General features: G+C 41.5%; 3 protein-coding genes and 2 long non-coding RNA genes across 6 annotated transcripts in view; 2 read left to right on the top strand and 3 right to left on the bottom strand.

The window, feature by feature from the left end:
* atp10d (ATPase phospholipid transporting 10D) overlaps nt 1–11875 on the top strand; it is a 102378-nt gene extending 90503 nt beyond the window's left edge. For both annotated transcript variants that reach the window (XM_038728495.1, XM_038728494.1), the window contains exons 18-23: nt 8118–8243; nt 8580–8780; nt 9383–9463; nt 9655–9759; nt 9946–10133; nt 11009–11875. In XM_038728495.1, the coding sequence (XP_038584423.1) occupies nt 8118–8243; nt 8580–8780; nt 9383–9463; nt 9655–9759; nt 9946–10133; nt 11009–11204 (897 nt within the window). In that variant the 3' untranslated portion in view covers nt 11205–11875. The remainder of the gene's footprint in view (nt 1–8117; nt 8244–8579; nt 8781–9382; nt 9464–9654; nt 9760–9945; nt 10134–11008) is intronic.
* An 18355-nt stretch (nt 11876–30230) lies between these two features.
* On the top strand, nt 30231–63450 carry dapp1 (dual adaptor of phosphotyrosine and 3-phosphoinositides). The gene is made up of 9 exons (XM_038728806.1): nt 30231–30375; nt 39903–40025; nt 42036–42169; nt 44137–44267; nt 46066–46113; nt 46307–46369; nt 47771–47856; nt 58432–58519; nt 60285–63450. Exons 1-9 carry the CDS (start codon nt 30317–30319, stop codon nt 60312–60314), a joined length of 762 nt encoding a protein of 253 aa, XP_038584734.1. The 5' UTR covers nt 30231–30316; the 3' UTR covers nt 60315–63450.
* A 2763-nt stretch (nt 63451–66213) lies between these two features.
* On the bottom strand, nt 66214–85744 carry LOC119910201. The gene is made up of 3 exons (XR_005445596.1): nt 85684–85744; nt 68825–68967; nt 66214–66351 (listed from the first exon to the last, which is right to left on the bottom strand). It is a non-coding gene; the product is annotated as an uncharacterized LOC119910201 (long non-coding RNA).
* Nucleotides 71352–82655, bottom strand: lamtor3 (late endosomal/lysosomal adaptor, MAPK and MTOR activator 3). Its single transcript, XM_038728660.1, has 7 exons — nt 82093–82655; nt 81760–81796; nt 81606–81640; nt 81462–81520; nt 76860–76993; nt 75696–75759; nt 71352–71921 (listed from the first exon to the last, which is right to left on the bottom strand). Exons 2-7 carry the CDS (start codon nt 81766–81768, stop codon nt 71848–71850), a joined length of 375 nt encoding a protein of 124 aa, XP_038584588.1. The 5' UTR covers nt 81769–81796; nt 82093–82655; the 3' UTR covers nt 71352–71847.
* Nucleotides 85745–104623: 18879 nt separating the features above from the next.
* On the bottom strand, nt 104624–107478 carry LOC119909974. The gene is made up of 2 exons (XR_005445574.1): nt 107418–107478; nt 104624–105499 (listed from the first exon to the last, which is right to left on the bottom strand). It is a non-coding gene; the product is annotated as an uncharacterized LOC119909974 (long non-coding RNA).
* Nucleotides 107479–123255: the final 15777 nt, after the last annotated feature.

Here is a 123255-nt window from a genome sequence, read left to right as displayed (position 1 = left end):
TGCTTCCCTTGTGTCAAAAATGTTATGTCATGTCTGTCAGCAAGATGACAAGCAAACTTTTAAAAAGCTTGTTTCCCAAATGGAGTTCAAATCCATCAAGGCTATGCTATGCTAACTTTTTTCAAAAGTACAATGACAGCTGGAATCAAGTAACTAGTAGTTCAACATCCTCGCTTTTTTTTTTTTTTTTTTTTTACAAGCAGTCTCTTGTTTTGTTTGGTTTGTAAAAATATGAAGTAGTCCCACAGAGCTCTGGCAGCTAATATAACAACAGTGGGTCTGGAAACACGCTAGCTCGCTGAGAAGCGCAAGTGAAGATAAATCAACGTTTTAAGTAAAAAGTTAATTTAATAAAAGCAAATAACTCCGCTCCTTCAGTGGTAAATGGCTCTGTTATCAGAGCAGAATCCGGTCCAACTGCGGTGTGTATTTGTCCAAAAGCTCTGGAGCGGCCCCAGCTGTCTCCTCCAGAGCTCCCTGTAGCTCAGCAGCTGTCAGCAGCAATAGTGATAAGCGTGGACGCTGAAAGGGCATTCTATTCAGTTAGCTAGAATTTTCTTATCCTACATAAATTTGGTTTACATGACACAATCATCAAGTATCTATCAAATAATTTCACCCTAGAAAGAGGTTCGAGACAGGGTTGTGCATGGTTACTGCTACTCTTCGCATTATATTTGGAACCATTATCATTTCGGTCCCTGTGAACGGGCATTTTGACCTATCTCGGGCAACCAACAGACTCTCTTCTTGACTGATGCAGTCATTTGAACTAAATTGTAGCGAGATATACACCATAGTGCCAAAAGCTTGGGGTGGCCGGCCTTTACATGCACATGAAGATTAGTGAAATCCCATTCTTAATCCGTAGGGTTTAATATGGAGATGGCCCACCCTTTGCAGCTATTACAGCTTCAACTCTTCTGGGAAGGCTTCCACAAGGATTAGGAGTGTGTTCATGGGAATTTTTGACCATTCTTCTAGAAGCACATTTGTGAGGTCAGCCACAGATGTTGGACGAGAAGGCCTGCCTCGCAGTTTGCCTCGCAGTCTCCCCTCTAATTCATATTGGGTTGGAGTCAGGACCCTGTGCAGACCAGTCAAGTTTCTCCACACCAGACTCACTCATCCATGTCTTTATGGACCTTGTTTTGTGCACTGGTGCGCAGTCATGTTGGAACAGGAAGGGGAAACTGTTTCCACAAAGGTGGTAGCATGAAATTGTCCCAAATGTCTGGGTATGGTGAAACAGTTTCTTTCACTGGAACATGGGCCAAGCCCACCCCGTGAAAACAATCCCACACCATAACAACCCCCTCCACCAAACTTTAGACTTGGCGCAGTGCAGTCAGGCATGAACCGTTCTCCTGGCAACCGCCAAACCCAGACTCAGCCATCGGATTGCGAGAACATGTCTCCACTGCTCTAGTGGCGGCGTGCTTTACACCACTGCATCCGACACTTTACGTTGCACTTGGGGATGTAAGACTTGGAAGCAGCTGCTCAGCTATGGAAACCCATTCCATGCAGCTCGTTAACGCACTGTTCTCGAGCTTATCCGAATGCCACACAACGTTTGGAGGTCTGTAGCGAGAGGGGAACTGTCAGGGCCATCTAGGCGCTCAGAGAGGGCCTAAGCTATTCTAAAAATAATATTTAAAAAGTCATCTGTTCTAATTTGATTTAATATTTAATATATATTTATTATTATACTAGACAGTGCAATTTCTAGAGAATGCCGGCTGTTGAAGGCTGATGCTAAACTGGATTGCTAAACTTCATGCAAGCTCTCATTTCAGCCAAGCAGTAGATGCTCCTGTTTCTTTAAGTTCCCCCCCTCCCCCCTCCAAAAGCCCACTATGTTCTGATTGGCCAAGATCCTGAAGCAGGATGATTATGCTGCTCAGCGGTACAGATAAACTAAGCATAGGAGTTGCCAGTTGTTATTGAGGCTGCAGGCAAATTACCATATATAGAGCCTAAGTCACTCACTTCCGCTAATGGGAACTTATTTTGGAAAAAATATGTACGGTAGTCAATGGCGAGAGACAACTTATCTTTTCATCCCGTTAGAATTGAACCCTGAATTACACATATGATTTTGGTCAATTTAAAATATAATTTTGCAAGTCAAAAAAGTTGCAATTTGTTGTGAAACAGTAAAGTTACATGTCGTTTTGTGTGAAACTGCTAAATGAACTACATCTCTCGTCTCGCACAATATGTCACCAACATGTTAGCACGGTAAAGCTAGCTAACGTTCTTTGCTTTCTTGCTACTAGCTAGATAATGTAGCTATGTTCCACGCATCTCACCTGATGTGTTTAATCCAATGACTCCTGGCTCGTTTATCACATCATCCTCTCATGTAAGTGTTTTGATGTTAGCTTCAGTAACGTTAGCTTCAGTCATTGACAGAGAATGTTACAACGTCACATACACGACTTTTGGGTTTGTGGTCTTACGTATTTTCCAGTCAGTTTCATATATCTCAACATTTTTACATCAAACTACGACCTTCTTTAATTTAAAATGTATCTTTTAAATCGGCAAAGATCATATGTGTAATTCAGGGCACAATTCAAACGGGATCAAAATATTTGTTGTCTCCTGCCATTGACTACCGTACAATATTTTTCCGAAATAAGGTCCCATGGTGGTCCGCCGGAAGGGGAGGGACTTAGGCTCTCTATATGGAAAACTAGCTCTGTTTAACATCATTAAGAGCCAAGAGTAGAGCTTTGATCACGTTTAACATGAACATCTGACATTGTAACATTATAGATAAGACATAAAATATAAGAATCCTAATAAGTCTCCTTTAGTGTGTGTGTGTCTGTGCGCCTGCTGGGTCACACAGTGTTTTCCCATTCAGTAAAGTTTAAAGCTCCATACTTTGAGGGCTCTGTGTGTGTATTGTGTTTGTCAGTGTATTAATGTGTGTGTATGTATGTGTTCAGTGAAGAGGACACAAACAGGTGTTCAGAAAATAGCTTAACTTCAGTCCACCAATCAGAACAGAGGACCCAGTTCCTTGACCTTTAATCAGCTCACTTACTTCACCAAGGTAACCACCTCTTTCTGTCAAACAAACCTCCATTGAGACAAAACTATAGGTGGTTTCAGCAAATTGACCTGACCAGCAGCAGCAGAAGGCATTTGTGAACGATGTGATATGTTTTTTGTGTGGGTAAAGTAAAAACAAGTGAGCTCTTCAGCAAGTGAAAAAACTGGTACGTTCTGCTCTGCTCCAGACATTTTGACACAAATTTATAATGGCTTCCAATGGAGGACTTGGCTGTCACTCTTATCCTTTGGAAGGGCCCTGAGCCAAATCTATAAGTCCGAGGGATTTAAAAAGCCCTAGTGAGGAACCACAACAAAATTTACTACGTTTCTGGGGTAAAATTATGCATGAAGAGTTAAAATTGTGGTCAAGACAGCAAGTTAAAGAGAAACGTTTAAGACAATTTTACAAGCCTGCTGCACTGTAGAGATGTAACCCACTCTAACCCACGCAATACACACCCATTATAAACTCAGAAAAGAGCTCAAAAAAGCATAAAGCTTGACAACTTGGAGTTTGAACGGAGTTTCTACGTCAAAAGTTGTGGGACTAGTTAAGGTTCTCTGTCTCTACCTGTCCTCAGTCTCTCCTCTTGTGGTAGCCAGCTCTCTGTGGTGACCCTTTTCTATGGCCAGGCTGTTGCCAACACTTTTCTTAGTTTAGGACATTTTATTATGCTCAGGTAATTTGCCAGTGTGAATTATCTTTTAGGGTCAGATAACATTGGAATTTACTTTGTGTTTTGGTCGTTTCTTTCTAGTATTCAGTATATTTTTTTTATATTTTGGTTTGGTCTGCTTGAGGTGGTGTTGCTGTCCTGAGGCTGTTGGGGACTTGTTACTGCAGAGAGCCTCGGAACAAGCTGGCTGAGGGGACTCTTCTCTGGTTTCAGTTCCTGGTATGATAGGGCTTTGTGATGGTATGTCTGGGGGTTTACTGATTTAAGTGATCTTTTTTGAATTATTAGTAAGAGGGGGTATTGGCCGAGCTCTGCTCTGCACAGGTTATTTGGTGTTTTTCTCTGCACCTGCAGGATGCTCTTAAAGAACTCAGTATGGAAAGATTCTCTGATTGTTTTGTCCCATTTGTCAAATTCATTATTAAGTTTTGGCCCCTGCCATACAGAATTCAGCGAATACCATAAAACTTTGAATAATAGCCCGGGCTTATTTGCTAAAATCACTGAATTGACCCTGCCTTCATTTGGGGCAGGCGTCCATATGGAACAGGCCTTTTAATTCTTTTTGCACAAAACCGAAACTACTATGAAACAGTTTGTTTCAAATAGAATAATACTTTTTTCAAAAAATTATCAAATAATATCAAATTGTCACAATTGACACACTGTGGGCGTGTCTGTTCTCCTTTGTTCATTTAGTATCTGTCTGTCATGTTATTTGTAGTCTGTTTAGTATTCGGTCATAGTGTTTTGGGTTCTGTCCTGTGTCCAGTATCTGTATTTAGTCTGTTGTGTTTTGGGTCTCAGTCATGTCTTGTGTCTAATGTACTCTATGTTCTGGTTCTGTGTTCTCGTTTGGGTTTTGTCTGTTGTGATCCCTGTGTTAGTTGGTCACTGTGCCTGGTCAGGCACACGCCCTCAAACCAAGCTAGTCTGAGCGGAGGCCCTTTGGCTCGACTTGCCTTTGTTTGGTTTTCCATTGTAGAAATGTTGTACCTGCTTTCAGGTACTTTTTTTCGTATCAACTCACCTCCGTCAAGGTTCCAAGCGAGCTGAGGAATACTAAAATGTAACGGGGGAAAAAACATGACAGACAGAGAATATTATAATATTCACTGCATCATCATTGCGTGCGCCTGACAGAGGCCAGCAACAGAAAGTTTTATATTGTACAGTTTTCATATGGAATTTCATCACTAAATCCACTTCTGAGAAGTTTTGAGGTGAGAAATCAGCTGTGTAGATTTCAAATATTGACAGTTTTACTGGCGGAACAAAAATGCTTGAATATTTTCGGAGTTGAGGAGCTCCGCAAGTGGCTGGCGGGGAAGCCTGCGGCAACCCGTGGGAGGAGCATGTGAGGCCGGCCAGCCGCCCGCTCACAGAGCCCTCTGCTCCCGCCGTCACACAGACCGCTGCAGCAACAACGGCAGAGGAAAACACAGCTGGAAGGTTTTCATACCGCTTATCTGTCTTTACATTCTGAGGAATGTTGAAACGTTTCAACTTAAAAAAGAGAAAGCTGTGTGGATTGCTGGTGTGTGTGTCACAGGGAACATTACGTCACGGCAGTTGTGTGTGGCGTCGCTATGACGACAAGCTACGTACTATCTCTGGGTACTGTCTGCAATGGAAAACGGAGCAGGGCCGAGTAGAGTAGAGTCTTTCGATTTGCGCTATGGTAGCATTTTTCGGCAAGGCAGCATAGATCATCAGAAACACTGGCAACAGTTCAACATCCTGATGGTAAGATGTGGAACAATGATGTTGTGTGGTTGTGGACTTGTGAGTAACTTATACCATCTGCTAGGTTACGGTCGCAGTCTGAAGCGGCTTTGATTTGGATCACACTACCTTGTTTCTTACGACCCGCCCTTCTCTGCTTCAGATTGGCTAGTAGTTACGTTAACTTCAGCAGCTCTGTGCACCTCGACCAGCTACGTTACCCGATCACAAACTTGTCTGCCACTCACTGCGCGAGACTGGGTGCGGTTGATTCCAGTCACGGCGTCCGCCGGTGTCGCATCAGCTGGTTAGAGTATAGTCGCGCCCAGTCGACACTATCAGTTATAGGCCAAGAGATGGCATGGATTTACACAGAACCACGGAGGTGTCATTTGACTCCAGTTGTTCCTAGTAGTAAATAATTGGGGGCAAGGAAAAAAGGTTGTGAACCACTGTCTTAAAGGCATTAAAATCACTGAAGCCAATAACCTTAATTTGGTAAGAGGAAGTAGCGGATTTGCACTTACTTCTGATTGTCAGAAATAGTTAGTATATCAAATCACAGAATTAACTGGGATTTGTTCGTGTCCAGGGCACCACCTATTTTACAAAGACCTAGGAAACTTTTAATTAATTGCTTACTAATTAATTATATAGTAATTAGGGCCCGAGCATGAAACATGCAAAGTCCCTATTGGAACTGAAGGAATTTCTTTTTTCTGCAAAGTAATCTCAATTTTATGGGCCTAAATACGCTCAACTTTGCGCACACGTCAGGCGGGGCAAAAAACTTTGTATTTCATGCATGGACATTGGAAAATGTCTCTGTAGCGCCCACTCGACTTAAAATTTTTGCTGTGCAGTCTAAACCTATTGATGATTAAAAATTGTATAAACAGTTATTATCAGTTGAGCATTTTGCCCATGGCGTGAAAACTGATGATTCGCCATGAAACAGGAAGTTGTTATAACTTCAGTGTACATGCTCACATCTGCACCAAATTTTACATGTATAATAAGAGTCCCACCCTGAACACATCCACATGCCAACATTCACTCAAAGTCATAGCGCCACCAGCTGGCAACAGGAAATTACACGTTTTACGCTGTAATGTACTACTCCTAGCAGGTTGGACATATCAACTTCAAAACTGTCCCAGAAAACCCATAACGCATTGATGAAGCCATGTTGTAAAATTTTCGAGTTTGCAGTTAATGTGGCGTGGCGAAATTAAACGCTTCGCATTGTCACAGGAAGTTGTTGTTACTTAACTTTGCATACTCAGATCTGTTCCAAATTTTACAGGTGTGATAAGAGTCCTGAACACATGTACATTCTAAAATTCACCCATAGTCATAGCGCCACCTGCTGGCAACTGGAAGTAACTTTCAACGAAGCAATCCCCGCAGCACGTTTTAGCTACATGTTCAAAATTTCTGTGGCACATGTATCATTTTCAGACGTAGCAATAACTTTTTTCGTTGTCTAGTCTAATCATACTGATAATTAAAAGTTGTGCAAACAGTTAGTTTTTGTGGAACGGTGTGCCCGTGGCATGGCGTCCAAAATTGATGGTTTTTTTAGGAGTGGATGATTTTTTTTATTTGTAAAATATTTTGAAAACCATGTATCATTTTCCACAATTATGCGTCACTTTGTGTTGGTCTATGAGATGAAATCCCAATGAAATACATTTACGTTTGTGGTTGTACTGTGAAAAAATGTGGAAAAGTTCAAGGGGTGTGGATACTTTTGCAAGCCACTGTAAAGGCGAGGAATTACTAAATTGACTCTGGCCCCTACGAGTACCCCTGAGGGGAGTGACAGCTGGGGTCTCGTCACCTGATCTCCGGACACGGCTCTGAAACTGGGACTGCACTTATCATACATGTGAAACGCAGAATGAGCATTCGCACTAATAAAAGTGTGGACAAAGGGCTGAGTGGAGTGCAGTGGAGATGGCATCCTCTGTGGGTCTGTTGGTGGAAAGCAAACTGGTGAGGGTCCAGGCTGGCTTGGATGTTGTTCTTTATGTGCTGAAGAACCAGTTTCTTAAAGCACTTCATCAGAATGGGGGTGAGAGCCACAGGGCGGTAGACACTTTAGTTACAGGGACAATGGAGATCAAGCTCCTCTGCTGTGGAACCAGGTTCCAGTTTGGGTTCAGGAGGCAGACCTTATCTCCACATTTAAAAGTTAGGCTTAAGACTTTCCTCTTTGGTTCAGGTGAGTCCTAGTTATGCTGCTCTATGCACTTCCCATAATGCACTGAGCTCCTATATCCCGAAAATGAATGTTACTAACTCTATTTCTTCACTCTCCTGTAGTCTTGTGCTTTCTCGTTCCTATCCTCTCTCCTTCTGTCGCTTTTTGCCAGTGTTTCTGGCTCTGAAGCTGTAGGGCCTGGATTTGTGGTGGCGGGCTTCCTGCTGCCCCCATGTTCCTGCTCGACACACACTGCTACAATTAGTCCTATTATTGTGATCATTGTTAGTATTATTATTATTAATTTTAATTAATGTCTGTACCATTACCACCTTTACTATTATTCTATGTGGATATTGCATTGGGCTACTCCTACTGAGGCAGTGTGAACATGGCCGTGCCTTGTGGTAATATTGTAGTCCCTGTGTATCATTCCCCAGGCTGTGATGTCCAGTGACTTCGCCATCTCCAGGTTTAAACACCTCCGTAAGCTGCTGCTGGTCCATGGCCACTGGTGTTACTCTCGTCTTGCAAACATGATCCTCTACTTCATCTATAAGAATGTGGTAAGAGTTCTCTACCAACTGTGCTTAGGCTACATCCCGCTACTATGTTTTTGTTTTAAAACGAAAACGATCTCCGTCCACACCAGCATTTTAGCTGCAGATCAGAGTTGATCTTTGTCTATATTAAAATGAGTGAAAACGCACATCACGTGGCCGTTCACGTACATTGGGCATGCCAGTGTAAACAGGAAGCAGATTGTCTTACACAGTTGCAAAAGTAAAATGATATTGTAAAAGATTTTATTAGACTCATCTCATACTCTGTAGTGACTGGTTAACACTATAAAATACAATGACGATGCTCACTGCTGTCTGGTTGTCTGTCTGTGTCTGCAGATGTATGTGAATCTGCTGTTCTGGTATCAGTTCTTCTGTGGTTTCTCTGGGAGCGTCATGACCAACTCCTGGGTGCTTATTCTCTTCAACTTGCTCTTCACTTCCATTCCTCCTCTGGTCTATGGCGTCCTTGACCAAGACACGCCTGCAGACACGCTGATGGAGCTGCCTGAGCTCTACCAGGCTGCGCGGATCTCCAAGGTAACTGCAAAGACACCACACACAAACCTGCTCTTTCAAAACCTGCAATCACAGCTCCTGTTGTTGAATGTTTTGATTTTTTTTATGTGAAACATTTCCTAAAATAATTCAGCGTTCCCAAGAAGTTGTATTTTTGTGGAATGGGAAAGCATTTGAAATGGGAGCACAGGGCAACAGAGCTTTACTCTTAGAATGATATTGATGACATCAGTATGGCTCACCAGCTTCAGTTTATAATACTGGCTTTTCAGAAACAACCAGTTTATTATAATGAACACTTAATTACTGAATATGTAATCAACATAATCAGTCTGGTCATATAATATGTCAAATGGTCTATATTTGAAGATACTGAATTTATGCTGCTCATGTAACACTTATACTATATACTGCTGTATGAAATAGAAATAAGTGCTAACTAATGTATTATTTAGCCTCATTAATGACTTAATTAATTGGATCTGAAGTGAAGCGAGGAGTTAGGATTCACTGCAGGACTGTTATACTGGCTTGCGATTGTACTATACCAGGCTAAAACAAGCAATGTTGTGACCCCACCAGGTGTTTAGAAGGACTAACAGATTAATTCTCATTCTCTGCAGGTCTATGCTCCCTACATGTTCTGGATCACAGTTTTGGATGCTTTTTACCAAAGCCTTGTCTGCTTCTTTGTGCCTTATTTCGTAAGTGCACCATATCAAATCATTCTGTTGTGTCAAACAGTTTCTTCATCGCTGTTTTTAATCCACTTCACATGTGTTTTGTCCAAATAATTTTGGTGCCTATCAAAATCAGTGTGCTGTCCTACTGTCAACTGCCAACACTACAGTCCTGGCCCCCTCCGACTATAAGATTGCTGTGTTGTTTGTCTCAGGCATTTGCAGGATCAGATATTGGGGAACTGTCCTTTGGCTCTCCGATCAACGTCTCAGCTGTCCTCATTATCCTGCTGCACCAAGTTATCGAGAGTCACACTCTGGTCAGATGCACTGCTACACTAAAAGCAGTTAGAAATCACTTATTTTCAAACTGGATTTTGTCTCCATTGCCACGATTGGAATGATTTATCATATGGCATGGATGTGTAATGTGCAAAAATGTTTTGAGTCCATACAAGAACTGACTTTGAGACTGTGTGTCTCTAATCTTCTGTGTTGTTTTGCAGACGTGGATTCATGTGCTGGTGTTGGTTCTCAGTGGTGGTTTCTACTTTGGCTTTGTGCTGCTCTTCAGTTTGTTCTGTGTGACCTGCAGCCCCCCCACCAACCCTTTGGGGGTAGAAACACTCCAGATGTCCCAGCCTCTCTTTTATATCATTTGTGCTCTAACTACTGTGATGGCTCTGTTACCCAGGTACACACACCTGTCCTCAAATAACCTACAGTAAATGCACACATGTACAACCACATTCATACATATAAACACACTCAAACTGGGTCCCATTTGAGTGCAGCCTACTTTAAAGTTTGCATTTTAAGACTGAGTATGTCACATTAAGTCGCCAAGGTGTTTCATTCTAAAAAATCCACTTACTTTCTTTTTCTAAAATTGGGAGGACACACTCCGTTTATCCTTTTCAGCCTTTGTCTAAAAGTCCAGTTCATGCTGGTCACTTGATGGCAGATACTAGGAGCACCAGGGTATTGTAAGAAAACTACAGTACCATTGAAAAATTATTTCATTAACCATCTGATCTCCAGTTTGACTAACAGTTGAAAATGTGTCCATTTTAATATTCTGCTAAAAATGTTGAAACCAAACCTCAACACAAAGATAAGGTACCTAAAGGCAGGTAAAAACACAAATATAATATTATCGTGACATATGGTATTAAGTATCAGATGTTTATAAATTTATAGACTTCTCTTAATATGGAAACCATAATGAATTATGATATATATATATATATAAATAAATATAAATAATCAGCCTTTGAGCCCTTGAAATTAACATATCTTTTCTTTGGCATGTGTGACTTCTTGTTATATATATGTGATATGCTGAGTTCTTTCATTCCTCCATGGAGGCCCAGCTTGAAAAAGGACACAGCTCTTCAGTGGTCAAGTTGTTAGTCGAGTGAAAAAAATCCAGGAAAAGGAAAAGTTGTTCTTCTGTAAGGTGTTGAATGTGCCACTCTCCCCAAGTTCATCATTTACTGATCCATGTGTAGCCACAGTCCTGATGGACAGACTAATCCTGTGTACTGTCCTGTGTGTTCTCCTCTGCAGGCTGTTGTTTCGGGCTCTGCACAACACGTTCCACCCCTCTGCTGTTGTGACGTCAGCTCAGATGGACAAAGTAGATTCAGAGAAGTACCGCAGGAGAATGCAGCGCTGGAACCTGAGCCACTCCAGACTCAACAGGCCGCCAGTGTACGCCGACAACCCCGGCCTGGAGCCCAGCACAGCCTCAGTGGTGTCCTGACTCTACAGAGTCCCCCAGTCAGACCTGGCCAGACAGAGATAGAAATGAAACTTCAGAAAAGACTGCTGTGTATGGATGTTCCCTTTCTGTCCACTCTCTAGACATTTACAGGCTGCACAGACTGTGCTACAAGCCAACGGACTCTTGGTGAGACTGATTTGCTATGAAAGAAAATCATGTTTTAATTGGACATGTTGTACTTACTGAATAAATCAGAATGGTGAGTATCTGTTGAAATATCTAAATAAGCATGGAAACAGACACTGTGAATAATGACCATCATGTAAAATATTTAGACAAAAATATTTTAAAGGAACTGTATGTATCATTTGAACATCAGGAAATCATCAGCTTTATTAAACTTTTGATATTCGTCATTAAGAAATGAGAGCTCTCTACTGGCCTTCACTTTATTCAGTTTTACAGGGTGATCCACCAGACTGGCTAGATGTAACAGGAAAACTGCCGGACTGATGCACACCACCAAGGCTACTTTCATACTGCAGGTGAAAGTGACCAAATCAGATTTTATTTTAATATGACTGTTTCTTTCATTCCATCTTGATATTCATCATCATCTCACTAAAAGCCAATATTGAAATCTTGGCAATCTTTTTTTTTTATTATTTATTGTCTTCTGCATGTGCTATTAAATTGGTCAAATCGCCGTTTCATTGGTTTACTTTCATCTGTGCATCACGGTTGTAATATCAATTATTTTATGGTTGAACTGAAATAAATCACAATTGAGTGATTCTTTACCACAAGGTGGCAGAAGCACTCAAAACAAACTGACAGAAGCACAGCAGTGAGGTGGTTGTAGATACTGACCTCTCTCTGCCAGCTATTTGGTTACTGGAGCTCTTTGCTTTTCGGTGCTGGACATATGGCTAAAGAGGAATGTGTGACTCAAACATTGAGAGTATCAAATCAGTGAGAGAAAAAAGATGCTAACAGCTAAGCTTGAAAGTTCATTCTTGTTCTTGCAAACAGTAGCTTGACAAAAACTACTAGTACCACTTGAGTACTTGTTTTTTCCAAAGATTTCAACCAGTGCTTAATTTGTAAAGTATTAGGTGTGCAAGTGTTCAGCCCACTGAAAATAAATAAAAAATAATCATTTCTGATCAAATAATTAATTATTTAAAACGCATGGCGTACCTGCACATTGTTTTAAAGGGCGAACAGAAACCATTATTAGCTACCAAATCATATAGTGAATAAGGAAATCCACTAGGCTGGATGAACAGCGGTGCTGGAGCGGCACTCCGGCTAGCTCCAGCACTAATGAAGCACTGCTTTCAGCCACAACTTCTGGCCTTCCGCAGTGGATGGAGTTGCTCAGTTGTCATGGAGATGGTTGATCCCTGAACATAGGCAGGGGTAACTATCCTCTATGTGTTGTGTGTAATTTTAGAGCATTATACCCTAAATTGTTATCATGAATTATTAGAGTGAAGGTGGTCTACATTGTCATCATTTAAAGTGTTATTTTATAGTGTAAAGTTAAGATCACAGTGTGTATATGTGCTCCTTTTGTATCTAACTGCCCGGGCTCAGCAGTAGCGCGTGTGTGTGTGTGTGTGTGTGTGTGTGTAAGCAAGCATGTGTGCTTTGTGAGCAGAGTGAGGGAGCACAGTAACACAGCACCAAGACACCAGCTAAGGAAAATGAAGAAGCAGATTTTGTGAAAATTGTATTACAAAACATACACCAATATATCCCATCACAGAAAGAATGCCCTGTCTCTAGCACACAGCAAGACACAAAGTCAGGTTATGGTTAAAATAGCATGATCAGCAGAGGGCATGCCTAGGACACAGAGAGGGGGAGCAGTGCAGACAAAAAACAGTCATCAGTGATTATCCTTAATTATTTTAATCTTTTTACCTAGATGTGCCTTGTCTTTATGTAGAAGTGCTTTATTGTAGTCATGAATGCAGTAACAAGCTCACTGTTAGATCCTTGAGTGACACTGTGACTATGCACGCCTTGTTCTACTGTTACCTACTGTAGAATATGACTACAGGAGGGACTGCAGAGGTCTAAAACTGCTGATGCTGTGACTATGGATGTTTTTTTTCTACTGATGTTAAGACTACATGTTTAATTACTGATTAAGGGTTTGTTTGATTATCAGCTTTCAACCTCTGATTATTATAGCCTGTGTGAACTTTGAGTGAACTTGCTGAACTAAAGCAAGGCGGAAACTGGGTGAGCAGATAAATGGTGAACGAGAACGCGACTGAAAGAAAGAGATGAGCTGACGGTGGCTTCTCACAATACTTGGTTTCAGGAAATCACCACCCACTACTGAAGTCACAAAATAGTCCAGGATTTCCAGTTAAGACTGCTTTATTGCCAAATTGTGGTACGTGTGTGTGTGGTTCTGAAATGGGAATAACATACAGAGTAAGACAACATATTACAACCCTTTAAACCAGTCATAATAAAGAACCAAACGAGAAAAATAAATAAACACCACTATACTTAGAACGGCCACAAGGTGGCACCAAGCCAACACACTAACTTATCCCACTACAGAAAACAGTTGGCAGCTAGGCAGCTATTAATAATAAAAAAGGGTGCATTGAATGTAATTACATTAAGCACAGGCTCTACACATATGGAACTAGCACTGTAGATACTCACTTGCTCGTAAATGGGCCTAATTGACATGATACAAGATTTAGCCAAGAAAAGGGGAAGACAGACCAGACTTTAATAATGAGACTTAAAGTACTTACAGTTCAATGGACGCACACAACAGTCGGAAAGCAAAGGCATTAACACTGTTTTTGTAACGTAATTGGAACTCTCAGATCTCTCCATGATCGTGTGAACTGTGCACTGGGTAGACAGAATATGCCACTTTAAGAAGGGGACGGAAAGTACCACTTGAAGATAGGGGGTGGAAGGTTCCATGTGTTGCTGGCCTTTTTAACAGCGAAGATAGATGATGAGCAGAAACACGACAGACTCAGGCAGCACTGTATCAAGACTACTGTACGAAATCAAGCAATAGTGAAAGATACAGCAGTACATATGTTATTCTTGTATAAATTTTTTAAGAAATACAATTGTGTGTCAAATGTATGTATAACTTTTGAAAAAATATGGTGAGACTGGAGTTGAAACATAATGGACAACTTCTTATCCAGTAATGTAAAATATAGACAATCAACACACAATGATGAATAAAACAGCTGGAAAACAGTGTTAAATTGGTAAAACAATACGTCGGCCACCAGATGGCAGCAGAGCATAACACAGGTCGACACCATCCTCCGACCTTCAGGGATGTTGTACGGGTTTATCTGTCCTGTATTGGAAAGAACTTTTTTGCACCGATCTCTGACCATGAAACTTTTGTATTCTAAGTGGTGTCTATTTCTGTTGATAATAAAAATGTTGGTTAACCCACACAAAGACCCAAAAAAAGACCTTCAGCTGTCACATGAAGGACACAGGCAGGACCAGGATGCAACAACATGATTATTTTTTAGAGAGAGTTATAGCAGTACCAGTACCACTGCTGTGTGTGAGCCTGGTGTCATTAGTCACTGTTGTAGCATGTCTACGTATGATTTTTAATAAACATATGGAAATGAATATTTCAGAAATATTAATTCATAATTCCTCAAAGAAAAGGGGGCACCACCGGAGATTCAATTTGCCCACACTCTCCGGACCTCTGAGTAATTCTTTATAATTATACAATTATTCACTAGTGATCAATTAGTTAATAATCGCTCAATTATCTTAAATCAATCAGTCAAGCTCATATCGAAGGAGTAAATCCTCGTTACAGGGACTTGGAGTTAGACAATACACACATACAGTTCCTGTGATTATGGTGAAATTTATTTGATAACTAAGGTGAAATAAATGCAGTTAAATACACATCAAAGAAATAAGCAATGGCTGAATAAACATGATGTAAACAGCAAGAATGTTGAGTTCTATTGAAAATTGGGTTCTCTTGTGGGGAGAATTTGATTCATAGGGCGGAAGAGAACTAATGAAAGCAGTTAGATGATACTAACTCGGTTAAATTTATCTAGGAGTTTTAAGGATTAAACATAATGGATTACCAGACTGTTGGACATCACTGATCACAGAATGCCAATTGGTTTGCCTTACTGTGGGTCATCAGCCTGCCTTGGCCTGTTGCACGGGTCTCCACGCTAGCTGCCGGATTCCTGGCTTTCTGCTAGGGAATCTTTCCGGGGATTCTGAATGAAGAAAAATGGCAGTTAGGCTGTTTCTGGTTTGGATGTCCTTTGTTACTGCTGGCTTCGGTGGGAGCAGTGTAAGTTAGCTTGACGAATAAAGCTTTAAAATTGTGTAACTTAACGGTCTGATAACTTTTAACAAACAAAACCAAAAGAAAATACAGATGAGAGGAACTTAACTAGCTTCCTGGATAATATTGGTTGTTACACATTCTTACTTAGGGAATATAAGCAAGATACACGAATGGCATCAGATTAAAGGATACATTAAACGGCATTTCAGAACCATGGCATGTAATACTTATTTTGTCCTCTTGGGGGAGAGGGAGGTCAGTTGCCATGATTACGTATGTGGGGGGGCAGTTTAGGGTTTCCTGCCCTCTCTTAAAAAGAGTTCCGATGGGCTGTTCAGGAGAAAGCTAATTTCCGGTTAGTGTGTCTTTGTCATTTCAACAGTCAGGCACCAAGCCTTATCTGGCTGCTGCACCAGAGGTGGCAAGTTTTACGATCGAACTGCCCAGAAACAGATACTTAGGGAAAGCAAACCTTTCAACTCCCTCCTTTGGGGTCTCTTCAGCTGTCTGTTGAGGGTTGATATCTCAACTCCCCCCTCTTTCTCTCAGAGAGAGAGAAGGAATTTGGAGTCTCCAAATTTATTTGATATAAAATGAACAAATCCACACTGGTTTGTTCACAACACTGTTAACTTCAATATACTAAGTTGTAACTTCTTTGACTCCTGACTTGAGTCATGGAGTATTTAACACTGATCAACAAATACACCTTGGAATGTGTTCACAGTCCTGTGAGCTGTGGGCAGAGTTTAGAGAGAGACAAGTTCACAGTGATGGATCAGCCTGATGTTTATTCGCTCTCTCTGCAGTGGTAAAACCAGAGCAGATGAGGTTGGGGTAAATGAAAAATGAATCACTAACATTGTTCATTTATTTGACCAAGACCATCAAAAAGTGGTCTTAAGACCGTCTTGAGTACTACAACACTAATAGGAACAACCCCAGGTTTCTTTTCAGCACTGTAGCCAGACTGACAGAGAGTCACAGCTCTATTGAGCCAAGTATTCCCATAGCTCTCAGTATTTACAACTTCATGAGCTTCTTTAATGATAAAATTCTAACTATTAGAAACAAAATTCACCAAGACCAGCCCTCAACTGGCACCAACTTATCTCTAAACCCAGGAACTTTAGAAACAGCTGTAAAACCAGATATATGTTTAGACTGTTTTGCTTCCCTCAACCTTTACCAACTAACTTCAATAATTTCTTCATCTAAACCATCAACCTGCCTCTTAGACCCCATCCCGACTAGACTGCTTAAAGATGTTTTACCCTTAGTCAGCACTTCTTTGGCAACATATTCAGCTGTGCGCGCAGAGTTTCAATGTCAAAATCTTGTAGAGACCCACTATGGAAGATGGGAAAGGGGCCGTCTCCCTTTCAGCTGCAGACATAATCCAGAGCAGCTGCCACATGCAAGCCTCTCTGTTCAAAATGCCGCTCCAATTCACCATCAACTGAGAAAGCAGTTGAAACCTTGAAAGCTTGAAAGTATAGTCTCCTATAATGATCCACTGGGTTCTAGAATGTGTGTGCAGGCTCTCTTCCTGTATCCAGTTTAACATAGCCTTTCTTTCCTAGGCAACACTGGGGTGTCTGTGAGGTCTTGCCCAACTTTTTTGTAAAACTCCTCAAAAACGTGATCTGACCTCTTTCTCCGAATGAAGCTTCTTGTCAAAGTCACACTGTGCATCCTGTAATGATATGTTTACAGTCTGTAAGGTCCTGGACAGCTGTTCAGTCGAAGAAAAACACTTCAGTGCCAGAGGCAGCCCAAAGAATGTGCTGAATTTGTCCAGCACTGCCAAAATTCCCCCAGCTTTCCTACCGGCATCGCTGTATGATTCTTCATTTATTTCAGTGATCAGAGTGGAAAGTACAGCGTAGTTGTCAAGGACAGATTTCACTACACCTGTGAGCACCATCTCCATCTCGTTGGGCAAAGAGTGTGCATGTTAATATTGCCCGGGGCAATTTCATTTTTAAAGGAGATTGTTTCACAACATGTGCAACTTCTTGCACAAAGTCCCGCGCATCTCTGATGACTGATTTTTTCCCACTATCCTGCAAACATAAATTAAAGCAAAGCAATTCACATAAATAGCTCCCGGATTGTCCTGTTTAAAGCTTGCTGCAAGTCCATTCAAATGTCCCATCATACGCCTGTCCCCGACACATACTGGGCAAAATGTTGCAGCGGACCAGAATGTTGTTTAGCGCAGTGAGAATGGCTGTGTCAGCCCGAGGTAAGTCAAATAGGCCAATGAGGGACCTAACTGTCATCAACCCAGCGGAACAGAACCACTAACTGCTCTTTGTTTGAAATGTCTCTAGTCTCTTCTGCTACTGGGACAATAGTGAACGAGAAAGTGAATTAATCAGTTCATTGATTATGTCATGGCTCATAACATTTCTGTCAGGTAACCACTGGTAAATTTCAGGACAATCCTGTGCCCGTAATTCCAACAACTTGTAAAGATTGTTGTTTTTTGGAGCATTACCATCTAGTACCATGCCCTGACCCATGAAATAAATGATGGACATTATCTCCTTAACTAGCATGTCACATCTGTGCTGCTGTTTAACTTTTAGCTGGGTGTCAAGCTGGGACACAATAGACTGAGGGAATTCGGTTGTTGGTGAGAAGTCATGTTGCTGCTAAACAAAACACTTGTTTTTGGTCCAAAAATTGGATAAACACCGACTTTTTATGAGGAAGATGCAAAAGGAGTGACCACAGTACACCAGAGGAGAGAAAAGGAGGAAAAAGAAGGAGAAAGAAAGAGAAAGAAGGAAAGGAGATACAGTCTGAATAAGGAGCTCAGAAACAGCATCAAGCTGAAGAGAAACCAACAAGGATAGAGGGACTCAAGCAAGTTACAGCAAACTACTGTGTTGTGAATTATTTTAGAGCATTATAGCTTAAATTGTTATCATTAATTACTAGAGCGATGGTGGTCTTCATTTTCATCATGTAAAGTGTTATTTTATAGTGTAAAGTTAGAATCACAGTGTTAAAACTCTATAGCTCTGAGTGTGTGTGCTCCTTTCTGTATCTAACTGGCCAGGCTCAGCAGTAGCACGTGTGTGAGTGAGGCTTTTTTGTGTGTCTTGATACATGTCCCCAGAAACTTTCGTGCATGTGTAACCCTCTGCGTCTGTCTGTAGACTGAGTGTGTCCCTTTTGTGTCTATGGCGTGGAATGATGGCACGGCCACACAGGACTTGCTCTCACTCTGGTTCTCCTTTTATTCTGGTATAAAAATCAACAGCACACAATCAGTAACTGTGTGTTATGCAACTGCAACCATCAGATCTCTAGCTTGGAAGTGTTTCCTTTTTTTCACAAAAGACTAATATAAAATACATTTTCACAGTATTATAGTCTTTTTCTGTCCATACTAGTATAAACAAAACACAGGATCGTATAGTGGTAGTATTATGTATGATTTCTAAAGAGCATCTAAACAATGAGAGCAATTTTCTTCTGTACCCACAATAAAAATCTTCAAACATTCTAACTGTAACCGAGCGGTTATAAGTTCGCCTACACGTTTGATGTGACTACCAAAATAACAACACGGAGGTTCCGTTGTCTGAACCAAGACGGGACATCTTTATTATTCTTTTTTTTCGTCTCTTGCACATTGTTGAACCGGAACAGCATCACAACTTCCGTTTCTCCCCCACTTCAAAATAAAAGCCTCTACTCCACAAAGTAGTTTACATACCTCCCCCCTTACAAAAATAAACGTCCTCGTTTCAGCAACACCACTAACAACAACAAACATGATAACAGCAGCAGTCACTTGGTTGCCCAAAACACACCCCAACAGAAAATTTGACATGGCACAGGAAACAATATAATGCATGGCACGCACACAAAAAAAAACAAAGTCCCAAAGTATGCCCCACTAATCTCTACCGTATACCAGAGGTGGCTGATACACACTAGCGGATCGACACACCCAAGCGAAATGAACCACACCAGCGAGGGAATGCATTAACCCACATAACCTCAGTACCGTCCCGTGCCGGCCGGTTCACCACTCTGCCGGCACGGGAAACAGTTCGCTGTGGTTTACCAGGGTCTCTAACACAAACAGTCCCAGAACCACCAGTGGCCAGAAGCTCCTCCGCCCCACTCCCCACATCCAGCAGCCCCTCATCCGACAGCGAGGGAACGTGAAGAGGAGCCGGGGGGCTACACGAAGAACTCGGTGGCCTCAGTAGAGTGTAGGGTTTCAGTCTATCATAATGGACCACCTGCTCCTGTCCAGCAGCGGTCAGATGATCTCCAATACGATAGGTGAGTCCCGGCTCACCCTGAGAGTCCAACACAGCCAGCACCCTGTAGGGGCCCTTCCAGTGGGGAGCAAGTTTCATGCGGTCCTCAGTAGGATTGTGCAGCCACACCAGGTCCCCCACTGAGTATGGTCGGTGGCGGGCAGCCGCATCATGGTACAGTTTTTGTCTCTCATAGGCGCTGGCACCCCACTGCCGTGCACCACCGAAAGCAGTCTCCAGCCTCCCCGTCAGAGAGGTCACAAAGTCAGCATAAGAAAAAGGTAAGTCCGAACGCCCAACCTGAGAGGGCACCAAAACATCCACGGGGACCCGGGCTTCCCTGCCGTGAGTCAAATAGAAAGGGGTGTAGTTGGTGCAGGCATGGACAGATGTGTTATAGGCGAAAGCCACATGCTTCAGATAATCGTCCCACTCACCCCCACATGCGAGTAATGACTTGGCAAGCTGGTCAATGAGAGTCCGATTAAAGCGTTCGACCATCCCATCTGATTTGGGATTATATGGCGTGGTGTGTGTCTTTTTAATCCCCAAACGTTGACACAGTCTCTGGACAATCTCCGACTCAAATTGCCGGCCCTGATCACTGTGAACAGCCTCGGGGATGCCATGAACTAATTCAATTTTTTCAATTCAATTTTATTTATATAGCGCCAAATCACAACAACAGTTATCTCACAGCGCTTTTCATAAAAGAGCAGGTCTAGACCGTACTCTGTGATGTTATTTACAGAAGCCCAACAGTTCCCACCAAGAGCAAGCACTAGGCGACAGAGGCAAGGAAAAACTTCCTTTTAAGAGGCAGAAACCTCGAGCAGAACCATGGCTCAGGGTGGGCGGCCATCTGCCTCGACCGGATGGGGTGAGAGAGAGAGAGAGAGAGAGAGATGTAAGGAGAGAGAGAGAGATGTAAGGAGAGAGAGAGAGATGTAAGGAGAGAGAGATGTAAGGAGAGAGAGAGGGGAGGGAGGCAGCCTACACAATCTACACACAGAGGTACACACAGTGAAGGTAATGTTGCTATAGACTAAATGAAAAATGGTACAGATATTTATAATAGTGTTAATGGTAACCATCATAATGTTAATGATTATAATAACAATAATAACAATAAGACTAGCAAAAATAGTCGTTGCAACAGAGGGTGTCGAGCAGGAACACGGGGGCAGCAGGTGACCCGCAGCCACAGCTCCAGACTCCACAGCTCCAGAGCCAGAAAACCTGCAGGAAGTGATAGGAGAGAGGAGAGAGACGAGAAAGCACAAGACTACCAGAAAGGGGAGAAGTTGTGTTAGTAACATGCAATAATGGGATAAGGTTGCATACAGAGGGAGAGAAAGTAGAGGAGAGAGGAGCTCAGTGCATCATGGGAAATCCCCCGGCAGTCTAGGCCTATAGCAGCATAACTAAGGGATGGTTCAGGACTACCTGAGCCAGCCCTAACTATAAGCTTTATCAAAGAGGAAAGTCTTAAGCCTACTCTTAAATGTGGAGATGGTGTCTGCCTCCTGAACCCAAACTGGAACCTGGTTCCACAGGAGAGGAGCTTGATAGCTGAACGCTCTGGCTCCTAGTCTACTTTTGGAGACTCTAGGAACCACAAGTAACCCTGCATTCTGGGAGCGCAGTGCTCTGGTGGGGTAGTAAGGTACTATGAGCTCTTTAAGATAAGATGGTGCCTGACCATTAAGAGCTTTGTAGGTAAGAAGAATGATTTTAAATTCTATTCTGGATTTTACTGGAAGCCAATGCAAAGAAGCTAAAACAGGAGAAATGTGATCTCTTTTCCTGGTTCCTGTCAGAACACGTGCTGCAGCATTCTGGATCAGCTGAAGAGTCTTAATGGACTTTTTCGAGCAGCCTGATAATAAGGAATTGCAGTAATCCAGCCTAGAAGTAACAAATGCATGGACTAGTTTTTCTGCATCATTTTTAGACAGGATGTTCCTGATTTTCGCAATATTACGTAGGTGAAAAAAGGCGGTCCTTGAAATTTGCTTAATGTGAGACTTAAACGACATGTCCTGATCAAAGATAACTCCAAGATTCCTCACAGTGGTGCTGGAGGCCAAGGTGATGCCATCCAGGGAAACTATATCTTTAGATAATGCGTCACGGAGGTGCTTAGGCCCCAGAGCAATAACTTCAGTTTTATCTGAGTTTAACATGAGAAAATTACAGGTCATCCAGGTTTTAACATCCTGAAGGCACATTTGAAGTTTAGCTAACTGATGAGTTTCATCTGGCTTGATCGATAGATATAACTGAGTATCATCTGCATAACAATGAAAGCTTATGGAATGTTTCCTGATAATATTGCCTAAAGGAAGCATATATAAAGTGAAGAGGATTGGTCCAAGGACAGATCCTTGAGGAACTCCATGAGTAACTTTGGCGTGCATGGAGGACTCATCGTTAACATGTACAAACTGAAATCGATCTGATAAATAGGACTTAAACCAGCTTAGAGCGGTTCCTTTAATGCCAATGAAATATTCCAGTCTCTGCAATAGGATCTGATGGTCAATGGTATCAAATGCAGCACTAAAAACTAATAAAACCAGTACAGAGACAAGTCCTTTGTCTGATGCAATAAGGAGGTCATTAGTAATTTTCACCAGTGCTGTCTCTGTGCTATGATGAACTCTAAATCCTGACTGAAAATCCTCAAATAAGCTATTGCTCTGTAGAAAGTCACACAGCTGTTTAGCAACTGCTTTCTCCAGAACCTTAGAGAGAAATGGAAGGTTAGATATAGGTCTATAGTTGGCTAAAACATCCGGATCAAGTTTGGGCTTTTTCAGAAGAGGTTTAATTACAGCTACTTTAAAGTACTGTGGTACATAGCCTGTTGATAAAGATAGATTGATCATATCTAGTATAGAGGTGCTGACTAAGGGTAGAACATCTTTAAGCAGCCTAGTCGGGATGGGGTCTAAGAGGCAGGTTGATGGTTTAGATGAAGAAATTATTGAAGTTAGTTGGTAAAGATTGAGGGAAGCAAAACAGTCTAAACATGTATCTGGTTCTACAGCTGTTTCTAAGGTTCCTGAGTTAAGAGATAAGTCGGTGCCAATTGAGGGCAGGTCTTGGTGAATTTTGTCTCTAATAGCTAGAATTTTATTATTAAAGAAGCTCATGAAATCGTAACTACTGAGAGCTATGGGAATACTTGGCTCAATAGAGCTGTGACTCTCTGTCAGCCTGGCTACAGTGCTGAAAAGAAACTTTGGGTTGTTCCTATTTTCCTCTATTAATGACGAGTAGTACGCTGCTCTGGCATTACGGAGGGCCTTCCTATAAGTTTTAAGACTATCTTGCCAAATTAAACGAGAATTTTCCACTTTGGTAGAACGCCAATTCCTCTCAAGTTTCCGTGATATTTGCTTTAATTTGCGAGTTTCAGTATTATACCATGGAGCTAACCGTCTTTGTTTTAGTATTTTCTTTTTTAGAGGGGCTACAGAGTCGAGTGTCATTCGCAGCGAGCCTGCAGCACTATCAACGAGATGATCGATTTGGGAGGGACTGAAATTAGCATAGGAGTCCTCCGTTACTTTGTGACTAGATAATGTATTTAGAGCTGATGGAATCGCATCCTTAAATTTAGCTATGGCACTATCAGACAGACATCTTGTATAGAAATTTTTGCCCAATGGCGTGTAGTTCAGCAATACAAACTCAAAAGTTATCAAACAGTGGTCGGATAAAGAGGGATTCTGTGGGAACACCACTAAATGTTCAATTTCAATACCATACACCAAAACAAGGTCGAGGGTGTGGTTAAAACAGTGAGTCGGTTCATGAACACTCTGAGAGAAGCCGATGGAATCTAACAGAGAGATAAACGCAGTACTAAAGCTGTCATTCTCAACATCCACATGAATATTAAAATCTCCTACAATAATAACTTTGTCCGTTTTAAGGACTAAAGTTGACAAAAACTCTGCAAATTCAGATAAGAATTCAGAGTACGGGCCAGGTGCTCGGTACACTATAACAAAAAGAATTGGTTGCAGTGATTTCCAACTTGGGTGCGAAAGACTAAGAACAAGACTTTCAAATGAGTTATAGTTTAGTTTAGGTTTAGAGCTGATTAGTAGGCTAGAGTCGAAGATAGCTGCAACTCCACCTCCTCGGCCTGTGCCTCGAGGAATGTGAGTATTAATATGACTGGGAGGGGTGGATTCATTTAGGCTAACATATTCTCCATCACCCAGCCAGGTTTCAGTAAGACCAAATAAATCAATATCATAATCTGATATTAGTTCATTTACTAGTACACCTTTAGAAGAGAGAGATCTGATGTTTAAGAGTCCACATTTAACTCTCCTATTCGTTTGCACTATTGCTGTTGTGGTTTTAATTTTTATGAGGTTTTTATGCACAGCTCCTCTTCTGTTTACCTTTTTAAATAATTTCGATGGTCGGGGGGCAGACACCGTCACTATAGGATTTTCACTAAGTAACTCCTGAAATGGAGGAGCAGAGAAGTGTGTTAGACTGCGACTCTGCGTAGGGTTTTGGGTGGGTAACTGCTGAAAAAGAAGGGCAGAGAAGTGTGTTAAACTGCGACTCTGCCTCCTGGTCTCAACTCTGGGTTGTCATGGATTTGGTCCACTAATAAACTTGGCCAGATTTCTAGAAATGAGAGCTGCTCCTTCCCAAGTGGGATGGATGCCGTCTCTCCGGATCAGACCAGGTCTTCCCCAGAAAGTCTGCCAATGATCAACAAAGCCCACATCGTCACACATAGTCCTCAAACAAACATTGCGCTACCGTTTGGGCCGTCTGATTATGAAGGGCATAGAGATTCACAAACTTGGTAAAGTAGTCCTCCACCACTAACACATATCTGTTACCCTTTGAAGTCACTGGCAATTCCAAAATGTCAGTTGCCACTCTCTGGAAGGGCCGAGTTACCTGGGACCCCCCCATCGGCGCACGCCGCTTAGGCACAGGGGCCCTGCGGGTTTGGCACGGGACACATTGCTCACACCACTGCCTAATGTCCTTAAACATAGAGGGCCAGAAACAGGTTTGCCTTGCACGTTCCCATACCCTCTCCGCTGAGAAATGTGCTGCCACTGGGCCTCCATGAAGGTGCTGCAACACCTCCGGCACAAGCAAGGAGGGCACAACCACTTGACACTGAGCATCCCCCGTGAGAGAGGAATTCACAGTCCGGCAGAGCAGTCCATTCACAACAGAAAGGCGAGGATATTCAGTCCATAATTTCCTAAGCCACCGGGAGCTACCTCTCATCCGCCCCCGAGGCGGTCTGGATCCACTGCTCTCAATCCACTCCAATACCCTACCAACGTCTGGATCATGCCGGACCCATCGTGTGACAGCGCATGTATAAAAGACAGTTCCTCTGCTTCACCGCGTGTGTCCCCCTGCTGCCCCCCAGTAGCGAGGTCTGAAATCTGGGGACACAGAGCTTGCGGCTGAGACTGCAGCGTGACATTGTGGTGGGCACCAGACTCCCCATCCGAGTCTATGGCATTCACCTGGGTGGCCGCCCCCTTGGAGTGCCGCTAACTGCTCCGGGCTCGGGATCTGGGGGCCGCCGTGACAGAGCATCGGCGTTAGTATGTCGTTGACCATCCCTGTGTTGTATGGCCCAGTTAAAAGGATCCAGCTCCAGTATCCATCTCGCTCTTCTGCCTGTGGGATCCTTGTCAATAGACATTTTGCGGAGCCCCAGCAGAGGCTTATGATCTGTTATAATGGTGAATGCGGCCGACCCAATGTAGTGCCTGAATTGGCGTACAGCCCACACAACAGCCCACAATTCTCTGTCGAATGTGGACCAGCGCTTTTCAGTGTGAGTGAGCGACTGACTCACATAGACCACCACACGTTCCAGTCCATCCCTGTCTTGAGCCAGCACAGCCCCCACTGCATCTGTGGAGGCGTCCGTGTACACCTTAAAGGGGATGCGGAAGTCAGGCATAGTAACCACTGGGGCCGATGAGAGCACCCTTTTCAGGTACTCAAATGCAGCATCACATTCCGCAGTCCATTGGAAATGAGTGTCTTTACACGTCAGGCGGTGCAAGGGGGCAGCCTGCTTGGCAAAGTCCTTGACAAAACGTCTGTAGTAAGAGCAAAGCCCCACAAATGCCTGCACTTCAGTCGGATTCCGCGGTGTGGGCCAGGTCCTGACTTTGTCCGTGTTCCGGGGGTCTGGCTGCAGGCCATGGCGAGAGACAACATGGCCCAGGAAAACCACATGATCCCGAGCCAGATGGCACTTCGTAGGATTCAACCTGAGGCCAGCCACCTGAATCCTGGAGAAGACCTCACGGAGAGTGGAGAGGTGGTCCTCAAATGTGGGGCTGTATATCAGTACATCGTCAAGATACACCATGCACACTTGCCATGGAAGCCCCCGGAGCACCAGCTCCATCATGCGTTGAAACGTCGCAGGTGAGTTAGTGAGGCCCATGGGCATCGAACGCCACTGGTACAGGCCCCTGCCTGTCGTGAATGCCGTTTTCTCCCGGTCTTCTTCCGCGACCTCAACCTGCCAGTAGCCGTTTGAGAAATCCAGGGTGCTGAACCACCGGGAGCCTGCCAACGCATCCAAGGTATCATCCACTCTGGGGAGGGGGTGAGAGTCTTTAATAGTGATGCAGTTCAGGCGGCGGTAATCAATGCAAAATCTCCACTCACCATTTTTCTTTCTTACTAGGACGACAGGTGAGGCCCAGGGACTGCAGCTCTCCTCAATAACCCCATTGGCTAACAAGGCTGCCACCTGGCGGTCCATCTCTTCCCTCTTCTCTGGCGAGGTCCGGTATGCACGCTGACGCAGGGGAGGGTGATCACCCGTTTTAATGTGATGTCTGACGAGTGTGCATTTGCCAGGCACCCCATTTGAAGTGCTAAATATCCCCTTGTATTCCGCCAGCAACGACACTAGTAGCGCCCTCTGTTGCAGACCGGCCGAAGATTCTTCCAGCGACACCAAGGGCACCCCAGTCGGCGGAACAGCCGGGGCAGTCTCCATCGGGACCACCGGGGGCGAAACCAGCTCTGAGTCGTCCACCGAAAAAAATTCCCCCAAATGCATGCCTTCACGCAGTATAACGTCCTTATCAGTAGGATTCAACACGCGGGCTGTGGTCACCCCGTCCTTCACCACTGTCACTGTGTGAGCCACCACACACTCACTTTTAGTCTGGAGGTTGGGCGCCAAGTAGCCCACAAAGTCAGGGAGCTGATCCACAGGCCCGGGCGGGGATACAGTCACGGGCACCAGCTTCTCGCTGAGGGGGGGCAATGTCACAGCAGTTGCAATAGAAACGTTACAACACTCAGGGATCAAATCTTTGGCACTCAGAAGGGGAATTACAGTGTCTTTCAGTAGCAGTCTGCCTCGAGCAAAATCCAAAAGGGCGTGGTTGGAGGCGAGAAAGTCCAGGCCTAATAGTCCCGCTTGTGTGGACTCTCTAAGCACATAGAACACCTGCTGCCAAGATTCACCTCCCAGGTGCAGAGTAGCGGTTACAGTGCCCAAGGTGTCGAGCATCTGGCCATTTACAGCACGAGCAGCAATAAAGTCAGCGTTCAAAGGCCGCCTACGCAGTGCCGGAACAGCCATGCGCAACTCTGCACTGATGAATGACTCTGTTGATCCTGAGTCCACCAACATGTTGACTTCCATGCCTTCAATGTTTCCCCTCACGTATGAGGTGTGCCGCTGCTCTGTTGTGCCCCGCATCTGAGCATTGCTTGTAGAGGGGACAAATATTTCACTCACCATTGGGCCCGTAGATACGGTAGCTGGTGTTTGGGCCGCAACATCAGCTACATCTCTTTTCCCGACTGGTTGGCTGGGTCTTCCCTCTTGGGGGAGAGAAAACGCACTCCACGCCTCCTCTGTGGTTCCTCATCAAAAGGACCCCTAGCCGATTGGGGACTCCGCCGCGTCGGAGAGGCTGCTCGGTTATTGCAGGGCACCCGGGCATCCCACCTTTCCTCGGGTCCCCACACAGCTCTCCGTTCGCGCCAGCCGCGGTCAGGTAAACGCCCTCTCCGATCATCTCTGGGGCAGCGTAACTGGCAGCCCTGCTCCCCACAAGCACACTGACACTGACCTTCTCGTCCTGGTGAGGAGGTTCTCAGCCTGCCTCTCCCATCACTGGATCTCAGTCGGTTATTTTCCTCTGCCAGATGTCTCATTTCCATCCTCAACTCTCTCATTTCCTCATGAAGTCTGTCCATAGCTCTGTACAAACCACCTCCATCCGATATGGAGTGCACCATAGCAGCTGCACCCCCCCCTGTTCGTGACATCTGGCCCTCAAAGTCGGATCAAGTCCAGCCAGAAACCTGCGAAATTTCTCCTCCTTCTGAGCTATGTCACCATAGCCAGGGAACGCTTCTTGAACTAGCTTGCTTATTTCTGCTGCATATAATTCCAAACTCTCACCTGAAGCACGTGGACGAGCAGAGAGGTTAGCCCGAAAACAATCCAGAAAATGTCTTTGTCCAAATGCTTCCTGCAACCTCTTCTTCACTGCAGGATAGTCGGCCTGAACAGCCGCTGGCAGGCTATCCCACAAGAGAAAAGCAGCTTTGGTCAGTCGCGTCGGCAAAATCCTCGCCAGTTCGTAATCACAGTCACCTCCAACGCCGCCGACCAGCGCCTTCACAGCGACCTCATATTGCCTGGCCCAGGGAAAGCTTTGTTTCTCCTCTCCCGCGAAGGGCGGCGGCAGTTCAATCCTCACATTGCCTGCGAATGGCCTTTCCCTACGCCGCTCTCCGCAGTCCAGGGGGTCCTCGTCATACTTCCACATCTTGCCGCGTGTTATTGTCTTCATGCATGTAATTCCTGCCTACCCTCACTACTTACTACAACCGCCTGGCGAAACCGCGGCATGAACTCCCCGACTCGTGCTAGCCTAATACTGTACAACGTGAAGCTAAGCGTGTTAGCAGTGGCTAACATGAGCTAACTAACTGAAACTTTCAGAAACTACCTCGACAGTCTCACAAACTACACTTTGTCTTCGGCGGACGTCATAGCAAAACGGCCACCGCTGCCACCAATGTAACCGAGCGGTTATAAGTTCGCCTACACGTTTGATGTGACTACCAAAATAACAACACGGAGGTTCCGTTGTCTGAACCAAGACGGGACATCTTTATTATTCTTTTTTTTCGTCTCTTGCACATTGTTGAACCGGAACAGCATCACAACTTCCGTTTCTCCCCCACTTCAAAATAAAAGCCTCTACTCCACAAAGTAGCTTACATAACCAAACATTTTGACCATAGACAATTAATAGAACATCTCATATTCTCTACTTTATACTTTTATTACAAAAACCTTGCATCGACATCTTAAGAATGAAAATAATAAGTTTACTTCTACACTTGACCACGTCCTTCTAGAATTCCACAATGGGTCATAGATAAAATGTGAAACAACATTAGCTCATTGAAGCCAACAAAAGTTTTCATTTCACACAACCGACATTAAATTCTAATATTGGAGTTGCAAGATTTTCACGCAATGACAATATGTGAATACTACATTTAACAAAGCCTAACTGGTATAAAAAATCAACAGCACACAATCAGTAACTGTGTGTTATGCAACTGCAACCATCAGATCTGTATGAAAAGGAACAGAACAATTATCATCCAAAATAACATAAAACATAAAAACATCACGGTCGGGAGCTAGCAAGCAGGTGATTAGCTAACCAGCTAACATTAGCTCAACCTACGACTGAAAGTGCTACTTGTGAATTAAGTTACTATTTCTGCATGTACGTGTCAGTTACTTTAATATTACATGCTGGTAGTGCTTACAGTCAAAATACATGTTACTGAGTCATTGAAACTAATTTTAAAACATTAAACATGGAAATATTGATCACAACGTTGCTCACATGCATCTACATCTAGCTTGGAAGTGTTTCCTTTTGCTAGAGGCACGTAACCCACCAGGTGGCTCCAAAACTACATAATGTAACACAAGCATATCAATTTTGTAGAAATTCACAAGCGATTATTTTTAACTCTGTTACACATGTAGGTTGAACGTGGCAGAGGGGCTAATTTTTTCCAATTTTGTAGGCGAGTCATTTTGCCACGCCCAATGGCGAAACCCATTAAATAAGAAATTTTTCACCACTTCTGACATGTGTGCAAGGTTTGGTGAGTTTTCGAGTATGTTTAGGCCCCCAAAATTGAGTTTACTTTGCAGAGAAAAGAAAAAAAAATCCTTACAGTTTCAATAGGGACCTCGCTCGGGTCCTAAAAATGTTTTTTTTAAATAGACAGTCATCAGTCATCTAGCAAGGTGACTACTTCTACCTCTGGAAAAGTTTAGAGGCTTGGAAATTCAGACCTGTCGTAAGCTTGAGGGAAAGCACACACATGCCATTTCCTTACTAGTAGGCGTGTCTGAAAGAACAGCTTTCACTTCTGTCTGGCTGCTGCACCTCGCTGAACTAAGTCCTTCTTGAGAGATGAGTTTCTACAGTGATGCGTCCACCGAAGACATGACTGACGAGTTAGAGACTTTGTGGTAAGACAGTCTAGACTATTAAAACTTTGATGTAAGCCTCTGTTCTGTTTTATACACGTTGAGTTAACGTTAGAGAAGACTATAAGCTGCTAGCGAACGAGTCACGAGCACCTTTTCCTGTTACCTGCCAGACCCCATACCAAAATTAGGCAATTCAAAGTATTCTTGTTATTCTTACCTTGTCACAAACGCACTTTTTGCTAAAGGTATGCTTTACAAAACTACGACGGCGTATTCGGGCCATTGTTATGTAACAAATAACTTTTAAAAAATGCAAAATAAAAAGTCTAAATAATTAAAATAAATAACAAAACGGATCTTCTCTGGGATTAAAATGGAAAATGTATGCGGAAAAACTCGTGCGTTTTATGAGTTGTTTTCAGTCATTAATAACAGGATACAAGAATCAGTGAAGACATAAGCGACAGTTAGGCAGAAAGTAAGGAAGTTGAGATCAGATTGCTGTTATTATTGCTGCCAGAGTAATAAGAATTTAATAACATCAGAAAGCACGCTACGCTGTGCTGTCTTGTTGTAGATTCAGTTTTCTGGTGTGACACACAGAGCTCTCTCACCGGGGAAAGTTAACGTTAATGAACATCATAGAAACAACCAGCAGATTTAGTTGTCACAGTTCTGAGGTGTTGATGTTTGGTGTTTCTCGTTTCCCGTTTTACTTCTTAGTTGTCTGCCCCTGGTGTCATGGTCTTGTTTTACTTCCTGTTTCTGTCTCACTGATTGTCAAAGTGGTTTCACCAGTGTGTCATTATTTTCACCCCTCCGGGTGTATTTAGTTTGGTCATTCCTTTCTCTCATTCATTATTTCATTTCTGTTCATGGCAGCACCTCTCCTTCGTCATGTTTCTGAATTAGCCTGACTCATGTCATTTAGATCCATGGACTAGCCCATTCTCCTATTTTTTTATGGACTATCACACCTTTAAGTGTTCACTTGTTTGTTTAAATAAAACTAACTCACCGTATCCAGTTTGTATGTATTTGGGCCCTAAACCCCTTTCTCCTGTGAGCTGAACGTAACATTATTTGCCACTTTTCTTGCATCCCTGCCCGCACGGACTAAACACATGGTTTCCTAGAAATTCTCTCCTCACTGTGAAACAAACTGGACAAACTTCAGCTACTGGTGGGGAAAAACAGACTTTTATTAAGCTTCCGTTCTATTTTTCACGTAGCTGTGTGGATTGACATCAGACTCTGATATCAGGCAGTGATGAAACTAAACTGTTCTAAATTTAATTCATTTAACACACTCAAAAGTGTTACAAACATTGTTCTAAATTAACTTCAAAAAGCAACAAAACAAAAAATCCATTCATGCCATAAAATGTGCTCAATTACTGTTGAAAGACTGAATCTCAATATTGAGGCTACTCATCAATTAATTTCAATAGGCCTACCAAACTATTTAGCCTCACATAAGGAAAAATTAAACCCATTTATTTTAAAGGCTGTGACAGGCTGTGTGAAATGGACTTGAGCAAATAAAACACATTTCAAAGCCGTAAGAAGGCTTGCTGTAAAAACCTACAATAAATTAGTAGCTCACAGGGCTTTTCATGGTCATGCTTTTCTTTTTCATGGTCATTTGCATAGTAATTTATGTGGCTCGTGCATGTGCGCTCAATTTCACATTGATTGGGATAAAGGACCTGGCGTATGCCTGGTTTCATACATGTGGATATTTCTGTGCGTACGTACTTTTTAAATTCTGAGTACGCCATCTTTCAGTGTGAAATCTGCGCAATCTTTTATACATGAGGCCCCTGGACGACTCAGGAACACCACCATCATTGAGTCCATCCTTACCTACTGCATCACTATCTGGTACACTGCTGCCACTTCCAGAGACAAGGGCAGACTACAGCGTATTAACCTACACACTGAGAAGTAGGTTGTTCTCTGTGCACCACTCTGCAAAACTGTCGATTTCCTCCCGATATGAAGTCTCATCGTAGTTTGAAATCCGGCTGATGATGGGGGAGTGTCGTCTGCAAACTCTGAAAAAGTGTTCTCTCCATGTCGGGGATTGCAGTCATGGGTGTACAGCATAAACAGAAGGGGGCTGAGCACACAGCCCTGGGGGCTCCAGTGTTGAGCAATAGAGTGGAGGAGGAGTCCAGACTAGACACCACAGACTTTTTAGGTACAGGAACGATGGTGGCTGTCTTGAAGCAGGTGGGAACCCTCTCCTGAGACAGTGAGATGTTGAAAATGTCAGTAATAACATCAACTAGCGGATTGGCTCAGGTTTTTAGTACACGGCCAGGAATGTTATCAGGCCCAGCTGATTTACTCATATTCACTCTCAGCAGGACTCTCCTCACATCTGCTGTGGATACTGACAGGGGCCGGTCCTCTGGAGGTGGAGTAGACTTTACAGCTGACTCCTTGTTGAGGAGATCAAAGCGAGCATAAAAGGTGTTAAGTTCATCTGGTGATGTGGCCTCACACATGATGGGGGAGCTCCTGCTTTTGCAGCCTGTGATGTTTTTGATGGCCTGCCACATATCTTTGGTGTTGCGGTCTCTCTCCAGTCTCTGCTGATGTCTCTGCCTCGCCTCACACATTTGCTGATATATTGTGTCAATGATGATGTATATTCCTCAGGCTGATGTCATTCTCCTGGGTGGTGGCCTCTCTGAGCATGTGCCAGTATGTGAAATCAGAAAAGTCCTGCAGAGCTGCTGTAGCCTCATCTGTCCAACATTGCATCAGTGACTTCAATCAGTGGGTGAGACTGTACTAGTATAACAGTCTTCTATGAGAGCTTTATAATCCAGTAAACACGCAGAAACACTCCAAAGGTGACAAGGCTCTCCATGTACAAGCTCCAGACAGTTTACACTGTGGAAATAAATCTGTAACTGCTTTTAAAATATGGACATAAACTTATTTAGATGCCATTCCATTTGTTAATCTGTGGGCATCAATGTGTTTTTTTACACAAGTCTTAATGCAAATAATTAACTTTCACATCCCTTTACTAGTTTCCTTTTCTTTTGTTTTACAGTCTGATGTTTAGTTGATACTATTACTTGTGCATACTTTCAGCTACACAAGCCATTCAAATGTCAAAATGTTCAGCTCTTTAATGACAGTTCTACTTCATTCCACCTTTTTACTGCTTTTTCTTCAAGAACTTGTGAATGCAGCTTTGACATTATTACAGCTAAGCTTCAAGCTTTTATAGCAATATATTTAGTTTGTAGCTTTAAGCATTATTAGGTAATGCAGGTCAGCTTCCAACTTCAGCAGTGCAGTGCTATGCGAAGTGTCAGCCTTTTCAGGTAACTCATTTGAACTTCCAACTTTGTCTTTGTATTACAATTTAGCTTCCAGCTTTTTTAGTGACTTATTTCTTAGCCTTCTTTTAGTCTCTTTAGTTAGTGCAGTTCAGCTTTAGGTCGTTAAGCAGTGCTTTGCGTGTCAGCTTTTAGCCTTGAAACTCATTTTCTGCAGGAAATGCAAATTTTTTTTGAAAACCTCTTGAAGGCCTGTTCTTTGTCATTGTACCTACAAATAGAATGCAGGTGCACGTCAGGCAAAAATACAGACACTTTCCTGCTAGTAATAAGCCGCATATTGATTTTTGTTTTATTACTAGGCCTATTTAAAATCGGATCTGATTGCAGAGCTGCGCGCAGCCCATCTATTCGCGCAGCACCTCTTCTTTCTGTCTCTGTGTGTGTATGCTGGGAGTTTGGTGGTATAGAGCGTGGTGAGTGGCTGAGATTTTTGTGAGTGATTTCAAACTTTTCTCCTCTCTCTTGCTGTGTGAATGTTTTGCAGCTGTTGTGCTTTGTGTTAGTGTAGCTAGTTCAATTCAATTCAATTCAATTTTATTTATATAGCGCCAAATCACAACAACAGTTATCTCACAGCGCTTTTCATAAAAGAGCAGGTCTAGACCGTACTCTGTGATGATATTTACAGAAGCCCAACAGTTCCCACCAAGAGCAAGCACTAGGCGACAGAGGCAAGGAAAAACTTCCTTTTAAGAGGCAGAAACCTCGAGCAGAACCATGGCTCAGGGTGGGCGGCCATCTGCCTCGACCGGTTGGGGTGAGAGAGAGAGAGAGAGAAAGAGAGAGAGAAGAGAGTGAAAGAGAGAGAGAGAGAGAAAGAGAGAGAGAGAGAGAGAGAGAGGGATGTAAGGAGAGAGAGAGGGGAGGGAGGCAGCCTACACAATATACACACAGAGGTACAGACAGCGAAGGTAATGTTGCTATAAACTAAATGAAAAATGGTACAGATATTTATAATAGTGTTAATGGTAACCATCGTAATGTTAATGATTATAATAACAATAAGACTAGCAACAATAGTCGTTGCAGTAGAGGGTGTCGAGCAGGAACACGGGGGCAGCAGGCGACCCGCAGCCACAGATCCAGACTCCACAGCTCCAGAGCCAGAAAACCTGCAGGAAGTGATAGGAGGAGAGAGGAGAGGGACGAGAAAGCACAAGACTACCAGAAAGGGGAGAAGTTGTGTTAGTAACATGCAATAATGGGATAAGGTTGCATACAGAGGGAGAGAAAGTAGAGGAGAGAGGAGCTCAGTGCATCATGGGAAATCCCCCGGCAGTCTAGGCCTATAGCAGCATAACTAAGGGATGGTTCAGGACTACCTGAGCCAGCCCTAACTATAAGCTTTATCAAAGAGGAAAGTCTTAAGCCTACTCTTAAATGTGGAGATGGTGTCTGCCTCCTGAACCCAAACTGGAACCTGGTTCCACAGGAGAGGAGCTTGATAGCTGAACGCTCTGGCTCCTAGTCTACTTTTGGAGACTCTAGGAACCACAAGTAACCCTGCATTCTGGGAGCGCAGTGCTCTGGTGGGGTAGTAAGGTACTATGAGCTCTTTAAGATAAGATGGTGCCTGACCATTAAGAGCTTTGTAGGTAAGAAGAATGATTTTAAATTCTATTCTGGATTTTACTGGAAGCCAATGCAAAGAAGCTAAAACAGGAGAAATGTGATCTCTTTTCCTGGTTCCTGTCAGAACACGTGCTGCAGCATTCTGGATCAGCTGAAGAGTCTTAATGGACTTTTTCGAGCAGCCTGATAATAAGGAATTGCAGTAATCCAGCCTAGAAGTAACAAATGCATGGACTAGTTTTTCTGCATCATTTTTAGACAGGATGTTCCTGATTTTCGCAATATTACGTAGGTGAAAAAAGGCGGTCCTTGAAATTTGCTTAATGTGGGACTTAAACGACATGTCCTGATCAAAGATAACTCCAAGATTCCTCACAGTGGTGCTGGAGGCCAAGGCGATGCCATCCAGGGAAACTATATCTTTAGATAATGCGTCACGGAGGTGCTTAGGCCCCAGAACAATAACTTCAGTTTTATCTGAGTTTAACATAAGAAAATTACAGCTCATCCAGGTTTTAACATCCTGAAGGCACATTTGAAGTTTAGCTAACTGATGAGTTTCATCTGGCTTGATCGATAGATATAACTGAGTATCATCTGCATAACAATGAAAGCTTATGGAATGTTTCCTGATAATATTGCCTAAAGGAAGCATATATAAAGTGAAGAGGATTGGTCCAAGGACAGATCCTTGAGGAACTCCATGAGTAACTTTGGCGTGCATGGAGGACTCATCGTTAACATGTACAAACTGAAATCGATCTGATAAATAGGACTTAAACCAGCTTAGAGCGGTTCCTTTAATGCCAATGAAATATTCCAGTCTCTGCAATAGGATCTGATGGTCAATGGTATCAAATGCAGCTAGTGTGTGTTTGGTGGGCGGCAGACCAGTCCCTGTCTCTGAGGCATGGAGTGTGGGTCCAGCCCCTCCCATCGGTTCAAGTGGAGGCGGTTCACCTGGCTGTGGGACACGCCAACCTCTCCTGTGCCTACAGGATGAACAGAGGTGTGGTAGTTTTCCGTAAAGAGGAGCGTTTTGTGGCTGAGTTAATAGCGAGTGGTGTGTCTGTGAACGGCGCCTATCTGCAGGTATCCGTGCCATCCACCTGGGTCACCGGTGTTCCCCCGTTCATTTCTAACGAGGCATTGGAGGAGCTGCAGTGCTTCAGTAAGTTGGCGAGGGGCTTTAGGACTGTAGTGATAAGAGTGATAAACTATGTCCAGTCTTTCAGTAGACAGATGTTCATGTTTCTGAACTGTCAGTCACAGATGCTGGATGTCCTTCAGAGTAAAACACGGGGAGGGACAGTACATGGTGTACGCTGGCACTCTCTGAATGCATCTCTGTTGCAGACTCACAACCACACAGGAGAGTTCTAGAGGAAATAAACAACTTTGTGGATGAAACTTCAGGGAAATCTGAAGTTTGCGTATGTTCCAGATGTAGAGAAGTCCATTAAAAGAGTGATGTCCTTGCAGAGAGTGGTGGGTGTTGATCTGTTTGAGTGAAGGGTTTGAAACGGCTGGTGCGCAAAGCCACCTTATGGTCAGCAGGGGGAGCTCTGAGTGCTAAAGAGCACACTGCAATGAAACCAAACGGAGTGAGTGAGCAGGGCTGGAGGGAGAACTATACTTTTCTTCTTTATGAGAGCCTTGTAAACATTTCTGTGGCCTCACAAACAAAGTGACTGGTGGATTTGTGTCAGAATCTAAAAACAAAAAAACAATGGAAACCGCCATTTTTCGTTTTTGGCAATTCATTTTATCCTTATTCCTTTATGAACAAAGAATGAAGAAAGTCTGTGAATTTCAGTCCATTTGTTTTTTGTCACGTGGTCTATTCCTTTTTTGGAAGCGAAAGTAACAGGTAAAACATTTAAAACAAAAGATTGCACATGTATCGTGTAGTTAGCAAGGTGATTATAGTTTACTAAAACTAAACTAAAATAACGTTATTTTGAAACATTAACTAAAACTGGATGTGAAAAAACATTATAGGTAGCTGAAATAAAAATAACAACTAATAAAAATTACAATACAGGGCTCTACAGTGCCACCATTTTGCTCACATATGCCACTAAAAATCGATACGTGCGAACCGGAACAATGATTTACGAGCACTTAGTTACTACACCATATTGATGTGCTCGTCAATTTCCCTTTGTGTCAACTGACCAATTACAGCCTGGATGGGGCGGGACATAAAAATGGTTTGACCTGCTCCTGCATGAATGGTTCTGATTATTGATGAGATAGTAGCATTAACTAATTAAGAAGGCCATTTTTCTTGCACAAGGATTTAATGACTGAAATCATGAGACTGCTGTTTTGTCCAATTAATTTAATACAAGTGGTGAGCCAGCCTATATAGTATATACTATTACATAAAATGGTAAAATTAAATAATTATTAACATACTAACAGTAACAGTAACAAGATTAAATTTAAACAATTTATCTAATGTCATTATAATAAAAAAATGCAGATTTCCACTGCAGAGGATGCCAGTGTGCCAGTATGTGCTCTTTCTAGCCTCCTGAGAGCAACACAGGAGAGAGAGAGAGAGCGCTCAAAGTTCCTGTTAAATGTTCTTGCCAACAGGAAGCTGTTTTTTTTGAGAGTTATACCATAAACCCAACTGGAAGTCAGCCACTTTGAATTGAATAACTAACTGGCACCCCAACCAAATTTTGTGAGATGTTTTCGACACGTCACCAGTGTGATTTTTGCATTGATAACTCCAGTTTTTTGCATTGGACATTTTAAAGGCCTCAAATATCTGTTTAAATAATTGAAATTGACGCAGGAAGTGCAATATGCCTCACTTCCTGTTAAGCAAAATCTCATTTAAAAAAAAGCAGAAATGTGGTCTTTGTAATAAGAGCAATAATCCCACCACATCTCATCTCATCTAAGATCAAAGAAACTTTGTCCAAAACCTATTGTTTGTTTAGGGGAGCTATTGAGCCCCCTGGCCACGCCCAGGCTCAATCACTACAGAACACTGCAATTTTCAGCAGTTCTGATGTGTGTGCAAACTTTCATGACCTTGCAGTTATCTTAAGGCCTTGAAAAATGCGTTTCCAAGGGAGAAGAATAATAATCCCAGCAAAAACAATAGGTTCCTTGCACTTTAGTGCTTGGGCCCCAAATGTACAGCAGGAGTCGGTAAGTTTTTAATCGGAGCAATTTTTTTATCCATTAGATGGTGGGTGAGAATATATAGCATAATATTTAATATTGGTTAGTTTAGTTGGTAAATTGCAGGACTCTCACCTGGATGTTTGCATGTTCCATACCATGTTGGGTTGAATATTTACCCCTCTGTGGCGGGACAGGAGACCAAATGCCAAAAGAAATGGGAGTATATGATAAAGAGTTTTGTGCAAGGGGCCAGTTAGACCTGTTTGGGAATTAGAAAATCTGTATATAGATATGTATGTAGGAATGACATAAGATTAAGTATTGTAATAAGACAGGAGATTTAATCAGTGAAGAAATTAGTTAGATGGAAAGTAAATATCAAGAGTGTGTTCAGATATTTACAGATGGATCAAATGATCTGCAAAAAGATGCTGCAGGGTCTGCAGCTGCTGTGCCTAGTAACCAAGTGGGATTTAGCAAGAGAGCATTTCATTGGCAAACCATGTTGATGGCATGGAAATGAAAGAGCAGATAAATTGTAAAGATAAGTTGGCAAAATAATCAGTAAAAAATTGAATTGTTAAAATCAATATTAAATGATCAAAATCACACACAAGGCACAGTGTGGAGAAAGGTAAATCAGCTGTGGCAACAGCACAGGGATAACGCAGTAAAAGGAAACCTCATCCAAAACAGCAGGAAATGTTTTTTTAAGGACATCTGGACTGGAAAGACTGCTCTAAGATGAATGAACTGAAGCAGAAAGAAAGCTGAAGGTGGCAGTAATGCCACATTGTGGATGCCAAAACCTCGAAGAAGAAGAAGAAGAAGAAGAAGTTGTTAGTGAGTGCATCCCAGGGATGTAACGTTATAGCGTGTCCCTGTGAACGAATGACACTGCATGTTCACTCGCTATGAGACTAAGAGCTCAACTGAACTGACCTAAAATGAACAGATTGCTTCAGGAAGCCATTCAGTTTGTTCAACCAAAAGATTTGTTTTTTTAAATGAAATGTTTGCGAACGTCACAACACTAGTTAGGGGATAAGGCTAGGTGCAGGGATGTTAACCAGTGTTAGATCCTAACTGGTTTTCAAATTAACTGGTTGCCGTGTTTGGGTCTGCCTCATTTGGTCACACATTCACAAACATTCCTGGCAATTTAGAAGTAGCATCTCCTATCTACTGCAGCGAATATGACTGTAAAAGTGAGCACTACAGTATAGCCATCTACAAAGGCGTAAAGCTCGTAATAAAACACAGTATTGATGAGCACTTACTGGCAAGTAAAGAGGTCTGCCTCGTATTTTGCTATAGTATAAACACAAAATGAGTGTGAAATATTTTGTCATGAATCTATTTTTTGTCTGCATTCCATACAGAGCAGTCATTATACTGTACATCTCACAAAAAATTAAGAGGAGAAAAGGGTTGTGTCATGCTGCTGTAGCAACATGAACTGAGTTATTTATTTTGTCAAAGGTGGTACCATTATGACCTGTCCCGCCATGCTGCAGAGGCCCTCCTCTTGTCCAATGGAACTGATGGAAGTTATCTCCTGAGAAACGGTAATGAGGGACCAGGCTGCTTCGCCTTGTCTGTCAGGTCAGTCTGCCTGTAACACCATCATTCTATATGAAAGAAATGCTTTTAGACAGTTGAGTGACCAGGGTTGGGGAATAACAGATTACATTTAAAGGTGTTATGTAGTCAGGATACAAAAATTAACGGAATACAGTTACTTTAAGTACAGAAAAGAAGATGTAATCAGATTACAGGTACATTTTGTAAAAACGGGGATTACTTTAAGATCAAAGTTTCCATGAAACAGAAAGCAGAGTGCTATTTGCTATTTATGTGGTTCCTGTAAAAACACAAAGCTATGGAGGAATTTGTCACAGATATTAATTGACGTGTAGCCAGAAGTTGAATGTGGTTACTCTTCATGGAGACTCTGTGCGGACTGATTCCAGCTCCCAGTGAGTGAACATGGCAGAAGTTAATGAATTAGGTCAGATATTCAGATTAAAATCACCATTTTAGAAAAAGTTCCTGTGTGGCTGCTTGTGATTCAGAAACATTTAACATAAACTTTGGCTTCTTTTGTTAAGTGAAAAAGAGAGGTTTTGCTCAGAGAGTATAGTGCATTGCAGTGGGTATAGTGCCGTGCAGAGAGCGCAGTGCAATGGATATAGTGCAGGGCAGAAAGCGCAGTGCAGAGAGTATAGTGCAGTGCAGTTGGTATAGTGCATTGCAGTGGGTATAGTGCAGTGGGTATAGTGCAGTGGGTATAGTGCAGTGCAGAGGGTGCAGTGCAGTGGGTATAGTGCAGCGCAGAGAATGCAGAGAGTATAGTGCAGTGCAGAGAGTATAGTGCAGTGCAGTGGGTATAGTGCCGTGCAGAGAGTGCAGTGCAGTGGGTATAGTGCAGTGCAGAGGGTGCAGTGCAGTGGGTATAGTGCAGCGCAGAGAGTGCAGAGAGTATAGTGCAGTGCAGTGGGTATAGTGCCGTGCAGAGAGCGCAGTGCAGTGGGTATAGTGCAGACAGTGCAGTGCAGTGGGTATAGTGCCGTGCAGAGAGTGCAGTGCAGTGGGTATAGTGCCGTGCAGAGAGCGCAGTGCAGTGGGTATAGTGCCGTGCAGAGAGCGCAGTGCAGTGCAGTGGGTATAGTGCAGTGCAGAGGGTGCAGTGCAGTGGGTATAGTGCAGCGCAGAGAGTGCAGAGAGTATAGTGCAGTGCAGTGGGTATAGTGCCGTGCAGAGAGCGCAGTGCAGTGGGTATAGTGCAGACAGTGCAGTGCAGTGGGTATAGTGCAGCGCAGAGAGTGCAGAGAGTATAGTGCAGTGCAGTGGGTATAGTGCCGTGCAGAGAGCGCAGTGCAGTGGGTATAGTGCAGACAGTGCAGTGCAGTGGGTATAGTGCTGTGCAGAGGGTGCAGTGCAGTGGGTATAGTGCCGTGCAGAGAGTGCAGTGCAGTGGGTATAGTGCGGTGCAGTGGGTATAGTGCCGTGCAGAGAGCGCAGTGCAGTGGGTATAGTGCAGAGAGCGCAGTGCAGTGGGTATAGTGCCGTGCAGAGAGTGCAGTGCAGTGGGTATAGTGCAGAGAGCGCAGTACAGAGAGTATAGTGCATTCCATCTGATGATAGATTTGATTACAATATTAGACTTTGAACAAACCAAAATGATAATAGGTAAAACTAAATAAGTTTGCTGCTGCAGCTTCTTTTTCTGCCTTGATTTTAACATTGACCATATAGTAATCAATGACTGTCATCATGTTTCGTTCTGTTTACATCGTGCAAAATCCCCCAACACTGGATATACTTTTTCAATCATGAGGTTACACACAAAGTACACAGGTGAAAAAGGCATTCGACTTGGAGACACTTGGCTACATGCACGTGCTGTTAAAAGCAAGTGTGTCACAAGCCTCTGCTATTTCGAGGATAAGAAACAATCTAAGAAATACTAATCTTCTTTGATCTGGATCTCTATTTCACCATTCAACTTACTCTGTACACAAAGGTCCCACTGTAGAAAGTTCTTAAGATTTGTGCATGTGAATGACTTTGAAAGTGCAACATTAAATGTTGTTTGTTTGTCATTTCACACAGGGCAAAGGATTCCGTCAAGCATTTTCACGTGACACGCAAAGACAATGGCTATGTGTTTGGGTTTAACGAGTTTGCCACCCTTCAAGATTTTGTCAATCACTTTGCTAACCAGCCTCTGCTGGGCAGTGACACAGGTATGCAGAGCTTTACTAACAGACTTTCTGCATGTTACCAGCTTACACAGTAAAACCACATATTGCTCTGTTTGCTCTCTTTCTGGTTCAGTGCGTTCACAGCAATGTCAAGCCTCTAAGTGGTGATAGTAGAACTCACTTGTTCCAGCACAAGTTTGTGTTACAAATGTGGGAAAGGCTCAAATAGAAACAGGCAATAGTTTGGGGTAGTGTCAGTAATCACATTAATATTAATAATGATTAAAGCTGCAAGCAGGGTTGGACAGGCACCTTCGCTGACTCGTCACTGGAGACCGGCTGACACGGCTCTGAAGTGGTCATTGAACTTATCCAACATGTGTGTTCATTAGCCTCTCCGAAAACAGCAGTATTGGCATGATCCATGACTGAATATTGGCACGTAGATGTCCTCAGGGTGGGACTGGGGCACAAACAACAGCCTCCTGTTTCATAGCAAATAATCCCTCACCACGGCAACAGCGTTAGAATAAAACACAAGCCCCATCATTAAGGTCTCGAGGCTTTTCTGCCAAAATGTGAGGTGGATCAGATCAACCTGCTAGGAGTGTAAAACATATAATTTCCTGTTGCCAGTAAGGTGGCGCTCTGACTGAATATCGTGTATGTATACAGTATGTCTTCAGGGTGGGATTCTTATCAAACGTGTAGTTTGGGATAGATTGCCCATATACAGTCCATTTACACACCTTCCTGTTTCATGGCGATGCATTGAAATTGGAAACTCTATTTGATGAATCTTAAAAAGTTCTCAAAAAGTTCTCAAATCTGTTGTACAACAGAGCCAGTACGTTTGATCTGTAGGACCTGGGTTCAGTTCCCAGCTTATAGCCTTTCTCACAGAGCCCAGACCAAAACATAAACCAAGTATATTCCATTTAATGTGCGCATCCTACTACCATAGCCTAACCAGCTATGAGGTCATCTTCATAATTATACAGTATGTACAAAAATACCCTATCAAATAAAAGTAAAAATATAATGTGATAGACTTTAAAAAAATCTGTTTCCTCTGCAGTTTGCTTTGCAGTTTTTAGTTTTGCTGCCCACGGTATTTGCTGAGCCTCTATAACCATGAAAGGAAATGGTTAAAGAAAACACCCAGTAGCCTATACAATAAAGATATCACCTGGACAGCTACAAGGACCAGTGCAGGTGGAAGTCTGAGAAAATAATTAATTGAATGGGGGAAGTTTAGATTTGATTTACATTTCTAATGAATGTTTTCACTGTTAACCATTTTCTAAAGACCGCTTGAGAGGCAGTTGAACTGGCAGGTGGGCGGTGCAGAAAATTGAAATATGGGAACTAATTAAAAGCATCAGAACAGCATCAAACTTTACTAAACAGCTGAGGCAAAAGTTGTAAAGGAAGACACTGTGCACATGTAAAGGAAGACACTGTGCACATGAAAAACATGCAAAGCAACAAAAATAATATTCAACATATCTTTACAGATATTATTCACACAGTAATCATGACATTACACATCATACACACTTGTTCTTAGTAACTATAATGGATTAAAGTTACATTTATTTTGTAATTAAATTACATAACAAAATAACGTGTGACTAGTTACTCCCTAACACTGCCTGTGAGGACAGTCGTAAGCTACATTTGAGATACATTTAATCTACTGTGTAATTTAGCGTGTTCTTTACCCAAACGCAGTGTTGAGCCCTGCCCACTTCAAGCCTTCACTGGATTATTGTGAATAAGCTCGATTAAAGAAACCAAAAATCTGGATCTCACTAATTTCATAACCCTGGTTACGGCCCTGCCTACCACACACTTGCAGTGTTGCAACACTTACAACACAAACAAGCATTGTTTTTAAAATCTTTCACATTTTCCAATTCAAAAAGAGAAAAGCCCCACAGGTCTGTGGTGTTGGATTTTCCTCTGTGGTGGTCTGACCTTTACCCTCCCCTCTGCCTCTGAACCAGGAACCCTCATCGTGCTGAAGTGTCCATACCCACGGCGTGTGGAGGAGCCATCTATCTACGAGTCTGTGCGAGTTCACACAGCCATACAGACAGGCCGCACAGAAAACGATCTGGTGCCAAATGCACCGTCGGTATGACACCCGCTTCACACACCTGATACCAAGTGATCCAAAGAGACCTCTGTGATGGGATGTGACCAATTCAATTTCTCTAAATGTTGATCGTACACTGTTACATTTCTTTACATGTTGAAGTGGTGCATGGGGCTCTAATAAGAGAGTGCGTTTAATCAAGATATCTTTGTATGCTCTAATGTAAGCTGCTTACAATAGCATGGACAAATTACTAGTTTATTACCTAGTAAAATGACTTCCTAAAATGGTTAACTGTATTATTTTAAGAAAAACTTTAGAAAAACACCTTCAGGAGTGACACAGCCACTGTATGAGAGTCAAGCTATCATATTGGAATTTAGAGTAACACCATGGCTATGTTAGAATGAATTACAATCCTAGCTAGATGTCATGTCTTCTACATGGATAATCAACCAGAGGCTGTGTTAGACTTTGTCAGGGTACTGGGCCATACACAATTCTGTCATAACCTATTATTACCTATCCATTTCATTTTTTAATGTTAATTACGGGAGATTGATGGATGTTGATCAATTGTCAGGACGCACATACTTTATTGTGAGCATGTGAAACACTCTCTTCATAGATAATTTGTTGAAGAGGGAAAACAAGGGGGATCGAACACACAAACCTCTGTAAAGCCTGGACTGAGCTAACTGGGAAACCAACATTTTTTTTTAAATTATCGATCTTATTGACCTACAGCATTGATAACACAACATGATAATTGCTGAGAGAGTGCTAGATATTCAGCTCTTCCTTAGAAATTAAGGAAAAACATAAAACTCTTACATCTCAGTTTCAACACATTCATTTCTAATATACACTATATTTCCAAAAGTTTTGGGTCACCTGCAACGTGAAGGTTAGTGACATCCCATTCTTAATCCGTAGGGTTTAATATGGAGTTGGCCCGCCCTTTGCAGCTATAACAGCTTCAACTCTTCTGGGAAGGCTGTCCTCAAGGTTTAGGAGTGTGTTCATGGGAATTTTGAACATTCTTCTAGAAGCACATTTGTGAGGTCAGGCACAGATGTTGGACGAGAAGGCCTGTGTCTGTGAGTCTTAGCGTCTTCCACTTTGTTATAATACCACTAACAGTTGATTGTGGAATATTTAGTAGTGAGGAAATTTCATGAATGGACAGATGCACAGATGGCAACCTGTCACGGTACCACGCTTGAATTCACTGAGCTCCTGAGAGCGAGTCATTCTTTCACAAATGAAGATTTTGAATTCACTCATTCAGAAGGATGTCCTAATACTTTTGGTAATATAGTGTATATCAAACCTGTGTGATGACGATAACTCTGTTTCAACAATTCACTACCACATCAGAGCCTATAAGCACCGTCCCCGGGAGTGAGTCGACTGGATAAACTGACATAATACAAACACACACATAGATTCCTCTCTTTATTAGAGAGATTTAATGTTCAAAAACAACTCCATCACAATAAATTGAATGCACAGAACTTAAGATGCTGTGTTTCTAAGGACTAGGAACACATACTTTTCATGTCACCACACAGTTTCCCCGTAACATTAGCTACCACCGACATGCTCGTTCTTCACTATGCACCGCATCAGTCCCTTGTTTTCACCTCGTTCATGAACCACATCACAGTTATTGGACTTTTTAAAGAAACTTCAGAAAAGCTCTGAATAAGTCTAGTAAATGGACAAGATAATTATAAATAATAAGATAATTTAGGCCTAGATCCAAGTTGTAATAGTCATTACTTCACTCACTGTAGAATAATTTTTCTATTAACACAAGTCATGTCTTTTTCAGCTGGGCACAAAGGAAGGCTATCTGGTCAAACAAGGAGCAATTGTGAAGGTAAGAGGAACTGCAGAGGTGTTCCACCAGCTGTTATCAGGAGTCTGTTTTCAGCTGCACTTCTGCGATTGCAGTTTAAAATGTTATGTGACTGTAGAGGAGCAGAACTCTCAGAAACATGTGGTTGTAAGTTTGGACACAGGCCTGACTTAGGTGATATTTAAAATACATCCACATTTACACCTTTTTGCAGAACTGGAAACAGAGGTGGTTCACACTCAACAGATATGAACTCAGATACTTCAAAGACAAAATGGTGAGTCTCTCTTCAGGTGCTATTTCACAACTTGACTTTTGAACTTTTGGTGACAGTGTGTGGCTAGAGCAGTTGTATTAGGTTTCAGCTACTTCAATTCAGTTTTATTTAGATAGTTCCAGTTCATAACAGAAGTTATCTCATGTCACTTTTCATACAGAGCAGGTCTTGACTGAACTCTTTGTGATATTATCAACAGAAACCCAACAGTTTGGACTGTTATTTCCATGTGCCATATGTTTTGTTGTATCTTACCTATTTGTCCAATGTTTGGACTGATGAAATAACTGTCTGGTAGTTTTTTAGTTTCTTGGGTCTTTGGTTAGTAATAATAATTATAATAATAATAATCCTTATTTGTAGAGCACTTTTCAAAAACAAGTTACAAAGTGCTTTAACAAGTGTAAAGAATAATACAAACAAGAGCATGAAAAATTAATATAAAATTAGTAAAATACAATAAAATAAAAGGGATAAAATAAAGTCAAATAAGATCGGGAAAGGCTCTCCTATAATTAAGAAGGGACTTAAAAGAGTTCACTGATTCAGCCAACCTGATTTCCTCGGGCAGGCTGTTCCAGAGCCTCGGGGCCCTGACAGCAAACGCTCTGTCCCCTTTAGTTTTCAGTCAAGACTCTGGAACAGATAGCAGACCTCTGCCCGAGGATCTCAAGGTACGTGCTGGTGCGTATGGGACTAAAAGGTCAGAAATATAACAAGGCGAGAGGCCATGAAGAGCTTTAAAAGTGATCAATAGAATTTTAAAGTCAATTCTAAAACATACTGGGAGCCAGTGTAATGAAGCTAAAATAGGAGTAATGTGGTCATATTTCTTTGTTCTGGTTAAAAGCCTGGCAGCTGAGTTCTGGACAGTCTGGAGTCCATCAATAGATTTTTGGGTTAAACAGGTGAAAAGGCTGTTGCAATAATCCAGGCGTGATGAGATGAAGGCGTGTAAAATGGTCTCGGTGTCCTTAAAAGTTAACATAGATCGAATTTTTGCTATATTTCTAAGTTGATAAAAACATGATTGAACAAATTTTGTGGTGTGCTGCTCGAAATTTAAATTACTATCAAACCAAACACCAAGGTTCATTGCCACAGGCTTAATGTGATTTACTAGGGAACCAGCAGATGGCAGTATCTGTAGTCCTGGTGTTCGTAGCTTGTACATGTTACTGTATATTACATGCACTCGTATTTGTCACATGCGGATTCTACCTGCTGAGACCCTATTCTCAAGCTTCAGATAGCTTATCAGGGTGTCCCATTTCACACATCACATTGTGTCATAAATTATTGTACTTTTACATTTGAACTGTTTTGTTATCACATCAGACTAACAACAACAGGGTCTGAGATTGTAGTATGTATGTGTAATCTGGACTGTCTCCGTTGCAGTGTGTGGAGCCCATACGAACTCTAGACTTGAGAGCCTGCTCTGCAGTCCAGTTTGACTACTCTCAGGATAGAGTCAACTGTTTCTGGTAAGTGATGGTCAGTCAGTGATATGCACTGATACGGTGTGTCATTAGGGAGTTTCCATAAATGTGTAAATTAAAACCCAACCCCCGGTGTCTGTTTCATCCTTCAATAGAAGCCAGTCTCTATCTTTAAATGAAGTAACGTGCCTTTAATTATTTTCTGCGGCTAAACTGAGCCCCATACACTATGGTCCCTGATAAATTAGAAAACCGAAAAGTGTGCATTTAAAGGACAGTTCTGATGGATTTTCATGTTGTAACCTATTACGTTCTGTAACATACTACTCAAATTGTCTTTAGTATGTGTAAAGAACAAAAAAATAGTCATGTGAAGTGTTGAGCATTGACACACCCACAGTGTCCCACTGATTAGCTTCCCTGTTCACCTCGAGACATTGGGGGCTCAGCCCAGCACAGTAATCTTTCATGTTTTAACACCCCCACCCTCCATTGCCGCCTACCCAAAGTATGTCTATAAAGCAACAGTAAATTATATATACACTCACCTAAAGGATTATTAGGAACACCATACTAATACTGTGTTTGACCTTCAGAACTTCCTTAATTCTACATGGCATTGATTCAACAAGGTGCTGAAAGCATTCTTTAGAAATGTTGGCCCATATTGATAGGATAGCATCTTGCAGTTGATGGAGATTGTGAATTTTATAATTACTATTGATAATAATTAACACTCAATACATTAAATTGGGGGGGGGGTCTGGGGGCCCTCCCCCTGAAAAGTTTGGGCTTTAAACACTTAATTTTCAGGATTCTGGTGAATTTCTTTGCACCAATTTATTGAGGAAATGTCTCAGGTGATAATTCAAAATAAGAATATATAGTGTAATATAATGCAGTAAGGCTGTCAGATATGTTTCTCCTGTAGATCAAACTTCTCATTTAATTTAATCCCAGCCGAGTCTACATACATGCAGGCATGCCTGAAGTCTTTTTAAATGTGCATATGGCACCTTTACACCTCAATGATAAATTAGCTTAATTAATCTGAATTCAGTTAAGAAATATTTATTGATGAAATATTCGGGTCAAGGGGTCCTCCCCCAGAAGATTTTGAGCATTAAACACCTGAATTCTGGAGACATTTTCTGCACCTATTTATGGTGGAAATGTCTTAGACAAAATTTAGGTGGCAGGTGAAAATTCAGAAAATAAAAATCTAATAGAATGTAATGCAGTAATCAGTAGCTTATTATTTTTTAGCTTATATCTATATATCAGCCCATTTTAGAATACATTTTAAGATCTTGTTGTTTGTTTTTAAGTCACTGAATGGGTTGGCTCTTCACTACATCTCAGACCTCTTACAAGTCTACACCCCCCCACGGTCACTTAGGTCTACTGACCAACTTCGACTGGTCGCTCCAAAAACCAGGTTAAAAACCAGGGGCAACCGTGCTTTTTCAGCAGCAACCCCTAAACTGTGGAATGAGCTACCTCCACAGGTCAAATTGAGTGTATGTTTTATTTCTTGTTCAGCACTTTGTAAACCTTTGTTTTTTTAAATGTGCTATATAAATAAGCCCAATGTCAGTATAGGCCTCTGCTTTATCGATTGATGGTTGGGCCATTTTTAAAAATCAGTTAGGCCTACATAAATAAGTAATTTGACTTGTAGCCTACTCGATGAGACGAGCGCACTGCTCTTCATCAGAGGAAGAAAACTGAAACTGACACAAACACTTTTGATCAGACAGAAATATCAACAATTCCACACAAATGGATGCAGTGGTGTAAAGCACGCCGCCACTAGAGCAGTGGAGACATGTTCTCGCAATCCAATGGATGAGTCTGGGTTTTTGCGGTTGCCAGGAGAACGGTTCATGCCTGACTGCAAAGTTTGGTGAAGGGGGGGTTATGGTGTGCAGTTGTTTTCAGGGGCTGGGCTTGGCCCATGTTCCAGTGAAAGGAACTTTTATGCTTCACAATAGCCAGACTTTGTGGAAACAGTTTGGGGATGGCCCCTTCCTGTTCCAACATGACTGCACACCAGTGCACAAAGCAAGGTCCATAAAGACATGGATGAGTGGGTCTGGTGTGGAGAAACTTGACTGGTCTGCACAGGGTCCTGACCCCAACCCAATATGAATTAGAGGGGAGACTGCGAGGCAAACTGCGAGGCAGGCCTTCTCGTCCAACATCTGTTCCTGACCTCACAAATGTACTTCTAGACACAAGACCTTGGTCGTTCTTCAATTAAACTAGTGTAACTTAATGGACTGATTACTTGTTTTGTTTTGTTAAAAGTTAAGTTGCTGGAAACGAGGGAAAGCTGAGGTCGCAGCACTTCGCGTGTGTAGCTTGAAAACGAACAAACCTTTGCTGCGCCGGGTCGAAGTTCTTGGGGCGTTGCCGGGAGAGGGGCATGCTGGGCACATGCCGAAGCGCAGTTGGAGAGCCAGGAACAAGCAGAGGACAAGAGAGAGCGACAGAGCGTGTGTCGCTGCTTTTGTCTGTTGGGGCGTGGTTCCCAGAGGGCAGTCCTTTGTTTCCCAGAGGGGGGGCTTGTTTCCGGTTTCCTGAGAGACTGTTTTTCTTTAGACATATTAAAAGTTAATCAAAAATCTATTGGTGCATATTGTAATCAAATATCTTCCCACAATCAAACCTTAATTGTCAAATGGTTGTACCGCTCTTAGTTTTAAGCACTTGATAAAAAGGAAAACAATTGTCAGTAGTTAGACCTTAAAAAGTTAGCATTTCATAGGAATCACAGATGAGACCTTAACTAGCTTTCTGGATATATTGGCTGTTACACGAGAATATAAGCAAGATACAGATTATGGACAGGTAAATACAGAGTGACATTTATACATTAAACGGACGATGGCAGACGATGGCATGTAATACTTATTTTGTCCACTTGGGGGAGCTCGGGTTACATGACGATAGCTTTGTTTCACCTTAAAACAACCTTCTGCCCAGGAGCTGATGAATTTAGTTATTTGACCTTAAATTCAAGCTGGAAAATTAATCGGGTATAGGATGACATTTCTTTATCATCAATTCTAAAGGAAGTGTCAGAATGTGTTGTGAATAAAGCATTGATTACAACAAAAATTGAATAAAGGTCAGGGATCCTTGCTGAAAAGTAAACACTGCAAAAATAACTTATTTAGATTCTTTCCCAACAACAAATAACACCAACATGGTAACATAACTACTGGAGTGGAGAGTCAAGTAACTAAAAGATTTAATTAAACCCTCAAATGCTTTTGAGTTTTGAGGAGAAAGTTCTTTGTTTACCCAAAAAGTTCAGGGCAGTGTCTCCTGATGTCCTGGAGTTCCTCAAATTTGCATCTGGCTGTGAAAAGGAGAATATCCTTTGATGTGAGGTAATCAAACAAAGAGGGAGGTCAGTTGCCATGGTTACGTTGTGGGGGGCACTTGAGGGTTTCCTGCCCTCTCTTAAGAAGAGTTCCGATGGGCTGTTCAGGAGAAAGCTAATCTCTGGTGAGTGTTTCTTTGTAATTTTAACAGTCAGGCACTGAGGCTTATCTCGGCTGCGGCCAAAGGTGGCCAGTTTCACGATGAACTGCCCAGAAATAGCACTTAGGGAAAGCAAACCTTTCACCTCCTCCTTTGGGGTCTCTTCAGCCGTCTGTTGAATTGATATCTCACCCCCTCCTTTTCTCTCTCCCTGGGAGAAAGAAAAGAATTTGGAGTAGTCCAGATTTATTCAATATAAAATGCACAAATCCACACTGTTTGTTCACAACAACGTACGCACAGAAATATCCACATATATGAAACCAGGCGTACGCCAGGTCCTGCACACCTTTCCTTTATATATCCCAATCAATGTGAAAGTGAGCGCACATTTAATTTAATTTGATGGTTTGAACTCAGCAACAAGTGGCGTTTGAGTCACAATGGCAGTCAATGCAGCAGGCTCAGAGACTCATACTGTCTGAAATAAAGAAAACATGGTCTGACATAAAGTGGATGTCAAAAAAGATGGGAAAATAGTTTTTCTCATACAGAAATCGAGGTGCTTGTGAGGTGGAAGTTAGAAAGAACAGATTGTTTGATGCACAAACAAAAGAACCTTCTGAGAGTTTAACAGAATTATATTATTCTAAACAAAGACTGTAGGTTGAATGTTAACAACACTATATATTGTTGATCCCATCAGACACACACCTGTCGGCTCCCGCTGCTGCCAAACAGTGGTTATAGTCTACTTGTATTTGTACCAGGACGGCTCGATTCCGCCAGGTTGGTCTGTCTAATGCTGGACCCAGTTCAGCACACAAATCCAAGAGCACAACTGTAGGAATCTAGATTGAGACTCTCTAATCCTTCCACACGCGTTTTCCACTGCAGAGCCAGAGCGCAGCCATGCAGCATTACGCACGAGTGTCACGCAGTATTTATACGTTTACAGCAGTCAGTACTTCACGTCTTAAGAAAATGATGGCTTCAGTCAATGGTCTCCCCCACCCTGGGAAATCATTTGAAGATGGAGTTTTGACAGGTGAACACATTTTTTAATGTCGGTTTTATTTATGTTTGGCTGCATCATGAGGACTGATGATGAGGATGGAGAGTAGTGATTGTACGAGAGCTGTCCTGCTTTATTTCCAGACATTTTTAATTTACACAGTCCATATGTGCAGGTGGTGAGGATGTGCTGGTGATAATGCAGATCTGTTTGTGCGCCACCAATAACAATGTAAAAGTACTCTGATGCAAGTAAAAGCATTCAAAATCTTGAGTAAAAGTACAAAGTATTGGCATCAGAATATACTTCAAGTACCAAAAGTTAACTGGCAGAATGCACCATTTCAGAATAATATATAGTATATTATTTGATTATAATTATGGATGTATCAATATGCTCATTACTTTAATGTTGCAGCTGGTAAAGGTGGAGCCCATTTAATTACATTATCTCCTGCTGGGTAGCTAAATCTGTTATTATACGTCATCAGTTATTAGTTATATTAATCTGAATGGTGAAGCATCTCGATTTACTCTATTATAATATTTTATTTTATATATACTATATATTTTTAACCATATTTTAAACAGTTGTGTGCTGATTGTCAACTGCAGCTGTCCAGGTTGCTAGGTGACAAGAGCAGCGCTGATAGGAAGTCTGTAGACCAGGCTGTCTCATTAACAATGAAGTTAAGTCAAACAAAGTTAGGCCTTAGTGGTCTACAGCCAGCCCCTGAACTGGGACACAGACTGTAAGATGATTTGAAAGCTTTGAACAGCAGGTTGAGCCACAGTGCGTGTAGCATGGAATTTCCTCCTTGACATGTTGAGTTACACAATCAATATGTTGAGAGGACATTGGGGATTTCAAAACACTAGGCGGTGTAGCTTTAAAAAAACTAATTTGCAACAGTTTTAATTGTCAGTTAACCCTTTACATCAAAAAGACATCTAAACAAGTCAGCTTAGAATAAAGTGTATGATATTGTAGTATTATAGTAGAATATCACAATCAGCTTTATTTGCCAGATATGTGACACATACAAGGAATTGCTCACGATGTGCTTACTTACACAATAACACAATAATACAGTAATAAAATCAGACAAAGGCTACAGAATAGAGAACACATATATACACACTATAAACAAAAACAACATAGACAGATTGAGACAATAGTGCAATGAGCAGAGTGCAAAGGATGCAGGAGTAAATTATTATTACCATTATTATTATGTACATGAAGGTGTTCATCAGAGAGACGGCTTGTGGGAAGAAACTGTTCCTGAATCTGTTGGTTTTGGCGTACAGTGCTCTGTAGCGCCTACCAGAGGGGAGAAGCTGGAACAGGTTGTGTCCGGGGTGAGATAGATCTGCAGTGATGTTTCCTGCCCGTTTCCTGACTCTGGAAATGTCTATGTTCAGACTGCAGGCCGATGTGACCCCAATCCGATTTTTTTTTGCTAATCTGTGACTCAAATCTGATCTTTTTATGACAGTGTGAACAGGCCAAGTCACATTGAATCTGATCTTTTCCAGTTCGGAATGTGGTCCAAATCCAATACAGATCTGATCTTTTTAAATGCGACCTCAGTCTGGACACTCAGGTCAGAATTGACGTCACTGTAGAGCAGCTGTTCTGCTGTAGACAGGGCTGCACTGAACGAAAAAGCTCCACAAAAAGCCTTTCTCAAGCCTGGCTCTCTTCCTTCTCTACCTCGCTATCATCTGCTCACAAATTCCCTTTCTTATACCTGAAATCCACCGGACCGGAGCTGTCTTCTGAGTTACGTGCATGCTATTTGTCCGAGCTGACACAGAGTGGGGAGAGAGAGAGAATGAGGGAATGAGTTGTGGGGCAGATGCGTTGTCCATGTAATGAAAAGAACAGAAAGTTGTAATTCGGGAGAAATGTGACCCGTGAGAGGACAATGAAAAATGGGACTCTCCCACGAGCTAACCGGAGCTATGTTGCTCCTTGTTTACTTCTGTAGCCTGCAACAGCATGCTGCGTGTGACGTCATGTTATTCTTCTGTGCATGCGGGTCACTTTCAGGCCGCTGACAGTTCACACTCTGATATGGGCCACATTTAAACTATAATGTGAACTGTCAAACAAAAAATCGGATCTGGGGAAAAAAATCGGAATTGAACATTAAGGCCTGCAGTCTGAACGTAGCCTTTGTCCTGAATGGAGGGCAGGTTGGCACCAATGATCTTTTCTGCAGTCCTGACTGTCCATTGTAGTCTGCTCCTGTCCTTTTTGGTGGCAGATCCAAACCAGACAGTGATGGACGTGCAGAGGACAGACTGGATGATGGCTGTGTAGAACTGAATCAGCAGCTCCTTAGGCAGGTTGAGCTTCCTGAGCTGGCGCAGGAAGTACATCCTCTGCTGGGCCTTCTTGATGATGGTGTCAGTGTTGGGCTCCCACTTCAGGTCCTGAGATATAGTGAAAACCAGAAACCTGAAGGGTTCCACAGCAGACACAGAACTGTTGAGTATGGTGATGGGGGGCAGAGTGGGGGGGCTCTTCCTGAAGTCCACGGGGGGACTGGGATGATTGTGGTGCAGGTGAGGAGTCAGAGAGGGGGGGTGAGAGCTTGGCAGTCGAGGAAGGTGATTGTTTGAAGTTGGTGTGACTGTGGGCTTCTCAAACCTACAGTAAAATCAATTCAGCTCGTCTGCCAGTCGTTGAGTACCAGCAAAGTTGGAGGATGGTCTCCTGTAGTTAGTGAGTGTCTCCAGGCTCTCCACACTGACGCAGGGTCGCTGGAAGCTGTTTCCTAGATTTTCAGCGTAGCGTGAACATGTTATCGCGTTAATGCTTTAATTAATTAACGCTGACAATTACTTTATCACACGTTAACACAGTTTTAATTATTATTATTTTAAAAATACACATCCAGTCAAACCATGGGTCACAGGAAGGAGGGGGGGTGTTGATCTGCCTGCAAATCAGCCATCCGAACAAGCCGTGGCAGGAGGCTTTGGCAGGATGCAGCGTGTGGGAGAAGTAAGACAGCGCTCCGCCAATAAAAAGCAGGCGCTCTATTGAGAGTAACCATGGCAACAGCTTTTGTGCTCTACACAGCTGGAGCCTATTTAACTTAAGTTAAAATTATAGGCTACATAACTTTACCTTCATCTAGTTTTGCAGGGATGCTCTGCCATGCGAATTCCCTCCTGCTAATGTCCTATTTAGTAAACAGTAATAGATTCTGGAAACTCACGAACAGCGAGGATCAGTCTCTCTTCCAATTATTTGTGCTGCGCATCACGTACAAAAAGTAAAAGGTAACGCCCTGGCAGTGGCAAATAGCTTTGGTTTAATATTTGATTTGATTACATTGATGTTTAGGTTGAGATTTGTAAGAAATATTTTATTGCTACTTTGTAAAGGGAATACTGCTGGTAAAAAGCACCTTATAATTCATTATTCAATTTTGCGCATAATAATGCAATTAATAGCAAGAAAATCATGCGATTTGTTGCAATTAAAAATTTTAATTCATTACCCAGCAGAATAGTGAAATAGCAAAAAGTGCCCTTTTTACAGTTTCTGGGTATGGGTATTTGGTACAGAAAGCATAAAGAAGTCCTGAGAAAGCAAAGAGTGTTGTAGTTAGTATGGCAGCAGACCAAGAATTACCTTGTATATGAAGGTGTACCAGTGACAGAGCCTAAGGGTCCACTCTCTGGACATCCTACCAGAGAGTTTTTTTTGTTTGAGTTTGAGTTTGTCACCGGGCTGGACAGGGGACAGACATGGGGCTGGGGACACAAACACCACACAGACACAAACAGAGAAAGGACGGCACCTGCAAGAGAACGGGGGTGGGGGATGGGGACAACAGGAACCCGAGAGTATAAGTCACAGTGGTGAGTCAGAGCTGGTAGTGAACCTCAAAGAAGCATGGTAAGCTATGGCAACCATATGAAGACTCTGAGCAGAGTTATATTTTTACATGATAACTCAGTTTTAGCTTCAGTTTTTTCACTAGGGACAGCACATGTGTGATCACATTTCTCCTGTTTTAGCTCTTTGCATTGGCTTCCAGTAAAATCCAGAATAGAATTTAAAATCATTCTTCTTACCTACAAAGCTCTTAATGGTCAGGCACCATCTTATCTTAAAGAGCTCATAGTACCTTACTACCCCACCAGAGCACTGCGCTCCCAGAATGCAGGGTTACTTGTGGTTCCTAGAGTCTCCAAAAGTAGACTAGGAGCCAGAGCGTTCAGCTATCAAGCTCCTCTCCTGTGGAACCAGGTTCCAGTTTGGGTTCAGGAGGCAGACACCATCTCCACATTTAAGAGTAGGCTTAAGACTTTCCTCTTTGATAAAGCTTATAGTTAGGGCTGGCTCAGGTGAGTCCTGAACCATCCCTTAGTTATGCTGCTATAGGCCTAGACTGCCGGGGGATTTCCTATGATGCACTGAGCTCCTCTCTCCTCTACTTTCTCTCCCTCTGTATGCAACCTTATCCCATTATTGCATGTTACTAACACAACTTCTCCCCTTTCTGGTAGTCTTGTGCTTTCTCGTCTCTCTCCTCTCTCCTATCACTTCCTGCAGGTTTTCTGGCTCTGGAGCTGTGGAGTCTGGATCTGTGGCTGCGGGTCACCTGCTGCCCCCGTGTTCCTGCTCGACACCCTCTACTGCAACGACTATTGTTGCTAGTCTTATTGTTATTATTGTTATTATAATCATTAACATTACGACTGTTACCATTGACACTACTATAAATATCTGTACCATTTTTCATTAAGTCTATAGCAACATCACCTTTACTGTCTGTACCTCTGTGTGTATATTGTGTAGGTCTCTCTCTCTCTCTCTCTCTCTCTCTCTCTCCTTCCTTCCTTCCTTCCTTCCTTCCTTCCTTCCTTCCTTCCTTCCTTCCTTCCTTCACCCCAACCGGTCGAGGCAGATGGCTGCCCACCCTGAGCCATGGTTCTGCTCGAGGTTTCTGCCTCTTAAAAGGAAGTTTTTCCTTGCCTCTGTCGCCTAGTGCTGCTCTTGGTGGGAACTGTTGGGCTTCTGTAAATAGTATCATAGAGTACGGTCTAGACCTGCTCTTTTATGAAAAGCGCTGTGAGATAACTGTTGTTGTGATTTGGTGCTATATAAATAAAATTGAATTGAATTAAATGTCAGGGAGGCATCAATCAAATGCCCAGGTTTTTGTAAGTGTTAACCTCATTTTCACTTCCCCTCAGAGTAACCACTGAAGGGATATTTTGTGGCCCATTCCTAGAGTTGGTAAACAACATAAGTTTAGTGAACTTCGGTACTTAAAGTACTTCCCCATGGATGCAAAATCGGACATTTTGTGTTGTTTGAAAAAGGAGAAGTCTGAGCAGTAACAGAAGGAAGCGGGGAGGGAACGGGAAGTGCACATGAGCTGAACAGAGGTAACAACCACTGACCCCCTTTACTTTATACAGTGTTCTGCACAGTTATCACTCCAAACAGGAAGGAAGGATTTTGATTTAATTTTTCTTCTCATCGTCTGCAGGAATGTGGTTATTTTTCTTTCAGGTTAGCTTTAGCAGGTCAGCTGGTCTATCCTGCAGTCAGTGTCAGGTGAACCAATGCCATGAATGTATTCTGAATAGACTGTATTCAGCAGGTCAGCTGATCAGGATGTCTTAATGGCCAATTCATAGTTGTCACATTCCATGAAAAACGTTCCCTTGGAGGACAAAAAGACGTTATTTTCTGCTGCCTGCCAACCAGGAAGCAAGTGATACAATTTCAGTTTGTTACTTTTGCGCAGCCAAAATGTTGGATGGTTGTTGTTGTTTTCAGATGCACTAATCGAGGAGAAATCAAGCCTGGGCTATGTTAGGTGAGGGATTCCCCAGAAGGTAAATGTCAACATTACCGCAGTCGAGCGGCGGCAGGGACGGTTGAAATGCGGCTGTAATGTTAAATGGATCGGATGTGCCCAACACTTAGTTTGTGTCTTTCTTTTTCTTAAGTTGTAAGGTGATCCAAATAAAATTTAACTGCTTTTGTGGGGGAGTCGTGGTGTGAGTCGCTATCTTGGTCTGTTGACTCTTCATCCCTGTACCTAGAGTGACCTACATATCTCTGTGTGTCCACAGCCTGGTGTTTCCTGAGAGGACATTTTATCTCTGTGCAAAGACCGGTGTGGAGGCAGACGAGTGGATCAAGATCCTGAGGTGGAAACTGGTGAGGTGTTTTAGACAGTGCTTTACTCCATATCATAGAGTAGCAAATGAAAAAAACACTGAATTATTTGCTTATACTTTGTCCATGAATTGTTATTAAAACAATAGTTTCAGTGGACTCGCATAGATAAGTAGTCTGACCAACCTGCTGCCCTCCTGACTTCAATTCAACACTGATCGTCTTGTGACCTCTCATTTCTGCTATTGTCATGATTGTCACAACATACTACAGTACGTGTTCATACATTTATTTCATGAGTCATCAGCTTAATGCAGCCTACACCTAAATATGATGGAAGGACAATACAGCATAGCTTTATGTACTTCACTCAACACTAGCGCACACTATTGCTCTAAATGTGTGTGGCTTAAAATGTGTCCCACTAAAACCTTTTATAGAGATGCAGACCTGGGCCCGTATTTATCAAGCTTCTCAGAATTACTCATAAGAACACTGTTAAGAACTGACTTAAGAGTAAAGCTGAGCTTTAAGTAAGTAAGTAAAGTTTATTTGTATAGCACCTTTCACAGATAAAAATCACAAGGTGCTTCACAATAAAATGTAATACAACACAACAAAGTAAAATACAATGCATAAGAAAATTTAAATACAAATGGAAAACATAGAATAGAAACCATAAAAAAAAACCCACGTCTAACTAAAAACCTGCTTGAATAGCAGCGTCTTCAGTTGCTTTTTAAAAGAATCAACACAATTCACACAGCGTAGAAAGGTAGGCAAAGCATTCCACAGCCTAGGTGCCGCTGCTTGGAATGAACGATCCCCTCTGGTTTTAAAATGAGTGTAGGGAACCACTAACAACCTGATGACCTCAAACTACAGGTCGGAGTATGAAGCTGTATCAAGTCAGAGATGTAGGGAGGAACTTGACCGTGCAGGGCTCTAAAAGTAAGGACCAGGATTTTAAACTGAATTCTATACTGGACTGGTAACCAGTGAAGTGCTGCTAAAACAGGTGTATATAAAAGTTAGTTATCAAGCATCTCAGTCCTAATTTGAGTGAAGTGCAGGACTAAATCTTAAGTGTCAGTCTTAGTGCTGATTCACAACACTTTTCTGTGCCGCAAACAGGATTTTGGATGAAGATGTCACCAAGGACCAATCACTGAATAGATTTCCTTCTTTAAGAATATTCTCATATCTAAATTCACATTGAATGGTGAAATTCCTCAGAGGAATTTAACTGAAAACGCATTACTGCGTAAAGTCAGTGGTGAGATGACGTCCTTCACCAACTCACTGACAAAGATTATGCCTGCGCTGTCCAACCCCGTCTTATTAACTGCGCATCGTCAGAATTCTTCCTCTTCCTCTCCTCTCTGTCTGTCTTAAATAACTGGGAGAGTGAGAGTGGTTCTTAGCTTTGAAAAATTTGATTACTTTACTTAGTTTAAAAGTACCAGCCCAGGTATGTCGTGAAGCAACATAAGATACCAACTACCCAGCACCAACGCTTCCCATTGCCATCCCAGTTTGGAGGTTTCAGTCTGCTACATACTACAGTATGTTTTCATTTTTTGCAGAGATAGGACCTGTGACTCATATAAGTTTTAAGCATTAAAAGACAGACATCAATCAATAATGTAACATGAGGCTAGAAGAATGTAAACAAACAACTACAAACTAATATGAGAGGTTTGGAACACTCAGTGGGGCATTTATTCAACTAAGAATCGTTGAAGATGACTTGACTTGGCTTAACAAACGTAACAGTATTTAAAGGATCAGTTGTGTTTGTTTCCAGTCACAGATAAGAAAAGGTCAATGTCAGTGAAGACGCTGGAGATGGAAAGCCGCCCCACCTTCAGAGAAGACTTCACATCAGCTGGATGAACAATGAGGAATAGCACTATTATAAACCTGAGATTAAGCACGAGTGTGAACAACACTGGGACCCTGGAGGCAAACAGCTTGGATGTGACTCACTTTGCTTCATGACATATTTCTTGAGTTCAAACATGCTTCTTTTCCCGTTTTTTCCTGTTAGGAGTCATACTTTGCTGTTTTTCCCCAGATGATGTTTGTTTCTGGTATGTTTAACACCAACATCTACTTGAACAATTATTTAAAGGATATTGCTAGCATTATTCTATAACACCAAAACCCACATGTGTTTGTCCATCAATACTTTCTGACTTCTTGCCTGGTCTGTGGCTCTCAGCTCCAGCTCTTAGAGTCATCAGAAAACTCTACTGAGCATTGCGGCTTGTGGAATGTGGGACTAGCACTTGGGGTGGGGGGGCAAGGCCAAGGCCGAAATACATGGAAATATAAGGCTCTGTGGGTCCCCAGTATCCAAGGTCATAGGTTCTAATAATCTGTGGCTTTAGCTCAGCCAAAGCTAAGGTATTTTTAAGGGGGTATGGTCCTTTACTCCTTTAAGAGTACTTTGTACAGAAAGAAAGCTCAAAACTCTTCTTCAGATATATAAAATACAATTCAACATTTAAGTAAGAGTTCCAGTTTTTCCGGTATTCTTTACATTTTTGTGAGTGAGAAAGTAAATGTTTCCTTAATATAGATTTCTTGAACTATTTCTATCCATTCAGGGACTGATTGAGGCTGCTTATTCAGCCATTTCTTGGTTATTGCCTTTTAACTACATACGAATAGTATTTGCAGTAAGTACCTGTCCTGCTTTTTCAGCCCACTTGGCAAGTTTTCTTAATACAAAACACTAAAATTAAATCAAGCCTATGGCTAATGACTGATCTGGGCCGGTATTTATCAAGCTTCTCAAAGTGCCGTTTTAGTATTAAGTGCTGAGAATTCATGAAATTTACTCGTACTTTTAAACTCAAGAATAAAAGAGAGGTCTCTCAAGTAGTTAGGTGCTGCCAGTAGGGGTTTGTGATGGCGCTGTGGAGACAGTTAATAAGACGGGGTTGGACAGCGCAGGCATAATCTTTGTCAGTGAGTTGGTGAGGGACGTCATCTCACCACTGACTTTACGCAGTAATGCGTTTTCAGTTAAACTGAAGGTGGTGATGACGCAGCAGTGCTGATGATTTTGGCCGTCACAACCATCAATAAGCCGAATGATCATGGAAACAATTTATGGCACTTAGGCTACAGCTCCGCACATTGTCACGCGTTTCATTGACAACAACAACCCCCGTAATCCGACAGAAGCAGACACAGTTCATGCAAATAGCCGGCAATACAGGAGTAGTAGGTGCAGTTGATGGCACTCATATAAAGATCAACTTTTTTATCTTTTGTAGGCCTATATCAGAATGTATTCTCTTGAAAAGAGAAAAAAGTTATTGTTAAACGTGTGTTAAACATATATATAAACTCCTCTTAGGAATTTCACCATTCAATGTGAATTTATCTCATTGTTATTCTTTTATTATTATTATTATTCTTAAAGAAGGAAATCTCTTAAGTGATTGGTCCTCGGTGACATCGTCATCCAAAATCCTGTTTGCGGCACAGCAAAGTGTTGTGAATCAGCACTAAGACTGACACTTAAGATTTAGTCCTACACTTCACTCAAATTAGGACTAGGATGCTTGATAACTAACTTTTATGCACAGCTTTGAGCCAAGAAGTTTTCCACTCCGAAGTCAGTTCTTTGCAGTGTTCTTAGAAGTATCTGGGAAGCTTGATAAATTCGAGACCTGGTCTCTGTTACCACATCTACCCAGTAAGAACAGATTCAAGAGAACACCCAAAAATGTGAAAATGATAAGCAGATGCATTACCACACATTCTCCAGCAGTGGTCATGTTCAGGTTTGCTGCTTTGTAAACATTTTATTTTAGAAGTAATGAAAAACCTTTAAAATGTTTTTCAAGGTGAATTCCCTCCACAAATCTGAGCTTGAGGTGCTAGTCTATGTCTTACATATGTTTAACCAGTCATCTTCACTTAATTTTATGTTTCCTTCTTTTTCCCCACATAGTTGAAAGATCCCTTTCCATTTGTAAACATGCATACATGCTGGAAATTAATTTTCTGTTAATATTACCTTTATTTGCCCCAATGAATATCTTTATCAGACTGTTCCTTTATCTCCAGTACTAATACTTTTGTCAAGGTAATGTCTCAATTAAAGATACAACCCAAAAATCATGTTTCTCTAAATTATAAGTCTCAGTGAGATGTTAAATGTATTTTACATGTTCAGTGTGAAATATTTCTGAGGATTTATTGTGTCTAAAGGCCTTACATAATGAACCGCAGGTCCTCTTAAGTGGACGCCACCATGTTTTTACAGTAGCCGAAAATGGACAAACCGCACTACAGAGCGTGTCACTATGTTGTTGTTTTTGTTCTTGTAGAATTCCGCCAATGTGACAAGAGGAAATAATAATAATATATAGTCTCTGAGTAGTCATCTGGTTTATTAGAAGTAGGAAGTGAAGTGAAATTTAGACAAATGGAGGACCACACGTGTTATTTAGATGAAGCTAGACAAAGTCGGGACAGATGCAGACAGAGGACTGCAGAAAGGACATGGTTGGACATGGTTTTGTCTCAAGGCTTCAGGTGCAGACGAAGCATCTCTCTCGCTGCTCAATAGAGCTGCTCAAGCAGCCCACAGAACGACGGATGGCCAGTCCCACTATGTTCTGAACCATTAGCAGCTCATTTACATGTGCAAGTGTAATAATATTTTTGCAACATTTTTGAGCTGCAGAGGCAGCTGAGAAATGCCAAGGATCGTGAAGTAATTTCAGAGGAACTACAGCTAAACCTATTCTGGTAGGTTTTCTTCTTTTTATATAAGAATATGCAGTGGGTTTTATTTCACACTGGCAGTAGATAACAAAAACTACCAAAAACATTTTCATTTACAAGGTACAAGGTAAATATGTTTGACATAAACAGGTTTGTAAAATGAGATGCAGTTTGTAGTTACAAAGCCAACGTGATATACAAAATCATAAAATCATATACAAAAATAAACAATTTTACATGTGGTGAGCATGAATTTAAGCTTCTCATGTCCTGGGGGAAGAAGCTGCTCTGCAGTCTGGGGGTGTGACAGCAGATATGTCTGTATCTCCTGCAGGGGGAAGCAGGCTGTGGCTGGGTGGGTACTGGCCTTTAGGGCTCTGCAGGCAGAGCTCTCTGTGAAAGTTAACAAGAACATGTTGCAGCCTGGGAATTTAGCCTTATTAAATTTCCTTAAGGGAAGGCTCAGTCCATGGGGACTGCTTGGGAAGCATAGGGTCACCAGTTCAAATCCAGCATCAACCAGTCATACTGCAGCCTGGTAGCTGTAGCTGGAGAAGTGCCAGTTCATCTCCTGGGCACTGCTGAATACACCTGTTACAGGCTCCAGGCACAGGGCATGTGGACAGATAAAAAAACCTTTGAGAAATGATAAACACAGGAAACTTTCTGCCGTGGGTCTTGACGGTCTTGCCAGATTTTATTTAATAAATACAGTCAGTTAAGTCAGTCAATAGTCTTTCACTCATTTTCAACTAAGTTATTAAATTGCATAAAGTTAACATGTATCTATCTTAAAACACGGATTCATACACAATTAAAGCTGCACACAGCGTTGGGCGGGCCCTCGCACGTGTAGGCGGCCGCATAATATTGGTGTGTAGATGTGTTCGGGGCGGGACAGTTATCAAGCACGTAAATTTTGGTTCAGATGTGAGCATGTACACTGAAGTTACAACAACTTCCTGTGTCATGGCGAAGAGTTGATGTTTGACGCCACGCCACAGACACACCCATCGACGAAAACTCACAGATAGCACAACATTTCATCATCAATGCCTTTAGAATGCACAGTAGAAAATTTAAGTCAATCTGATTAATTCCCTAGGAGGAGTTTGTTAAAGTACGGAACTTGTAAAAGGCCATAAATGGGCTGTAATTGCACATTCAAATCAAAATAGCTGACTTCCTGACTGATGTCGGGTATGGCTCCAAGAGACTTTTTTGTGTGTCTTGGGATGATACATGTACCACAAAAGTTTTGTGCATTTTGGTGATTCAGTGCGCAGTGGCTGCATCTTCGAAGGAACACATCCTGATTCCAGCAGGTGGGGCTATGAGGTTTAGTAAATTTTGACCTGTAGATGTGTTCAGGGCGTGACCCTTATCAAATGTATGAAATTTGGTAGAGATATGAGCATGTACAGCGAAGTTACAACTTCCTGTGTCATGGCAGAGCATCAAACTTTGACATCACACCAAGGAAACGCCGTTATCCGAAAACTCACAAGATTCACAACATAGCATCATCAATGTCTTAAGGCTCTTCTGAGACTATTGAAGCAGGTGAGGCAAATATGTTGGCAGTAGTACATAATAGCGTAAAACTTGACACTTCCTGTTGCGAGCAGGTGGCGCTATGACTGTGGGTGAATGTCGGTCAGGGCGGGACTCTCATCCTACATGTACAGTTTGGTGCAGATCTGAGCATACACACTGAAGTTATAACAACTTCCTGTTTCACAGTGAATCATCGATTTTGGACGCCACGCCACAGACACACCTATTGACGAAAACTCACAGATAGCACAACTTTTCATCGTCAATGCCTTTATAAGACACAGCAGAAATTTGAAGTTGATCGGACTAAACTCCTGGAGGAGTTCGTTAAAGTACGGAGTGTGTAAATCATCCAAAAATGATCGTAAAATTCAAAATGGCTGACTTCCTGTTGGGTTTAGGGCATCTCTCCAAGAGGCTTTTTGGTACGTCTGGACATGATACATGTGCCACAGAAATTTCATACATGTAGGTGAAACGTACCACGGGGGTTGCTTCGTTAATAGTAATTTCCTGTTGCCACTATGTGTTCAGGGCGTGACTCTTATAAAATGTGTAAAATTTCGTAGAGATCTGAGGATGTACAGTAAAGTTAAAACAACTTCTTGTGTCACGGCGAAGCATGACACTTCGCTGCCACGCCCCTGCCAAGCCGTAAACTGAAAAAAGTTTCCTCATCAATGTGTTAAGGGTTTCCTGGGACAGTTTTGAGGTTCATATGTCCAACCTGCTCAGAGTAGTGCATTATAGCGTAAAACGTGTCAATTCCTGTTGTGAGGGACCTCACACGTTTTGTGCTCGGGCCCTAAATATAACAAATAATTCACCTAGTCACTATACCTCGTTCCACTCATTAGAAGGGAATGTGAACCTTCACATATTAACAATTTTTATATTAACAGGATAAATAAACCTTTTATTGCAGTAGTTCTGTACTAACTGACAGAACCATTGACTGTACTCAATTTACCAACCATTTGTAACATTCCAGTCAAGACAGTGACATTTCTAGCATTTAATTGATATGGATGACCTCTAACCAACACAAAATCTTTATGAACAAAATACAAATAAAACACTTAAATGTGAAACGGAGAAAATGCCCAGGAGCTATAAACGTTAATGGTGGACATTTACATTGACCAGGGAGCAGGAGTGCTAGCTAACATCAGGGCTTAATGCAAGCCAATTTTCTGTGCCTAAAATGTGTTTGGGGGATGAAAGGTAAGGTGCAAGAGCGTAACTTTGTGTTGAAAACTGATGGGGTTCAGACTGTCTTAGATTAGGGGTGTGACGATAAACTTAGCTCACGAGACATAAGGAATTACAATTTCAATTCAATTTTTAATTTCAGTTTTATTTATATAGCACCAAATCACAACAACAGTTATCTCACAGCGCTTTTCATAAAAGAGCAGGTCTAGACCGTACTCTATGATGCTATGTACAGAAGCCCAATAATTCCCACCGAGAGCAATCACTAGGCGACAGAGGCAAGGAAAAACTTCCTTTTAAGAGGCAGAAACCTCAAGCAGAACCATGGCTCAGGGTGGGCGGCCATCTGCCATCTGGGGGTGAGAGAGGGAGAGAGAGAGAGGAACTTGTTTAATGAAATGTATGGGGTTGATTGTTCTTATGTTGTATGTATGATTTTCAATTTCAATTCAATTCATCAATATTGCCAAAGCATCATGTTGTTACACATTCATGCCAATAAAGCTAATTTGAATTGAATTGAATTGAGAGGGCAAGAGAGGAACAGAGAGAGAGGGATGGAAGGAGAGAGAGGGGAGGGAGGCAGCCTACACAATACACACACAGAGGTACAGACAGTAAAGGTGATGTTGCTATAGACTAAATGAAAAATGGTACAGATATTTATAGTAGTGTTAATGATAACCATCGTAATGTTAATGATTATAATAACAATAATAACAATAGGACTAGTAACAATAGTCGTTGCAGCAGAGGGTGTCGAGCAGGAACACGGGGGCAGCAGGTGACCCGCAACCACAGATCCAGACTCCACAGCTCCAGAGCCAGAAAACCTGCAGGAAGTGATAGGAGAGAGGAGAGAGACGAGAAAGCACAAGACTGGGGCGGCTGTGGTTCAGGAGGTAGAGCGGGTTGGCCGTTAATCCCTGGCTCCCCCTGGTTGTGTGTCGAAGTGCCCTTGGGCAAGATACTGAACCCCGATTTGCCCCTGGCGGCTATTCCGCCAGTGTATGAATGTGTGTGAATGTTCGTTTCTGTTTGACCACTTAGGCTCAGTGTATGAATGTGTGTGACTGGTGAATGCAGATGTAGTGTAAAAGCGCTTTGAGTGGTCGAAAAGCACATTATATTTACATTTGACTACCAGAAAGGGGAGAAGTTATGTTAGTAACATGCAATAATGGCATCCCATTACAGAGGGAGAGAAAGTAGAGGAGAGAGTGCATCATGGGAAATCCCCCGGCAGTCTAGGCCTATAGCAGCATAACTAAGGGATGGTTCAGGACTCACCTGAGCCAGCCCTAACTATAAGCTTTATCAAAGAGGAAAGTCTTAAGCCTACTCTTAAATGTGGAGATGGTGTCTGCCTCCTGAACCCAAACTGGAACCTGGTTCCACAGGAGAGGAGCTTGATAGCTGAACGCTCTGGCTCCTAGTCTACTTTTGGAGACTCTAGGAACTACAAACCCTGCATTCTGGGAGCGCAGTGCTCTGGTGGGGTAGTAAGGTACTATGAGTTCTTCAAGATAAGATGGTGCCTGACCATTAAGAGCTTTGTAGGTGAGAAGAATGATTTTAAATTCTATTCTGGATTTTACAGGAAGCCAATGCAAAGAAGCTAAAACAGGAGAAATGTGATCTCTTTTCCTGGTTCCTGTCAGAACACGTGCTGCAGCATTCTGGATCAGCTGAAGAGTCTTAATGGACTTTTTCGAGCAGCCTGATAATAAAGAATTGCAGTAATCCAGCCTAGAAGTAACAAATGCATGGACTAGTTTTTCTGCATCATTTTTAGACAGGATGTTCCTGATTTTCGCAATATTACGTAGGTGAAAAAAGGCGGTCCTTGAAATTTGCTTAATGTGAGACTTAAACGACATGTCCTGATCAAAGATAACTCCAAGATTCCTCACAGTGGTGCTGGAGGCCAGGGCGATGCCATCAAGGGAAACTATATCTTTAGATAATGCGTCACGGAGGTGCTTAGGCCCCAGAACAATAACTTCAATTTTATCTGAGTTTAACATTAGAAAATTACAGGTCATCCAGATTTTAGCATCCAAAAACAACTTTAACACAAGAGATAATGATTCACTATGGTTATTTATTGGTTTTGTGGTTTTGTGCAACTTACTAACCTGTGAAACAAGAGAAATGATAAACATAAACTGCCGTTAGTCTTGACGGTCTAGCCAGAATGGCAAGATTAGGGCAGCTATGTCATCAAAACAGTCTCCAACCGGCAGCAGGCAAGTGCTCTGCTGCCCACTACTGTCTGTGCTTTTGTATTACAAATATGTATACCACTACAGAGGACTTTGTCGACTCACCATTAAATTTACATACACAGTGCTACAAAAAAAAGATAACGTTAAATTAAACCAAAAACTGTGACCATACATTTTTTGTCACACACCACTGAACAAGGAATCTGAACCATCTCTCATAATGCATGTGTATGCAGTATCTCTAACGAAAGTGAGCACACCCCTCACATTGTTGTAAATATTTGATTCTATCTTTTCATGTGACAACACTGAAGAAATGACACTTTGCTACAATGTAAAAGTAGTGAGTGTCAGTGCTCAGACCATACACTGCATCAAATGGGTCTGCATGGCTGTCGTCCCAGAAGGAAGCGTCTTCTAAAGATGATGCACAAGACAGCCCGCAAACAGTTTGCTGAAGACAAGCAGACTAAGTACATGGATTACTGGAACCATGTCCTGTGGTCTGATGAGACCAAGATAAACTTATTTGGTTCAGATGGTGTCAAGCGTGTGTGGCGGCAACCAGGTGAGGAGTATAAAGACAAGTGTGTCTTACCTGTGCTGAAGAACCAGTTTCTCAAAGCACTTCATCAGAATGGGGGTGAGAGAAACAGGGCGGTAGTTGTTCAGACTAGACACTGCAGACCTTTTAGGTACAGGAAAGATGGTGGCTGCCTTGAAGCAGGTGGGAACCCTCTCCTGAGGCAGTGAGATGTTGACAATGTCAGTAATAACATCAACTAGCTGATTGGCTCAGATTTTTAGTACACGGCCAGGAATGTTATCAGACTAGATGGGATATTAACCATACTCAACTACAGCGACTGGACCTTCTATAACGATTTGAAATTATGTCCACTGAAACTGGGGGAATACTTGTATGTGTTGGCAATATGAACATTACATTATCCACATTGGGTACTTCTAGTTAAGACCTATCCCAATAAATATCCTATGGAAGAACTTATTATTGACATCTGGAGAGAACTCCACCTAACCAGCAGGGACACATTTCTCCGCACCCCATAACACCTATTCTATGATTGACTACTTTTTTACTCTTAGTGAAGACACAGAATTTAAGAATGTGAAATCAGGACAATTGACATATCAGACCACTCCCCCATAACATTGTAAGCATTAATAACACAAAAAACAGGGACAAGTTGCTGGAGACAATGCGGCACCAACGAGGCAAACCACTCTCATATATTCTGGGAATGAAAGTACTACCCTTCTGGCATGAAGTTCATAATCGTATAGAGGCCATTTTAAAAATGACCCCCCCTTTCCATATATCATTTTAGTACCTAGGCCTCGAAGCACCTAACCTTTTGACTCCTGCAGATAAGTATTTGTACTTATAGCAAGTAAGAAACTCAATACATAAAATATATGTAATGGAATGACTTTCAGTTTAAGACTACAAAAAATCTAAATTTAAGGACTTCTGGTGTAAATGGATTAACTATATCACCCCTCCAAGAGCTGACCTGACCTGAGTTAGAGTGTGTGTGTGTGGTGGGAGGGATAAAAGAAAGGGGGCTCTAAATATCGACCGGATAAAGAGTTAAGGGGGAAGATAGCAAGTAAACAAATCTAATACCCACTTGTCTTATGTATATAGTTTTGTTTGCTTGTTTTTTTGCCTTTCTCAGTTTTTACTTCCTATTTTAGTGAGGAGGTATGAAAAACCTGGATGGGAGGTACAGTTCAGCTCCTTGAATCAGAACCATTTTTTTTTTGTTTGTTTGTTTTTTCAATTTACTTCCCTGCCATACCCAATAATTAGAATAGCGGTCCAAGGGACAGATTATCTCTAGTGAAATTTAATTCATCCTATATATTTTATCCATATTTCACTGATGTGTGGCATTGGTATATCTATGTTGTCCCTTGGGTGTTTTATTCATTATTATGGTGTAGTTTTAATTACTACTACTAGCAAAAGTATGTGTATGTTGGAGAGTGTACAACAATTATAAGTATATATGGGTTTTATGCACATACGAATATATAAAATATATACAAAACTGTGTGTCTATATATATTTACATGTGTATATTTATTTGTATACACATATATATACATACCTATATCTCAATAATTTCTTATTCATCTCATCAACTCATTTTAGTACCCTTTTCCTTTTAATGTAAGGTTTGTTCTCACTAGCTGTGAGGCAGACTACCCCCAATGTTTGTTGAAAACAGAAAATCCACCTTCCTCATGTACCTGTATAGCACATCCCCCTCATGTACATCACATGTACATAATAATTTACTCCTGCATCCTGTGATGGAAAGTTGATATTTTACTGTATTTACTGTTTCACCCTGCATGCTTCATCGCAATAGACCAGTGTTTCACTGTGTGGCATTTGATTATTTTATCATGTTACAGCTAGGTGAAGTTTCCCATGGGAAAGATGCTCGTTAGAGAGTTTTCTTATCAGACTGTCCTTGATAGGCCTTCATCTCAGGACAGCTGGTCCCTACTCCCTTCGTCCCTTAGATAGCTGCGTAATACCCTTACAGTATAAAGTCACCTGCTTCTTCACTGGCTCTTTGTCTTACACTCTGCAGACTGTTTTGCACTCTGTATGTTTGTCTGACCCTTTGCAAAGAATAAAACCCTTAAAAGACGTCTGGATTGGACTCTTTATTTCAGAAGACTCACTAAAGGACAAATTTCCATTACAATCCTTATCACTCTGCTCGTTGCACTATTGTCTCAATCTGTCTGTTTTGTTTAGTGTGTATATACGTGTTCTCTACACTGTAGCCTGTCTGATTTTATTACTGTCTTATTGTATTGTATAAGTAAGCACATCGTGAGCATTTTACAATCCAGAGTCAAATTCCTCTTATGTGTACACATACCTGGCTGATTCGGAAAAATGGAAAAATAAAAATTATAAAAAAATAATTGTTTATATTTTCAAATTATTTACATAGAGAAGGTGAATAAAACTACCTATAGCTCTATTATACCTGCTAGCTGGAAAGGCAAACCCTCCAACAAAGAATGACTGGACTGCAGTTGTCAATAAAATGACTATAAAACCAAGGTCAGAAAACCACTTTAGGTGCTAAAAATCAAACATTTATTCTGACTTCTTGACATTTGATTTGACATATGAACTGTATGAACCCTAACAAAAAATGGCAGAAAGGAAAGTCAACAGAGCAGTACAGGATGAGTAGTGGGCGGTGAAGTCATGACCCGCTCTACTCTGCCTCTGATTTGCTAGTACTCGTTGCTTTCGTTGGTTGGGTTGGTTAGGTTTAGGCAAGAGGAGTGAGACTGATTAAGGTAATTAGAATATCAGGGTAAGCATATCAGACTAGGGCGGGTCATGCCTCCGCCACCCTAGGAAACATAATATGGAATACAGGAAAGTTCAATCAGAACATAAACAGGTCTGAGGATGTTAACACTTCCAAGTCAGTCCTTGGAACTGTGAAAACCTCCAGGCAGGTTTTCCCAGTGCACCATTAGAGACAGCGAGAGATTTAGAGGGAAGGATGTGATCCAGACTGGTGATTCTGCTGTGGATCTTGCTCTGGGTGGTCCCGTTTATGTCACCTCCACCACCTGCCTCAGCTCCTCTATAAGGGGGGCCAGCTCCTTCTCCAGACTCATGATGAGACCTGAGGACACACAGCGTAGTGTAGTTAGAATTATTAGAATTAGAAAGCCTTTATTGTCATTGTACAAAAATAGACAATGAAATTAGGAGTGCTGCTCCTTATCAGTGCAAACAACAGAGGGAAAAAAACGATTTGGGGAAAATATTTAAATGCGATTTTTCTGCCACATATATTCGACAACAATTCAATTTACTTAGATAAGCTACTTCAAGCAGCACCGAGTAGATAAACCAGGCAAGAAGTCAGACACAGCACGGCATAGAGAATCCGGTCGATTTCATAATAAACCCCCCTGTGCAGACTCCCAATCGTAAATCAACAATAAACACAGTTAAAACAAAAAAGAAACAATTGAACTACATAGCCTACTTAACCATGGTATAAGCACAAAAAATAAGGACAACTAAAGAAATCAGCAAAATCAGAAAGGCTAAACGCTCTTATTCTGAAATGCTCCATGTAGCTGTGCAGAGAGAGGAACAAAACCGGTTCACAGAGATCTGTTATCCGTAGATGAAGCACACAAAATGACAAATTAAAAACTAGTCTACGCATCTTATCCACTGCCCCATCACCACCCTTAATTAATCGTTCAGCCCTAGTTAAAATAAACACAAACAAAGGGCACAAAAGATGTTCATACTTCTCATGTTCATGTTGGCCAACATTTCTAAAAATCTTAAGTCTTAAGTAATATTCTAATTTTCAGAGATACTGAATTTGGGATTTTCATTAGTTGTCAGTTTTCATCACAATTAAATGAAATAAACATTTGAAATATATCAGTCTGTGTGTAATGAATGAATATAATATCCAAGTTTCACTTTTTGAATGGAATGATATTCTAATTATATGACCAGCACCTGTATTTATTTATTTGGGCCGCCTCTTGTCGACCACTGCTGTAGTTGAAAACAATGCGAGACACATTTTGAACAAAAAGCACGGGGAGGGGTCACATTGGCCCCTGTGAACGGGCAATGTAAATGTAAATGCTCCGTACTTGTATAGCGCCTTTCTAGTCTTTCAACCACTCAAAGCGCTTTTACACTACATCTGCATTAACCAGTCATACACATTCATAGACTGAGCCTAAGTGCTCAAACAGAAACACACATTCATACATAATTCAGGGTTCAGTGTCTTGCCCAAGGACACTTCGACATCCAGCCTGGAGGAGCTGGGGATTGAACCGCTGACCTTCCCTCCTGAGCCACAGTTGCCTATGCACTAGTTATTTTAAACTAGCTCCACCTTTTCAGTGCTGGTACTGTCTTTGTACATACCAGCGCTGGTCTTTCTGACAATACATGGGAACCTACAGGCCCCATCTTATTTTTAGTGATTCTAGTAAATACTTTGACACAACAGCCAGTCCAAGTTGATTCATTCCTAGGGATGGGGTATACATTTTAGTTAATCTGATCCAGTTGAGAGTCTGCTTATTGAATCCAGTTCCCGTGAAACTGTTGCGGTTGTGCTCACCTCACGCACAAGCCCGCCGCAAAGTTGAATTGTCTTGAACTTTTTGTACGTGATGCGCAGCACATATCGTAGCCAGTCTAACGTTAGCTAGGTCGGCTAACACCAACATGGCCACAACAACGTCAGCTCAGACTGTTCTCACCCAACAGACAAGGGTCCTCTCCTCCAGGATCTTCTGAGTGATCATAAGTTTGATTTTCTGTGTTTAACTGAAACATGGCAACGACCTAATGACTTTTCACAGCTGAATGAATCTACTCCCCCTGGGTTTGTTTACATCTGTCAACCCCATGACTCAGGCAGAGGGGGAGGAAGTGGAAAATCTCCCCCGTTTCTGTACCTTCTCACGGTTCATTTGAATCCATCGCCCTACAACTGAACGGCCCTATTCCAACTAAAGTGGCAACTATCTATCGTCCCCCCAAGCCCAATTTATAAATTAATTTGCTGCTTTTTTCACATTTATCTGCTCACTCTCCCCTAATGTAATACTGCTGGGGGACTTTAATATACATATGGACAATACCTCTAATCCATACACAAGGGAATTTACATCTTGCCTGGACAGTTTTGGATTGGAGTAACATATTCACTTTACCACTCACTCCAAAGGTCATGTTTTGCACTGGTTTGCTGCTCTGGTGTCACTCCTCAGGGATGCACTGCAGCCAACCTTCCCATTTCTGATCACATGTTAATTTCATAAACTTCAACTGGTTCAGAACTCTGCTGCCCGTATCATCACCAGAACCCCTTCTATTAATCATATTACTCCTGTCCTTCAGCAGCTTCATTGGCTTCCAGTTAAATACCGCATTGATTTCAAAACTCTGCTCCTGACCTTCAAGGCCATTCATAACCTCGCTCCTCGGTACCTCACTCCTACCTATTAAAAGACCCACCCATACACCAGTCTTCTTCTTCTATTCACCTCACTGTACCTCCTACTTGTTTGATCACCATGGGGTCGAGAGCCTTGAGCCGCTCTGGCCCTCGTCTCTGGAACTCTCTTCCACCAGACATCCGCAACATTGACTCACTTTCCATTTTTAAATCCCGCCTGAAAACACTGGCATATCCCCCGTGATCACTCTCTCAATCTTTGTTTCCAGTTGCTTTGTACCCTGATTTTATGCACAGTAATTATAGTTATTAATTTTATCGATTATTGCTGGACTGTTTTATTATGTTTTGCGAGGTGACCTTGAGTGTTCAGAAAGGCACCTATAAATAAAATAAATTATTATTATTATTATTATTATTATTATTATTATTATTATATAATAAACAGTACTATAAATACTGTGTCACAGCGAAATGTGGAACTTTGCCACCACGCCGCCGCAGTGTTTCCCCTATATGCTTTCAGGAGTGGCGGTACACCGCTGCTGTATCATGACCGCCGCTACATTAACTTCCCATGATCATTAAACTATGTGCTACAAATGTTTTCACTCGCACATTGTGCGAGCACGGCAACACACAATGCTTGGCTAGCTTCCCCTCCATCGTTCTATACAGAACATCTACATAACAGATGTTGTTATTAGAGCAGCGTAACTCCTGTAAGGAATCGGGAGGTGCGTAGCGAGTGTTTGATTGTCCGAGTGGCAGAAAGTGCCGGTGAACGCAAGTGGAGGAAAATATTCTGGCAGTAAATGTAGCCTACTGTGTCAGATACAGTGTATCTGGCTCTCAAGACCAAGAAAAGTTTGGAAAAGTGAAGCCTGTTAGCCCTCACAAACATCTCTCCTCCCCTTCAGACTGCGCAGCTGAGCAGGGAATCTTAATCAGTAGCCTAGGCTTCGTCTATTGGCCGCTATGTAACTGAACGTTACTTCAATTTATAGAAATTAACTGGTAGCTGTATTTTATTAGTGCCTACTTGTCCAATGTTGCTCTGTTATGACTTGGCGCTATATGAATAAACTGCATTGAAAGTTAAGGCGGTACACCATGGTCAGGAAGGCTTGGTTACAACTGCTGCAGAGTTAGCATGTGTGTAACTGTCAGGTTTTTGCCAAAAAGAAGTAAAAGAAACTATCTAAAAGAGAATGTGAGTGACAGATTTAATAAGGGATTTGTTGGCCACAGAGCTTAATCAATAGGAGTTATACCAACTTGGAACCAGATCCAAAATGGAACCAGCTATCGGAATCCATTCCTACTAATTTATAATACATATCTGCTTCATTATCTTTAGTATGTGTGACTGAAACGTGAAAAGTGGAGTGAGTCCAGTCACTGACTTAAAGATGTTAGTAAAAGTAAAGAAGTAAAAGATGTTACCTGTGTTGGCGTTGCTGCTGGCAATGAAACTGATGACCAGTGGTAACCGGTTGAACTGCACAATCTGTTCAGCAAAGAGACACAAGAGACACGTGAGGCCAAAGGCAGACTTTATGAAAGCAGATCACTATTAATATATCTAAAATCTGAAACATAGTCAGTGTTTAGCCTCAGGACACCTCACAGCGTCAAACAGCTGACTGATCTTGCTGATCATCGATGCAAATTCTTTGCATCAATGCTTCGTTTAATCCATATAACTATTTGCACGGACATTTATTACTGTCACACATCACGCTTACGCTGTGAACACAACGTGATTATAATGGAGCTGTCTGAAAAGTGGAGGAAGAAAGAAAACAGCGTCCACACACAAAAGTGTCCACAGTATGGGATTATAAGCTAAAGCTAAAGAAAACAACTCTAATGTCACAATCCATCCACCGTAAAACGAAACTTATGTCGCCATGGCAACAGCATGATGGCGCCTTATCAGAAAGCAGCCGGTGTTCTGCCAGCGGACCACAGACAAGGCAACAGTATCAGCAACTTCAGCATTTAACTGAAATCATGATTGAATGTTGAGTTGAAGCCAAAGTAAGCCGCAGTTCTCAGCTGAAAATGTACACGTGCATTTGTTGTTCTCCTTTTTGTCCCCTGAGTTGTAACCTCACAGTCAGGAGTTAACAGGGTGTTGGGGAGCTGCACCTTTTAACTCCCCTCCAGCTCTATCTGTAGCTCAGATAATCCCTGCTACCTGCGTGTGCTAATCCATTCTTTCACCCAGATTCTTTATAATAACAAACAACAGCTGTTTCGTGTGCAGGTTCGCATCATTTCCCGTGTGTTTTCCTGACCAAACGTGGTTTGGAGACCAGCGTCGGGTGACAGAGTCCTTGTCAGCTCCTGTAGTGTGTGACCCCCTGTCACCGATCAGTCACATAGTGTGAACACCACAACGATTAGCGGCCGCTAAGCAAAAGTACTTCTTAAAGTACTTGTTTTGAAGCTTCGAATATTAAAATCATTGTTAGCTGCAGCCCTAGTGTAATCAATCATAATACATCAGGTGCATGATGGAGCGGACAGAAACTGACCTGAAAGGGCCAAAACTACATCAATTGTCAAGACAAATCGATCATTACTAGAGAGCTGGCGTCTGACCTGGTAGGTGTTGTAGTAGCAGATGATGCTCTTGTTCTTAGAGAGGCCCAGCTTGCTGCCCTGATCTGTGGCCAGAGCAAAAGTGGACAAGAAGCCAGGTCTCAGTGCGTGGACTGGGGCGTTGTCATTGGCAACTGCAGGGACACAGAAGCAATGTTAACAAAAACTCAAATAGTAAACTAAAGGCAAAGATAAATAAAAAATACAATTTCAAGACATGGGCTGGCTGCTCCCCCTCCTCTCTGACTACACAACTAGGTTAAAATATTATCTTAAAAAATATGCATAATGCAACTTATCTGCAAAAAAACTTACCCATAACAGAGTATACTGGATCCTTTCTTTACAGTGAATATACCTGAGTACACATCGGGGGCTGTGGTTTTCCATGTGACAGGAGTGAGATCAGACTAAAGATTAAAGCTGCAGCAGGGAATTCTTCGAAAAATAACTGCTGAATCTGTCCCTGTCTCCTGACAGCAGTACACGAGACAAATCAGCAGCTTCCTCTGGCTCCTACTGCTCCTGATGCCATATGCTTGAATCCACCGCTTGAACAAAGCAACCAATAAGAGCAAGGAGCAGTCTCTACTGCAGTGTCAATCACTGCACACAGTACTCCGCCACTCAGTCAAGCTCAATACATTCAGTGCTTACCCCTCTCTCCCTCCTGACGCAGCTTCCGTCAAAAAAAGACTGGCTACCTATTCTCTGCAAAGCAGAGAGCGCTGCGGCCACGTCTGGTGGACTCACAGACATCAACTAGAATGACCACGATTAGCTCCGGCAACCGCAGCACAGCCATAACGCGCCAAACAACATGCCTCAGTGTCTTCAGGCCAATTGTCGTCTCTTCAGTGGCTATGAAATGTTTGAGCACGTAGTCCTATGGAACCATGGCATGCTTTTTATTTCCCCAAACTTATTCATTTATGTGCTTTCTTTTTACATATCCGTATGCATTTCTGCTTCATTATCAAAATAGGGGGCTGTCATTCAAGGTTTGTCATGGGGTCTACTTTTTGCCCTTCCCTAAACTGGACAATCAGTATTTTTACTTAAGTAGTTGACTTAAAAGTTAATTCTTACATGGATTTATTTTATCATTGTAATATGTTGTAAGATAGTCAAAAATTGTAACAACATTTAAGTGACTACTAGTAACAGAAACATCTTCATTTGACTGAACATTAGCTTACTAATGTTTCAAACACTGTTTATTCTCTACAATTAATGAATGCTGGCATTTATGTTAAAGAGGTGGTATTCTGCTTTTTGACTTTCCCCCTCTCCTTTACTGAGATAGTTTTAATTTATATCTATCTATATATCTATATCTATATCTATATATATATATATCTCTATATATATATCTCTATATATCTCTATATATATATCTCTATATATCTCTATATATATCTCTATATATCTCTATATCTCTATATCTCTATATCTCTATATCTATCTATATCTATCTATATCTATCTATATATATCTATCTATATCTATATATATATCTATCTCTCTATATCTATATCTATATCTCTATATCTATATCTCTATATCTATCTATATCTATATCTATATCTATATCTATATCTATATATCTATATCTATCTATATATCTATATCTATATATCTCTCTCTATCTCTCTATCTCTATATATATATCTCTATATCTCTATATATATCTCTATATCTCTATATATATCTCTATATCTCTATATATATCTCTATATCTCTATATCTATATCTATATATATCTATATCTATATCTATATCTCTATATATATATATATATATATATATATATATATATATATATAGATATAGAGATAGATATAGATAGATATATATATATATAGAGATATAGAGATATAGAGATAGAGAGATATATATAGAGATATATATATATAGATATATATATAGATATATAGATATAGATATAGATAGATATAGATATAGATATATCTATATAGATATATCTATATAGATATATCTATATAGATATATATCTATATAGATATATCTATATAGATATATATATATCTATATATCTATATCTATCTCTATCTCTATCTATCTCTATCTCTATCTATATCTCTCTCTATATATATCTCTATCTCTATCTATATCTATCTATCTATATATATCTCTATATCTATCTATCTATATCTCTATATCTATCTATCTATCTATCTATCTATCTATCTATCTATCTATCTATCTATCTATATATATCTCTTATACATCTTTTTTATGCATGTAACAAGTTTGCAAAGTGAAAAAGCCCAAGGTCCAGCCCAAAGGGAGTTACCATCTCTCACAGAAAGCACTGCTCTGAACTGCCTGAAAACAGCTCGTTTGTAGTCCAGCCTTTACCTCCATTACCGTGTTGCGTCACGTCGTAACACGCGTCATGATGCTCGCCTAGCAGCTAGTCAGACACGCCCTCAAAAACACACTGAGCTGCAGCACACACAGTGACAACATCCGCCCGCTGAACTCCAACAACGTTCACTACCCTCCAGGCAGTCAAATAACATTAAATTGTTAACCTGATGTAGAGACAGAGCTCAGTTAAAAATTTACGTATGAAAGATACATTTGTTACAGATTAATAACTTATCAGTCTGAAACTCTTGCTCCAGTCCATGTTGCTAAGCTGGTCAGGAACACGTACAGCTGAACTGAAGACGTGTTTACCTGCTATCCAGGACCCGCCCTACTCTGATTGGCTAGCAGTCCTTAACTAGGAACTGCTCATGTGCAACTCCCAACAAAGATCTTGTAGGATCACTCCATAACTAAAATGGAGCATTTCACACAGCTTGAAAATAGGTGCGGCAGCAATGTGCAGTATGACAAAAATATGGTGTTTTTTGAAAATGAAACCTAGGGCTGGGTATTGTTCAAAGATTTTCAATATCAATATGATACCTCGACTTCGATATCGGTTCCTGAAAGATACTTTTTTCGATACCAATTTTATTCTCAACAAACGGAGAACCATTGTTGTTTGTATAAAGTAACCTAATTATCACATTATTATCATTAATAGTTTATTTTAATAATTGTCCTCTGAAAAATGCTACTGCTTGTCAAAACCAAGATATTTTCAATGTAACATAGGCCTACATTGTGTTTTTGTTGTTTTTATTCCTCTCCCTTTAGTTTTTAGAATGTGATTTCATTGTTTATTAATTATATATTTTTTTATTGCATATATGTGAATTTGTGCTCTGGCAACATTGCAACCTAAACATTCATGGCAATAGGCCTGAAAGAAAGAGAGAGAAATCACTCATCTCATCTCATGGAAACAAGTTTCTGCCACAACATATCAAAGTTTCCCCCTTACTAGAGGAAGAGGTGTCCAGGCAACAACTATCACAATAGAAAGTAAACTCAGCCGCGTGTGTCTTTAATCCACTGCAGCAAAGTCGCAGACATCAGCCCAAGGATCAGTACGTGATGTCAACGTCACATGGAAGCGCTTCTGCCGTCTGCACATACAGGTCCGTGTGTGGCGGTGGCGTCACTTACTGATCCTCAGGCTCGGTGGCAGTAGGGCAATGAGACGATGACTCCACCGGCTCTGTCTTGTTGCAGCAAAGACGGAGCAACTTTCTGCTCTTAAATTTATTCCATGCACAGTCAAGGGCTTCACCAGGCTTGTCGTGTCACTGCCCTTGGCAGCGATTATTTTACGTTGCAAATATTGCATCACGCGCTGTTGCATCAAGCCACACTTTTGGTTTTCTCCACGTCTTTTACATCCACAAGCCACATCTCTGTGCGTAACCGGCATGAAGTAGTGTTTAAATCACCACAGCCACTTACAATCACTTAGATGTGGGCACATCAAGAATGCTGCATAATTATTGGCTCATTGGTGTTAACAAGAACATTTAGGTATCGAACTTTGGTACCGAAAGACAAGGCATTTTTTGATACTCGATGGTATTGAGGCAATTCAGTCAGTGCCTAAAAAGTATTGAACTTGCTACCCAGCCCTAATGAAACCATGTAAACCTGTTCTGGTACAACTCCTAAATAACTATGAACCTAAAAATAAGCATAATATGAGCACTGTAATATTAGTCTTGGTGCATTTATTGGCATATTAATAGATTTATTAATTTAGTTTAGATTTTGGCAGTTTTGGTCCTCCATATTTTATGCTAGAAATTAGACAACAAAAAATCTCCACTCTAACACATGATAAATGTCATGTTAGATTGATTTAAGTGACAGATTAGTCCAGTATTATTACAGATTGTGTGTCTGAAAGGACTTAGGAGTAAAAGAACATTTCAAATCACAGTGTCGTCCATGTTCTACAGGCTGGGGCTGCTGGCACCTTAGCCTCTGTGGTCTGGGTATGAACCGGGTGAATGTGATATGTAGTGAAAAGTGTTTTAATTTGTCAGAAGACTAGAAAGGTGATATGCAAGTACAGCACATTTATCAAAACTCCAAAAAGCAGGGCTTTTACAAATTCTCTGCTTTCTCTGGAGTTCAGTGTGGCTGCCCTTTGCTGTGGGGTTGTACAGGAAATGCATACAGCCATAATGTGACAGACGAGAAGAAGTTTCTTACCTTTAATAACTGGGACTCCATCCCTGTCTGTCACTACAATAGCATGAAGGCCTTCAACGCTGGAGAACAGAAAGTAACGTAAATTTTATGACTCAACACACTGACAGTTTGACTGAAACATCGTGCTACATCAGTCATACGCACCTCTGCAACTGTTTGTACAAGTATCTCTTAAAATCCTGCACAGATATATATGTAAAAAAAAACCAAACAAGTCAGACAAGCTTCAACATGAGTGTCACAAAATATACATTTCATTATCCTCCGTGCTACCGAGGACAGGGACTCTGGTACTCACGTCAGCCATGGCAGCCAGTGTTAGCGTGTTATCCGAGCTGTGGGAGACAACAGGCTCCATTAACCTCCTCATGATGAAGACTAACGTTAACGTTACTTCACTTCACTGTTGACACAACTGCTAACGTTAACACTAAAGTGAATGAAAGGAACGATATGCTGACCTGTTAGCTAGTTAGCAAGATAACCTAACTGCTGACATTATTCTAGCCTAACGCTAACAGTTACATACTATAATAAATCAACTACCAGCAGTTCTGTCAGGTGTTTAGGTGACTTTAAAGTCACAGATAAAACAAGAATGCTAATTAAAACAGTAAACGCTTTCACTGACCTTCTTTGACTCCGTTTAATTAGCTGTCCAGCTCATACACGTACATAGGCGCGAGCACAAATCACATGACACGTTTGTTTTCTTTCCGGCTCTCGGAAAAGTGTTGAGGAGTGTCAATGTTGCGCAACATTGCTGCACACTGCCGCAGCATTCAGCACAGTTCCATCCGCTGCTGCTAGTGCCTGTCAGGGGCCAGATCCGTACCGCCAGCAAGAGCCGTTCTTCACATTCTTAAAAGGGCTAATGCCTTAAAAGCTGTTTCTATTTTTTCTGAAGCTTCAGGGTTGTACTTAAATTTAAAGAAGTGTGAGATTGTGAGATTTTGACTATTCAGTCAAAAAGGAGGTTAAGTACTTGGGAGTAACTATCACTAAAGGCCATAATGACAGGGGAAACACTCACATTCAAGATGTTTTGCAAAAGAATCAAAGAATTTTAAATAGCTGGTTACAAAGAAATATCTCGATTTTTGGAAGAATTTTGTTAACGAAAATGGAAGCGATTTCTAGACTAGCCTGCATACTCTTTAGCAGTTCCAGACAGATGTATCAAGAAAATAAACCAAATGCATTATAATTTTATTTGGAATAATAAGCAGCATTGGATTAGAAAAAGTGACATGGTTAAACCAGTGGAAGAAGGCGGAATGGATGTGATTGATTTTTAAGTAATGAATGGAGTTATTAAATTTAAATGGTTGCAAATGTTTATAAAACAGGAACACTATTTATGGTTTAGTTTTCCAGCTTATCTTTTTCAAAGGGTAGGAGGAATTGGTGTTCTGTTAAAATGTGATTTTGACCCATCAAAGTTGCCACTTAAGTTATCAGATTATCATATGCAGGTATTACTGTATTGGAAAATGATGTATAAGCAATTTTTCCCCTCATAAGGCTACAATATGGAACAACAGGTACATCTTACATAAGAGGAAAACACTATTATATAGACTGGATGGAAAAAGGAGTATGGACTATAATACATCTAAAGGATGAATGTGGGAATATGTTAAGTCATGATGAATTTAAAACAAAATTTAATTTGGATTGCTCAATTAGACAGTATTCCTTAGTAGTCAATGCCATTCCTAAGTCTTTGATAAACCAGATAAAAGGAATGTTACAATACTCTGCTGTGATACCTACATCTGCTAATCTCTTTGTGGATAAGTATAATTTCTTAGATAGTAAATGTGATAACAAATCTTCCTGTGAAAAGAAAAGTTTTGTCTGAAAGACTTTCAAGGTTCGAACTAGATTTTTATAATTTCCATTGTTTCCTAAAATGAAAGAGGTTCATTTCAAAACAATTAATGACATTTATCCATGTAATGAGTTCTTAAGAGTAAGATTTAATTTAGATTGTAATGTTTGTACGTTTTGTCAGACTGATACTGAATCTCAGGAACATCTTTTCTATGGCTGTAATGTTGTTAAGTTGTTGTGGAACAGAATATTTGATTGGTTAGGTACAAAGAATGTAATACTTGTTTTTGATTACCATAAGGTGAAGTTTGGTTGTTTTATGGAAAACAAAGATATTGAGTTCTTGTGTAATAATATCTTCATCATAGCAAAATGTTATAATCACAAGTGTAGATTTTTAAAAGCTACACCAAGTTTTAATGCATTCATTAATGATTTGAAGAATTTTTTCGGTCATTGAAAAAGCTGGGAAAGAATAGTGCCTTAAAATACTTATCCAATGAAGGTTAAAATCAAGGGCAACTGGACTTGGTTGAAGTCCAGCTGCTTAGCTGTACAATGGAAGGTCTATGCAATGTTACAACGATGCCTGTTTGTTTATTGAAAATGCAAATAAAGTGACTGGAAAAAAAAAAATCTTAAAAGGGGTCCTGTCTGTCTAAGAAGGTTACCGCAAATGTGCCTGTTCATAATTATTCGCGTGTTGTTGTCTGTTCTCTAGTGATGTGCGATACCACTTAATTCCTATATGAGAGAGAGGCGCGTCATCTCTGTTCACTGCAACAGACTTTTTATTTTTATTTTTTTACAGCAATGGCGGATCACGGAACGTTATGCCAGTTCATCCAAACTTGTAGAATTTGAATAACATACTTCAAAACGTTTTTTTTTGGGGGGGTGGGTTGGGGTGGTAATTCATTTTATTTAAATATACTAGTGAATTTTATTTTAGTTAATTATATTAGTGGGGCTTGTATGAATATCCATTTTGTAGAGCACGGGACCAAAGAGAGACTGAAACAGGCAAGGTTAAAAGGAAAGGTAGGTTTCAGTTTTGAGAAATAAATGGAGATTTACCTCTAACACTAAAAGTAGTATACTAACTAACAAACATTACAAAAGCAATATTCATAGTAAACACGTATTCTATTAGTGTGTGTTCCGCATGGTGGAGGAGCAGTGATGAGTGCTGTGTGAACCATGGTGAGAAAGAAAACAACACATGCCTATTATAATATACCATTATAAGGAATCATACTTCTTTCAGTATCTGCATCTCTTCTTTTTTTACTCTCACTTTCCCTTCTCTTAGTCTCTATCCCTTATTGAAACTGATGCAAGTAGAAGACATGGCACTGTTAATGTTATATGTATTCAAAATAATATTTTACCACTCCAAAATAAGAAATAATACTGTTTAAGAGTTGATACTTATTATACCTGTCACACTTTTAAAAGTATAGCTCCGATCAGCAGCGAGGACTTTAATATTTACAGGTTTGGGGACGATGCACACAGATGGTGAGAATAGCATCTGCTTTCAGTCTAGTCTTTTCCTTTTTGGGACAAACAAACTGGTCTGCCTCAAAATGTCCCTGCGGAGTGACTTGAGCTTCATTTTTACACAACAATTGATTACAATTAATACATTATAGTGGCCGAATGCACCATATTGGTGAATACTCAATACTCAGAAATGTTTACACTAATTACATAATTACTTTGTACAAATTCATATCACATCATCATCAAAGTTCCTGTGTGGGAGAACTGAAAAAATAAAAACATTCACTAACTAACAAACTATCTAGTAGTTATGAAAGGGTATGAAAATTTCATATCACGATTATAGTGACCAAAATTATCACGGTTATCTGTATTATCACAGTATTGTAAAAATGTGACAAAAAAGATTAAAATGTACTGGTACACACACTGAAACCATTTCAACAAGTTTTATATTGAAAACTACAAATACATTTACCATTTTGTTTGCATAAAAAATAAAATAACAGCAAATACCTTTTGCAAACATCATCTAAGTGTACATTATCAAGATTTTAGATTTTATATTATATAGGTAATACAATGACCCCGTGGACAATTACATGAAAACAAATAATTCAGAAGACAGTGATAGTGACTGCAACGAGCCCAACAACTGACATAAATACGGAGCAGTCTGTAGCTTCTGGATATGCTGGTTGGTTGACTAAACAGCGTAACGTGTTCTCATGTGCAGTGGACGAACAGACTCTGCCGACACATGATGCACACAGCAGCAGAACAACGTGTAGCGTTTTTACAAGAGCAGCAACACTGAGAGCTTCAGTTTACACGCTGTTAGCAAGTCAGAGAGACAAACCAAAGCTAAAAGTTAACTCACCCTGCATTCACTATAAGGTCATTTTCTTCAGTCAAGTTTCCCTCAGCACTCTCATAAAAACTCAAATACGACCGATCCTCAGAGTGACTGAAAAATCTCCGCCGTGTTGTCATTGACCCATAGAAACCCACGTTGCATCCTGCGCATGCGCGCCTGCTTCTGGGAGACGCTGGACAGTGTTTGCGGTGAGATTATAACAGCGCGGGTAACCCTACCCGTTATCATGGTAATTAAAATGTGTATGGTAATAATAACCGTGGGAATTATACCATGGTTTACCTTTAAACCGGTAATGATTTCATCCCTACTATCTAGTAACTGATGCCAACATCAGCTGCACAAGCTGTTAATAAAGTTCCAAAATTTAACAATCCATGACCTTCTCATTTAAACCTGTTTACAAGAAAGGTTGAATCGAGAGCAGCTGGACGTCTTCTGAAACGTAATCTATAACCAGTCCAGTTGCTCCCAATTCAACTTTTCTTGGATAAGCCTGACCTGGCTGAAACTTAACAGATGTGTAGGTTTGTCTAAACATCTCTCTCTCTTGTTCTCCCTCTCTCAGCACAAGAATCACAGGGGGTTCAGTGGAGCCTGAAGATGATCTGCAGTGATGTTTTTAATAAACCAAACATTAAGCCAGTGATGTGTCCTTTCTTTGTGGAAAAAGTACCTTTTTAGTGATTGTAAGGTTACTGTTAACCTGAGGCAACCATTCTTTCCTCCTCTTCATGTCAGCTGGGAAACCGTGCATTTCACTTTTTCTGACTGACTGCAGCAGCATTTCCACACAGGTACAATATACCATGCTGTAGACTATTGTAAGACAGTCACAGGCACAAACCACTTAACATGCTGATTTCTGAGTTTACTGGAGATTTATTAAATGAATACACCTTATGTTGTCTTCCCATCGACCATGCACTTTTTGTCCAAAGGAAAACAAAGGAGGAGGGTAGAATTATTACTCAAACTGTCTGTTGTAAACATCCTGAACAGTTAACAGACCCACTTCCTGGTTCAGTCTACCCTAGTTTTGCACATACAATGTGCAATGATGCTTATTACCGACATTTTGGGTGCACTCATTTTTAGTCCATCCATCCATCCATCCATCCATCCATCCATCGTCAACCGCTTTTCCTGTGTACAGGGTCGCGGGGGGGCTGGAGCCAATCCCAGCTGACTTTGGGCGCAAGGCGGGGTACACCCTGGACAGGTCGCCAGTCCATCGCAGACTCATTTTTAGTGTTATCTCCAAATAAAGTGGTTTAGGTAATATGACTAAACTATTAGCCAGTCTACGACCTGTGTGATCTTCGTGACTGCTGATGTTGTTTGGCCTGAGCACTTTTTTGTAGCAATGTTGCTGTGTTCCCAGGTCTTAGCCATTACTTTGTACAGTGTTGTCAAAACAAACATAGGTGATGGGCAAAACTACAAAGATAACACCCAAGTTGAATAATCTTTTACATATCGGTATTTATTTAGTTTTATACAACTTTGGGTTCCACTTCAGTGCTTCAAAGCCAGATATTTCACCAAAAAAGTGTATATGTGACTGCAAATTGAAGTTCACTGTAGGAACTGACATTGCACACTATTTCAGGATCTATCTCCCCTGTCCCTGTTCACGCACTGCTGGATATTGTCAACAATCAGAAACCAGGATGACTCACATTGACTGATTCCTCTGAGCATCAGAGACTGGAGACCTCCCTTCCATGTCACTAGTCTGAACACCATCTGTAGAAATTGCTCATGAGCATCTTTCAGTCACATTTGTAATATCATTTGGTTTTCATCGTTACCTCTGGCTTCAGGTGGAAAATAACCAATCTGGTTACATTTGGGTGAGAGACAGCCGGAGTTGACACATCACATTAAAGGCAGGGTAGGTAAGTTTGAGAAACTAGCAAGAAACTGCTTGATTTTGATTTTTGAAAGTATCCAAAAGAGAAACTCCCACCCTGTCCCTTCTGGGCTCTTTTCAAAGCTACGCCCCCAAAACACATGAATGCGCGTTGCCGAATCTACTGGAGGATGTGCGCAGTGTGACGAGTGGAGAGCAGCGTTTCCTATCTGGGGTTCTAACAACTGTATATTCCTTTACAGACCAGAATCTGAGGACTGTGGACAACATCCAGACAACAGTGTTTCCATGCACCACACATGGCTGATCTTCCAGACCCAGGACAGAGTAACAGACCGTTCAGTCAGGCAGCATACAGACAGTTTGTAGTGTGGCAATGTGGAGCATTTAGACAGAGTCGTGATACTGAGGTGCTGGAAGATATGCAACTGTTATCCTGATCCACACGGACAATACAGAGGTTTAATCCTAGCAGGGTGTAAGATGTAATGTCACTGACTGCTACACAAATAATTCCATCCACTGCGTGGATGAATACCTGTACATTGTTTTTGTTTTATGCCCAGGAGGGTAGAAAAAATACAAAGATATTTTTCCCTGTTCTGGATAATATTTTCATTCTTTTTTAAATAAAACATTCAAAATGATAAATACCTTTTCTTTACACTTGCAGCATAAACAAACAACAACATTTATGTCTTATGTCTCCATAATCACATCCAAATGTGGTATAACACTTGTTTATTGATATTATATACTACTAAAACTACAACCTATATCACACATAGATCATTTTAAACATCATTAAAAATAAGTATATACAGGAATCGACAAGGTGTGTCCAGAGGTTTCCTGACTGATTATGAAGACAGTTCAGACTTTGCATGTAGCATCGTATCGCTGCTGTGGAGATGATTTAATATATCACAGTCACCTCTCTGACATGATTACCACATTTCAAAACCAACCATATTACTTTTTGAGTTATATTTTGCTGTATCTAGCAACACAATTGGGGCAGGGACAACTGACTGAACCCCATGTTGACGGGGATCATCAGGTTTCCTGGTTCAGCTTCTAGGCATCTCCTCAGTAGTACACAACTGGAGGAGGAGGAGGATGGCACTATGGAGGTCTCTGATGTAACTGTAGTCCTTATCCACCTTCAATGAGTACAAGCTCCACTTCCTGGACTTTTTGTTGTATACCTTGCTGTACCTGATAATACAGAAAAGAGTTTCAGCTTCGTGAAAAGTTTGTAATACCTGACATCATTCTCTTATAGAGTAGTTAGCATTTCCACATAAAATGCAATCACAACAATAAATCAGCACCATCTATCTGTATTCCTCATACTGTTTAATATTTTTTGATTCATCACTTATAAATGTATTGAGTAAAATGCATAGGAGTACTCATAATGCAACATACTGAACTGTGTCATCAGCTTTTCTCTTGGCTGGACTGTGGACACGGTGGTTGTAATCCAGGCCAGCCAGCATGGTCCGATCAGTGTATACTGGTGAGAAGCACAGGGCTATGAAAGACTCCAAATCTGCAGGTGACCTGAGGGCACAGTAGAAATCAAACACACAGTATTTTTTACTACTGGTAAAATAAGTAATAGCACAACAGCACCAATTACAGTAAAAGGTTTTCACATATTAGGCTTAGCTACGGACAATGTCAAACAATCCTTTAGCCATCATTGTTTATGTATACTAACGTTGAATGTCTCATTACTGCGAACACACAGCTACATCACCACATTTGTAAAAGTAACATACAGTCAAACATCAACTGCAGACACAAGATAATAACACAGATTAGATACAAGGTAAAGATAACGTAAAGTTAGGTGTAAACAACAAACTCGCGCTGCTGTTTTCCAGCTCACCTACAGCTAGATATAATTCATCGTCTCTACTCTGGCTCCTACACCAGTCTCCAGCACTCGTAGCAACAGAGCAACAAAGTAGGTAGGTACCGTTAGCTCTATGCGTAGGTAGCTACGTTTGCTAGTGATGAAAGTAACAAATTACCATAAAAATGATAAAAGCCAGATTACCTGCCCAGCAGAAATAAAGCCACCAAGGTGTGTCAGCGCCTCTGTGTTCCTCAGTTGTCACTATTGTTGAAAAGCCATGCAGAAATCACCCATCGGTCTGACTGCTTCGCTCGTCAGGTCTGAGCTGACCGGGTGCGCGCATAGGGGCAGCTCCTAGTGATGTGTCCGTCCGTGTCGAGGCTTCGAAGCGTGTGTCGAGTAATACAGGATGATTTTTGCAAGTATATATCCAGCTGCAGCCTGCAGACCGTGACGGAAGTTGAACTTCCAAATATATTTTGTCCCAGAAGACACTGCGCACAAAACGTGATGATGTTCATCTCAGTTTACGTACATGATAGATCCTAATGCAAACCGTTTTATTCTTTAGAAGCCAACAACAGAACTTTAAATACACTTCTGAGAAGTTTTTAGGCGAGAAATCAACTGTGTAGATTTTGAAGATCGGCAGTTTAACGAAAAGTGCCGACCATAGTGCCGACGGGTGTTATATAGCTGCAGTAACGTTACCGGAGGCTGCACAGCAACCTATCTGCTAGCGGCCGATGTGTGCCGCTGTAGGGTTAACCGGTCGACATGCATATAATCAATAACTTGATTACCCTGGCTGGGGTAAGAGGAATATACTTCGGGGGGCTGTCAGGAATAGCTAGCTAGCTCCGGTTAGCTCCCCAAGGCCAAGTCACACAGACCACTGCAGCCAACACAGCAGACTATCCAGCAACAGCTGATAATGTTCGTACCACTGTTATTCTGTCAATAAATTCTCAGTAATGATAAGTTTTAACCTAAATTGAGACACATCTGGCTCGTGATGCAACATTACAGAATATTCTTGGTTTGTGAAACTTAAAATCACTTTGGAAGAAATAAAATATACAACAGTGGTATGAATTGAAACATTGCCTTATTATTATCATTAGGCTATTATAAATAAGTATTTGCAGGAATTATAGTATAAATATACTATATTAATAATATATAAGTATAGTATAGTAAATATTAACACATAACATACACTGATTACTACGTTGACACTCGGCTTTTTTTATTTGGGGACAACCCATATATGGAAGTTCAACTTCCGTCACGTTTGTCTGCGGGCTGCAGCTGGACCCTTCTCGATTTTTGTGAAGTGTGTATCGAGGCTTGTGTTGATGACGTATGTGGTGATGTTCGAAGCCTCACGAGCCGGCTGTACGTGACCGATTCAGGAGACGGTTTGCAGATTTGGCGTGCGATCCGAAAGGAGCAGCAAAATGCAATGGACCCTCCTCAACATTTTGTGGACTTTTGAACTTGAACACAATTAGATTTTATCTACAGCTCATTTTAAATGACTAAAAACGTTCATCAACTTATGTCAGAATTGCTTTGATCAAATAACTTCAAAAATTGTGATGAAACAGAGGAAAAGAAAGTGTTGACATTTTGTGACTTTGGTAAGTATTAAACTCTTACCCCATATTACCCTAATAATAATTTTCTAAAGCAGGTAAAATCTCCAAGAAAGAAACCAAGTTATCATAACCCTCTCCCTTGTTTCCACTTTCCTTCTGGCCCTGTCATTGTATCATAAAGACAGACACCTTATTAAAAAGCTAATCAGTCATGTATTGGCATCACAAACATCATTCATTAATTTATTCAATTAAAAGCTTCACACACCAAAGCCGTGTTGCCGTTGTAATCACTCTGCCTGTTTTACATTTATTGTCCACTTGATGGCACAGTAAAGCAAATGAAGCACCGTGAAGCTTCGGCCCATGAGTGAACAGATTGGATGGAAAGCTTCAATGCTTCATAAAGCTTCATCTCGCCATCACTAGCAGCTCCTGTTGCAGCACGGCTGGTAGCCATTGCAGCGAGGGAGAATGACCAGTCAGCCAGCCAATCATTGCATTCGGTCTGAATGGAACGAGTGGCTCTGTTTACTGCAGCCCTGAGAGGACTACAGACAGCCAATTTTTATATCAGTGCAGCTAACTTTTTAATATGCATTGGTGTATATAGACAGTTTCAACAAATATGACAAAAAGTGTTTTACAAGCAACTTGCCTACAATGTCTAAAGGCCCATTTATACTCCTGCGTAGGGTCTACGTGTGTACCTACGGCGTAGGCTCCGCACGTTGCCATGCATTTAAACTTGTACGTAGGTGTGTCCGTCATTCTGCAATTACACCCCCAAATGCTAGTCGACAGTACCGCTACAGCGTCCACTGTGTTGACTTTTGCCGGCCGAGCAGCCTAACTTCCGGTTTAGCGCTCTGCTAACGTAAATGGGGGTAAAACTGTAAACATGCGGCTGTACCTTTTCAAATGTTACCGACCGAATGGATCACATTCTGATCTCATTTCAGGGTTGCGACGGTCAAATATACTGATTCACTGTCTTAGAGCCGCCGTTTTGGCCGCTAGTAAATGTTACTTCAAAGCGCGGGGGTACTTCCGGTCATCTCGGAAGCATTGTGAGGCTACCCAGCCGACCAATCATAGAGCTTAGAGTCCGTGTCGACTCGATGTGTAGTTACATTTTGGAGGAAGTGCACGTCAGGCGACGGCGTAGCCTCTGCATAGCCCTGTAGTCTACGTCGTCACCTACACCATCAATTTGACACAGAAGTATACATTGCATTTAAATGCTAGGTGACAGGCTGGGCCGGAGATGAAAAGCAATGAAGGGTGAATGTTTCTTTTCTCCTGTGGACATCTGGACATTACATATTTGGTTTGGACGTATTGCTGACGTATTGCGGTAAGCGTGTCGACTCATTTCCGTTTCCGGTGCTTGTGTGTTGGTACCGTGTTGTGCTGCTCCCGCTAAATAACAGTTACATTTGTTTGATTACAGTGGCCAACTGTTCGCTAAACACTTATTCTTTACAGTAATTTTGCCTAAGCACTCACAGTTCTTGCCATCTTTTAGTGACTGCTGTTCAATCTCATAGTGGTTCTAAAGTTTTGGTAGCTGATGCTACAGTACTTTAGCTTAGCCGTTAGCGACTTTAGCTTAGCAGCTAGCGATGGCTTCTCCTTCTCCCTCTCTCTCCTACTTATGGGGGCAGCTGTGGCTCAGGAGGTAGAGCGGGTTGGCCGTTAATCGGAAGGTCGGCGGTTCAATCCATGGCTCCCCCTGGTTGCGTGTCGAAGTGTCCTTGGGCAAGATACTGAACCCCGAATTGCCCCTGGCGGTTGTTCCGCCAGTGTATGAGTGAGTGTGAATGTTAGTTTCCGTTTGAGCACTTAGGCAAAGTGTATGAATGTGTGTGACTGGTGAATGCAGATGTAGTGTAAAAGCGCTTTGAGTGGTCGGAAAGGCGCTATAAAAATTGCTCTTTTATGAAAAGCGCTGTGAGATAAAAATTGAATTGAATTGAAAAATTACTCCTCTGCCTCCTGAAGCGTTAATGGTACATGTAATAAGTGTAGTTTATTTATAGACATGGAGGCGAGGCTCAGTGATTTAGAAGTCCGGCTCCGCACCTTGGTAGATCAGTCTTTAGCTGCTGTAGCTAGCCAGTCCCCGGTAGTCGGTGCAGAACGGCCTGAGTTAGCCTGTGGTAGCCGTCCCCCGGCATCCCCTGTGCAGCCAGGAAAGGGGGGGGCTGGGTGACTGTCCGAAGGAGGAATAGTCGTAAGCATTCAAAGTCCACGGGGCATCATCAACCTGTTCACGTTTCTAACAGGTTTTCCCCACTCAGCGACACACCCGCTGAGAAACCAACTCTGATCATTGGCAGTTCCATTTTGAGAAACGTGAATTTAGCGAAGCCAGCGGCCGTAGTTAAGTTCATCCCTGGGGCCAGAGCGGGCGACATTGAGTCTTATTTGAAACTGCTGGCTAAGGATAAACGTAAATACAGTAAGATTGTTATTCACGTCAGCGGTAATGACTCCCGGTTACGCCAATCAGAGGTCACTAAGATTAATGTTGAGTCGGTGTGTACATACGCAAAAACAATGTCGGACACCGTAGTTTTCTCTGGACCCCTGCCAAATCTGACCAGTGATGACATGTATAGCCGCATGTCGTCATTCCGCCGCTGGTTGTCGAGGTGGTGTCCAGCAAACGATGTGGGCTTTGTTGATCATTGGCAGACTTTCTGGGGAAGACCTGGTCTGATCCGGAGAGACGGCATCCATCCCACTTGGGAAGGAGCAGCTCTCATTTCTAGAAATCTGGCCAAGTTTATTAGTGGACCAAATCCATGACAACCCAGAGTTGAGACCAGGAGGCAGAGTCACCCAAAACCCTACGCAGAGTCGCAGTCTAACACACTTCTCTGCTCCTCCATTCCAGGAGTTACTTAGTGAAAATCCTATAGTGACGGTGTCTGCCCCCCGACCATCGAAATTATTTAAAAAGGTAAACAGAAGAGGAGCTGTGCATAAAAACCTCATAAAAATTAAAACCACAAGAGCAATAGTGCAAATGAATAGGAGAGTTAAATGTGGACTCTTAAACATCAGATCTCTCTCTTCTAAAGGTGTACTAGTAAATGAACTAATCTCAGATTATGATATTGATTTATTTGGTGTTACTGAAACCTGGCTGGGTGATGGAGAATATGTTAGCCTAAATGAATCCACCCCTCCCAGTCATATTAATACTCACATTCCTCGAGGCACAGGCCGAGGAGGTGGAGTTGCAGCTATCTTCGACTCTAGCCTACTAATCAGCTCTAAACCTAAACAAAACTGTAACTCATTTGAAAGTCTTGTTCTTAGTCTTTCGCACCCAAGTTGGAAATCACTGCAACCAATTCTTTTTGTTATAGTGTACCTGGCCCGTATTCTGAATTCTTATCTGAATTTGCAGAGTTTTTGTCAACTTTAGTCCTTAAAAAGGACAAAGTTATTATTGTAGGGGATTTTAATATTCATGTGGACGTTGAGAATGACAGCTTTAGTACTGCGTTTATCTCTATGTTAGATTCCATCGGCTTCTCTCAGAGTGTTCATGAACCGACTCACTGTTTTAACCACACCCTCGACCTTGTTTTGGTGTATGGTATTGAAATTGAACATTTAGTGGTGTTTCCACAGAATCCCTCTTTATCCGACCACTGTTTGATAACTTTTGAGTTTGTATTGCTGAAGTACTCGCCATTGGGCAAAAATTTCTATACAAGATGACTGTCTGATAGTGTATAGCTAAATTTAAGGATGCGATTCCATCAGCTCTAAATACATTATCTAGTCACAAAGTAACGGAGGACTCCTGTGCTAATTTCAGTCCCTCCCAAATCGATCATCTTGTTGATAGTGCTGCAGGCTCGCTGCGAATGACACTCGACTCTGTAGCCCCTCTAAAAAAGAAAATAATAAAACAAAGACGGTTAGCTCCATGGTATAATACTGAAACTCGCAAATTAAAGCAAATATCACGGAAACTTGAGAGGAATTGGCGTTCCACCAAAGTGGAAAATTCGCGTTTAATTTGGCAAGATAGTCTTAAAACTTATAGGAAGGCCCTCCGTAATGCCAGAGCAGCGTACTACTCGTCATTAATAGAGGAAAATAGGAACAACCCCAGGTTTCTTTTCAGCACTGTAGCCAGGCTGACAGAGAGTCACAGCTCTATTGAGCCAAGTATTCCCATAGCTCTCAGTAGTTACAATTTCATGAGCTTCTTTAATGATAAAATTCTAGCTATTAGAGACAAAATTCACCAAGATCTGCCCTCAATTGGCACCGACTTATCTCTTAACTCAGGAACCTTAGAAACAGCTGTAGAACCAGATACATGTTTAGACTGTTTTGCTTCCCTCAGTCTTTACCAACTAACTTCAATAATTTCTTCATCTAAACCATCAACCTGCCTCTTAGACCCCATCCCGACTAGGCTGCTTAAAGATGTTTTACCCTTAGTCAGCACCTCTATACTAGATATGGTCAATCTATCTCTATCAACAGGCTATGTACCACAGTACTTTAAAGTAGGTGTAATTAAACCTCTTCTGAAAAAGCCCAAACTTGATCCGGATGTTTTAGCAAACTATAGACCTATATCTAACCTTCCATTTCTCTCTAAGGTTCTGGAGAAAGCAGTTGCTAAACATCTGTGTGACTTTCTACAGAGCAATAGTTTATTTGAGGATTTTCAGTCAGGATTTAGAGCTCATAGCACAGAGACAGCACTGGTGAAAATTACTAATGACCTCCTTATTGCATCAGACAAAAGACTTGTCTCTGTACTGGTTTTATTAGATCTTAGTGCTGCATTTGATACCATTGACCCTCAGATCCTATTGCAGAGACTAGAATATTTCATTGGCATTAAAGGAACCGCTCTAAGCTGGTTTAAGTCCTATTTATCAGATCGATTTCAGTTTGTACATGTTAACGATGAGTCCTCCATGCACGCCAAAGTTACTCATGGAGTTCCTCAAGGATCTGTCCTCGGACCAATCCTCTTCACTTTATATATGCTTCCTTTAGGCAATATTATCAGGAAACATTCCATAAGCTTTCATTGTTATGCAGATGATACTCAGTTATATCTATCGATCAAGCCAGATGAAACTCATCAGTTAGCTAAACTTCAAATGTGCCTTCAGGATGTTAAAACCTGGATGACCTGTAATTTTCTCATGTTAAACTCAGATAAAACTGAAGTTATTGCTCTGGGGCCTAAGCACCTCCGTGACGCATTATCCAAAGATATAGTTTCCCTGGATGGCATCGCCTTGGCCTCCAGCAACTTCCAGAGGAATCTTGGAGTTATCTTTGATCAGGACATGTCGTTTAAGTCTCACATTAAGCAAATTTCAAGGACCGCCTTTTTTCACCTACGTAATATTGCGAAAATCAGGAACATCCTGTCCAAAAATGATGCAGAAAAACTAGTCCATGCATTTGTTACTTCTAGGCTGGATTACTGCAATTCCTTATTATCAGGCTGCTCGAAAAAGTCCATTAAGACTCTTCAGCTGATCCAGAATGCTGCAGCATGTGTTCTGACAGGAACCAGGAAAAGAGATCACATTTCTCCTGTTTTAGCTTCTTTGCATTGGCTTCCAGTAAAATCCAGAATAGAATTTAAAATCATTCTTCTTACCTTCAAAGCTCTTAATGGTCAGGCACCATCTTATCTTAAAGAGCTCATAGTACCTTACTACCCCACCAGAGCACTGCGCTCCCAGAATGCAGGGTTACTTGTGGTTCCTAGAGTCTCCAAAAGTAGACTAGGAGCCAGAGCGTTCAGCTATCAAGCTCCTCTCCTGTGGAACCAGGTTCCAGTTTGGGTTCAGGAGGCAGACACCATCTCCACATTTAAGAGTAGGCTTAAGACTTCCTCTTTGATAAAGCTTATAGTTAGGGCTGGCTCAGGTGAGTCCTGAACCATCCCTTAGTTATGCTGCTATAGGCCTAGACTGCCGGGGGGATTTCCCATGATGCACTGAGCTCCTCTCTCCTCTACTTTCTCTCCCTCTGTATGCAACCTCATCCCATTATTGCATGTTACTAAAACAACTTCTCCCCTTTCTGGTAGTCTTGTGCTTTCACGTCTCTCTCCTCTCTCCTATCACTTCCTGCAGGTTTTCTGGCTCTGGAGCTGTGGAGTCTGGATCTGTGGTTGCAGGTCACCTGCTGCCCCCGTGTTCCTGCTCGACACCCTCTGCTGCAACGACTATTGTTGCTAGTCTTATTGTTATTATTGTTATTATAATCATTAACATTACGATGGTTACCATTAACACTATTATAAATATCTGTACCATTTTTCATTTAGTCTATAGCAACATTACCTTCACTGTCTGTACCTCTGTGTGTATATTGTGTAGGCTGCCTCCCTCCCCTCTCTCTCTCCTTACATCCCTCTCTTTCTCTCTCTCTCTCTCTCTCTCTCTCTCTCTCCTTCACCCCAACCGGTCGAGGCAGATGGCCGCCCACCCTGAGCCATGGTTCTGCTCGAGGTTTCTGCCTCTTAAAAGGAAGTTTTTACTTGCCTCTGTCGCCTAGTGCTTGCTCTTGGTGGGAACTGTTGGGCTTCTGTAAATATCATCACAGAGTATGGTCTAGACCTGCTCTTTTATGCGCTGTGAGATAACTGTTGTTGTGATTTGGCGCTGTATAAATAAAATTGAATTGAATACATATTGACAGGTAGCAAAAAGCTCTCATTATTTTTGGCTTAGTAATTTTTGCCTGCTGCTCGGACACAAATACAAATCTGCCTTTTATGACAAGAAAATAAAACTGTAGCTGAGTTGGAATTGGACTTGAAAATATCCTCTGAAATTTGAGGATGCAACTGCATTTTTAAAGGTTCAGACACAGGGGTGCATCATGTAAATTTGCTTGGCAGATAAGAAACCCCTTTACTTTGAAGAAAACTGTCATCTTGGCTTATTTTTTGAGTGACCAATTTGTGTAATGTGCTCGTGTTCCACTCCATGAGCAAAACAGTAAATTGCCTGTTCTTTCACAAAACTTTGGTCCAAATCAGTGGGAATGATGATCCCTTATGTCATCTCTTGACGTCACTTGTGATTGGAAGGTGTGCTGTAGACATAAGAAAACAGATGTTTGAACTGAATTTTTAATTCTTGCTTTTTGTGTAAGGAAATATAAACTACTATGATCATGGTTTTTCATTTTTTTCCATTTTTCAAAAGAGTATAAAGGACATTTTCCGTAGCAGCATTTGAGAGGTGGTGTTGCCAGAAGTCACCTTGTCAACTTCTATGGTAAACTACATAGTGTCTCTTATTACATTCAGCATTTAAGAGGAGGTTAATGGGCTGGGGAACAGACGGCCTGGAGCTAGCAGCGCTAGCAGGCCGGGGCTCAGGCAGGAGGCTAGCCGCAGGAGTACTAGCAGGCCGGGGTTTGAGGCTAGCAGGCTTAGCAATCTCACACTGGGGGGTGGCAGAGCAGAGGTTTGACACAGTCTCTAAATCAAAAGTCTCTCCACCGGGAGGAGGCCACGAGCAGAGCCATCTCGGGGTTGGTCCCCCACATGACTGAGAGCAGTTTGAAAAACTGTGGCTCCTCTGCTGTTAGCTCCTTCTTGGGCACCCCTAATTCCTCCCAAGTGCTGGGCAACTTAACTATGTCCGCTGGGTCCATGTTTGGTCCGGTCATTCTGTCACGGTTTGGTGGTGAAGGCAGGGTTGAGCAGGTTGAAGGACCCAAATGCAGGACGCAAGGCAAAGGAGGTACAGTTCAAGGGGTTTTAATAAACAAACAAAGGCGAGTCCAAAACAAAGTAATCCAAACGAGAATCCAAAATCCAAAATAAGCAGGGAAACAGGGAGACGCGACGAGTAGGCTGGCAACAAGGTAACACACTATAACACTGGGTGACAATAAACAATGACCCGACAAAGACAAGACAGAAACACCAGGTACACATACACAGGGACTAACGAGCAGGGCGGGAGCAACACAGGTCACAGACATGAGGCTAAAGAGGCACAGGCAGGGAGAGAGAGAGAGAGAGAGAGCAGGGGAAAACAGAGGGATCACTGGGGTAACAGACATGACAAGGGTTACCGAATACTAGACGAAAGACAAGACGGACCCCCAAAACCCAACAGACCAAAATAACGCTAACTACACACAAAAGTGCAAAACACCGCATGGCAGACAGGCAGAGTGTGACAGTTAAATGTGTATTACATAGAGAAAGTGGAAGCTAGCAAGTTAGGCTAACAAGCTGCCTCCAGAAAAGAGTTAGCTAGCAAGCTTGCTCAAGTTAGCACTGAATGCTACTACATTTCTTTTTGCTCAGGTATTTTCAACACCTGCTGAGTCATATACTCTTATTTGCCTATATGGAACGTAGGAGGTCTACATATTGTTACAGTAGTTTGTTGCCAAGCATCTAGTTGGGTGCCATTAAATCTTTGCAGAATAAGAGGGCACAACAAGCCAAGTTTACTAAATGACAATCATTGATAGTCACCTGTCTGTTCTATCTGAAGTCATAAAGATTACATTAGTCATAAAGATCAATTAACCCTGGTACCATGGGATTACTAAAAGGAATGTTAGAAAGTTAAATCTGATCTGAATTTCAAAACGTGTTTTCAAGAGGAACACACTTTCCTATGTAACATTGGAAAGTGTTTTCCTCTTGAAAACACATTAGCCAAAACATGTTAACAAGGTAGGTGATTATAGTTATTACTGTCATATATGTCCTTCTTATTAAAAAATAATAATGTAACTACATACATGTGTCAGTTTTCTGTACAAACATCGTAAATCAACGCATTTATTGTATAAATCACCAAAAAACTCTTAAAATCGCAGATCTGACATTTCTCTCGTTCATTTTCAAATTGCCCTTCTAGGACTTCCAGGAACTATCTGCAGTCTCCATGAATCAGGTGACGATCAAGCATTTTGCACCTCCGCAACTCTCTCTCTATAGGGCTCTGGCCTGCCGGACCCATTCCGCACATGTGCAAAAGTGGTCTCAGTCAAAGAAGGTTACTGCAAATCAGCCTATTCAAAATGATCCAACTAAATCTTTCAAATCAAGAAAACAAAATGTTTTTAATCACTGGAGATGAAACTGTTCACTATTGTGTAATAGCAATATTCTTAAAGGTTAAGTGTGTAAGTTTTAGTGGCATCTAGTGGTGAGGGTTGCAAATTGCACCCCCCCTTCCCTATCCAAGTGAGTTGTATAGCTACGGTGCCTGAGACAGGACAAAAGATGTCAGTCAAGAAATGAGGTTTCTCTAGATAGATATGTTAAGAAATTATATTAACTTAATTATTAGGTAAAACCATATGATTGTGTGAATATTATTGTTACTTGTTCATTAAACAACAGCCACATCAAGAAATGTTACATAATGTCTCATACTCCTGTAATACATTTTACTGTACTGTAATCATATTTTTACATCTTGGGAGGGTTGGCTCATCTGGACTAACATACCAAAGTAAATGGAGAACATCTCAAAAACTATCACATCTAGTGCATCAAGTATGACCACTGACAGATAACAGGACAATGTAAGCTCACTGTTTCTGCACCACAGTCCATTATAAACCACATAATACATGAAGTTTACAAAGGCATTGATTGGCTGGTGAGGATCAAAGCTCATCTGGCTTTGCTTAATTAGATAAGCATGCAAATATTACCAAAATGTCTAAAATGGTGCAATGTTTTTAATGAGAATTTAGTAATGTGACAGAACAAATTACACATTTGTGTGCAGAGTAGGGAAGCAATATCCAATAACATTTTTTTAATGCAAATTCTGAAAGTATTCACTACTGGTTACTTGATAGGCACACAGTCTTGTTATATATCTTCATTAGCAGTAAATAGAAATACATGTTTCCCAGCAGGGCAAGCTGCTGGTCGGAGCTTCCCTGCTGGTACTGTTTTATTGCCGATAATATTTATCATCTGTTTGTCTAAGGAAGTTAAGGGCACATTTCTGTCCACATAACTAAGCCATTACAGAGCGCTGGAGAATAACTACATTAAATTACAATCCAACTACATTTTTTTTCTACCAGGGCAGTAAAAGTTTAGCTGGCTGATCTGAACTTCGATGCTAGAAGCTGCCCTTTTATTGCCAATTAGTGATCAGTTGATTGTCTTGCTAGCGTAACCGACAAAGTCAAAACAAAGTTGGAGAGACAGAGTAACTACATGAAACTAATCCAACAACATTATATTTTTTTCTACCACCTAAACGTTTAGCTGGCTGATCTGAGCTTCCAGCAATTCCCAGTGTGACGAATGAACCCTGGGGGTGCGTGCCAGGAAAAATGGAATGGTGGAATATGAAATAAAAAACCTGTATTGAAATTTCCTTTGTAAATTTAATTTAAAATAACGTTATTAATAATTATTATTATTAATAACGTTATTATTAATATCTCACCCCATAGGAAAGCAAAATCCAAGATGAGATCTCATAGTTGTTTCCTTCTTTTCTCCTAGACAAAAATGAGCTGCTTTTTAATACCAAGGTTTTGCCCTTCTAGGACTTCCAGGAACTATCTGCAGTCTCCATAAAGTTGGTCAGCAGCAGGAAGCATGAAGTGCTCTAAAACTTCCTGGTAGACTGCTGCGTTGACCTTGGACCTCAGAAAACACAGTAGACCAACACCAGCAGATGACATGGCACCCCAAACCATCACTGACTGTGGAAACTTTACACTGGACTTCAAGCAACGTGGATTCTGTACCTCTCCTCTCTTCCTCCAGACTCTGGGACCTTGATTTCCAAAGGAAATGCAAAATTTACTTTCATCAGAGAACATAACTTTGGGCCACTCAGCAGCAGTCCAGTCCTTTTTGTCTTTAGCCCAGGCGAGACGCTTCTGACGCTGTGTCTTGTTCAAGAGCGGCTTGACAAAAGGAATGCGACAGCTGAAACCCATGTCTTGCATACGTCTGTGTGTGGTGCTTCTTGAAGCACTGACTCCAGCTGCAGTCCACTCTTGGTGAATCTCCCCCACATTTTTGAATGGGTTTTGTTTCACAATCCTCTCCAGGGTGCGGCTATCCCTATTGCTTGTACACTTTTTTCTACCACATCTTTTCCTTCCCTTCGCCTCTCTATTAATGTGCTTGGACACAGAGCTCTGTGAACAGCCAGCCTCTTTAGCAAAGACCTTTTGTGTCTTGCCCTCCTTGTGCAAGGTGTCAGTGGTCGTCTTTTGGAGAGCTGTCAAGTCAGCAGTCTTCCCCATGATTGTGTAGCCTACAGAACTAGACTGAGAGACCATTTAAAGGCCTTTGCAGGTGTTTTGAGTTAATTAGCTGATTAGAGTGTGGCACCAGGTGTCTTCAATATTGATCCTTTTCACAATATTCTAATTTTCTGAGATACTGATTTGGAGGTTTTCATTAGTTGTCAGTTATAATCATCAAAATTAAAAGGAATGAACACTTGAAATATATCAGTCTGTGTGGAATGAATGTATACATTATACAAGTTTCACTTTTGGAATGGACTTACTGACATGAATCAAGTTTTTGATGATATTCTAATTATATGACCAGCACCTGTATCTTAAATAACTGTAATTTCAGTCTCCAGAGTGTGGATCAGAAAAAAAGCTCCAAGATATTTTCAGTTTTGTCTTAGTGACCTCACTTAGGGGTTATTTTACTCAAGTACTTTACTTACGTCAAATGTTGAGGTTGAGTATTTTCTTTTATGGGGGTTTGTACTTTTACTCCCCTTAATTTCAAATCCTTATTGTATTTATTGTTACAAGTTACTGAGAAAAATAAAATAAATTTTGACATTTAAAATAATGCACTTTCAAATATCATGCTTTCCATTTTGTTAAGGTAGTCACAGCCAGCATAACTGGAACACCCAATACTTTGACATGACGTTTAGAGATTAATTCATTAATGCACGCGAGAACTGAGACACTGTTGTTATGACTGCATGAGGAACAACTTAGTCTGCTGATATTAAGACTACATGTTTAAATGACCAATTAAGACTATATGCTTAATTAAGGGGTTGATTGTCAACTTCCAACCTCTGATTATTAAAGCCTATGTGAACTTTGAGTGTACTTGCTGAAGGATTTTTTCCTTAACTTTTCACGTCAGATAGTGGATGACACAAAAAGCGACAGAAGCTTACTGAAATTACGTCAGATAGTGGATGACCAAAAAACCATCAGATGCTTCATGAAAACACGACAGAGAGATGATAAGCAGAAAGCAGAAAACAGGCAGCATAACATCAAGATTGCTGTAAGAAACCAAGCATTAATGAAAGATGCAAAAGTACTTATGTTAATCTTATATTAATTGTTTAAAAAATATAATTATGTGTCAAATTAAGCATGCGTAACTTTTAAAAAACACGGTGAGACTGAAATTGAAATGTAAATGGTGAACTTCTTGTCCAGTAGTAAATCAACAATACAGTAATAAATGACAGCTGGAGCACATTGTTAATTGGTAAAATAACACATGTAAACAGCAGAACAGCAGAGGAAAAGAAGTTCATCATGAGGAAAGGAGGGGGCAAACCAGCCCAGAGGGGAATATATAAGACTGTCAGCAGACCATAGGATTGATCTTCCGACCTGCAGGGATGTTGTACGGGGTTTTGTGTCCTGTTTTGGAATAAACTCTTTTGCACCGACTCTTGACCATCTCCAGAGAAGTTTTAGATTGCAACCTTATTGACTATAATAAAAAGTTAATGGAGTATTATTTGACAAAGCTGGTGAAGGTGGGGACCAGGCTTAACTGGCCTGATTATATTTACATAAATTATATTTTGAGCTAGCTCTTTATCTTCTGTATTGTTCAAAACTGACAAGCAATAAATGATTGTATAGTATGACCAACACATTATTAGATAGATCAAACATACACTGTTCTTTCCTGTAGGCCAGGCCTATATGTTATGATTAAATTAGGTAATTGAATTATTAGTATGAGCAATGGTGGAGGGGAAGTATCAAATTAATTTATAATAATAATTTCAGAGAGAAAGATATTTTGAAGTTATGTAAGGTATTAAATAAAGTTTACCACAGTGTATATACATTACTCAATACAAAACCCACAGTTCAACCACCAATTAATGAGACCTTATATCAGTTTAAATCTCCATGAGTCCATCTCTTAACAAAAACCTCCTTTCTGGATCCCAGCAAGCAAACAAAAAAATTCAGTTTGAGGTTCAATACAAAAGTTGGCCAATGAGAATAAAACCAAGTGACGCCTCATGCGTCTAATAGAAAACATATGTAATTTTCCCCAAGGGACCTAGGTACTAGCTACCTAGCTAGCTACTAGAGCTTCTGGTTTAGACAAGGCGTCTCATGCAGACGCGCCCGGGGGGTGTCTAATACGGACGCTGAAGGGTACCTTTTGCATCAAATATTAATATAGCATATACCATAAAACTTTGAATAATAGCCCGGGCTTTTTATTTACTGAAATCACTGAATTGACTGCCTATATTTGGGACGTGTCGATATGGGACAGGCCTTTAATTCCATTTGCACAAAACTGAAATTACTATGAAAAAAGTTTAAAAAGTTTATTTCAAACAGAATATTAGATGTATAAAACTTATCCAGTAATATCAAATACACGTCATTCATTTGATCTAGCTCCAACATGCGCTTTCATTTTAAAGGAACATCACGACAACAACAGGGTGCAGGATGAGAGATGTTAGCAGACAGAGCGACGGACTTCACATGACAGGATTCACAACTAATCCGTTGTGAATCCTGTCATGTGAAGTCCGTCGCACTCTTTTATGAAAAGCTGTTTTGATTCTTTTGATGGGTGGACCCTTACAGACTAAAGGAAGATAAATAATCAAGGAAGGGACACATTCGGACTTAACGAGCGCTTCAAAGTTAACATGAGTCAGCACTTTTCCCACCTTTTCCTCTCTTGTACCATGCAGGTTACACTGGTAAACAAAAAAGAATTAGACTTATTGTTGTTTCCCTTAAATAAACTGAACGACTGAATCGTGGTGAATCTAACCGATCTAACAATGTGTATCTGTCATAATGTGAGAACTTTTGGACTCAAAGGCAGACTCGGAACAGCTCAAAGGGGTAACAAAGGATTTTACTGAGATGTGCAACAGAAGGCTGGGTGATATGTTTCAACAAGGCAGAGTGGCAAGCACGGAGGGCTGGTTTGTCCAGGCGGGGTGTGAGCAGAGCAGAGCGTGGTGTTCAGCAGAGCCTCCAGAGGAAAAGTGATCCTGAGCACTTAGAAATACAGGTTACTCCAGGGAGCACACAGAAAGAATCTAACTTGAGTTGATGGTAGGCCTTGACACATGTACCACGTGTGGTTAACTGACGATCTGGCGAAGAATGGTGAGGAGGACTGGGGTTTATATACTGCAGGAGCTTGATTCGTGGGATGAGGACCACCTACAACGCAGAGTAAGAGAAAAATAAATTTAAAGCCTATCTCTATTATCTATTCAATAGGTATCCCCCTTCCCTGATAACATGGGAGGCATGTATATACACACACAGACACAAGCACATACACACACACATGTACATCCACACACAAGATTAAGAAATTTTGTTGCAGCTGTTGTTGTTATTGTTTACTTTGTCATTTCTGTCTTCTTGTCCCCATTGTATTGTCAAGTCTATGTTGTGTATTTTGTCTTGCAATAAAAGAAAAATAAAACAATATAAATAGAATAATAATAAAAAGAAAACAAGAAAGTCCCCAATATACTGGAAAAAATGCCAGAGCAGCTGGACAAACAGCAGCCTACTTCTCCTACTGTCAGTGACTTCCAGGCCAAAAAAGAATATATATATATATGTATTAACCATTTCATGTGGCTCATTAGTGTTGCAAGGTCTCAGGTGTGAATGGGGAGCAGTTGTGTTAAATTTGGTGTTCTTGCGCACACACTCCCTCATACTGTTCACTGGAAGTTCAACATGGCACCTCATGGAAAAGAACTCTGAGGATCTGAAAAAAAGAATTGCTGCTCTACATAAAGATGGCCCAGGCTATAAGAAGACTGCCAAGATCCTGAAAGTGAGCTACAGCACAGTGGCCAAGATCATTCAGCGGTTCAACAGGACAGGTTCCACTCAGAACAGGCCTCACCATGGTCGACCAAAGAAGCTGAGTGCACGTGCTCAGCGTCATATCCAGAGGTTGTCTTTGGGAAACAGACGTATGAGTGCTGTCAGCATTGCTGCAGAGGTTGAAGGGCGGAAGCGGGGGGTCAGCCTGTCAGTGCTCAGACCATACACCGCACACTGCATCAAATTGGTGTAGCGCTCCTACCCTCTAGCAAGTATGTATGGGCAGGGCCCTGAGTTCTTTTAGATTATTGTTTCTTAATATCAACACTGAATCCCAGTGTCGATGCCCATGAGCGGGGACAGACTCCTCAGGAGCAAAAGAGATGAGCCTTCGGTGTCCTTTTCCCACGTGGCCAGAGGAACTCTGAGCAGCCTGGTAGCTCAGAGCGCTATCTGGTTTTCTTCAGCGTTTCCTCGTTGAAAACGTTGTATAAGTCCACTTGATTAGCTTTGCTAGCTAACTGAAGATATACTGTCCGTTCACTTTTCCAATGAATGTACTATGTAGCTTACTGTGCTACTTTATTTAGCTAGCATTACATACCCCGTGAAACAGTCAATCAAGACTCCTCGGTGGATTCTTCGACTTCCCATGAACTAGCAGACATAATCCCAGCACAGAATGTCGAGTAGACAATCCCGAAATTAGACCACAGCTTGGTATGAACGTTAGTTAAGACTTCTCACTTTACTTCGTCTGCAAAGCTAACACAGTTCTCCAAACTTTTTTTTCCTCCTCTCTGTCCATCACTCCGCTCACACACTCAACCTCGCCCCTCCCGCACCTGCTCATGCACTCCCCTCATGCCCACTCGAATCACCCAATCAAAACATATTCTTAGACTCCAGCACAATTACCACAGACAAGTTGCATATACAACCCATTAACTCGTCATAACATGTTTTTTTAACTAAACATTATCTTTTACTTATTTATCAAATAACATGTGCAACATACAACAGTTTTAACAAAAATACATCACCATATTTTTACCATCAATATTCCATGACTTTTAATATCAAATTTACTTATAATAAACTCTTTTAACCCAGTATACTATTTATTCTGGGTTACATTGGTCTGCATGGCTGTCGTCCCAGACGAAGGACATGGATTACTGGAAACATGTCCTGTGGTCTGATGAGACCTAGATAAACTTATTTGGTTCAGATGGTGTCAAGTGTGTGTGGCGGCAACCAGGTGAGGAGTATAAAGACAAGTGTGTCTTACCTCCAGTCAAGCATGGTGGAGGGAGTGTCCTGGTCTGGGGCTGCATGAGTGCTGCCGGCACTGGGGAGCAATAGTTCATTGAGGGAACCATGAATGCCAACATGTACTGTAGCATACTGAAGCAGAGCATGATCCCCTCCCTCCAGAGACTGGGCCGCAGGGCAGTATTCCAAACACACCTCCAAGACAACCACTGAGGGTAAAGGTGACGGACTGGCCGAGCATGTCTCCAGACCTAAACACTATTGAGCATATGTGGGGCATCCTCCAACAGAAGGTGGAGGAGCACAAGGTCTCTAACATCCACCAGCTCCGTGATGTCGTCATGGAGGAGTGGAAGAGGACTCCAGTGGCAACCTGTGAAGCTCTTGTGAACTCCATGCCCAAGAAGGTTATGGCAGTGCTGGAAAATAATGGTGGCCACAAAATATTGACACTTTGGGCTCAATTTGGACATTTTCACTTAGGGGTGTACTCACTTTTGTTGCCAGCGGTTTAGACATTAATGACTGTGTGATGTGTTATTTTGAGGGAACAGCAAATTTACACTGTAAACAGGCTGCACACTCACTACTTTACATTGTAGCAAAGTGTCACTTCTTCAGTGTTGTCACATGAAAAGATATAATGTGAGGGGTGGTACTGTATATATCTCACAAAAGCATAAGAATATATATATAGACAGTAATGTCCCATTTCCATGAGCAAAATCGAAACTTTAGATTTGAAGAAACACACTAATTTAATAACAGTCTGGATAAAGCCATCAAGTTATAAAAAAAAACTATTAGAAGAAAATGCAGCAGTTTGTCAGGTCTGGAGCAGAATGGGCCACCTCACACTGGAGCACTTGCGTGCAATGTGGCTGTGTTAATGTGTTTTTTTTGGGTCTGTTTGTTTTGTAGAAGAGACGAACTTCCTGGTAATTCGGCTCACGGTAGAAACCTGCCAGGGCAGTGAAGTGGAATAACTCCCATCAGCTGTTCGATGTAAACACTAGCAGGACTAATGTTAATGTTGCAGTATGGCTGTGTTAACGGTATGCTTTATTGAATGTCACATAAATAACAATAATAATAGCTATTTATGTCAGTCGAGTGACTGCTAACCTGACAACCAACCTGCCTCTCATTCTCCAGCACTGGCAGGAAGTCAGCCTGCCGAATGAACGAAACTCAGAGGACCCACGTGAGTGGTGAACGAATCATTCATGTCTGCTCCACGGCCAGTGGCCCAGCTGTCACTTGACAAATGAACGACTCACATATATGAGTCACAAACTAATCACTTATGTTTCCTGTGCTGAGCCCATGCAGCTGCTGTGTGACTAGTACACGCAAGAGTCTAGGATCATTCACACATGCGTGAAAATTAACTAATCACTCACTGACACTACTCGTCACTCCCAAGTCATATAAAAGATTAGTTCAAATGAACGAAACGGTCACTGACCGATACAACACTTCAAGTCACGCAGCAAGCACATCTGTCAATGTAATCAGTGATGTCATTGCTTTGTCTGTGGTTACCAGTTATGCTGTTTTAGAGGATGTTCAGAAGTTATTGAGGCAGATACCTCTGACCCTGAGATCAGGTGTTTTTTAATCAAACAGTACATTGATAGATCACACACTGATCTATCAATCTGACGAGTTGCCTCAAAGCTCTTTTCATATTTTGTCTGAAAGAACTATGGACGTACACAACTCAAACAGCTTCAGTGAAATGATAGAGGCATTCACTGGCACTGAGATTACGAACAAAAGCATTTGACCCTTCCCTAAGCCACCTCCCAAATACGAAGCTGGCCAATCACAACACAGTATAGGTCTCGCTCTAACTGAGGTCATGAAAGTGTCAGACTGCAGAAGGAGTCATTTCTAGCTTTTTTTTAGCAGATTTTTTCCAAGATATAAGCTGTGTCCGAAATCACCCACTACTCACTATATAGTGGACTATATAGTGAGCTCTCCATTTTGTAGAGCTGTCCGAATGTATAGTGATTATTATTATGTTATAGGTCACTCAGTGTATCCCAGAATGCATTTTGAAAAGAAGTGTACAACCGATGTTCACTAACCAAGCCCTACATACCATCATGCATTGCACTGATAGAAAAAACTAATTGTCCGACGGCAATGAAGTAATTAACAGCACAGAAATAATGATCGGAGTAGTGTCCGAAAGTGTTGCTTTATTAATGAGAGTGAGCTCACTATATAGTCCTCAACATACAACTAGTGATGACAAGTTCGACTCTTTTGACAGACTCGTTCATTAAAATGAACTAATCTTTTTTTGTGTCATTTCGTTCATTTGAACTAGGCTGGTTATTGCGGCGCTGCAGCCCTCTAGTGGGCGATTTAAAAATGGAAGGCTGCCTGGGCCCACAACCAAATTCAAAACCACAGAAATATGTTGTCAATATGTAATCACCACTACTCCGGCTAAATCCTTCCATTGTTCAATTCAATTCAATTCAATTTTATTTATATAGCGCCAAATCACAACAACAGTTATCTCACAGCGCTTTTCATAAAAGAGCAGGTCTAGACCGTACTCTGTGATGCTATTTACAGAAGCCCAACAGTTCCCACCAAGAGCAGCACTAGGAGACAGAGGCAAGGAAAAACTTCCTTTTAAGAGGCAGAAACCTCGAGCAGAACCATGGCTCAGGGTGGGCGGCCATCTGCCTCGACCGGTTGGGGTGAAGGAGAGAGAGAGAGAGAGAGAGAGAGAGAGAGAGAGAGAGAGAGAGAGAGAGAGAGAGGGCAAGAGAGGAACAGAAAGAAAAAGAGAGGGATGGAAGGAGAGAGAGGGGAGGGAGGCAGCCTACACAATATACACACATAGAGGTACAGACAGTAAAGGTGATGTTGCTATAGACTAAATGAAAAATGGTACAGATATGTATAGTAGTGTTAATGGTAACAGTTGTAATGTTAATGATTATATAACAATAATAACAATAGGACTAGTAACAATAGGACTAGTAACAATAGTCGTTGCAGCAGAGGGTGTCGAGCAGGAACACGGGGGCAGCAGGTGACCTGCAGCCACAGATCCAGACTCCACAGCTCCAGAGCCAGAAAACCTGCAGGAAGTGATAGGAGGAGAGAGGAGAGGGACGAGAAAGCACAAGACTACAGGAATTGCAGTAATCCAGCCTAGAAGTAACAAATGCATGGACTAGTTTTTCTGCATCATTTTTAGACAGGATGTTAATGATTTTCACAATATTACGTAGGTGAAAAAAGGTTGTCCTTGAAATTTGCTTAATGTGAGACTTAAACGACATGTCCTGATCAAAGATAACTCCAAGATTCCTCACAGTGGTGCTGGAGGCCAGGGCGATGCCATCAAGGGAAACTATATCTTTAGATAATGCGTCACGGAGGTGCTTGGGCCCCAGAACAATAACTTTTCTTCAGTTTTATCTGAGTTTAACATTAGAAAATTACAGGTCATCCAGGTTTTAACATCCTGAAGGCACATTTGAAGTTTAGCTAACTTCTGTCTTTATTTGTTTCATGTCGGTTTGACATCCTGAATACAACCTTCAAATGTATCATGCAAACCTTTCGTCTCCTTTCTGAGCTCGTTTTTTTCAGTTTTCCCAAAATTAAACAATATTTTTCCAGGGAGTGCAATTATAGACAGTGGCAGCACTGTGACAACAGATTGTCGGACTTAGCAACAGTAACTAAGGGGGGCGTGGCTTAGTAAAGGACCAATTGGGAAAAATCTTCTGAATGAATCTGGACACGGGGGACAACATTTTTCAAACTGGGCCCTTCATTGACGCACACTCCAGCATCACCTCCACCCACCCTTAGTTCTAATACAAACACGGGCAATTTCAAAGAACGTCTTGGCCGTTCGCTTTATTGTGTCACAGATGGAGTCCCCAACAACCTTTTCCAAATTCACTGTTGTAGACTCATCCAGGCCATGCTGGCATACATATTTAATTACTCAATACATTTATAAAGCACAAAAGATCAACGCAGCTTTTTTTTTTTCAATCTTTCAAATTAGACTGTGACAGTTATGTTCCTCCTTTTAACTTAAAACATGAGACAAAAATGTCCTTCAATGCTTAAGTGATGAGAGAAAAGTAAAATCACACACTGAAGAAATTACTGCAAATCATTAAATCATAAAATCAAATTATGAGTGAAAAAATACACTTCATACACTTCATCTTCAAATTCAATCTTGAGCACTACATTAATCAAATTATTGCTCAAATTATGTGCAGAACTGAAAATACTGTATAGAGTATATGGCTGTGTCAGCTGAAATGATGATAATAATATAAACAGAGGCTTATATAGCTTATTATATTGTAACCATATTTGCAGCTCTATCCTATGACTTGTGATGTGCTGCTGACTAGTGTTTACTGTAGGTCTATTTTCTTGAGGCTGTTACAGGGGAACTTGGTGTTATTAATCTTTATTAATATAAAGGGAAACACAAAATTCAGGTGGAAGGTGACAATTCAAAATATAATGTATTAAAATACTTTCTCATATAATATCATCAATGCTGTGTCAGCACACATGTATAATTTAGTCTTCCCTCCGCCTTTGTCTTTGTTAGGGGAAGTAACCTCTTTTATGACTATTGCACTTTTTCTCTCCTCAATGAATTAATTTCTATTAATTATTTTTAATTCAGTTAGAAACACCTGGACTTCAATTGTGTGAGTCTACCGCTTGATGCCTGAGAGTTGGCAGCTCTGTTGTTCCTTAAATGTTAAGCAATCTAAAGCTTTGCTAGTCTGCCTAACTGTTAGCTCCTCACCTTCGCCTGACATATATAGTACTTCTTAACACATTTTTTGGCCAGAAATTTGGCCATTGCCTCCTTATGATTTAATTTTTGGGTGTGTGTTTTGGCTCTTCTTTTCTGGGCCCCTGAAAGGCTGCAGTGTTTGCTTTGTTTCGACCGTACCATTTCACAATAACAGCGGTGGGTGGGTTATCAGGTGCCAAGAATGAAATGTGTTTTAATAATAATACATTTATTTATCACGTAAATACATCTAAAAAGTTTTGTTATTCATATAAGACAGTAAGTAAAGTGTTGCACTCCCATTTAAGGGTCAACCATAGACCTTTGCATGGGCCCCCCTGGGCCTTGGGCAGGGGTCATCTGTACCCCTTTGACCCCTGACAGCGGGCCTGGTGCACAGTGACCTGAAGACAAGCTTTCTTTAGTTTGTGAGCTGCCAAGAGCACGATGTGTCCTTAGGCAAGCTTCAGATCAATTTTTATCTGTTGATGTCGATGACCTTCTAGAAGTGCTTAACAGCTATGAATGTAGGTCATAACTGCTACTCTGCCAGAAATCTTGGATTAAAAATCTCACGAGGAACTTAACAATGTTTGTCATTGACTGCTGGAGGGAAATAACACAGCCACAGATCATCTAGAAATTATACAGAGGAAAACCATACTGTACAACTGACAACTCTCTGAACAAATATGACGAGAAACACTTTTGGAGCAACATTAGCTTCACAGTTTGATTTTCCAGTCCCGGCCAATAAACAATGGTTAATATATCATTTAGCAAAAAAAACCTATATTAATTATGACATACTGCAAATCACAAAAAAATAAAATCTTAGTAAGATTAATTATCTTAATTGAAGGCAAAATATATTTCTTCTTACCAGGCGGCTTTTATGTTAGAGAATTTCACTTGTTTCAAGTTTTTTTGGCCTTAAGTAGAAAGTGAAATATTCTTGTTCTGTTGCAGATAATTTAGCTTATTTTAAGTAATATTTGCCTTTTTTTTGAGAGCTCAGTTTTTGCAGCGTGCATGTATTTTACTTCACTATATATCCTTTATCTCTGATGAGATTGTAGTAGGGGGATAGCAGCAGCTTGTGGTGTAAGGCACAGAACATTAGTAGGATTGCAAGAAGCCATTAGCTGCGTTGGAGTTGCCCCCTGCTTCCACCAATTCAAAATACAGAACCTCACCATGGCCCAGTGCTAGCTGCACTGGTAAACACACAATAAGACATAGATATTACATGACTACGTCTTGCTCTACTGCTGTCCATTCACAATCATAGCTATGGCAGTTATGTCATGTACTCTTTGCAAATGCAACATACACTTTTACTTTCTTTGGTAGTGTGAAGGTCTCGGCTATTTAGAGAGATAGTGGAAACCATTCTGTGTCAGCAAAAAGATCAAAAAGTCTTGTAAGCTCCTCTGTTTGGTGAGGTAACTGGCAGAGAATGTGAATGGAGTATTGACCTGTCTGGAAGGACAGACAGACAGCAAACATCCAACAGTGAGCTCCAGGCAGACAGGAAATCAGCTGGAGAGATCTTATTTATTTTGTGTGAATGAGATTTATTTGATTTTACGTCTGGTCAACATGTCCTTCCAAGGTTATCTGTTGCAGTGGCCGGCTGTGACTGGCTTACTGACTGGCAAACAGAGACAAATAATGATGTTGATGTCCATCTGTTCATTTATTTCTAAAATCTAACATGCTTCCATTCAAATCTGGCAAAATAAAATGGGAATCAATGAATGTTTGTATTTCCCCTTATTTGAATATATTCAAGAGGATGTGACAAGATGTAACATCATTAATCAAGCACAAATTACCCTGATACTTTATGGCATTCCACTGCTTCTTCACACCTAAGATGAAATTTTTTTATTTTTCATACCTTCGGATGTATTCATCAGCTGGTGATAGAGGGGAAATAATATCCCCTCTATCACCAGCCCAGGCCCATGTCTGGACCAGAGCCAGTGTGTCTACGGTCTAGATTTGATGTTGCAGTTATGCACACCCCTGACACCCTTGCTCTTTTTATTGTTTACCTTTTTGAGCTATCTGATGGAATGGAGGCATAAAACAATCAGTCGCAACACAACATTAATAGTCTTGTGTAACCAAGTGTTTACATTGAAAACACAGTGGGTGGCAGCAGCAACTCACTGTCTGTTTGCACCTCTAGCCTTTCTAACACTGCAAATTAAAACAAAATAATGCAAAAAATTCTAACTATGCTTATTCTTTATATGTCAAATATTTGACTTTAGAGCTCACAGTCGTTTCAAGCTAACATCAAGCTAACAGTTGTTTCGATATAATAGTTGATTTAAACCAAAGTCGATTTGAGCAAACATTCGTTTCAAGCAAACATTCGTTTTGAGCTAACACTTGTTTCGAGCTATCAGCCATTTCAAGCTAACATTGAGATAACATTGTTTTAAACCAAAGTAGTTTTGAGCGAACACTTGCATGTTACTAACTCAACTTCTCCCCTTTCTGGTAGTCTTTCTCGTCCCTCTCCTCTCTCCTCCTACCACTTCCTGCAGGTGTTTCTGGCTCTGGAGCTGTGGAGTCTGGATCTGTGGCTGCGGGTCACCTGCTGCTCCCGTGTTCCTGCTCAACACCCTCAGGTACAATTATTGTTACTAGTCCTATTGTTGATCAATCTTTTTTTTTTTTTTGTTGAATAACCGTCTTGCTTTATTTGAGCAATGAGCATTAATCTAATGCATATAAATGTGAAGAAAAACACAGTTTCACACGCTTTCTGTTGCTACAGTGCAGAGATAAATGCTGATTATGACACAACTGATATGTGTTGATCAATGAAAACAGAACTACATGAAAAGTTTCCTTTTACCCACATCCCTACATGTTCAGACTGACATGTAGAAGTCAGGAGTCTGTAATGTGCAAACAACAGGGTTCATGCATCCTACACAGCTGTTCTCCTGTTCGTGCCTTCTACTCTATCTCATTGGAGGTTCCCACGGTGGCCTTGATCTCCATTTCTGGGCAAGGTCCCCCTTCCAACATAACATCATCAATAGCGATGTCACTCCGTACTGATGGACCCCTGGTCGCTGTAAACACAATCTGATGCTGGCTGTCACACTGGTACTTCACTGTGGCCCTCAGCCAGGCGAAGCTCTGCTGACCTCTCCGTTGTTGATCAATCTTAAAAAAACATAACATCAGCTTCCATCTCTACGCAGATGATTCGCAAATCTACCTGCCCATCAAAAGATATGATGGTAGTTATTTAACAAGATTGATTTTAAGATTCTATTGTTTGTTTTTAAAGCTCTTCATGGACTAGCTCCAATATTACTGATCTGTTGAAGCCACATGCTCCTTCAAGGTCATTAAAGTCTGCAAACCAGTCTCTTCTTGTTGTTCCTAAAACACGGCTCAAGAGCAGGGGCGATCGAGCTTTCTCAGTCGCAGCCCCAAGACTGTGGAATGAATTGCCTCTCAATGTCAGACTGGCACCAAGCCTTCTGGTTTTTAAATCGCGACTTAAATTACATTTTTATTCCTTGGCTTTTAATCTGGCATGAGTACTGTATGTTGTATTTGTCTGGTGTTGTATTTTGTCTATTTATTGTTTCATGTCAATGTACAGCACTTTGGTCAACCTGGTTGTTTTAAATGTGCTTGAGAAATAAAGTTTGTTTGATTGATTGAACATCCACCCACTCCAGAGAGCTTGCGCACACTTTCTCCGTACAGAAATAGACAATTACATGGCCATTATTCTCGATCTGGCCCCAAGTTAGAGGCATGGTTCTACCAAAAAATCCACATACACACTGCTTCCAAATTCACAGTTTGCTTCAGCAGTTCATTCAGGATACGTACACTTGACCTTACAAACGTAACACACTCCCCACATGGTACCCTGTCTCAACCTGCTTTCCGGGTCCATTCCCGGCCCACCAACATCAAGACCTCTGGTTTTCTCCAACCTTGGGGTTCCACGGTCTGCACAGAAAACAGTGGGTCTTTCCATGTCCCTCGAGTTTCTAGGAGTCACTCTCGACACAATCTTTTTTACACTTCAATCTGAATCGAAAGCTTAACCAAATCAGCGTTCAATCTCCAATTCCTCCTCACCCCACATCTTTGGCTCAATCCTTGCCGATCAACTTTTTTTCTACCAAAAACAATTGTGAAACCCGACAATTCCAATCTTTACATTGCTGGCACTTATTCTACAGGTTTTTGGGGTTCTATAAGGAAAGACTTTTTGCAGCCGAATGGTCTCTGAAACTCTACCACCAACAGCATGGGCCTCTCTCACATTACAGGCCAGCTTTGAAGAGCTTCAGCCACAATCACAACTAGCACAACAACATCCCTTGTCTCGAACCTTAGAAACTACGTTCACACTCGCTCTCCTTGGTTTCACTTCACTGCATCTCCCCTTTGCTTGACCTTTGTTGTCATACCTGCAATTCAGACTCATTCCTTAAAAACACTGCGTTCTACTAAAGCTAACCAAGTCTAATCAATCGGGCCAACTTACTTGTCTTTTGCTCTTTCTTTCTTTTCTTCTAAGCCCAGTCATCTCTGAACCCTTTCAAGAGCCATGTAAACTGTTTGCAACTCTGGCATCTGGCACAACCATGTCAGATCGTCTCAGAGTCACTCGATTCCAGTTCCACCAGCAAGTACCGATTCAATTCCGGTTCCACCAGCACTTCCGTCAAGTACTCTTTTGTCAGGCATTTCTCCCATCCATTACTCCGGTCACTCCTCCAAGATCGGAGCTACCATTTCAACCTCCCACAGTGTCAGTCCCGATCACTCGATACAGTTCATGTGCTGCTGGTATTCCCAAGCATACCATCACTACGTTCGTTCAGATCTCAAAGATCTCAGATCAGCCAATGTTCTCTCAAATAATTGGAAGCCGTTTTGAGGGTTCATCGTGCAATGGTGCTATGGCAGATTTCCCTATCGTAGCTTACCCACAATGCTTTCTAATGTCTATTCAGCAACTGCAAGCCTCAGCCATCTTTCTGTTTTGTTCATCAATAAATCATTTAATCGTATCTGTTGATTGTGGTCCTTGCTAGTGAAGTAGGGTCACCAGTGATTATGTATATTATATTGCAGTCAATATGTCTTTATTGTTTTGTTCATAGTGTGTATATTAGTGCTGTCTATTCTGTAGTTTGTGTCTGATTTTATTTTATTAATATTTTATTATTGTGTTATGGTATTATTGTATAAGTAAGCACATCGTGAGCAATGTACAATCCTGAGTCAAATTCCTCGTATGTGTACACATACCTGGCAATAAAACTGATTCTGATTCTGATTTATGTCAGTAGATTCAGTAGATCAGAAATATCACACACTGGACCTTTGACAATTTAATTATTTTGACAATTATTTATTGCCAAAGGGCCATTTGTAAAGCACTTATACATTTTTGTTCATAGCCCTCGACTTAATACTGTAATTTCATAAATCCTGTGGCACTGCACAGATTGCTGCCCATTGCGTTTAGGGAATGCCAAATGCAGTTTTTTGGTAATTTCATGGCCACGCTTGCCTGCCACACCTGTGGCGCACTTTGATAAAGTGGGTGGGATCAGAAACAGTACATTATAAATGTACGTTATAGGTAAACATGCTAGAGGTTGTGTCAACATGGACAATCACATTGATTACTTTCATCATTAAACACAGGGCTCTCCCCATCATAATGCAGCAACAATATGTGGAGGAAATGTTTTACAGTATCTAGGACATGCAGTGAATATGAATATATAACAACTATGTATGCTTCAGCTATAACGTTTATAGATGAAAAGTGGCTAAATGCAGGAACTCATAACCTTAATAACATCCATTCCATCCATCCATCGTCAACCGCTTATCCTGCCTACAGGGTCGCGGGGGGGCTGGAGCCAATCCCAGCTGACATCGGGCGAAATGCGGGGTACACCCTGGACAGGTTGCCAGTCCATCGCAGGGCCACACAGACAGACAACCAGTCACACTCACACTCTAAGGACAACCTAGTCCGCCTGTTTTTGGATGGTGGGAGGAAGCCAGAGCACCCGGAGAGAACCTACGCAGACATGGGGAGAACATGCAAACTCCACACAGAAAGGCCAGGGCAACCGAGGTTCGAACCCACGACCTTCTTGCTGTGGCGCCCATCGTCAGCCGCTTATCCTGTGTACAGGGTCGCAGGGGGGCTGAAGCCAATCCCAGCTGACATCGGGCGCAAGGCGGGGTACACCCTGGACAGGTCGCCAGTCCATCGCAGGGCCACACATAGACAAACAACCACTCACGCTCACACCTAAGCACAATTTAGTCCGCATGTCTTTGGAGTGTGGCTGCTGTTAATTAATTAACATTCCACCATTTGCAATCAGTGTCATATTTCAATTGTTTTTCAGTTAAACACCATAGCTCTCAATCGGGTAGCAGCAGTGTATTTCACTCTCACTGCACTTGGCTAAGTTCCATCCAATTTGTATCATGGGTATGTCACCATCATTTACCGGTCATTCAACTGTCGACAACTTCTCTGTCAGTTACAGACCGATCAGAGCCTCGGCATTTCTCCCAGTGCTCCGGTGATGAGTCCAACTATGTATTAAATGATTAGCGGCGGGGAGGGGTGGAGGTTACGGTAGGTTGTTGTCTTAAAAGTTACTCGCACACTGTTCATTAATCATTTTTCTCATTGCACGTTGGCTTATCTGTTTTTAGGGGCAAATGCGAGAGCCCGGTGTGGGCGGAGATAATGAGCAGACTTAAGGTCACACAGAGAAGAGAGCGTCACAAACACCTTTTCTATTTTATCAAATTGCACACTTTTTGCGTTTATGTAATCGCACATGACAACATCGTGATTGCGATTAGATTAATTGTACAGCCCTAGAGATTTGATTAGTACCTCACCCACTCACATATTCTGTCCTAAACTCATCAAAATCAGAAAGAGCTTCACTGGCAAGTAATTTTTTAAGCGTACGAGGAATTTGCTCTGGAAAAGGTGCTTCACTAAGACAAACAGTTAACATAAATAAATGTAGAAAGATATAAATATGGAATAAACAAAGGCAAGTTATCAAAGAATAATAGAATAGAGATTAATACAATTAATGTGCAGAGAAAGACAACTTGGCAGATATTTACATGTTCATGACTCACGGTTTGTTTTGTGCAGATGTAGCGTGACCTTCAACGAAGCAGCCCCCGCGGCACCTTTTGCCTACATTACACTACATAAAATATACGTGGCACATGTATCACGTCAAAATGTACAAAAAATCTCTTATAGCCATTATCCAACGAAGGTTAAAGTCAAGGGCAACTGGAATTGGTTGAAGATAGGCAGAGGCAGACACCATCTCCACATTTAAGAGTAGGCTTAAGACTTTCCTATCTGATAAAGCTTATAGTTAGGGCTGGCTCAGGTGAGTCCTGAACCATCCCTTAGTTATGCTGCTATAGGCCTAGACTGCCGGGGGATTTCCCATGATGCACTGAGCTCCTCTCTCCTCTACTTTCTCTCCCTCTGTATGCAATCTTATCCCATTATTGCATGTTACTAACACAACTTCTCCCCTTTCTGGTAGTCTTGTGCTTTCTCGTCCCTCTCCTCTCTCCTCCTATCACTTCCTGCAGGTTTTCTGGCTCTGGAGCTGTGGAGTCTGGAGCAACCTCTACTGCAACGACTATTGTTGCTAGTCTTATTGTTATTATTGTTATTATAATCATTAACATTACGATGGTTACCATTAACACTATTATAAATATCTGTACCATTTTTCATTTAGTCTATAGCAACATTACCTTCACTGTCTGTACCTCTGTGTGTATATTGTGTAGGCTGCCTCTCTCTCTCCTTACATCTCTCTCTCCTTACATCTCTCTCTCTCTCTCTCTCTCTCTCTCTCTCTCACCCCAACCGGTCGAGGCAGATGGCCGCCCACCCTGAGTCATGGTTCTGCTCGAGGTTTCTGCCTCTTAAAAGGAAGTTTTTCCTTGCCTCTGTTGCCTAGTGCTTGCTCTTGGTGGGAACTGTTGGGCTTCTGTAAATAACATCACAGAGTACGGTCTAGACCTGCTCTTTTATGAAAAGCGCTGTGAGATAACTGTTGTTGTGATTTGGCGCTATATAAATAAAATTGAATTGAATTGAATTAGATAATAGAAGGCGTTTCGTCCCTCATCCAAGAGAATTCTTCAGTTCTGACTGACTGGTAGGGAAACTCACTTATTTAACCTCTGTGGGATCGTTAGCTAGCATAGTCGATACTGCCAGTTCGTTAGTGCTCCCAACAGTTGTCATGGTCGTTATGCAGCATTCAGACCAACCGCGAATTTTCGCCTCGCAACGCTTTCCTTGCGTGACTACATTCGCTGGTTCACACACAACGTGAGAAGGCGATTTGAACGCGATAATATGAATAAACACAACTTGCCATTACTACAACTGTATGAACCCAAAGTAAACATTTTGCTGTGATTAAATAGCAATAAACGGATTAAACTGATGCTGAAATAACTACAACATGATGCAGATTTGTTAAACATATGACTTCATGCTTTGTCAGGTCTGTCAGCAAGACAGCAGGACAACAACTTCTAAAATGTTTGTTTTCTGAACGGAGTTAGGATCGATCAGGGCTATGCTATGCTAACTTGGTCACAGTACAATGATAGCTGGAATAAAGTTACAGACACGTTTTCTGAACTCACCAGGTAGTTCAACCTCCTTTCTTTTCTCCAAGTAATGTCCAGTTTTGTCCGTTTTTTATATAAATATGAAGTCGTAGTCCGACAGAGCTAACGACGCTAACAACAACACTGGAACCGGATGTGCAGGGAAGTTAGCTACTGAGAAGCTCCAGTGAAGATAAATCAATGTTGAAATCCCAAAAACTAAAGCAAAAAGCTAATTTAATACAAGCAGTTAACGGCGTAGTTGTCAGAGCAGAATCCGACCGACTACGGGTGTTTATTTGTCCAATGGTTGCAGCGCTGCTCCCTGCTCTTCTCCCCCAAGTTTAGCAGCTCACTGCCGGCCAGCAGATTTTCAATCCCCGACTCTGCCTGGCCCTCTCCACACATCGCTCTGAAGCCTTGTTAACAGGAACCAGGAAAAGAGATCACAATTTTTCCTGTTTTAGCTTCTTTGCATTGGCTTCCAGTAAAATCCAGAATAGAATTTAAAATCATTCTTCTTACCTACAAAGCTCTTAATGGTCAGGCACCATCTTATCTTAAAGAGCTCATAGTACCTTACTACCCCACCAGAGCACTGCGCTCCCAGAATGCAGGGTTACTTGTGGTTCCTAGAGTCTCCAAAAGTAGACTAGGAGCCAGAGCGTTCAGCTATCAAGCTCCTCTCCTGTGGAACCAGGTTCCAGTTTGGGTTCAGGAGGCAGACACCATCTCCACATTTAAGAGTAGGCTTAAGACTTTCCTCTTTGATAAAGCTTATAGTTAGGGCTGACTCAGGTGAGTCCTGAACCATCCCTTAGTTATGCTGCTATAGGCCTAGACTGCCGGGGGATTTCCCATGATGCACTGAGCTCCTCTCTCCTCTACTTTCTCTCCCTCTGTATGCAACCTTATCCCATTATTGCATGTTACTAACACAACTTCTCCCCTTTCTGGTAGTCTTGTGCTTTCTCGTCCCTCTCCTCTCTCCTATCACTTCCTGAGTCTGGATCTGTGGCTGCGGGTCACCTGCTGCCCCCGTGTTCCTGCTCGACACCCTCTACTGCAACAACTATTGTTGCTAGTCTTATTGTTGTTATTGTTATTATTGTAATCATTAACATTACGACTGTTACCATTAACACTATTATAAATATCTGTACCATTTTTCATTTAGTCTATAGCAACATCACCTTTACTGTCTGTACCTCTGTGTGTATATTGTGTAGGCTGCCTCCCTCCCCTCTCTCTCTCCTTACATCCCTCTCTCTCTCTCTCTCTCTCTTTCTCTCTCTCTCTCTCTCTCTCACCCCAACCGGTCGAGGCAGATGGCCGCCCACCCTGAGCCATGGTTCTGCTCGAGGTTTCTGCCTCTTAAAAGGAAGTTTTTCCTTGCCTCTGTCGCCTAGTGCTTGCTCTTGGTGGGAACTGTTGGGCTTCTGTAAATACCATCACAGAGTACGGTCTAGACCTGCTCTTTTATGAAAAGCGCTGTGAGATAACTGTTGTTGTGATTTGGCGCTATATAAATAAAATTGAATTGAATTGAATTGAATTGTTAAGTTCTCAAGAAGCAGTCGTTGAACAGAGGAGGGGGTCTACACCCCCACTTATCCCCCCACCTACAATCCTGTCCTTTCATCACTTTCCAGGAAACTTAACAAGCATTTCCTCTTGGCCTCACATTTGTTTATCTCAACAATGTAAAACCGAATTCTCAGTGAGACAGTAACCTTACTGTGAATATGGTTTACTGACCCTGTACTTCATATAAGTACCTCTGGGTATTGTAAGGCCTAACCACTGGTGTACCTTGATGACAGACAGGTGAACATGGTGGAAGGGCGCTGTGGTGTAGTGATGGTTCAAGTAAGCAAACCCGGAAAACATTTAAGCAAAAGTCCTTGAAAAACTTCTATACTGTATGTAATACATTACACAATCAAGGGTTAAGTAAGGGAACTGTAATGAACCCTATTAAAACTGTTACTGAAACACATTAAAAAAGCTCTTTAGTCTGTTGTCCATAACAATTTTGAATTTTTCTTTGGTTCTATAATTCAGCACATTAGCCTTGAAATGAAATAACTATGATGTTAAAGGAGATAAAGACACACTCCTGTCTACATCAGTGGTGCTGAGGTGGAGCAGGCGAACAGTTTCAGGTTCCTGGGAATCAGCATTACAGAAAACCTGCCATGGTCATCTCACATCTCCACGCTGGTGAAGGAAGCTCAGAAACAGCTGTATTTCCAAAGGAAATTTGAGAAGTCAAAATTCCTGTGCCACATTCTTGTTTTACAGAGGAGCAACAGAAAGCATC

This window comes from Micropterus salmoides, unplaced genomic scaffold (assembly GCF_014851395.1).
Source record: "Micropterus salmoides isolate LMB-PRFRI ecotype aquatic unplaced genomic scaffold, ASM1485139v1 Ms_hic_scaffold_19, whole genome shotgun sequence".
Classification (NCBI taxonomy): domain Eukaryota; kingdom Metazoa; phylum Chordata; class Actinopteri; order Centrarchiformes; family Centrarchidae; genus Micropterus; species Micropterus salmoides.
This window is presented reverse-complemented; position numbering and strand designations above follow the sequence as displayed.

Coding starts and splice junctions, on each gene's coding strand:
- dapp1 (XM_038728806.1), top strand. CDS start 30,317: ATGAGTTTCTACAGTGATGCGTCCACCGAAGACATGACTGACGAGTTA. Junction 30,376..39,902: donor GACGAGTTAGAGACTTTGTG/GTAAGACAGTCT, acceptor ATTTTGTCAAAG/GTGGTACCATTATGACCTGT. Junction 58,520..60,284: donor AGATCCTGAGGTGGAAACTG/GTGAGGTGTTTT, acceptor GTTTGTTTCCAG/TCACAGATAAGAAAAGGTCA.
- lamtor3 (XM_038728660.1), bottom strand. Junction 81,521..81,605: donor TTGTACAAACAGTTGCAGAG/GTGCGTATGACT, acceptor TCTGTTCTCCAG/CGTTGAAGGCCTTCATGCTA. Junction 71,922..75,695: donor CAGCAGCAACGCCAACACAG/GTAACATCTTTT, acceptor GTGTGTCCTCAG/GTCTCATCATGAGTCTGGAG.